The sequence below is a fragment of the Vicugna pacos genome, chromosome 3 (assembly GCF_048564905.1).
Source record: "Vicugna pacos chromosome 3, VicPac4, whole genome shotgun sequence".
NCBI classification, from domain to species: Eukaryota; Metazoa; Chordata; class Mammalia; order Artiodactyla; family Camelidae; genus Vicugna; species Vicugna pacos.
In genome coordinates, this window is record NC_132989.1 from 6243415 (window position 1) to 6382630 (window position 139216).

General features: G+C 46.6%; 8 protein-coding genes, 3 long non-coding RNA genes, 11 other non-coding genes and 1 pseudogene across 26 annotated transcripts; 15 read left to right on the forward strand and 8 right to left on the reverse strand.

Moving 5' to 3' along the window:
- Positions 1-2376: 2376 nt before the first annotated feature.
- LOC102531803 (1-phosphatidylinositol 4,5-bisphosphate phosphodiesterase delta-3 pseudogene) lies at positions 2377-5662 on the reverse strand (annotated as a pseudogene).
- A 2225-nt stretch (positions 5663-7887) lies between these two features.
- LOC102531552 (H-2 class I histocompatibility antigen, Q10 alpha chain-like) lies at positions 7888-24173 on the forward strand. The gene is made up of 8 exons (XM_072953486.1): positions 7888-8240; positions 13038-13145; positions 19002-19262; positions 20174-20449; positions 20812-21087; positions 21202-21294; positions 21614-21646; positions 21891-24173. The coding sequence occupies exons 1-8, from the start codon at positions 8102-8104 to the stop codon at positions 21914-21916; spliced, it is 1212 nt and encodes a 403-aa protein (XP_072809587.1). The 5' UTR covers positions 7888-8101; the 3' UTR covers positions 21917-24173.
- Positions 24174-24183: 10 nt separating this feature from the next.
- On the reverse strand, positions 24184-29815 carry LOC140691007 (uncharacterized). The gene is made up of 3 exons (XR_012066449.1): positions 28026-29815; positions 26338-26473; positions 24184-25851 (listed from the first exon to the last, which is right to left on the reverse strand). It is a non-coding gene; the product is annotated as an uncharacterized lncRNA (long non-coding RNA).
- A 761-nt stretch (positions 29816-30576) lies between these two features.
- On the forward strand, positions 30577-36162 carry TRIM52 (tripartite motif containing 52). The gene is given in 4 exon segments (XM_072953556.1): positions 30577-31139; positions 31141-31242; positions 31244-32733; positions 36026-36162. Coding segments are annotated over 3 exon segments (906 nt in total). The 5' UTR covers positions 30577-30756; the 3' UTR covers positions 31665-32733; positions 36026-36162.
- A 6047-nt stretch (positions 36163-42209) lies between these two features.
- Positions 42210-46937, forward strand: RACK1 (receptor for activated C kinase 1). The gene is made up of 8 exons (XM_006211912.4): positions 42210-42440; positions 43403-43574; positions 44096-44243; positions 44480-44575; positions 44961-45071; positions 45676-45816; positions 46329-46439; positions 46824-46937. Exons 1-8 carry the CDS (start codon positions 42332-42334, stop codon positions 46887-46889), a joined length of 954 nt encoding a protein of 317 aa, XP_006211974.1. The 5' UTR covers positions 42210-42331; the 3' UTR covers positions 46890-46937.
- LOC116278269 (small nucleolar RNA SNORD95) lies at positions 42658-42725 on the forward strand. The gene has a single exon (XR_004187657.1). It is a non-coding gene; the product is annotated as a small nucleolar RNA SNORD95 (small nucleolar RNA).
- Positions 43858-43936, forward strand: LOC116278267 (small nucleolar RNA SNORD96 family). The gene has a single exon (XR_004187650.1). It is a non-coding gene; the product is annotated as a small nucleolar RNA SNORD96 family (small nucleolar RNA).
- A 698-nt stretch (positions 46938-47635) lies between the features above and the next one.
- Positions 47636-57427, reverse strand: TRIM41 (tripartite motif containing 41). Of its 3 annotated transcripts, none has more exons than XM_031673227.2 (6): positions 56206-57427; positions 52546-52641; positions 50567-50830; positions 49985-50007; positions 49657-49721; positions 47636-49253 (listed from the first exon to the last, which is right to left on the reverse strand). In XM_031673227.2, exons 1-6 carry the CDS (start codon positions 57013-57015, stop codon positions 48649-48651), a joined length of 1863 nt encoding a protein of 620 aa, XP_031529087.1. In that variant the 5' UTR covers positions 57016-57427; the 3' UTR covers positions 47636-48648. The 3 variants fall into 3 exon arrangements, with proteins under 3 accessions (XP_031529087.1, XP_015101248.1, XP_006211975.1); XM_015245762.3 differs by having other exon boundaries at positions 49657-49784; positions 56206-57423; XM_006211913.4 differs by having other exon boundaries at positions 49657-49784; positions 50567-50797; positions 56206-57420.
- A 448-nt stretch (positions 57428-57875) lies between these two features.
- On the forward strand, positions 57876-63000 carry LOC140691012 (uncharacterized). The gene is made up of 3 exons (XR_012066462.1): positions 57876-57966; positions 62040-62326; positions 62716-63000. It is a non-coding gene; the product is annotated as an uncharacterized lncRNA (long non-coding RNA).
- On the forward strand, positions 59092-59164 carry TRNAV-CAC (transfer RNA valine (anticodon CAC)). Its single transcript has one exon. It is a non-coding gene; the product is annotated as a tRNA-Val (tRNA).
- Positions 59548-59620, forward strand: TRNAK-CUU (transfer RNA lysine (anticodon CUU)). The gene has a single exon. It is a non-coding gene; the product is annotated as a tRNA-Lys (tRNA).
- Positions 62401-62473, forward strand: TRNAV-AAC (transfer RNA valine (anticodon AAC)). The gene has a single exon. It is a non-coding gene; the product is annotated as a tRNA-Val (tRNA).
- A 4737-nt stretch (positions 63001-67737) lies between the features above and the next one.
- Positions 67738-67810, reverse strand: TRNAK-CUU (transfer RNA lysine (anticodon CUU)). Its single transcript has one exon. It is a non-coding gene; the product is annotated as a tRNA-Lys (tRNA).
- Positions 67811-68255: 445 nt separating this feature from the next.
- Positions 68256-68327, reverse strand: TRNAA-UGC (transfer RNA alanine (anticodon UGC)). The gene has a single exon. It is a non-coding gene; the product is annotated as a tRNA-Ala (tRNA).
- A 1707-nt stretch (positions 68328-70034) lies between these two features.
- On the forward strand, positions 70035-79953 carry TRIM7 (tripartite motif containing 7). The gene is made up of 7 exons (XM_006211914.4): positions 70035-70895; positions 71812-71907; positions 74740-74970; positions 75720-75742; positions 76031-76146; positions 76624-76659; positions 78190-79953. The coding sequence occupies exons 1-7, from the start codon at positions 70389-70391 to the stop codon at positions 78699-78701; spliced, it is 1521 nt and encodes a 506-aa protein (XP_006211976.2). The 5' UTR covers positions 70035-70388; the 3' UTR covers positions 78702-79953.
- LOC116278254 (uncharacterized) lies at positions 76296-82529 on the reverse strand. Of its 2 annotated transcripts, XR_004187631.2 has the most exons (3): positions 82454-82529; positions 81823-82048; positions 76296-76640 (listed from the first exon to the last, which is right to left on the reverse strand). It is a non-coding gene; the product is annotated as an uncharacterized lncRNA (long non-coding RNA). The 2 variants fall into 2 exon arrangements; XR_012066451.1 differs by lacking the exons at positions 81823-82048; positions 82454-82529 and adding an exon at positions 77226-78066.
- Positions 82074-82146, forward strand: TRNAT-UGU (transfer RNA threonine (anticodon UGU)). Its single transcript has one exon. It is a non-coding gene; the product is annotated as a tRNA-Thr (tRNA).
- A 2034-nt stretch (positions 82530-84563) lies between the features above and the next one.
- On the forward strand, positions 84564-84635 carry TRNAP-UGG (transfer RNA proline (anticodon UGG)). The gene has a single exon. It is a non-coding gene; the product is annotated as a tRNA-Pro (tRNA).
- Positions 84636-84951: 316 nt separating this feature from the next.
- TRNAV-AAC (transfer RNA valine (anticodon AAC)) lies at positions 84952-85024 on the forward strand. The gene has a single exon. It is a non-coding gene; the product is annotated as a tRNA-Val (tRNA).
- Positions 85025-85280: 256 nt separating this feature from the next.
- TRNAL-AAG (transfer RNA leucine (anticodon AAG)) lies at positions 85281-85362 on the reverse strand. The gene has a single exon. It is a non-coding gene; the product is annotated as a tRNA-Leu (tRNA).
- A 16172-nt stretch (positions 85363-101534) lies between these two features.
- LOC102526895 (olfactory receptor 2V2) lies at positions 101535-109666 on the reverse strand. Of its 2 annotated transcripts, XM_031673263.2 has the most exons (2): positions 109657-109666; positions 101558-102495 (listed from the first exon to the last, which is right to left on the reverse strand). In XM_031673263.2, exons 1-2 carry the CDS (start codon positions 109664-109666, stop codon positions 101558-101560), a joined length of 948 nt encoding a protein of 315 aa, XP_031529123.2. The 2 variants fall into 2 exon arrangements, with proteins under 2 accessions (XP_006211977.2, XP_031529123.2); XM_006211915.2 differs by lacking the exon at positions 109657-109666 and having other exon boundaries at positions 101535-102512.
- Positions 109667-118647: 8981 nt separating this feature from the next.
- OR2V1 (olfactory receptor family 2 subfamily V member 1) lies at positions 118648-119595 on the forward strand. The gene has a single exon (XM_006211916.2). It carries the CDS (start codon positions 118648-118650, stop codon positions 119593-119595), a length of 948 nt encoding a protein of 315 aa, XP_006211978.2.
- Positions 119596-135427: 15832 nt separating this feature from the next.
- On the forward strand, positions 135428-136920 carry LOC102531313 (olfactory receptor 2V1-like). Its single transcript, XM_006211928.3, has 2 exons — positions 135428-135679; positions 135808-136920. Exon 2 carries the CDS (start codon positions 135847-135849, stop codon positions 136795-136797), a length of 951 nt encoding a protein of 316 aa, XP_006211990.2. The 5' UTR covers positions 135428-135679; positions 135808-135846; the 3' UTR covers positions 136798-136920.
- The last annotated feature ends 2296 nt before the right edge of the window (positions 136921-139216 follow it).

A 139216-nucleotide genomic window follows, 5' to 3' on the forward strand; every position in this document is an offset into this window, starting at 1 on the left:
TCATTAGAAGAAAACTCTACAGTTAACATTAGACTTAATGATGAGACACTTAAAACTTTCCACTAAGATCGAGAATAAGGCAAGGAGGTCCCCTCTGAACATTGCTTTTAAACACTGTGCTGGAAGTCCTTGTTCTTCATTCAGTAAGTCAATAAGAAAAGTTAAAATATTTTTCCTACAGTATTTGTTAATTGTTTATCAAGAGAAATTATTCCTTAGCCCAGATATTCATAGTTCATAGTTTCATAGTTCAGGAATGCAGATAAGTGATAAACTTGAAAGAATCAACAAGAACCAAGAACCCTCTGAAATAATTTGAGTAAAAACAAGGTTTCAAAATATATGGTTAATACACACACACATACACACACAAAAATTGATTTCAATATTCTAACAAATGAACAAGTGGAATTTCAAATTAAAAACACAATACCATTTACATTAGCACACCAAAATTAAATACTTTAATATAAATCTAATAAAATATGTATAAGATCTATATGAGAAAAACTACAAAATCTTAATGAATAAAATCAAAGAACTAAACAAATGGAAAGATGTCTATGATGGGTACAAACTCTTAATATTTTCAGGATATCAGTTTCTCTCAAATTGATCTATAGATTTAATGCAACCTCAATCGAAATCCCAGCAAATTATTTTATGAACATTGACATAAAGATTCTAAAGTATATAGGGAGCAGGAAAAGACTTAGTGTAGTCCACACACAGTTGAGACCAGAGCCTTAATTTTTTAAATTGATGGGCAAGAACAATATTGGAAGACTGACGCTACCTCACTTCAAGATTTGCTATAAAGCTGCAGTAATCAAGATGGTGTGGTTTTGTCCAAAGAACAAACAGATTAATGAAAACAGAACAGAAAACCCGTAAAGAAACTCACATAAATATTATTAACTGATCTATAACAAAGGAGCAAAGGTGATACAAGGGAGCAAGGATAGTCTCTTAAATGGTGTTGGAAGAGCTGGACATCCACATGCCCCCTCCCAAAATGAAACTAGGCACTGACATTACACACACACACACACACACACACACACACACACACACACACACACACACACACAATCCTAAATGTATCAAAGACCTAAATGTAAAATGCAGAACTGTAAAACTCATTGAAGATAACAGGAGAAACCCTAGATTGACCATGGGTATAGTGCTGTTTTATTAAAGTACCAAAAACACAATCCATGAAATAAATAATTTATAATATGGACTTCATATCATCAAGGAGACAAGAGATACAAATCTTGCTGAAAGATGTGGAGAATAGAGGATTCTTGTGCACTGTTGTTGGTGGGATGGTAAACCAGTTCATCCACTATAGAGAACAGAATGGAAATTCCACAAAAACTAAAAATGATCTTCCAAATAATCCAGCAATCACACTTCTGGGTATATATCCAAAGGAAATGAAAACAGGTTATTGAAGAAATATATACACTCCCATGTTTATTGCAGCACTATTTACAATAGCCAAGATATGTAAATAATCAGAGAATTTGTCCATTAACAGATGAATGGATAAAGATGTTGCATATACATATAATGGAATATTCCTCAGGTATGAGAAAAAGGGAAATTTGGCCCTTGGCAACAACATGGATGAAACCTGAGGACATTATGCTAAGTGAAAAAGGGAAGACAAAGAGAAATAATGTATGGTATCTCATGTATATTAACTCTAAAAACACCAAACTCAAAAAAAAAAAAAACAGAGACTGGAATAGTGGTGACCAGAGGCTGGAGGAAGGGGAGAGAAGTTGTTTAAGGGTACATATTTGCAACTGGTAGATAAATAAGTTGGAGGCATAATACACAGTAAAGTTGATTATAGACACAGAGCTGTACTGTAAACATTAAACTCTAAGAGATAGATCTTAACTCTTCTCACCAAAAGAAGAAATGACAATTATATCAAGTGTGTTAATTAACGTTATAATGTCAATCATATTGTGAAATAAATGTATCAAATCAGTATGTTGTACCCCTAAAAATATGAGTAAGAAAGAGTAAATTTTTTTTAATAAACTTGATTCTTAATTTTTTAAATAGTCTTGTTCTGCTGTCCTCTCCAGGGCTCTTTTATAACACAAGTTAAAAATCAACTCCTAGGTTTGTCCAGGGCCCCCAGCCGCCCTCTCCCAGCTTGCTTTTAACAAGAGAAGGGAACACGGGTTCAAGAGCTGGAGGGAGAGCCCAGGAAAGCCTGCAGGGGGAAGGAAGGTCTTAGTGGGGGGCTAATGCCTGGGGATGGGGGCAAAGGGGTGGCTGGGCTCCTTGTGGGAAGGGGCTGGGATGGCCCCGCTGTGGAGCAGGGAGTGGCTGAGGACTTACACGTCTTGCTCCTCAAGTCTCCTGGAAGTCCTGGCTCTTCATAAGCCATGACGGCGGGTGGGCTGAGGCCCCAGGTAGGAGATAATCGCCTGTTCTTCGGGAGGGGCTGAGGCAGCCCTCAGCACCCAGTTGAGACCAGAGCCTGGCGAGCAGGCTGGGTGGGCAGGCTGGAGGGGCTGGCTCTCCCATCACCAGCCCACTCCAGAGGAGGAGAGGGCTTCTGCCACAGGATGAGGACTGGCACCTGCAGAACCCCAGGGGGGTCAGCCACGCCCTCAGCAGCACTGGATACAGATGTGGACAAAGCATGGCTGGTGACAGTGAGGCCCCGTCCTTGGCAAGCAGGCGGATGTGGAGGAACCCTGGCTTCAGGCTGTTGAGAGGCAGTGTAAACTGGCCCACAAAGCCACTGGGGGAGGTGGACTCATAATCTTCTACCATGAACAGCACCAGTACCAGCACCAGCTCTGGAGCTGGCAACTGGAAGTGCAGGGTCTGCCCTCAGCGGGGTGAAGCCATTGTTGAGTACATGGTTGGTCTCCCTGCGAGCACAGTCTGCCGGTACCCCATTGATCTCAGTGCGCACCAGCGGGATCCCGATGGAGTTTGGCTTCTTGGCGTTCAGCTTAGGCAGCTGGTGCACAGTCAGCATCTGGATGGTGAGAGTGGTTCTGCGGGGTCCAGGACACTCAGGGTCAAAGGTTGTGTCGGGCTGCTGCAAACAGGCGGGTTTCAGGACGTAGCCACACTGCACGTTGATGAGGAAGCGCCCAGCATGAGGTCCATCACATAACCTGGAAGTTCAGGGCCATAAGCTGACAGCCCAAGTCCTACATCTCCTGGGGGCTGTACTTGGCCGAGTTCATCCGCAGCTCCAGCGGGTAGACTCGGGTCAGTTGGGGGGCACTGTGCCTGATGAAGCTGTTCCTGCCTCTCGGATGAGCTTCTTGACCTTGCGGCTTCCCTGAGGAAGCTGACCTAGCAGGGATGGGGTGGCGTAGGGGCCAGGCGCAGGGTCCACAAGCGGGTGGCCAGAGCCGACAGCTCTGGGGAGATCTGCTTGGCCCTCCGCCTCTGCTCTGTGGCCCCCCACCTCCTCTTTTTCCTCCTCCTCCTCCAGGTCTGATGGAATTCGACTGTCCCCACTCCGAGCAGCTGGCAGCTTCTTCCCCTTCACCGGCACCCAGCCTTTCAGCTGTTCTGGGGATGGCAGCTCTTCAGGGTTCTGGGAGTCCACCACCTGTGTCACCAGCATGTCCCCCAGGATGGTGTGGAGGTGGCAGGCCATGGCAGCCTGCTGCTCCAGCCCACAGTGGTTCTCGAGGGACAGGATGACCAGGTATGGGGACAGCGTGAAGGCGTGGTCACGCACTGCCTGGATCGCATCTCGGAAGAGGATCTTGGGGTTGAGGGTGTGGCCATGGTAGATGACCGGCTTCTCTCCCGGCCACTCCCAGCAGTCCAGCTCCACACGGCGGCATCTGTGGGCAAAGGCCCTAACGTAGGCCTCGGTGCTGCTGGGCCCCCGATCTGAGAGTCAATCAGATAGGTATTGTGGGAGGAGGAGATGAAGGAGAGGCGAGCGGCTGGTCCATGTCCTTGGACACGCACGTGTGGGCCAGGTCCACGGCAGCCCCCTCAGGTGACAACAGATACATCATGAAGCCCCCCAGTGTCATCCACTCGTGCTACTTGGCTGTCTCGTTGAACTCACAGGCATGGATGAGCTGCTGGGCGCGGGCCAGCGTAGTGCTGTCCTTGCCCTGGTCCTCCAGGAACTCCAGCAGCTCAGGGGCGCTCAGCACACGGTCCCCGCTCAAGTACCGATGGAAGAGCTCCCTCAACTCCGGGCCTTTCGGCAGCCGCCGCAGAAATTCCTCAATCTCAGTCCCCTCGAGCTGCTCACTGCCGGAGCGGTCACACTCCTTGAAGAGGCAGTAGGCGTACATATCGTGCCCACGTTGAGCACTGGGAGCAGGCTCTTGACCTCGTTGGAATCACCTTACTGTCCTGGTTGGAGTCCGCCAGGTGCAGATAAGACCTCTCGCCGGTGGTCGAGGCGCCGGCGCTGGCTTATGGCGTCAAGACGCACGCGCAGCTTGGCCAGCCCGCGCACCCGGCGCTGAGCCTTCTCCGCCGTGGGCGCCGCCAGGTTCAAGTTCATGTGGCGCCCCTAGAAGGCAGGGGTGAGGCAGCGCGTCTGCTCGAAAGCGGCCCCGAAGGGCCGCAGGCCCTCGGGCTGGTGGCCCTCGCGGACGGCCTCGATGTGCTGCTCGAAGATGTGCTGCGACGGCGCGCGCGGGATGCGCCGCTGGAACCACACGCTCAGGCCGTCTTCCTGCAGCAGGTACAGCGGCTCCTTGTGCCACATCCACGAGCGGGTCTTGCAGAGCCGGGAGCCCAGCAGCATGGCCTGCACGCCCACGTCCTCCATCAGGCCCGTCTTCTTCAGCGCCTGTAGCCCGGGCCTCTCGGTGCTGCCGTCCTGGGGTGCGGGCGGCGACGGGAGCGCGACGAGCCTGCGCCGGGGGCTTCTCGGGCGGCCGCACAATATGGTCAAGGGGCCGGGGCTGGGCCCGGAGCTGCGCCCAGAGCCGAGCCAAGAAACTTAAGAGTAAGTTTAAATGAAAGCAAGAAGAGGAAGGAAGTAAGATTACAGCAGAAATCAAAGGAATTAAAAAACAGAGAAAAATGACGGAACAAAAAGTCAGTTGTTTAAAAAGATCAATAAAATTGATAAACTTCTAGTCAGACTGACCAAAAACAAATATAAAAGACAAAAATTACCAAAAATGAATGAAACAAGGGCCATCAATACTGATCCTATGGATATTGAAAGGACAATAAAAGAATACTAAGAACTGTACACTCATGAGTTCAACAGCATAGGTGAAATGGACTTATTCCTTGAAAGACACAAACTACCAAAGCTCACAGGAAAATTAAGAGTGTGTAAGAATCCTGCGTCTATTAAAAAAAATTAAATTTGTCATTGAAATTCATCAAAAAATAGAAAGAAAACGCCAAGTCCAAATAGTTCCACTGGCGAATCCTACCAAACTTGTAAGGAAGATATACTTCTAATTCTACAAAGCTCTTCCAGAAGAGGAAGACACACTTTCCAACTCATTTCCTGAGGCCACTACACTCTAATACCAAAACCTGACAAAGAAATGAAAATACAATGACAACAACAGAAAACCATAAAGAAGTAGCCCCCATGTACATAAGCATAAAAATACTCAACTAAAGGTTACCTATGCAATTACAGCAATATATGAAAAAGATAATACATCATGACCTCGTGAGACTCACTCCACGAAAGCAAAGCCCTTCGAACACTGGAAAAATCTATCATAATTCACTAGATTAGCAGACTAAATAAGAAAAGCCATATGATCATATTAATAGATGCAGGAAAAAAACTTTCAATGATATTTACCATTCATTCACAATACAAACTTACAGCAAACTAAGAAAACAACTTCCTTAGCCTAATAAAAACCAATTTGTATTAAAAAAAACACCCCCCCAGCTAACATCATTCTTATCAATGAAAGATTGAATGCTTTCCCATAAGATAAGGGACAAGACAAGGATATTCTCTCTCACCACTCTATATAATACATAGTATTGAAATTCTAGCTAGTGTAATAAGACAAGAAAAATAAAGATATACTTGTTGGAAAGGGGAAAAAAAAGAAAAGTCTCTGTTCAGAGGACTTAATATCTGCATTAAAAACTCTGAACAAATCCACAAAAAGCTCCTAGAACTAATAAGTAAGTGGAAATGTCACGAAATACAAGTCCAGTATACAAAAGTATTCATATAATCCAGCAAAGAAAAATTGAAATTAAAAAAATTGTTTATAATAGCACTAAGTAAATAACATACTTAGGTATAAACATATAAACAGCAAAATATGAAGCGAGGCTATACACTAAAAACTACACAGCACTGATAAAAGAAAAAGAAGATTCAAATATAGGTAGAGACATATCATGCTCATGAATTGAAGACCTCAATAAGGTGATGGTATCAATTTTCCCCAGTTTGTTCTATAGAGTCAAATCAATCCCAGTCAATCACAGCACTCAGAATGCCCTGCAGCCCCTTATGGGCTCAAAAGTGGAGGTTAAGAGCATGATATCAGGAGCCAGACTGCCTGGGCTCAAGTCCTAGCTCAGCTTCTTAACAGCTGCCTGAATAATCTCAATCTGCCTCACTTTCCCCATCTGTAAAATGGCCATAATGATGGTCCTGCTTCAGAGGCGTATTGATTAGATTTACTGGTAGCTGTAAGTAAAGGGTTTAGACCAAGGCCTGCCTGGCCCATCCTCGGTTATTTAAGTGTTGGTGTTGGCTGTTTACTAGGATAAGTAATGTAACTCTACTTCCTTGCAGACTGTAGGCTTTCTACTAGCAGTGACCCTACCTGGTTTCTGCCTGTGCCAAGTATCTGATGGGGTGCCTAGGGCAGAGTAGACATCCCCACCCAGTTAAATGGATGGGTGGACCTGACTGCTTACACCTTTCAGTGACCCTACAGTGCTTTGAGGTTAGTATCCAGATTCCTTAGCTCGACACTCAAGACCCTCTGTGGTTAGGACACAGTAAACTGCCCAGCTACGTGGATTTCCCTTCCCCCATCAGCTTCCTCTGTTTCCCCACATGCCTCTCTACCTGCCTTAAGGTATACCTGACTTTCCCTGCCCAGAACTGCTTTTCATCCTGTACCTTCACCTTTCTTGCCCTCTTTGTCAAGACTCAGGTCAACCTTTGTGAATATAACAATCATATCATAATGTAGACTTTGTAGGGTTTTTTCCCTTTACTTTTTATTTGACCAGACTTTCTGATGCTTACATCTTCCTCCGTTCTTTCCACCTGATGTGTTCTTTTGACAAAAGTAAAACTCAACAAACGTTGTCTTCTAGACTCAGATCATTACAATCAGGCTTCTCCCCTGTGTTGGCCTGGCAGGACACCATGTGCATGGTGGCCAGGAGACAGCGCAGGGCTGCACCTCTGGCCCTCCTGGCCCCGCCTTCTGATGTGTAAATTGCTCCTCCTACCCACCCCAATCAGGATCACTTCATTATGAATGTTTTTTTCTTTTTTTTTCTTATGAATTTTTGAATATCAGAAAATGCCCAACTGAGAACTGTTATCCTGAACATGGGGGGCCTCAGTCAGAATTCAGAGGTTTGTGAACTTAGGGAAAATAACTTTTATTTTCACTAACTTCTAGTTGAAATCTAGCCATTCTCCCTGCGATGAAGGGAAGTTGCAAAACTCAGTTAACAGGACCTGTGCCTCGGTCCCCAACGGGAACCACAGGTGTTTCCGAATCATATGACAGCTGTTGCAGACACAGTAACATTAGCTCCACCTGCTGGTTTCATAAGGTAGTTCTTTATTTTGTAGCGTAAACGGTGTATTTCACAGTCATCAACATGATTGGCTTTCCCCGCCCCCGACCCCCCCCATATTTTTCTTCCGAGGCCCAGCAGAGGGGGCCATTGAGGAGCGGCGTGAGAGCCCCGGGGGCGCTGCAGAGCCGCGGCCAAAGCCGGGCCAGAGCCTGAACCTCAAGCCAGCGCTGGGTCGCAGCTGCGGCGCCTCTGGGGGCGCTGAGCGCTCGCTCGCCACGGCCAGGCAAGGGACGCGTCCTGCGGTCGGCCGGCGGTCGGCGTTGGCATCAGGTCACTGGCCCCACAGCTGAAGAAGGACTGCATGGGGACGGACGCCCCGGGGCAGCGCGAGAGGCTGGGGACCCGGGGCCCGCGGAGCCCTGGGAGCGCATCACCACGGCTGCGGCTGCTGCTGCTGCTGCTGCTGCTGCTGCTGGGGCTGGTGCCGGAGGGCGCAGCAGGTAACAAGGCGGAGAGGCAGGGCGCCCAAAGTGGGCCCCCAATCGTCCCTCAGTCGTCCCCTAGGCGAGCCGAGCGCGGGTGGGGATGCGAGGGAGAGATCGGCCAAGAATGCGGAGGCCACTTCCGGATTTGGGGAGAGGATGGTGAATTGGGGGCGCTGGCCCAAGATTGAGGGATCGCTGAGCCCCGGTTTGTCCCCTCCCGTTGAACCCCCGTGATCAGAGTGAGCGGCCCTGCGGGTGGGAATCCCCGGGGACTCAAGAAGCTGTGACCACCCCCCCAACACACACACACCCTCCTCGCCCGGGCCCCAGCCGACGCCACAGTCCCCTGGGCCCCTCTGGAGGACGCCGCTCGCGCTCGGCTCCCAGGGCTGGGTGGGGTCCTCCAGGAAGGCCCTGGGGAAGCTCCGTGGGCGCAGGAATCTGCGCGCGGCCTGCACGGCCCCTGCCTGGGCACCTGCGCACCGCTACAGGTCTCCCTGGCCCCTTGGCGGGGTTCTCTCGGGTTGTCCGGGGGGTCCCTTGTTGGGGTAGAGGGTGAGGAGGGGCAATGGGGATTTCTTTGACCTGGTCCGGAATTTCCATTCTTTCTCAGTTTCTGTTCCGTGCACCTGATTTCCGGTCCGCTCCCTCAGGGCACCGCCCATCCTGACCGCAAAGATGCCTGAATATTTATTAGCACAAGCAGGGAGGTGCCCACCATCATGGCAGTAATAATAGCTGATGTCCTTTATTCCAGGCTCTGTTCTAAGGGCCTCACGTACCAGAACCATCTCGGCTCTCAGAACATCCACAATTTACAATTTACAGATTTAAAATAGGGCGCAGAGGGGACGCTAGGTGGCAGCACTGGGACCTAGAGTCGAAGTTCTTAACCTATTTGGACTTAGCCTTGGACTCGGTCTCAGTGTTTTTAATATATAAAATGATATACATAGGTTTCCAAAGGAACCCAATTATGTTTCTATAAATCTATTAAAAATTTAACTAGAAATATAAATTTGTGATATGTAGTATTGTGCTTCTAAGTTAACACATTAAATAACGCATCAAATAACAATTCCCAGAATTTGAAAGCAGTAAGGGTAAAGTATATTTCCAGGTGTCTGCAGCAACTGTCGTGTGATTCGAAAACACCTATGGCTTCCAGCAGGGACCAAAACACAGGTTCTGCTAATTCTGCTGAGTTTTGTTGCCTCCATTCATCATGGGAGAATGGCCAAACTTCAGCTAGACGTCATTGAAAATAAAAAGGTTATTTTTTCCCTCCAAGTTGAGGCTCCTGAACTCAACAGGATGCATCTATGGGAGGATTCAGCCCTCAGCTCCCCACGGGAAATACTTGAAGGAGAATCACCCTGGATGTCTGGGCAGGAGATTGGGGAGAGAGTGGAAACAGGAATGGGGAAGAGTTTGGCCAACGTCCCTGGAACAGGGACCCCAGGCGAGTGGGCCACTGTGTCTCTGGGCCAAGACTGTTCCCACAGTCCCTGGGGAGGCTTCTTACAGCTCCTCCCTCAGGTGATACAGGGGCACACAGATCATTCCAGTTCTGCATGGCAGGTGTGGTCGTGGGTATGTGTGCAAAGCCCCCATCTCCTTATAAGGGGAATGGTCAGGGCTGGCCCAGGGGGACAGGTCCCCAAACCGAGGAGGAGGGAAGGAGTGGAGAGATGGTCCTGGGTGTGTACCAAACTGGTGACTAGGTTCTTGTCTCGCTGCAGAAAGAATTCAGAGATCAGATAGGGAAGGTCAAGAAAGTAAAGTGAGGATTTATTAAGGGATGGATAGCACATGCTCAACGGGAGAGTGGGCAGGCTCAGGTGAGTAGCTGCCCTGAGATTTTTTGGCAAGTTGGTTACATAGATTGTAAAAATAAGTGGGCAGAATATTCATTGAAGAGGAAAGGGTTTGGAATCATATTCCCTGATTTTCATCCAAACTTCACTTTCCTAGAGGGAGGAGGGATTTTTGTCCTTATTTTGTCTGGATTGGAAGTGTCATAGTGTCAGTGCATGATGGGTTCTTCAAATCTGCAAGGCTAATTTTATTGTGATGAAGACATAATGAGCAAAAGGTTACATTCAGATGTTGGAGATTCCTGCCTTTTCCCACCTTTCTTTGTTGGCCTCCAGCCACTTAGCACCCCAAAATGTGTGACCACTTAGCCCAGAGGTTCCTGCTTTTCTTTTTCTGCCCAGGGACCCCTGGTGCTTACATGATGTATGTTTTCCTGCATTTGGTCCGTACCCCTCCTTTCTGCCCAGTTCCTGCCGTTTGGCCAGTGTCCCCCTTTCTCTGCTCATTTCTAGCTATCTGCCTGCTCTAACAAGAGGAGAAGGCAGAACTAATTAGTGGCCTTTGGGATCTGTTAGAGACAGAGTAAGTAGAGACAGATGATTACAAAGCCAGTTACTACAGCAAAACTGGAATTAGGGGCTGGGAGGTAGAGAGCGGGGTGAGGGTTCTGGCCTGGGCACCTGGCTGGATGTACCTCTGGCCCTGAGACAGGAGCTCCATCAAGGGCAGGCTAGGAGAGGGACTGCAGAGGCCAGTCCTATGGAATATCAAGGGCCGTGACCCCTGAGACTGATTCTGGTCTTCCTCGACCCCTTCCCACCCTCCTTCTCCGGTGACTCTGCAGGAGGTACTTACTCTGCCTCCCTCTTCCTGCTTTCCAGCACAGGCTCATCTAAGCCATGGATTCAGGGTCTCCTCCTCGCCGTCATAGCCACGACTTTTCTCTGGCCCAGACCTTGCCCCTGACCTCCAGCCCTTAGGACCTGCCCCAACTTAGCCTCTCCCCACTTTCAGAAGGGGAAACAGAGGCACCGGGAGGCAACCTAGCCCTTTGTTTCCTCCTCAGACTCATCTCTTATATTTGCAGTTGTCCCTCGACCTTGGTTTGCCTGATCACACCACACTCTTTTTCACTCCGGTCTTGTGTTTTCACTCCATTTGCTAGTGTTTTTGCCAAGAGCAATTCTAAAACTTTAAAATCACCTCATCTGTCGATGAACATTTAGGTTGTTTCCATGTCTCGGCTACTGTATATAGTGCTGCTATGAACATTGAGGTGCATGTATCTTTTCAAATTAGAGTTCCCTCTAGATATATGCCCAGGAGTGGGGTTACTGGATCATAGGGTAAGTCCATTTTTGGTTTTTTGAGGAATCTCCATACTGTTTGCTATCATGGCTGCACCAAACTACATTCCCACCAACAGTGTAGGAGGGTTCCCTTTTCTCCACAACCTCTCTGGCATTTATCGTTCATGGACTTTCGAATGATGGCCATTCTGACTGTTGTGAGGTGATACCTCATTGTAGTTTTGATTTGCATTTCTCTGATAATCAGGGGGAAAAATTTCTTCTGTATAGCACAGGGAACGATGTTCAATATCATGTAATAACATTTAATGAAAAAGAATAGGAGGGGAGGTTATAGCTCAAGTAGTAGAGCGCATGCTTAGCATACACAAGGTCATGGGTTCAATCCCCAGTACCTCCCCAAATAAATAAACCTAATTATCTCCCCCCACCCCCGCCAAAAAAAAAAAACATTTAAAAGAATATGAAAACGAACGTATGTGTATGCGTGGGACATTATGCTGTACACCAGAAATTGACATATTATGACTGACTGTACTTCAGTAAAAAATAAATAAAATTATGTCAGAATCACCCAGAGGGCTTGTTGAACTACAGTAAGCTAGGCCTCACCCCCGAAGCTTCTGATTCTGGAGGTCTGGGCTGGGACTCAAGATTTTTATTTCTGACAAGTTCTGTGAAGCTAATGCAGTGAGTCTTGGAACCACACTAGACTCACTAGCCTAGAATGTTCTTCCCTCTTCACCCACCCCACTCACCCACCCCACTGGTAGCTTACAGCTGGTGAGGTCTCCAGCTTTCAGCAAGACGGCTAACCTCAGCACCCTCCCCTGCTCCAGGGTGCTTCCCGTGCCTTGTACCTCCTGTACCCCAGCACTTGTCAGCCCCTACTTGCCTTACTGGATCTGCTTGTTTAACTGCTCAGTTGTCTCCTGCCCTGCCCAGGCCTGAGCTCCCTGGGGACTATGTCTGGTCTGTCTGTCTGTCTCTCTGCCCCTACCCACAGCCCCACCTGGCTCACTTGTAGTAGATGCTCAATAGATGTTTGTCAAATGAGTAATATTGCAAGGGGAGAGGTGAGGGCTGGCACAGCCGAGCAGGTGGGCAGGGCAGGGCTGGGCAGGAGCCAGGAGTGCATGGGCTCTCCTCCTGGCAGCTCATGAGCATCACATGGGAAGTGGTTTCACTGCCTGCCAGTGTCCAGTCCTCCCTTACCCCCAACTAAATCCATGTCAATGGCAGGATTGTCAAAACTGCCAGGTGGTGTTGGGGCAGCCCGTGGAGAACGTCTGACAGAGGTGGAGGCGGCCCAGCCCTGGCTTCCCTTCCCTCTGAGTAGGAACAGTCAAGACCTACCTCACCTGAAACTGATCTAAAAGAATAAAGTCTATTAAAAAAAAAAAAAGACCTGCCTCACGCAAATGCAGTGAAAACACCATGGATTTGTTCTTGGAAAGCTCAGAAACCACACCTGGCTCTGAGGCCCAGAACTAAGCCCTGCTGGCTTTGTGCCTACAGGCTGGAGAAGTTTCCAGTCACCCCTGAGGCAGGCCTCCACGTCCCTCTTCCCTTCCAACATGCCTCTCGCCATCATTCCATACTGTCTCTCCCAGTAGACACAAGAGTGTGTAAGATGTTTATGCCTTGGGATTCATACTTCTCTTTCCTCTCTCCCCCCTTACAGAGACTCCCTGGGGGCTGCCCTTGGTGGCTGATGGCCCGGCTTCCAGGGCAAAGGTGGTGATGGCAGAGCTGGCCCACGTGGAGTTGGAAAACAAGCCATGGCCTAAAGGTAAGACTCTGCCTGCCTTGCTGAAGGAAGGGTAGGATGAAGGGGGCCAGGAGCGCCTAGGCTCAGGAGGCTGCGTCCAGAGTCTGGGAATCTGGTGGACTGTTCTGGGGTAGGGGAACTCTGCCAGGGCGGGGGACACAGAGGCCAGAGCCTCTGGAGGGTGTCCTGGGGACTGGGACCTGGCCTCCAGAGAGCTGGCCTCTCACTCAGGCATCTTTCCCCACCCCGCCCCTGACTCCAGCTCTCCCCTTCCCATGGCCACCCCTCCCTTCAGAATAGGAAAGGACTAAGACTGAAAAGATGACGTCTCCATGCACTTCCTCCTTATGTTCATTATCTCATAAATGCTCCCGCTCCGTGGAGCATGTCAGTTAATTGCCTCCACTTACAGGTGAGGAAACCAAGGCCTGGAGCTGTGAAATAGCTTCCCGAAGGCCACACAGCTAGGGACTGGCAGTGCTACATGGATTGTGGGGGAGGTGCGGCAGGTGCAAAAAAAGTCTCTGGGGTAGGGGCGGTGAGGGGTGAGAAAGGGGCTGGCTCCTCCCTCCATGACCACAGGTCAGAGGAAGAGGGCGGCTGTGCTTACGAGGGGGCAAGACTGCTTCCTTGTTGGGAGCTGGCCACATGCCTAGGAAGTGGTGGGGTTGGGGGGTGTGATGACACAGGCTCTGAAGCAGCAATGGGCATGTGACAACTTCCTCAGGCCACGTCATAGCAGGAGCAGATCCCCTGCCACCCACCATGTGGTCCCCGCTTCCCCCTGCTGTGGTCCAACAGTGCCCGGCACTGACCCCATCCTGGCAGGGATGGCCTCCCTCAGCTTCTTTTGTTAACTCAGGGCTGGAGCCTGAGGCATAATTACCCCTCCTGGGTCCAGTGAGCAAGTATAAGTCTAGGCCCAGCTGAGGCCGTCCTCCTGAGGCAGCAGAAGGGCAGGGCAGTGTGTGAGCTGGGTCTCAGGACCGCCTGGTGGGCAGAGCAGAGAGCACTGGGATTTTCAGGGAGGGAGAGACGACAGGCCCCTCACTGCGTACATGGGAGGCAGTGTTGCCAGAGAGTAGGTTCTTGTCTCATCCCAGAAAGAATCCACAGATGAGTTATGGAGGTCAAGAAAGCAAAGCCAGGATTTGTTCAGCGATAGTACACTCTCAAGGGGAGAGCAGGCAGACTCAGGTGAGTAGCTGCCCTGGGTTTCTTTGGCAAGCTGGTTATATGGGGTGTAAAAATGAGTGAGCAGAAAATTCACTGGGTAGGGAGGAGTTTGGGGTTGTATTTCCTGATTTTGTCCTTATTTATTTTTGACCAGAAGTGTTATGGCATCGGTGCATGATGGGTACTTTTCTTTTTTCTTCTTTCTTTTCATTTCTTTTTCAAAATCATTTTTATTTATTTATGTATGTATTTTATAATATCATATTTTAAAATTGAAGTATAGTTTTTCTTCTTTCTTTTCATTTCTTTTTCAAAATCATTTTTATTTATTTATGTATGTATTTTATAATATCATATTTTAAAATTGAAGTATAGTTGATATATAATATTATGTTACAGGTATACAATATAGTGATTAACAAGTTTTTAAAGGTTATACTCCATTTATAGTTACTATAAAATATTGCCTATATATCCCATGTTGTACAATACAGCCTTGTAGCTTATTTTATGCCTGATAATTTGTACCTCTTAATCCTCCACCTCCATCCTGCCCCTTCCCCTTCCCTCTCCCCACTGGTAACCACCCATTCCTTCTCCACATCTTCTTTCCTGTTACAGTCACTAGTTTGTTTTAGATTCCACACGTAAGTTGTATCTTACAGTATTTGTCTTTCTCTGTCTGACTTACCTCACTTAGCATAATGCCCTCCCAGTCCATCCATGCTGTATACCAGAAACTAATATAACATTTTAAATCAACTGTACTTCACTTTAAAAGCAAACAACCAACCAACTCATTTAAAATATGGGCAGAAGAACTGAACAGACATTTTTCCAAAAGAGGAAATGCAGACGGTCCACAGGAGCATGAGAAGTTGCTCCCTCCCGCCATCCTTCTCTCTCCCTCCTTCTCTCTCTCTCTCTCTCCCCCTGTCTCTGTCTCAGGGCAGCAGCAGCCATGACCTTCAGGGCTCACAGGTTTGAACTGACCACCAAACTCACCAGACCTAGTGGGCTGTATTTGTTTCCTGTAACTGCTGTAACAGGTGACCACAACTTGGTGGCTTGAAACAGCACGCCTTTATTCTCTCACAGTCCTGGTGGTCAGAAGTCCAAAATGCGTTCTGTTGGTGGATACGGTAGACTGGTACTAGGGCAGTGAAAGAATTTACCAAATACAAAGGGAAGTTTAAGAACAAAGGAAAGTTTCAGATATCATGCTACAAACAGCAGCGGGCCACATAGATGAGCAGGGCCTGCGTGAGCCCTGAGGGTGAATGTGCGGGGTCTTTTATTGGGGGCTGGGGGCTGTGAACCAAGGCATAGGGGCTGTGTGATCAGTTCGCGCACAGGAGCCTGATTGGTTGTTAGTGAGGTAAGCGTTGTCAGGGGCTCCTCTGAATAATGGGATTTACGACTCTGATAAGGGCAGGATGCCTACGGCATAGTGAGACTAGCTACTTCCTGGGGCAGTTAGGTTTTTTAGGGTAGACACGCATCAGTGGAAGATGTTTTTTATCTCAAAGAAATGCAGGTATTCGAAGGGTCCTACAGTGAGGAGTGAGGATTAAGGGTGCCAGTTCTCCAGGCACATGGAGAGCCCAGAAGTGGGGGTTTTATTTTATCTTATTTTTTAATTTAAGTATAGTCAGTTTACAATGTTGTGTCAATTTCTGTTGTACAGCATAATGTTTCAGTCATACGTACACATACACGTATTCATTTTCATATTCTTTTTCATTATAGGTTACTACAAGATATTGAATATAGTTTCCTGTGCTGTACAGTAGAAACTTGTTTATCGATTTTGTATGTAGTAGTTAGTATCTGCACATGTTGAACTCCCAGTTTATCCCTTCCCGCCCTCTTCCCCCTCTGGTAATCGTAAGTTTGTTTTCTATGTCTGTGAGTCTGTTTCTGTTTTGTAAATAACTTCATTTGTCTTTTTTTTAGATTCCACATAAAAGTGATCTCATATGGTATTTTTCTTCCCTTTCTGGCTTACTTCACTTAGAATGGCGATCTCCAGGTCCATCCTTCTATGGATTTCAGAGTGGCTTCCGAGAGCACCATTCTGAGAGCAACAGCTGGCTCCACAGGTTTCACTGGGCTGAAACCAAGGTGCCAGCAGGGCTAGCTCCCTAAAGAGGCCCTAAGGGAGAATCTGTTTGCCTGCTTTTTCCAGCTTCTAGAGCTGCGTTTCTTGGCTGATGCTGCCTTCCTGCATCTTTCTCTGCTCCATCTCCACATCACCTTCTCTGACGGTCATAGACTCGCCCTCTGGCTCCCTTTTCTAAGGATACATTTAGCACCTGCCTAGACAATCAAGGATAATCTCACCAGCTCAAGAGCCTTAATTTAATCTGCAAAACCCTTGTGACCATATAAGGTAACTTTCAGAGGTTCCGGGGTGGGGGGCGGGGGGGCTTTTTATTCAGCCTATCACTCTGTGCTTCCTTAGCTGTGGTGAGGAAGACAGGACAGGTAGCCCAGCTTGCATGCCTTCCCCACCACCCAGGAGGCCCCGCAGCCACCCAAGGACACAGGCTCTCTGCCCTACCTCACATCCAGGGCAGGTGGAGCTGCAGCAGATCAGAGCCAAGGAGCGGGTGGGTCACCTTGACACAGAAACCAAACCATAACCTCGGTTCCCCCAACACCTGCATGCCCGTTCACAGCTGCCAGCACCCCACAATGACCTTGACCTCAATGGTTTGCAAGGAAACAGCACCGCGAGAGAGATCCCAGTCATTTCCTAGGAGACCCACGCCAGCCCAGGCCTGATGTCAGCCCTTCACTCTGACCCCTCTGGCCTCCCATGACGGGTCTCTCCAGCCATCAGAAGAGAGCACCTCTTCCCTCAGCTTAGAAAAAGACAGCAAGCCCTGAGAGAATCTGGGCTGCCCTCTTTCTAGTGATGCCTTTGAATGCTATACTTGGCCTTGCCTGTTGCGACCCCTCTGAGGGACATCAGGCCAAAGTCAAGAGGGCTTTCTGGAGGAAGGGACACATGACTGCAACCCGAGGTATTAGGAGACTGGCTGAGAGAAGACAGGGGAGTGCTTAGGGCAGAAGAAACAGCAGGTGCAGAGGCCTGGGCAGAGTTTGGTGTGGTCACAAGTAACAAGGAAGCAATAAACAGAGAGCTGTTGAGTGTAGAGATATGTTCGACTCCTTCTTGAACATTTGAATATTCAACCATTGAGCACCTACTATGTGCCAGAAGCTGTGCTGGGGAAAGAGAACAATCCTATAGGAGTCCCTGCCCTTAGGGAGCTGACCTTGCAGAGGAGAGACAGCCCGTTAATAAGACAAACAAGCAAAGTGCATACTCTCTAGGAAGTGTAGTCAGTGCCCTCGAGAAAAATAACACAGAGAATGGAGTGCTGGAGGGTAAAAACTTCTGAGCAAAAACTGTTTTAAAAACTGATAAGGGAGTAAGCCAGGGATATCACTGAGAAATGTGGGCTGAGCTTTCTAAGATATAGCATTTGTTTTTTGAGTTTTTTTAGTTTTATGTTTTATTGAAGTGTAGTTGATTTACAATGTTAGTTTCAGGTGTACAGCAAAGTGATTCAGTTATACATATACATATATATATATATACACACACACATATATTTTCAGATTCTTTTCTATTATAGCTTATTATACGAAATTGAACATAGTTCCCTGTGCTATGCAGTAGGTCCTTGTTGTTTATCTGTTTTATATATAGCAGTGTGTATCTGTTAATCCCAAACTCCTAATTTATCCCTCCCCTCCTTTCTCCTTTGGTAACCACAGTTTGTTTTCTATGTCTGTGAGTCTGTTTCTGGTTTGTAAATAAAGTCTGTATCTTTTTGACTTCCACATATAAGTGATATCAAATGATATCTGTCTTTTCTCTGTCTGACCTAATATGATGATCTCTAGGTCCATCCACATTGCTGCAAATGGCATTATTTCATTCTTTTTTATGGCTTAGTAGTATTCCATTGTATATCCATTCATTTATTGGTGGACATTTAGGTTGTTTCCATGTCTTGGCTATTTTAAATAGCAGCATTTGTTTTAGTAGCTTGAGTCAGGACTGGCTGCTAAATAGGTTCATCTCCAGCACCAAGTTGAATCGATGAGTTGGCGCTTTTGGAGACATGGTAGAGCGGCAGCATTTGGACTTAAAGAGAAAAGAGATCGACTAGCAATGTCTGCTGTGGGAGCAGGAGGGAGTAGGGAATGGAGTCAAGATGCCATTAGCTGGCAGCAATGGTTCAAGCTAAGAATGGTGGCCAACCTTTTTCAGGCATCTCTGGGAAATGAATAATCCCACATAAATTAAGCCTCCAAACAACCAACTTTTAAAAAATCACATCCTTTTTAATTGTGGAATGGGAAACCAGACAAATCACACTTATTAGAGAGGAGTATAAAGTGTGGGTAAGTAGGCCCTGAGAGAGGGGCTGAGAAACTTTCTAGGAGTAACGTTCATAAACCTTAGTGCCTAAACTTTGGCGTCAATGTGTGACTGATTCTGTCTATATTTAAACTCTTTGGATGCACTTATTTTTTTTTTAACTGAAATTCCCAGTTCTTGCTCTTGGTGATATTGAGTTCTTTGGATGAGTTTCCACTGCTGACCCCACCCAGCACGCGGACCGCCCCCAGGGCAGACCCTGGCCGGGCTTGTGAGCCTGAGATCGGTTTGTGTTTCCACAGGGACGCACTCCCTCATCTACCACTATCTGGCCCTATCAGAGCCAGGCCCCGGCCTCCCGCAGTTTCTGGCTGTAGGCTACGTGGACGACCAGCCCTTCATCCAGTATGACAGTCGTGTGGGCCGGGCCAAGCCCCAGGCCCCTTGGGCGGCATCCATGGATGCCCAGTACTGGGAGAGGGAGACCAAGAAGCAGAGGATCTGGGCGGAGGTGCAGCAGGTGGAGATGTGGACGGTGATGGGCTACCACAATCAGAGCAGCGGTGCGTTGCGCAGGCTCCTTCCTCCTGCCCCCCATTCTTCCTTCATACTCTGCACGCTCATCCTCCGGACAGCCATGCCTGTCTGCTTGGGGACAGAGGCGACTCTGCGGAGCCCTTCAGAGGGTGTGGCACGCTGCGGATACGTGGCTCTTCTCAGTCTCCTTCCCCTACTACCAGGCGGGGGCCACGGGGCCTTCAGTATCAGCTGTGGCTTTAGCGGCCAGTGCAGCAGGCGTCCACGGGAGCTGGGGGCCCATGATGCCTCCCGCTCCCCCCATGCTTCCCCGTTGGCTACGCAGAGTTCAGGACCTCAGACTGGGAGGTGCTTTTCCCTACCTCTCCCCCCCCCACTCTCCAGTCACACCGGCTTCCACCCCCAGGCCCTCAGATGCCATCTCAGGCTCCCCATTTCAGCAAGAGAGAGCTCACACCCACTGCCAGAGCTACTGCTAATTCTAAATGAAATGCTTGTGGAACACAGCACCCTCCCGCTCTGTGCCTGGACACCCAAATGACCAGACTACAAGCCTCAGGTCCCCAGAGGCTTCAGAAAGAGTAGGTATGGAGGACCAAGACTGGGAAGGGCTGTGCGTCAGCCCAGCGCTCCCAGCATAAGCATTGCATGACTTAGGCTGACCACTGAGGATATTTTACCCCCCTAAGTAGTGTGGCATATAAAATCAGGATGTGTGTAATCATGAACTACAGTGTTCACCTCCCATGAGAGCCCCAGCAGGTGTCTCAACCCAGACTGCTTACAAAAATTACCTGAGAGAATTTTTTAAAAATGCTGACACTCTGTTCCCCCCAGTCTTTGGAGGCCCCTGTGGGTGGTGGGCTTATCCCTGGCTCTCAGGGACTCAGCTCCCCCGGCCCCCCACTCACCTCAGCCTTCTTACCTGTACGCACAGGTATGCACAGCGCTCAGCGCATGTTCGGCTGTGAGGTCCAGGAAGACGGCCGCTTCAGCAGCTTCTGGCAGTTTGGCTATGATGGGCAGGACCATCTGTCGCTGGACCTGGAATCTCTGAGCTGGGTGTCTGCCGTGCCTGTGGCCGTGCGGACCAAGCGCTGGTGGGAGACAGAGCGCTGCTATGCCGAGTATGACAAGGCCTATCTGGAAGGCGTCTGCCTCCCCTACCTGCTCAGATACCTGGAACTGGGGGGCCAGAGATTCAGCAGGAGAGGTAAGGCCCAGCCTGTGGCCATGCAGGTTGGCCCCATGCTCCCATTCTCAAGAGCCATCCCATTTGACAGAGAAGCCTTTGGGGAGTGAGGAGGCAGGCTGTGTCCCCCCGGGTTCAGATAAGCCCACTGGGGCCCAGAAAGATGGCCAACTAGCCACGGCTCCTTCCTACAGAGCAGGAAGAAAACCCAGGCCTCAGGCCCTTACTCCGGGTGAGATGGAGTTGGGGGTTCTGGAGTCTCTCCTGTCCTAGTTTGTGTTGAGTTAAAAACTGGAAGATGCTGCAGGAGACCAAGACTGAGCATGAAGGATGGGCAGAGAGCAGCCACTGACCAGCCTTCGTCCCTCCCCTTCTTCCTGCAGAGCCACCGACAGTGCGGGTGACACGGCACTCGGCCCAGGACGGGGGCACCACACTGAGGTGCTGGGCCCTGGGCTTCTATCCACAAGACATCTCGCTGACCTGGTGGCTGGATGAGAAGCAGCTCATCTCAAAGACTGAATATGTGGACATACGCCCCAGTGGGGACGGCACCTATCAGACGTGGGTGGCCGTGCAGGTGCCAGCCGGAGAGGAGAGCCGGTACACCTGCCATGTACAGCATTCCAGCCTGAACCACACACTGACTGGGTCCTGGGGTGAGGAGCTAGGCTTGGCCGGGAGCGGGTGAGGAGAGGCAGGAGAGGGTCCCGGGGCACCCAGGGGCAGTCCCATGGTCTGAGGGGGTGCCCCCTTTTCTCTGTCTTTCTTAGAACGGCCCTCCCATCATACGCACTTTGCCATAATCATCTCCCTCATCCTGGTCGTGCTGGTGGCTGGCGTGATCTTGATCAACTGCCTTTACGGTAGGGGGGAAGAAAAAAAGAAGTGGGAGGGGCTCTGGCTGGTCCAGCCTTCTAGGGAAGAATGCTGTGCTCCCATCCCTGCTCCTCCTGGGGAGCAGCAACTACTGCTGAGGTCTTGCCCCCACCTTGGAAAAGCCCGAATATCCCCACCCTACAGCTGCACACCACCCTGAGGACCCTGCCGATGTCGCAGTCAGGGGACACCACTGGACCTGACCTTGGAAAGGGCCCAGAGGTGGAGAGGGAGAGGGAAGGGGGACCCCAGAACCCCACCTCTACCCACCACCCACCTCGTCTCTTGTGTTCTTTTTCTCCACAGCCAGGAACAGGGAACATTACGAACAAGCCACAGGTGATTGTGGGATGGGCTGGCTGGGGAGAGGGAGCCCCAGGTGTTCCCAAGCATGACTGAGATGCCTTAGAATTAAGGATGGCCATGAGGTCGGTGCTCTCCCTGGCCTCGGCTCCCTGCCCCATCCTTCCATCCTGGAGCAAGGCAGATGCTCTAGGTAGGGAGCATCCTGGGGTGCCACCACCTGGGTTTGGGGGAGGGCAAGGGAGCTGGCTGGGGTCACCTCTCTCCTTTCTCCCTGCAGGTGGAGAGGACCCCCATAATTCCTAAAGCCCAGCAAAAGAGGGGCCACTTACCTCATCTGCTGACAGAAGTTCACCGTCAGAGATCAAGGAGACGTTTTGTAGGGTGTTTGGGGGCCTGAAGGCCCCCTGCACCAGTGATCTGACTGTGAAGGGCCCACCCCGCCCCCAAAACTGAGCCCTCCTCACCCCCATCAGCCCTGTTACAAGCAACCTGTGCCACAAAGATGGTTTTGCCATCTTCCTGAAGTCCTTTTAAAATTCTAATTATTTCCTGTTGGAGGATGCGGGGAAGAGGGCAGTAATGATTCCTCAGATGGGTTTACACTTGACAATTTGCAAAATGATTTCTTGTTGCTTGTAAATCCCACTTGAGCCTCTCAGGCACCCTGTGAGTCTGGCAACGTTACCCTCATCCCCACTTCCCCAACGTGAAAACCAAGGGTCTGAGCCTTCAGGGAAGAACCACAACAATTGTCAGAGTTACGGGGGCCGGCAGCATCCATCTGCTTGCATCAGGAAGAACTGGCCAAATGCCCGCCTCTTTTATAAGTGTGTTCTTGTATGTATGTATGTATGTATGTGTGATCCCCTCTTGTAAAGACTATAGAGTGTTGGAGGTATGGGGGGTGGGTGAGGGTGAGAGTGGGTGGGTATATGTGTATGTGAGGGTGAGCGGGTGTGTTAGGGTGGAGATGTGTGTGTGTGTTTGAGGGTGAGGGGATATGTTGTGTGTGGGTATCCTTGTGTCTGAGGAGAAGCTCAGAGGGTCAGGTGCCCAGAAGCCAGTTAGTTAGTCCCAGGCAGCTGGAGGATGGGAAGCAACACAAGCCTTATTTTCCATTATTTCCTGTCCTTTCGAATGGTCTGAATTTTTACAATAAGCATACATTACGTTTACAGTGAGGGAAAGACCCATTTTCGCTGTGTCCTGGGGGAATGCTTGTGGAGGGTGGGTCTGGAGAAGGCCCTGCCTCCCCTTCACATTTTCAGGGCAGCAGAAACCTCTTGTCTCTTCTGTGAACAAGGATCTCCCTGGGACCACACACGTTTGTTGATTCCACCAGCAGTTTGAGTCTCATAGCCACGTGATGTGCTCCGGACTGGGACGCCAGAGCCCTGGCAGGGAGAGGGAACACTCCACGGTCATAAAGGACCCAAGGCCAGTCCCCTCCCAGGCCACCCTCTGCCTCCTCTTCAGCTGACCCAAAGATGTGACATGTCGCCTCCTATGGGGACTTTGGAAACCTCATGTCTGCAGCCCTGGGAGGCCCTGAGCTCGAGGATGTGGACGGCTGTGATACTAGAAAAAGATTTAGCCTGTCCTAACGGCCTGCAGGACCTCAGCAGTGAGCTCAGAATTATCCGAGTGTACTGAAGATGTGTCTTAAATGTCTGAATTTCTCAGTGATGTCAACATGTTCCATATATGCTGTCCTAACCCCTAGCAGGATTCTAAGCACTTTTCTATATACTAAGCAGTTCAACCCTCACAGTACACCTGTGCGGGGGAATGAATAATCCTGTTCTACAGGTGAGGAAACTGAGGCCCAGGGTCCCACAGCTGGTTCACACCGGAGCTGGGGCGTGAGGCCAGGCAGTCTGGCTGCCATCTGGGCACCTCACCACTGTATCAAAAGCCTCAGTGACAACCATGCTGCTGTGTAAATGGCCAAGTAAGTACAGGTCTGCAATCCCTTATCTGCAATTCTGAAATCAAAAAAAAAAAAAAAGCCTCCAAAAGCCAGAAGCTTCTTCCTTTTTTTAAGCAAAATCTGACCTGGGGGAGGGGACAGAAAAAAAAACCCGAAGTGAAGTGAGATTATTCATACTCTTTTTTTTTAACTTTTTTTTATTGATTTATAATCATTTTACAATGTGTCAAATTCCAGTGTAGAGCACAATTTTTCAGTTATACATGAACACATATATATTCATTGTCACATGTTTTTCTCTGTGAGCTACCACAAGATCTTGTGTATATTTCCCTGTGCTGTGCAGTATAATCCTGTTTATCTGTTCTACAATTTTGAAATACCTGTCCATCCCTTCCTCTAGTATGCCTTTTTACAATTTTCCATAGAAATACTGGTTTGGGGGATTACGGGGTGCCACCCCAGACCCCTCTGGTAGTGTTATGTAATACTCAGCATCCACACCTTGGTACCTTTCTAAAGTCCAAAGAATTTGAAATTCTGAAATACACCTGTCCCTAAGGGTTTCGGGTAAGGGACTGTGGACCTGTATTAATAAGGTTTTGGGGTAATAAATGTGTTTTGTTTTTACAGTTGTGTGTCTGTATGGTGAGACAAGTTAGGACACAGGGTGGGTCTGGCCCCCAATGTTGGGAGGCGCAGGAGCCCAGGTGGACCCTCAGCCCGGGATGCACTTAGGGCCTCCTGAGCAGAAGTGAAACGCTCTTCCTGGAAGTGGCAGAGGGGTGGAGGCACAGTGTGTTTGGGGAGAAGCAGATTGGAGGAGGCGCCTGGCCTGCCATCAGTTTGAGTTGGTATAGCTGTATCACCTTTCTGTACCCTACACACACCCTCAAGATTTCAGGCTCCTCCACAGGCCCCTCCAGACTCAACCTCCCCCCTCCACCCACCGCCAGCTTTGGTCCCAACCAGGCAAGTATAGACCTTAGACTGGCAACCTGCATGGCTTCTTTGATGCAGGGGGTGTTGTATGTTCAGGGAGCCTTAGCTAGAGGGTCTGGCTTCTATAAATGTGAGCCCTGGGCAGAATAGGCTGGAAGTTCCTGTCCAGTTCCATGCTCCTCCCTGTCAGGGACCCTGAATGCCTCTGGGGCTGTGGGATTGGTGGACCATCTCTCCAGATGAGGAAAAGGGGCAGAGAGGCCAGGGACTGGTATAGTGTGACGGCCCCTACAGGACAGCAGCCAGGCCCCCGCCACCTGCCACCCAAAGGCTACGGTCATTTCCCTCTTCTGTTTTCCTCATTGGCTACTTGGTTTAGAAACTGCCTGAGGGCAAGAGCCAAGCTGTCTACCCCTGTCCTGGATATCTGTCAGCAAACCCTTGTTTCTGCAGCACACTGCCTTTTCCTGCTGGCAATTCTCACCCCCTGTTCACCCAGTCTCCTGCCTGCTTACCAGAATATGACATCTGCAGGAAAACCTGGGGCTCTGGGACCAGGAGGCTGGTAGACAGAAGTGACCAAGGAGAGGAGACAGCCGCTACACTGCCTACCCTGGCCTGGAGGTAGCGGGGGCTTCCTCCTCTTTCCTGAGTCCTACTAACCCCTGCTGGAACAGCCCCCACCCCGGCTTCACACACCAGGCAGAATCTACCAGCCTTGACACTGCCAACGGCACCACCGTCCTGACCTTCAGGAAGTGTCTGCTCCATAACTGGACTGAGATCCTTGGCAATGGAGGGCAACTTCAACTTTATTTTGTGTTTATCATAGTTCCCTTAGAGGCGAAGTTCAGTGTTTTGCCCATAGAACCATGAAATGCATTTTAGACCAAAAGGGCTCCTCAAGCATCTCTACCAGCCCCTGAAAATTTGACCCTCTAACTAACCACCCCCACCCCCATCGTGCTGCTTCCCTCTGCTGAGGTCTTTCGGCCTCTCATGTTACAGTCCTTCCTGTCCAGACCATGAGCTTTCTCTCTCTTACCTCCCACTCACACCTCAACACATATTGGTCTAAGTCTGGTGCACCTGCAAAAACTGAAGCAAAGAACATGATTCAGCTAGCACCCCATAGCCAGGTAGGAGGTGAGCCCAGGGGGAGAGCCTGAGTCTAATTCCACAGACGGGATGAACAGACCCAGAGAGTGTGGCAGGCCCCCCTCACCCAGGCCTTGCTCCCACTCCTGTGTTTGTTTCCTTGCTTAGCAGCAGCTGGTCAGTAGTCTCAGCCAAAGTCTGGGGCTCTGGGACAGGCAGGACTAGCCTAGAAGCCTGCCCCTCTCCTGGGTTCCTTCCTCAGCCACGCCTGCCAAAAGAGAAACTTGTGAAGGGACAGAGAGCAATGCAGAGGGAAGTTTATCTTACCCCTGAGCATTCCCCTTGGCTCCCCCAATGGCAACCAGAGTCTCAGGAGTGGACAGAGGCAGGAAGGCAAGCAAGAAGGGTCGGAGTGCCTTTGGAAGCAGAGAAGGGGCGTGCGCATCTGGCAGGGAAAGGACAGCAGCTTCTCTCAAATCACCGACCCGAGGGCACAGCCTTCCTACCCAGCAGGGCTCTGACTCTGTGTCCTGAGAGCAGTGGCCACAGGCCTCTTCTGGGAACTGCTTCCCTCTGTCAGCCAGACCGGGCTGGCTGTGGCTCAGAACTGTGGGATCTCCACCCGCAGACCCACCCACCTACCCTTCTCTTGCTCTGTGGGTGGAGTGCTAAATCAGACAGATTTCTAGGCCTCAGGTCATCCAGATACCACTCCCACCCTCATCTGCACAAATCTCACCTGCTAACCGCTCACCTGGGAGTCTTGTCCCAAACCACAACTTTTCTTCGGGCTTGCTTCAGCAGCAGTTATACCAAACCACAACTTTTGAGGGGGCTGCCACATTCAGAGCAGAATTCTCTTCTCAGTGTGTCCTGGCTCGAGTTGGACGCTTTGCGATTATGTGTCAAATGAATGAAAGAATTCATTAATGTATAATAATGAATCGTGGGTATCCAACCAGTAATATTAGAATCCATATTCTCCAAACAGCAAGGCTTTCTTACAAGCCATCTTCAACACAGCCTCACTCCCCGAGTCACCCTCACTGTTAACAGCCACACCTGCCCTCCCTGAAGCCTCCTAGAATTCTCTGAGACCTGGACATTCCAGCCCTGGATACCATGATGAGGAATGCAGGACATACCTGGAAGCCAGATGGGCACACATTACAAAGGCCAACACGAAGACCTTGTCCTTGGCTGGTCTTTTTTTTAACTTCTAACTTTCTGGAGAAGTTCACAGACCAGGGTGGAAGCAGAATAGCCAAGGGCACAGGCATGTTCTGAAATCAGACTGGTGTCTTTTTAACCTCTCCTTGCTGCTACATAGCTGAATAGTAAGAGCCAAGATGGAGGGACCACAGAGCCTCACCTCAAGGCAGACAGCCAGGGAAGAGGGAATCAGCCTGCCGGCTGTCTATGCCAAAGGTCTGACCCTCAGCCTGGCCCCTCCATGCTGCCAGAGCCACATGCCGAAGCTGAGTCCAAGACAGGGAAGAGACCTGGAAAGCCAGAGCCATCTGCGCCGCAGAGGGGGCGGAGGAGAAGCTGGGCCTGACCCACTGGTCACACTCACTCTGTCCAGCCAGGATCTCTGGAATCTGACTGCGGGGAACAAGCCTGAGTCTTGTACCCAGAGCGGAGACACAAGTCAGAATTGTAACATCAGAAGACCTTCTGGAGGTCCTCCATTCCAGCCTCCTAGCCCAGAAATCGGTAAACTTTTCCTGTAAAATGTCAGGTAGTAAATATATTTTAGACTTTGCTGGCCACAGTCTCTGTCTGAATATTCACCTTTGTTTTTCTTTTTTTTTTACAACCCTTTTGAAACTTTAAAATTGTTCTTAGTTTTTGGGCCTTACAAAAAGAAATCGAGGGCCAGATTTGCCAACCCCTGTGGGACCTAGCCCATGCTAGACTGCTTCTCTGGTACCTCTGATAAGTGGTCCCTCGTGTGACAAATTCTTGCCTCCTCACCATAAACTGGAATTTAATCATCTGCTGTTGAACTCTTGTAAGGGATTTTCTAGCCTAAAAAGGCTGATATGAGTTTCCATGGATAAATGTTCTGAAATCAGACAGCCCTGAGAAAAATGCACTGCCAACTACCACCAGTGCCCCTGGGACAGTGGCACCTGAGGCCCTGTGTGTGCCAAATGGCCTTCTCCAATAACCCACAGTTCCCAGCTGAGTTCAGGAGAAGGCTAGCAGTCCTCCTGGAATAGGAGAGTGTGCCTGGTCCTGGGGCTGTGGCGGCTGCAAGAGGGCTTAAAACCAAGCCTTCCACGTACCCTGGAAAATATCAGCTAAGCTTCACAACAGTGTGAGGGAATCTTAACAAAGTCCCTCTCCTAGCTGCCACTTGGATTTGAGGAGAGATAATTTAGAAGAAAAGGGAAGATAAAAGAAAATAGGCATTGAACGTTAGAGGTCTTCATTCACCTAGGTATTCTTGAGGATGGGTGTCCACTCTATGTTCCTTTTAAGTCTCACCGGTTCCTTCAGGAGGCTCTCTCCAGTCTTTTCTCACCATCTTCTTCCACTCACTCTCCCCTTGCTCTTTCTCCAGCTGTCCTTCCCAATTCAGCTCAGCTCCCGGGGGCAAGTAGGAACTTGCTTTTATAAGCAGCCCCCTCTTCTCTTGGTCTGGTTCCCAGCTTGTATGCCCACCCTCTTCCATGTACAGGGCAGAACCTGCATTCAGAGATGGGGGAGTATTCCAGTGTTGAAGCTCAGCTCCTGTTCTTGTTGCTCAGATTGACCACTGTGTCTTCTCCAGGTCAGGCATGACCTTCAGGAAGGCTCCCAGATAGTATATGGGAGTTTACTGGTTAGTTTTCTAACAAATGAACATCACCAATAGGTGATCCACCTTAGGCAGGTTGCAACTCTCTCCCTCTCCAGACATAAGACTCTCAGAACCACTAGGGTGACACACGGTGGAATATTTCTCGTCACAGGGTTCCAATCACTTGACCCTCAAAGTGGGAGAGAATAGGAGATGAGGGAGCTTCTTCTAAGGCTCATCTACTACAGGAGAGGAATATAGTGGCAGAGATTACCCCAGGGGACACTGTTCCAACCACTTTACAGATGTCAATCTGACTTCACAACAATCCATGTGTGTGCTACTATCATCTTTATGTCGCCGGTGAGAAAACAGCAGCACAGGGATGGTTAAGAAACTAATCCAAGTTCACACAGAGAGTGAGTGGCAGAGCTGGGGGCTGAACACAGCCTGGGTGCCATCTTGAGAGTCTCCTTCAGGAGATGGTGCCTGGGCAGAGATCTGAAGGATCATTAGGAATTACATCCAGGTGAAGCAGTGAGGAGAGAGCCTTCTAGGTGGGAGAACAAAGACAGTGAGGCAACAGCTTGTGTCAGACTTTCATTTCAGGTGGATGGTACTGGTGGCTGAAAGATGGACTGAAATGAGAGCAAGTGACCCTTCAGGAAACTTTTTGTTCATTTGGAAGGTGACAGGTCAGATAAAGGCTGGCAGGGACAGAGCTAGAGAAGGAGTAGATTTGAGGAGGTAAAAAAATCAGCAGGACTTGATGGTAGCAATTTGTTGGGTTTCATTTATTTACTCAGTAGATATGTAAGGAGTACTCACTGTATGCTCAGCAGTATGATAGAGAAACTGTGTGTACAATGTTGAACAGCATATTTACCATTCTGGCTCTGTGGGACTTACCAGAGGAAGGGCTCCAGGGTTTGCTGAAGTTTCCATTAGGGGAGGTGGATTTCCTCAAACCAGAGTGACCAATTAGTTGGGGGTGCAATCACTCCAGTGGGGCTTGAACAGCATCTTATGGAAGTAAAATAGAATCTATCCGGGTGACTTGAATGGGAAAAGTGTGACTTGAAGGGAAAGAACAATTTTCCCAAGTTTTGTCTCTGTCACATATGCGCAAGATGTTTTGAATCAATATGTGCAATGTGCTTCTCACTGAGGGTCAAGTATAAAAAGAAAAAAAGAAGAAGAAACCTTGTAAAACTTCGGGTGAAGGATGACCACACATCTGTAACTCTGTACTCCTTGAAGGAACTCATCATGCCTTACTTTTTGTTGTTGTTGTTCCTGTAACGTGGATAGATAAAAGTGGATGGATAAATGAATGGATGGGTTATGCATGCATATGATAGTTGGACGGATAGGTAGATGGGTGAAAAATGAATAGATATTTGGGTGGGTGGAGGGATGCATGCACGCATACATAAATAGGTGAGTAAATGGAAAGATTATGGATGGAGGCGAAAGGATGTGCAGAAGTCGGTGCAGGTCATGCTGAGTCTGAGGCATCTGGGGCGTCTGAATGTAGGTAACAGGGAAAAAGAGAATTGGTTTGAAGTGGCAAGCTGGAAGCACCCAAGTCCCCACGCGATAGTCTTCAACCTCACCACCGCCCTGCAGCACGGGGAGCTCGACCCCGCCGGGTTCCTACAGACCACGGCCCCGAGCGCTGCCGCGGGAAAGGAGTCCTCCCTACCACACAGGCCTCTGGGTAGAAGGGCCGGAAGTACACGAACGCACAAGAGAGTGTCCGCACGGCTCCCCACTCTTTTGCCTCCCTTCGGGATACCGGCTCTCCTGAGTAGCTGCTGGGCCCTCTGGGTGTGGCTGATTAGAGCGCTCAGTGGCTTAAATTGATTCTGTCCCCGCCTGCGCCCATTCTCATCAGGCTTTTTCCTCTCTGGGGTGGCTAAATGGGCAGCAGGGGCTCCAGCGGGCCCTGCGCCTGGGGCACCATAGAGACTTAGTCCTCCGTCAGCCCAGTCCGCCCCCTCCCGAGTGTGGGTTAGCGCGCCTACGTCATTTTCCGTCGCCTCGGGCTGTGCGAGGAGCGCCGGCTTTTGAGGAGGACGCCGCCAGGTCAGGCAAACCTGGAGGGAGGCGAGGAAGTAGTGGGACCTGAGTTTGCAAGCTGAGTAGCTAAGGGAAGTGGGGGCTGCAGCTTGGTTCTGCCCCTCACTGCCCTCGGAGTCCAGGCCTGGGGCCTTCGCTCCTAAAGCTGGGAAGAGGCTGAGAGGAGCACGGCTTCTCTGAGGGCCCGAGGAGGAAGAGCAGGCTTGGGGACAGCTTTGGGTCACCAGCGTATTTTGGAGGCAGGCCTGCAGGCGCGTCCCCCGCTCCTCAGTTCTGGTCCACACTGGTCGGCAGCTCGTTAAAATGACTGGCTATGCCTCTACTCCCAACCCCACGCAGACACTTCAGCAGGAAGCGGTGTGCGCCATCTGCCTGGATTACTTGAAGGATCCCTTGTCCATTGGCTGCGGGCACAACTTGTGCAGAGGGTGTGTGACCCAGCTGTGGAGCGAGGAAGATGACGAGGAAGACAGGGACGTAGAGGAAGATGAATGGGAGAACGAGGAGGACCACGAGGCGGTGGGGGCTATCGGTGGATGGGACGATTCCATTAGAGAGGTTTTATACCAAGCTGACAAGTTGTTGTTCGAGGACCAAGAGGATGATGAACTCTGGGTCGGTGACGGTGGCATAAGGAATTGGGACATGGATTATGTGTGGGACCAGGAGGAAGAAGAGGAGGAATATAGACTGTTACCTGGGAGGCTTGAGACATGACCTGAGAATTGACGTCTACCCCAAAGAAGATGGGACATTGGAAGAATACGATGAGGACGATGAAGAGCTGTATCGACACCCACCTGCCTCCTCCCCTGGCCCCTCCATGGCTATTCACCTGCCCCCGGTGCCGCCAGAGCTTTACCCGTCGCAGCTTTCGTCCCAACTTGTAGCTGGCCAACATGGTCCAGATAATTCGCCAGATGTGCCCCACTCCTGATAAAGGGAGCCAGGGAAATGATCAGGGCATCTGCTCCAAACACCAAGAAGCCTTCAGGCTCTTCTGTGAGGTGGACAAAGAGGCTATCTGTGTGGTGTGTTGAGAATCCAGGAGCCACAAACAGCACAGTGTGGTGCCACTGGAGGAAGTGGTGCAGGAGTATAAGGTGAGCACCATGAGGGAATATGGGGATTTGAAGGGAGTGGAGAAGCAACAAGGGGAGCTGGGAGAGATGGGCACTGGGTACTTGAACCTCTTATTTTTAAGGGATTAGGGGCATGGTGGAGAGAGATGGGCATATATGGACAAAGGAGACACTGGCTGAGGCAACTGGCTTCCCCAGAGGAAGCTGAGCAAAGATATTAAGACAGCAACCTGGAGCTGCCCACTGTTGTTACTCCCTTTCAGTCTGCCCAAGTATAAGGGGGTGTAAGTGACAGACCCCCTAGTACTTAAATTTCCTTCTGGTGTGTGTCCTGAATCCATACCTGACGAGGATACTAGGAACTGTAATACACAGGAATGGAAAACCACAGTACTTGTAGATGATAGACATTTAGGAGTTCAGCACAAGCAATGGCAAAACAGAGAACTAGTATTAGACCAAAATGCCAGGTGTGAGTCTTGGACTGATAAGAGCAACTGGACACACCTCCCTCCTAAAGTCCGGGGTTGCTTCCTCACTTTCAGTAGGGTCCATTTCCCCTGTAGAGTAAGGCAGAAGACATAAACATCCTTGATGGATCAGAATAAACCTCCTGTCCTGATCACTTTCCTTTCCTGGTATTTTAACGTAGTGGAAGGAGTAAAGGATTTAGGATCAGATGACCTGGCTCTGCCATTTACTGTCTAATCCTGGGCAAGTCTTACCCTCTTAGCTCTACTTTTTCCCTAGGCTTGTTAAGACTGAAAGAGATCATATACATGAAAGTATTTTATAAACCATACGGCACTAAAGAGATGTTTGTTTCTTTGACTTTCTCCTAATTTCCTTTAATTTCTTTGGGTTCTGATTTGGTTAATGCCTTGCTTTCTAGCCTTGATCTGACTATTAGAGAAATATCTCAATGTGAAAAAGCCTAGGTGGATGTGACTCCTCAGGACCCAAGGAAGGAGAGGTTGTCTTCAGGCCTGTAAAATTCTTAATTGTATATTTAGTAGCAGCTGCTCATGACTCAGTAGTGCTTTACAGTTTATAAAATGTATTTTCTCATATTCTCCTACAGCAGTTTTCAAACTGTGGGTTTTGACCAATTAGTTGGCCATAAAATAAATGGGTCATGCCCCCAGCATTGTTTCTAAATGAAACAGAAAATAGCAGAATGCATGGGATCATAGTAAGGGTAAGTATTGTTTTATGAAACTTTTAAATTATATGTACCCAGGTGTATACTTGGTCTCAAAGTAAAATGTACTGCTTACTCTGAGTTGCAGTCAAAACACAAACAGAGCACAGCTCTGCAGGCATTATATATTAGATATGATCATCACCCCCATTTCGCAGTCACTATTGGTAAGTGCACAGTTAAGACACATATCTTAACTACAAACCACTGCGAAGTCCATCATATTAATATGACTATAAGGATAAACTTTAGTACCCCAGGGTCATAATTAAGTTGGCCTTATGTTAGAAAATATGCCCTATTCTTCTGGGTTTTAGGACTTTGAAGCTGAGGGGAGGAGGTGTCCTTCCATTCCTCCGCTAGGATTTTCTAGAAAGGATTTTGAAACCAAGATTTTAATTGAATGTCAATTTAGACAAGAGAAAAGAGGTAGTTTCTTCATGAGGAGAGTCCAGAAACACCCACTTGGAACTGGAGAAGTTACACATTAGTAAGGTATAAACAGCAAACCAAGTTAAATAGAGGATAATCCTTTCCAAAATACATAATATTTAAAAGAAAATAAAACTTTTATTTTCAGACATATACCAGAACTTAGGTATATGGTGCTGCCCAATACAGGAATTACACTGAAGATGTAAATATTGTTATTTTGTCAAAGTTATCTATAAACCGATAGTAACTGACATCTTCTTTCATTCTTTATACATAGTTCATGGTTTTGTCACTTCCTTTCATTGGTAAACAGACATGCACGTTATAGTATCATGATTCAGAATCTTACTAAACAAAACTCTCACCAGAATAGTTAACACTATATGGAACTATTTTTGTATAAAGGTTTATTTAATATGCTATACATTATCCACTGCACAGTTCTGGTTACATTAAGTTCTCTCTTGTCAGCTACTAATTCAACAAAATTTTAATCTGCTTTGGAGGTGACCAAGGTTTTTTGGTTTTAGGGACTATGCTGTTTCAGGGAGTTGTTACTCATGGGCTCAAGGAATAGGTCAGTGATTTTCAGGAACAGGAAAGAACGGCATTCTCGCCCCCCTACACACACACACATTATATCAGCATTGCAGGGTATGGGGAGAGTTACAGTTTATAAAATCAGATTTAGTATTACAATATTAAAAAGAAAAAATAGTTAATTTTTCTTAATATAGAAAATCAATTGGAAAGAATTCCTTGGCTGGTAGGAACACAGAGAAAGTAGAATAAGAAGCATTCAGAGTAAAGCCTATAATCAATGAGGTGTATGACAGGTGGGGTACCCAGAGATGGTGGTGGTGGATATGGTGCCATTTATACTGCTATTTCTGTTGCATATCCAGGACAGTTATATTGTTTTGAGGTCAATGTTTTTAAAGTTTAGTTTTGTATAAGAAGAGGCTTTTTAGCTCCAAAAACTTTTACTTATTTACATCTTCCATTTTATCCATCCCATGAGTTAGAGTTCTCCTTGGCTCTTCAAGCTAGAATCAGAGGATTATGAAAGTAAGATCATTTAGACTGAGTGAGGGCACCATTAAATGGTGTCAGGTTTTAGGCGGCAGACAGGTGTATAAAAAGAAAATGAAAAAACATTTCACTTATTGAGGCTCAGACATAACTGGATGCCTGTATTGCCTGGCCACCCACTGCTGCCACTATAGCGCAATAAAATCTTCGTCGCTCTGCAAAAGGGACCAGATGCTTCCAGCATCATTACTCCTTGTTTTTCTCTTTTCTCCTTTGAGGTAGCTAAAGATGGCAGCCAAAAAAATGTTTGAGGCTTATATTAAGTATATAGTCATGTATGACACAGAAGATAGGGTCAGCTTTTTCACTTATCTGAAAGTGATGGGCAGTGACACATGCCAAACATTGTTAAATGTGTGCCACTAACAACAGTGGAGTGTTCTGCAAAGCACAATTCTCTGCAGTTTTAAGATTGGACAGTATGGGAGTATTAACAGGAATCTTCAAAGGCCATGAAAGCTTATTATTAAATAGCCCTTTTAATTGCAAAGGAGAAAAAAATGGAGAAACTTATGAAATCTTGCATTCCGGGTACTGCCACAACTTTGAGAGGAAACTGAACTCCAGAATTTCTTCATCTACTTCTGTGTCTGAACTGATTGACTGAGCACATCAAATGTCAGGTTTTAAAAAACATCAGCTCATCCTTCTTTGCTATTAGTTGAGATGAATCTGCTAATGAAGAAAATTGTGCTTTGCTTATGTTCAGATAAAGGCTTTAAAAACTGTGGATGTGCTATTTTCACTGAGCCGAGTACTTGACCACTAAAGAAAGTATTTTTTGAAGTTGTATCAAGTGAACTGAGTTGTAGGAAAAATTATAGGAGTCTATGTTGGTGGTGCTACAGTAATGGCATGTTTTAGATCTGGGTTTTTGTCAAAAATCGAAGAAAACTGGCATTCAAGATGTGCTGCAGTAGCATGCGTTGGTGGTATAGTGGTGAGCATAGCTGCCTTCCAAGATGTGCTGCAGCAGTCACCCCCAAGCATTGACTTCCATCAGTCTGCCCGTAATGTACTGGAAATCTTCAGCCTTGCTGTCAGCATAACTGTTGTGAAAAACAGTACGTTTGATCCCAGTTTGCCTTGGTTTTTGAAGATCTCAATGCTGTTCAGTGTTTTCTGTCACATACTGAAGTTCCTTGGTTGTCAGCTTAATTCAGCTGAATTTATGGACAGAACAGCTGATCTTGGAGCACCAATGAAAAAGAATCTCTACTTTAAAACTTCAAAAACTAAAACTTTCAGTAGAATTTAACACTTTGAAGCTTAAAATACCCTGACCCTGAAATGTCAAGAAGCAAATACCAACATCATTGCTCGTTATGAAATATGCTAAGCACTTGCCAGAAAGACAGCTACAGATAGCAAACTCATACTAAAAATGTCTTAATATTCCTGGCCGACCTTTCGAGAACCAGATTGATGAATATTATTTCCAGGAGAAAAAAAAAATCCAAAACTATTTTGGGTGATATGTTCTTGACCTTGTTCTTAAAGCCTACCTTTGGCAGCTTTTGGGAAGAATGTGTTTCACAATGATGTTAAATCCTCACTGGGAGAACTTCACGTGGAGCTGGTGGAATTCAAAGTCTGATTGTTTTGACCAGAGACTTCAAGATAAATATTCTAGAGAAATTGGGATGTACAATGTCTATAAACAGATAAGAAGACTTTAATCTATTGCGTTATTCTACTTTCTCCTTACAGCTTAAAGCTTTTCTCTCTCTCTTTTTTGTTTTTTTGGTATAACTATCTACAGAGAAAAAACTGCAAGAGGATTGTCAAAGCAGCTTGTATTTTGCTGCATCTTCTGCACCACCCAAGAAAGAAAAGTTAAGGCTTAACAATGACATGGTTATTACATCATCTGAATAAATTTCTTGCCTTCTAAAACTCCCATTGCTTTGATTAATTTTAGTCATGAAACTTAATTTTGAAATGTTAAATAACACTGAAGGAGAGAGAATGTGAGATATTAAGGTATATGGAAAGTAAAGGTGTGGGTTACAAAAACATGGAGGAAAACATATATATATATATGTATATATCCATATCCACCAGATGCTCATCTGTTTACTGAATGTCTTCCCCACTGGGTTTAGCTGTTGACCACTGTATCCCAAGTCAGATAAACTGCTTAAACTTGCTCCTCTCCTCTTCTGTGGCTGTACCCTGGACCTCATCTTCACACAGACTTGCTACACATCTGAAATACTCAGCTCCAATTGCACCATAACCTTAGCTCTTAGCATTCTAGTGCAGTTAAACACACTCTAGTTATACCTGCCCTTCATCTCCTTATGGAGGCCACTGTTCCACTGACTCCTAGTTTTTTTCTTTCCCAATTTATCAGACACTTGCTAGCCTTACTTACTACCCTACTGAGCCTGGACCTCATGATTAGTCTTGGCATAAAAACTGATCCATGTTGTGGTCTAGACCAGGGTTTCTCAACCTCAGTACTATTGACATTTTGAGTGAGGTAATTCTTTGCTTGAGGTGTGTTTTGGGGTGGAGGGGCAGGGGGATGTCCTACGCTTTCAGAGATGCTTAGCAGCATCCCTTGACTCTCTTCGCTAGACGTCTGTAGCATTCCTCCACCAGCTGTGACAATCACAAATGTCTCTAGACATTGCCAGATGTCTTGGGGAGTGGGGTGCAAAAACATCCCTGGTTGAGAACCACTGGTCTAGACTCAGTGAAAGTGGTCGTATCCAGAGATGTGCCATTACTAGCTTCACTTGGGCCCTACAGACAGTGCCTGACACGGGTGTACAGTGCCTGACATGGGTGTTTAGAAAAGCTCAGTGGAAGAATAGCTTCACCTAGCTGGAATTTTATTGAACGTAGTCTTAGCAGCAGTGAATTAACTGATACGATCCCACTTCTCCCAGCCCTTGGCACACAGATGGCAGGATCAGCAAACCTTACATTGGAGCTGCTTGTATCACTGCCATCAAGGACTATGACAGACAAAGCAGTACATGAAATTAAGACCTAGAAACTGAGTAATAAAAGGCAATCGCTTTAGCTATTTCTTTCAACAGGGCCATAAGGCAGTTGTTTGTTTCAGTTTTTTAAGTATTATTTGGATCCCTGGAGGTCACACCCCCTTTCTGCCTGCCATTTCCTGGCATATAAAATCCCTTCTCTCCCCTATAGCGAAGGATGGAATTTCTCCGCAGGCTCTGGTTATTTAACCCAAGTGTGAACAGTGAGGATTACCTCCTCCTCAGCCCTGGATATCCTGGAGTGAGCTCGATAGCCTCAAAGTTCCATTTCAACATAATCTCCCAGCCCTGGTTCATATGAAATCCTCTTCCTGGTAAAAAGCTGAGAACAGGCACCTTGAGTCACCTTTTGTTTCTCCCTACCACCCAATGCTGCTTTACATCCTTCAACAAGAAGCCAGAAGCTTGCCTTCTGCTGGCATTTCTTAAAGTCCTGCCTGGGGTACCTGCCCAGATCATGCCCACTTCCACAGCCTCTGATTCTGCACATTTGCTAAAGCACCCAGGGTGTGGGGAACCCCACTGTCTCATCTCCCAGGGAAGACCCAACAGAATGCCTTAGTGGTTTTCTGGAGGACATACCTCAGATTTCTGCTTAAGATAGACAAGGAATCGTTTTCAAGAGACATTAAGAAAAATGGCATGTGATTTCTTTGTAAGATCTGATGATTTAATGCCACATCCCCACCTCTCACTAGGAATAGACAGAACCTGTAATTACACTTTCATGTTTACTTGTCTCCAACCTTTTGAACTTAATTCTTTAGGCCTCGGTCATTAAATAGCTTCTATATACAGGGCCTGATTCCAGACCCTGGAGTGAAGGAGGCAGGGTAGAGATGTATTGGAAGAGGTGTTCAAGCCCTCACTCCTAAGGCCTTTGTAAGCCAGTCCTCTGTCCCTTCCTTCATAAGACTCCCATGATCCTCTTACAGACCCTACTGTCCAGCTTCTGACCTAGGCTTTCTTCTAGTCTTACTCCTCCAACCTAGTCTTCACTCTGACAACAAATGCCTTTCAGTAAAATCGAGTCTGGGCAACAGAGGGATGAGATCATCCTAAAGAGACCACCCTAGGCTTCAGAACAAAATCCAGATTCCCAACTAGGGCTTCCTGCCCACCCTCTTAAAACCATCCCCCCTAAACTTGCGCATGCAAACCCTTTGCACACCTCCTCCTCAAGCTGATCCCCTGTCGGGAACACCCTCCCTTTAACTACTTGCCCTTAACTGCTCAGCCTGTGGGGCTGGCCACCAAGATTAGAATCTTCCACATGCCAAACCCTCTACGAGGTGCTGGGAATGCAACATGTGAGCAGAAACAGCCCACTCTCTGTCCTTAGTGCACTCACAGGAAAGCTCTGAAGGATGCAAATGAGACCCAGACACACTGCACCACCAATATGACAGCATGAAGTAAAGGAGCCTTACCTACATCTGAGGGCCACAGAAGGCTTCCCAGACCAGCCACCTGAGCTGAGCCTGAGGGAAACTTAGATTTAACTAAGAAAAGGGGCTAGCAGGTGAGATATGATGGGCCTTCCAGGCAGAACAATGTGTGTTCTATGGGGGAGAGAACTGATGAGCTGGAGGAACAAAGGAGGGCCAATGTAGCCACAAAACAGAGTATGCGGCATGCCAGCGCCAACCACACTGAATCTGCAGAGGGACAATAAAGCAGGGGAAGCCACCTGCCCAGGGCTGACAGCAGGCCCTCTGGTCCTGGGCCCACAGCTTTCCCTCAGCCCCTCACCCACTACATACAGAAGCTCTCACCTCAGCATTCAAGGGAAGAACAGTCTTACCTCTTAAATGATGGCAGGAGGGGAAGGGGGCCTTTGCTCCTAGAGGTCTTGGGCCTCTGGCAGGAAGTCTAAAGGGCTCTTTCTAGTGTAGGTCCTGGGGGCTCCCAGAAAACAAATGGTGAGATACACTTCTTAGAAGAGCCTCTCCGATTTCTTCCTTGGGATTCTTACCTTGTGTGGAAAGGAGGTGGTGTGGGGACAGGGGGAAGATGGGGCAGCCCAGGGGCTCAGATGATGAGTGGATGAGACCTCATTAAATTCTGGGCCAGGAGCGGTGGGCCCAGCCAGGACCGGTTCTGCCTACAGGGCATGGATGGCAGGGAGAAGTGGGAAGACAGCTTCCAGGAGAGCTTGAGTCTTCCCCAAAGGCCAGATGGGCGCCTTCACCAGGTTGGCAAAAAGATGCCCTAGGTGAGAAGGAAGGGGCCTGAGTTATGAAAGGCACACAGCTGATTCTCAAACTATCCTGCATTGGAGGGACATCGCCCTGCTGGAAGGGGCTGAGCTTCCTTTACTAACAGGGAATGAATCCACAGATTCCTCCAGGAGAGGAGTAAGGAATCCAGGTGGACCCCAAACCTGTACGCCTAGCAGGGAGCTGAAGGGGATGCCTGAGGAAAGCAGGCATGGATAGGGCTCAACTGCAGCAGGAGCAGGGCCAGAAAAGGCCGCTCCACTTCCCTCACCCTGTACCCATCCCCAGGGTTGAAGCAACACCTCCTTTAGCTCAAGATTTTCCTTCAGTGGCATTGTGGCCTATCTGAGTCCCCTCCAAGAGTGGAGAGGCCAGGTAGTGGTTGGAGGAAAACTTTGAAGTGGAAAGCCTGAATCCTGCAGGAATCTGGTCAATCAGAAAGTCCACTACATTCCATTTTTCCCTGTCCTCACAGGACTCGCTGGCTTACTCCTGATGGGCTCCAGGGCAAAACCTGAATTCCTCCTTGGCCCCATAGGAGGGGGCACCGCCAGAATGGTCTCAAGAGTAGATACCAGTGTGAGGAGAGGCCCATGGGACATGAAAGTCACTTTCCCAAATCTGGGTCCATAGGCAGGGCAGGGAGGTCTCTGGCAGAGGTGGGCTGAGGGACCCAGGAGGGTGGAGCACAGATAGGTCCCATCTTTGAGCTGGGGTGAGGGACCTAGCAGGTTTGTGTAAAACCTGGTCTCCTGGCACCCTACCTCAGGGATGCTGATTCCACAGGGGTTCCTTGGACAAAGTTCAAGAAACAGAGCCGAATGACATTTCTTGAGGGGGAAAAATGTAATAATGTGATTGAGTGATGATATCTTTGGGGAGTGGAGGTAGAAAGTGGAGGAGTGAGTGTTCTTGAGGGCAGGGAGGAGATTTTGCGCAGCACATCTCACATTCCACACTGAGATGCTTGTAAAATTACTCATCTCCCCAATGGGCCCGGCACCCAGGGAGGCACAGGTATGGTCAGAGTAGTGGTTAGCAAGCTGGATGCTGGGGTAGGTAAAGGCAAGGGTCTCTCAAGACCACAGGTGAAACAAAACATGTGGGTAGGAGTAAGGTTCAGTGTTGGGAAAGTGACAGGACAGCCAGCTGGGAGTGCCAAGAAGGCGGGTTATATCCAAGCCCTTGGAGGATGGTCATCAGGCTGTGGAGGAGCATAGCCAACACAGCACCCTGAGGAGCCCAAACATGGCTGCGGAGGCAGGCATGGGTCTGCAAGGTGACCAGGAGAGCAGGTGCTCTTGAGGGAGGGATTCTGGCCCCCTTCGCACACCTGAGCCGCTATAACCCACGGCAGCTTTACTATTACCCCGTGCCTTCCTTCCCAAAAACAGGCATTCTAGCCCGCCTTGCTGCCTGTAAGGCCCTCTGTCAACTGCCCCCCAGCCCCATCTCACTGTTTGATCCTCAGCGCCTCCAAGGCTCCAGCTCAGGGCTTTTGTACTGACTCTTCCCTCCAACTGAAACATTTTTCCCCAAGTACGTTCCCTCCAACTGAACATTAACCACCTCCCAGTCTCCCCCTATATATCCACAGGGCTCTCTCCCACATCTCGTTCCTGTCTTTGTCAAAATCTCCCCTTCTATCTCTGTTCTCCCCACCCCATCGAATGTAAACTAAAAAAAACAAAAAGTCTCTTCTCTCCTATTCACAGCTATGTATCTCCACCAAGACATAAAATAGGGTCTGGTATCCACGACTTGCTCACTAAATTGCGTGCATTTACTCTGCCAGGCATTTTTCTGAGCGTTTTACCTGTCTTAACTCGTTTACTCTGCACAACACCACGTGAGGTAGGTACCGTTGTTCCCAATCTCATTTGACAGATCAGAAACTTAATACCTGTTACAAGCAGAACAGAAATGCTGGGGCACAAGGGGATCCCCAGACCCACGGGCCTTTCTATGAGGTGGTGAGGCCGGGAGCCGGCTTTCGACTGGGCCCCCAGAAGTCATAGCCCGGAGGTCCTTCCTTTCCGAGCCTCTCCGTTTCTGCGAGAGCTCTCCGCGCTCCTGCCTAGGCGCGAGCGGGGTGGCTGTTCAGCACTCCACAGACCTATTTTTCCTTCACCGCCGGTTTTCCGCTCCGAAACCCATTCCTGCCTTAGTCCTGGATGGACTAAGTCCGGACATGGAGCGCCTCGGCCAAAACCATCAGAGCGTAAACCTCCCGAGGGAAGACTCGCCCCCGCGCATGGATATCTGTTAGCGTTTAATAGTTCACCTGAGCATAGTTTATTTTTAAAATTTAATATCTTATTTTTCACATTGCCCACCGTTACTCACAGTTGCCTTGAAATTAAGCTCCCTCTGCGTTGTCCTCTGAGATACCAAGAGGAAACGGCAGAGTTCGCGCTGTGCCACGTAGGGGTAGGGAAGACGCCAGGCGATCCTCGTGGGACTGTGGCGTGCACTTCCCCTCTTCCACTTCTTAAACATCAAGCCCAAGTCAACGTTTGAGAAGCCCTTTTTAAACACTCTTGTTGGTTTCGGAATGTATTCGTACAGCGTTGCCAAATTATGTTGTGCGGCGAAGGGAACTATGCGGTCATATTTCACTTTGCCCTGTACTCTACATGACACCGCCATCTTGGGCAGCAGGGAATGATGGGAGTGCGCCATTTTGCTCGAGAGGGCGGGTATTTCCGGTTCCGGCGCCGGGTTTCTCTCTCTTTTTCTCGGCAGGGCCGTGGCGGGAGCGGCTGTGGTGCTCGTCTCTCTGAGCTATCCAGCACCATCCTCGTCGCTGCGGCGACACCCGCACCCGCCGCCGCCATGACCGAACAGATGACCCTTCGTGGCACCCTCAAGGGCCACAACGGCTGGGTGACCCAGATCGCCACCACTCCCCAGTTCCCGGACATGATACTGTCCGCCTCTCGAGGTATGGGCTGAGGTGCAGGGTAGTGGGGGTTGCGTTGCGCGCGCAGCATGGCCGGGCCATGGGCCGCGATTTGGCGGCCGGGAAAATTCGGTTAGGGTGTGAATTGACCCATGCTTCACCCAGTGGCTGCCGGGAGGGTTGCAAGGTTGGGGGCCTTTTAATCTCTGGCCCAGCTCCCGCATTAGCGGCTGTGTGCCCAGGAGCCTACGAGTCGGGCGGAGCGGTGATGATCCCAACATGCCATCTGAGTGTCCGTGCTGAAATCCAGAGGCTGTTTCTGAGCTGCCGCCCGACCGTCTGCTGGGTTGGAACTAGGGGGCTCTGAGGGAGCCTTGTGACTCCAGTATCACGGCCAACATGGGCCTGCTCGTTCTGCCCTCGGTTTTCTCGTTTTCTTTGCACCTGACTGCGTTAGGAGGCTTCTTGTGCCTTGCATTTGCGCCCACGGTATTAAAAATCATCAGAATTTAGGATCTTGTCTGGCATTTAATTGGAAAGCTTGTTGAGTGAAACATTGCAGTGAAAGCATCCTGTAGCACCTAAAGTGGCTTTTCTAATTCCAGCACTTGCAGCCCTCAGCAGTAGTCTCTGGAGGCCCACAGCTAGTCCTCCCCGACCCAGGCTGCTGTGTTCGTGCATTAGACCTCAGAAAAGATTTGAAATGGATGCTTGAATTGGTCTGAATCTCTGAAAGGGCTGTCCATAATCTGGTAAAATTCTGTGCACCTGAGTTAAATTCTCATGGTACCACTTAGCTCTACTTCACTTTTGAATAGTGAGGCTCTTGGCCTTGGGCTATTAACTGCTTTCATAGCCTACAGTCTCCCTACCCCTCTAAATGGCCTTAATTTGTCTTGTGAGCCCACCAATCACCTTGAGGCATCCTGGATTATCCAGTAGATCAGCAAATGGGCCACGGGGTTTCTCACTGGACTTTTCTTTTTCTGTTTTACCTCCCTTAGACAAGACCATCATTATGTGGAAACTGACCAGAGATGAGACCAACTATGGCATCCCACAGCGTGCTCTTCGGGGTCACTCCCATTTTGTGAGTGACGTGGTCATCTCCTCAGATGGCCAGTTTGCCCTCTCAGGCTCCTGGGACGGAACCCTTCGCCTCTGGGATCTCACAACGCAAGTAGCTACTCTGGGGCATTGGGGGAGAGCTGGGTAGAAATGAGGTAGATAATATTGGGAGGTGGTTTCCCGGGGCAGTCGAGTCCATTGTGGGAACTGTAAGGCAGGCAATAACCTGGAGGAGATAATTGCCTCCCCCTTGTTGCTTTGAATTTGTTATGCAGAATTGCTGAGGAGTGGTGTGGTTGAGCAGTTTTATCAGATACTGCACTTGGGAGTAGGCAACAGTTTGAACACGTATATGGAGAGCTCAGTCCTTAGATGGTCAGGCATAGCAGAGGATCCTGGTGATGACAGAAGACATTGTCAGCCAATCCCCACGTGGGAGTGAGGACATGTCCTGCAATTCTGAAGGGATTCTCTGGCATATTTTCAGCCAAGGGCCTACTGTTACAGCCATGTCCAGGGTTGTGTGAGTAGAGCAGGTCCAGTGGGACAGGAAGCAGACCAGGGAGACAGTTTGGCTGGAAGAATGTTTGCGAAGTCTGTCTAGAAAGTAACCAAGTCCTCCCTCTCAGGGGCACCACCACGCGCCGATTTGTAGGCCATACCAAGGATGTGCTGAGTGTGGCCTTCTCTTCTGACAACCGGCAGATTGTCTCTGGCTCCCGAGATAAAACCATCAAGCTATGGAATACTCTGGGTGTGTGCAAATACACTGTCCAGGTAAAGTGAAGGCACGTGCAGGGAACACATGTTGAACATTTTCTCACACCCAGCAGTGCCCTTATGGTGATTTCAAGCCTCATCTGGAATCTAAGGGGATTCTATCAGTTTAAAAGATTTGGGTTCTGGGGGTGTGAATACAGGCTTTGAACATACGTCCCATGTAACTGGAGAGGGGTGGGGTCCAGCATTTCATAGGCCAAGATGATTTCTTATTTCCTTTCCATCCTCTGCAGGATGAGAGCCACTCAGAGTGGGTGTCTTGCGTCCGCTTCTCACCCAACAGCAGCAATCCTATTATTGTTTCCTGTGGCTGGGACAAGCTGGTCAAGGTGAGCCTGGAGCTAGGGTGTGTGGCCCTTACCAACCAGAATGTGTGCCCAGTGCCTCCCAGTTGGTCATAGGTCCAGCTTTGAAAGCTCTGCCTCTCATTTGATCTTTCCCCTTGCTGTTTTCTCAGTACAGGCCGTTAATTTTTGATACTTAGTCTAAAGTAGCCCAGAGTCCCTTGTAAGGTGACAACATGGAAAGCATTTATCTCTGGTTTTAATTCTCATTGCCCTTAAATGTCCAAGACACTCTTTGACCTGTTTTTGTTACTGGTGGAATAGGAATTGGCTGCCCTCTACATGGTGCCATGCCTTTTTTATTTGGCCTGAGCCCTCTTGACCCTGGTGGGTGGACCCATAGCTCTTCACCCATGACCTGCAATCTTAGGTATGGAACTTGGCAAACTGCAAGCTGAAGACCAATCACATCGGCCACACGGGCTACCTGAACACCGTGACTGTCTCTCCAGATGGATCCCTGTGTGCTTCTGGAGGCAAGGTAATCAGAGGTCCATGGTCTCCTACTCAATGGGGGACAGTATCTTAGAGTACTAAAGGTAACAGAATAGCAACCCAAGAATAAATGTTCTGGAGATGGCATAGATGAGGCATGCTCTTTAAAAGAGAAAGGTTTGGGAGGAGGGTGTAGCTCAGTGGTAGAGCGTGTGCTTAGCATGCACAAGGTCCTGGGTTCAATCCCCAGTACCGCCATTAAAAAAAAAATAAACCTAATCCCCCCTCAATAAAAAACCATTAAGAAACAATAGCAATTAAAAACAAATGTAATAAATAAAAATTTTTAAAAACTGGGTTGTCTTCTGTGAAGCTGATTACTGGAAGCTGTTGTTGAGGTTAGGGTCCTGTGTTTTCGGAGCTTAACGTAGTGATGCATTTTCAAGTTGTTAGAGATGCTTGATAGGGTTGGTGTGGTGTCATGTATTAAAGGGAAGGCACACAGAGATAAATATTGATGCTTGAGAAATTGGCTTTGGGGAAGTCAGGATACTGTGGTGGGGAGTTAAGGGTTAAGAAAGAATCCTGAAATGGAATTAACGCGTGGAAGAAGTCATATCGCCCTGACTCCTCATTTCCTGTCTGCCCAGGATGGCCAGGCCATGTTGTGGGACCTCAATGAAGGCAAGCACCTTTACACGCTAGACGGTGGGGACATCATCAACGCGCTGTGCTTCAGTCCCAACCGCTACTGGCTCTGTGCTGCCACGGGCCCTAGCATCAAGATCTGGGTGAGTGCGGGCTGCGGCCGGGGCCAGGTGCCTGGCTGTCCTCTGCAAGCCTGGGCACTGTGGTGATTTCCTGATACGTCATTTGACTCACAGCCGGGATCTGAACTTCTGAACAACTCTTGAACCATGAGGCTGTCTGCAGATACCCAAGAAGAATGAGTTAAAACTTCTTGGGATTGGGATTTGCACTTGTGGGAGAGCTCTGTCTACTGACCAGTTGTAGCACAACTGACATTTGGTCTGGGTAATGTTGGATGCGGCCAACTTGTGGAATTTAGGATGTTTAACAGCATCCCTGGCCTCTACTCCCTGCAAGGTACCTGTACCAAACTCTTAGTGACCAAAAATGGCTCTAGGCATTGCCATGTGTCCCCAGGGGGCGAAAAATCATCCTTTCTTGAGAATCACTGTTAGAGATTAAAGGGGCTTTTTTGAGTTTTTTTTGTTTGTTTTTAATGTCAGTGGCATTAAAGAGCTGAGTGTACTTAATCCTAGTTTTCCGTTTTCATCAGGACTTGGAGGGCAAGATCATTGTAGATGAACTAAAGCAAGAAGTTATCAGTACCAGCAGCAAGGCAGAGCCACCCCAGTGCACCTCTCTGGCCTGGTCTGCTGATGGCCAGGTAAGTGGGTCTGTCCTTGGGTGATTTAGCTTCTATGCTTTCTGCTCTCATCAGCCAGTTAGAAAACCAGTGTCCTGGACATAAAAGTGATTGCCAGGACATGGTTTGCTGTGTCAGTGAACACAGATCACATGTTTATGCATCAGTAGGAAGATTGTGATCTGAGGGTCAGTGGTTAACCTGTCTTAATCGAAGACTTTGATTAACTTGACCTGTTTCCAAATGCATGAATCCTTACTACCAGCTGTTTTCTCTAGCAATACATAACCACCACCCATGACTGGTAGTGGTAAGAGTGGAGCTCTTAAAAGGGCCGTCTTTGTTGCTCTAGTGGGACTGCAAAATTCATGGCTCTGACCTATGGCTGTTACTTCTCCCCTGCAGACGCTGTTTGCTGGCTACACGGACAACCTGGTGCGAGTGTGGCAGGTGACCATCGGCACCCGCTAGAAACATGGCAGAGCTTTAAAAATAAACTGGTTTCCTGACTTTTATAAAGTGTCTTTTCTCTGATAAGCAAAAAAAGCCTATTCAGAAAACTTCCTGGAACTCATCAGGTTAGTGCAGTGTACTTCAAACTGGGGCTCTGGCTAAAATGGAGTTCGTGATTTTATTGGCTTTAGTTCTTTAAGGTAGGGCAACTCTCACCAGAATAGCTGTTGCTTAATAACTCCTTTTCACTCCTGTAATTGAAGATTTTAAATTCTTGCACTAGTGTAGTCTGGAGGTGTTCATAAATACAATCAATCAGATGGCTTTTCTTTAAGTAGCAGATAAATGACACGTGCAGCATAGAGGGCCGCCTATACATACCCTCTAACTCATAACGAGTGGCATGAGACCTCTGACTTCAGCTTCTGTGGCTTCAACTACATTCAATGACACAAAGACTGGAAATACAGGGTGCCTAAAACTCCTGGGCTTAAGGGCCATGGCTGTGGAGGTAGAAAAGTGACAATTGATCTTCAAGTAGATACTCAGAAGGACCTGCCCATAAGAAACTGGGTAGGGTATTCAAATTGGGGGGGTAGCAATTTATACCCCAATCTGCGGAAACAGAATCGTGCCTGGTAGGGAAGGCAATCAGCCCCCATTCTGTGGCATCTCACTTAAACAGGAGGGACTGACTTGCTATGGAAAAAGTTACATGGCTTCTAAATTAATCTTTACTCATCTAAAGGAATGGACTCCACAAAAGCAGCAAATAGACTTTTTATTTCCACAACACAACCCTTCCCTTTCCCCCAGGAGCATAAATTGACCTCAGCCATCAAAGCAGAGGACAAAAGCTGATAAGTGACAAGGCAAAGGGTTACTAGAAAAATAGATTCTGCCCAAGGCTCTCCTCCCAGGGTTTCAAATCCCTGTCCCCAGGCTCCCCTCCAAGGCTCACCAAATGGAGGGAACTAAAGAGATGAAGAGAGGCTGGAAACTTCACGAAAGGAACTCCATTCAACTAAAGGGAAAGGAGCCTGGCAGTGAAAAGACCTGAGGGGTAGGGGTGGGCTGAGCTTCAGCTCCTAGATTAAGTGCTGAAAAAAGAGGGAGAAAATAATTTATCAGGTGATGTGTAGTTTCAATTGTGTTGACCATCTGAGATCTCTCACTGAAGCTAAATTCTGGCCAGTCTATGGAGGTAGAAATTGGGAATGGAAGGAAAATGTAGAACCCTTCCTACTTCCCCTGGAGAGTAGACTGTTTACTACCCAGCTCTACCCTTTTCCCAGCCTGCCTCCCTATAAAAGCTTCCAAATCCCTTAGCTAAGATGTGCATCAGAAAATGGAACTGGAAAGAGGACTGTTCTGAGTCTTGCCCAAATCGTCCATCCTCAGAATTGACATAATAGTTGAACAGGGGTGGGTGGGGAAAGGGAAATTCAGTAAATGAGATTACAATCTCCCCTCATCCCCTACTCAAAAACTCAGACCCCTGGGCGGACAGAGGGAGGGACGACCAGGCAGCTGTTCTCATCAGGGAGCCATGCAGACCTGCTGGACAGAGTAGGTGAGAGAAGGCTGAGCTGGAGGCCAGGAGAGTTCTCTATGCTCCTGGAGGGAGAAGCAGGGGCCTGGGGTCAAGGAGGAGCAGGAAGCAATGCGGTGACAAATAGTGGGAGGGGCCTTTGAGCCCCCAAACTTACGGGCCACCCTCCACCACCACCCGCCCCTCTAGTGTTGACCAGAGGGGCCCCTGCGGGTGGCAGGCTGATCAAGGGCAGAGCTTGATGCGGGTGCCCTTGGAGAGCACCCGGAAGAAGGGGAAGACACGCTCGCCCAGGAAGGCAGCCGAAAAGGTATGCACGTGAGCCAGAGTCTCTGCGTTGTAGAAGCCCAGGCGCCCGGCCTCATAGTCCAGGTACACGCCGAATCGCCGCGGTTTCTCACTCGGGCTCAGCAGTGTCTGCTCCGTTGAGCTCTGTGCCTGGTAGCGTTTGCCGTTGGTGCCCACACACCACACTTCCCGCTGGAGCAGGGGCTGCTGAGGCAGGTGGAGTCGGCGGCGGCGATGGTGATGGCGCGAGGAGGAGCTGGCATCCCCACTGCCCACAGAAGACCCCCCAGAGCCCACCTTCTCCTTATGATGGGTCGATTCACGGGCAGCGCCCACCGCCCAGCCCCGCCGCCCACCCACCTCTACCTCCCAGTAGTGCCGGCCAGAGCGGAAGCCCTGGGCCCCCAGTACACAGCAGTCGGCCGAGAAGCGCTTGGAATGGTCAGCAACCTCCTGCCGCCGCTCTGCCAGGCGGACCCCGCGGCGGTCGGGTGACAGCATCAGGGCGGGGTGAGCCGTGTCGGGGTCCAGCGTCAGGTCCACTTGGGAGGAGGGAGGACAAATATACCAGGGATGGAACGACTGCTCCCCATCAGCAGCTAACTCCAAGGTCTGGCCTTTCTCCCCCTCCACCGTCCATCTGTCCTCAGCTCCCCACCTCAACCTAGAGTCGGGCTCAAATTCCCGAAAGCTCCACCTCCTTCCCCACTCTTGTTCCTAGGACACCAGACAGGTCTTCCCTCTGGCCCTGGCCCTTCTTGCCACCCCCCAACCCCTACACCTACCTGGGCTAGGACAAGAGCTACTCTTGAAGCCCCAGGTGGCCTGCCTGTATCGTGCTCCACTTCGGCACCCACTCTCCCCCAGGGCCCAGCTTCCCTCAGAACCCAATCTCAGGCCTGTGAAGGGAAAGGCAAAGGAAGGCCGAACAGGTGACCTCCCTACCTCGGGCAGCCTGACAGAACATCCGGCTCATTTTCCTCACGATGGCGTCTGTCAGGAAGTCATGGCTATGGGGTTGACATGGGTCAGGGGACCAGACCTCTGGGGGCTGCAGCTGTACTTCTTCACACCTGGAGGAAGGGGACCGGGCAGGGGGTGGGACCATGATATTCCCAGAGGAAAGAGCAGAAACTGAGGGGAAGGGGAGGAGGGTCCAGGAGGCAGAAACTCGGGTCCTGGGGAAGGAAGGAGAGGAGCGGGATATCCAAGAGAGGCAGGGATGGGGAACCAGATGCCACTGGGTCACAAAGGATAAAGGGTGGGAACACACCTATTGAAAGTCTCCTTGATGTCCTGGGAATAACAGAAACAAAAAGAGGGAGAGGGAGAAAGAGACAAAGAGAGAGTCAGCTGCACAGGGACGGCTCCCTTCTCCCCATCTGATTCCAGCCAGAGAAAGGACTGTAACTTGAACAGGGAGTGAGAAAAAGCACACTCAAGGCCCTCCATAAACATGCATCCGTCTCAATCACCCCTATGCCTCAGCATGCCTAATTCAACTCATCCTGCTGTGAGTCCAATGAATTTTCAACCCCAGTAGAAGAATTTTCACAGTATGACTTGGTCGCCTTTTTCAGGATGTCACTGTTGAAAATTCTTCCTTCAACTCACTTAAAACCCTCCTTCTGCAACCGCATCTCCTTTCTCTTCAATGGGCATCATCATCACACACACCACACTCTGCATTAAACTCTGTCTCCAGCCTCAGAAAACCTTTTGGTCTTCAGGTTACATCATTGTGGGTTCCTCCCAATGAGAAGAGAGGCGGCTCTGGACAGGTGTCTGGGAAGCACCGCACGACAGAGCGGACACAGGGCTCTGACGGGTGGATAGGGAAGGGGCCATTGCTCACCTGGAGCAGCCGCAGGCCCCCTTGCTGGCTCCGCTCCTGGGCCTCAGCCAGCAGGCGGCTCAGCTGGGCGGCCTGCTCCGAGAGGCGGCCGGCCACGGCTCCCGCGCGGCCCAGCTGGGCTTCGTGCATCTCCCGGAGGCGCCGCTCTAGCCCTGCCTGCTCTTCGGCCAGAAACCGTGTCAGCCGCCCAAATTCTGAGGCCACAGCTGCCAGCTCTGACTTCATCTGGCTCTGGGATGATGCAAAGGGGATGGTGGATACCACCTCAACACACAGAAACATAAACCTCCAAGTTTACAACTGCGGCCCCTCAGTCCAAGGCGAAGGAGCCCTACATTCTGTACGGAAAAGGTCCCAACCCCTTCCCTATCTCCTGGCTGTAGCAGGCACCACTCCCACGCTCCCAGCACACTGGTCCCAAACTCACCCACCTCTGCCTACAACATTTATCTCCACCTTGGCTACCTAACTTGACTCAATCTTCAGGTCTAAGCTTAAATGTTCCCTTGAGAAAAGCCTTCTCTCTCCTCCAGATCGAAATTAGGACCACCCCCCATAAATATCACTGTATCTCCTCATGGCACTTTTCTTAACTTGAAATGTTATGTTTACATTGGAGTATCTTTTAACACCTGTGTCCCCACTGCTCTGTAAGCTCTGCTACCGCAGGGTCTTCAGACCCTGGCACAGTGCCGACCACAGAATAGGTACTTGGTAAGAATTTTTTGAAATGGATAAAAAAAATTCAGGAATCAAGATCTTAAGTTAGGGCCTGGCTATACCACTAATGACCTTGGGAAAAGTCACTCAATCCTTCTAGATCAGGAGACAGCAAAGTTCTGCTATAAACGGCCAGATAATCTTTTATACTTTAAGGACCAAGAAGCAAAATCAAGGTAATAAGTAAGTAACATCGATGTATGAGAGAAAACTTCTGCCCATTCCCACCCCATTTGCCTGAGCTGGGCAATCTCGGATGGTGGGTGCGCTGGAGACATTCTTAGGAAAAAGAGTGACAGGCCAGAGTTGGAAGGAAGTCCTGGCTGGCCAAGTGGGTAAAAGAAACAGTCAATGTCACTCTCTGTACCAAAGATACTCAGATCCTGATGCCTTCTCTGCACCCCAGGAGCCCAAAAATCTCAACTTAGGCAGCTGGCTAGAAGCAAGGTAACTCCCTGACTCCCAGACTCAAATTCCACAATTCAGTGCCTAGCAGTTGCCAGCCACAGGGTCCCTAATGCGTAGGTGGCGATGAATGAGTATGGGCCCTGGGAAGCGGCAAGGTTCAGCCACCCTGCCAGGGGTTGGGGGGATGGGGGAAAAGGTCAGACAGGAGGGATGTCCTGGCTTGGTCCCTGAAGTTCAGTGCCAGGCCATTCCAGTGCCTGCTGGCCTTAAAAAAGAGACAGGGGGAAGGGGTGGGAAGGGGAAAATACCTAAAAATACTCCATGGGGAGGGGTGAACAATAATGAAAAAGGCTGAGAAACACTGGACTAGAAGACATCAGGTCTCTGCAATGCTAACATTCACTAATTCTTCCCCTCTATTAAACACCCTGGCCCCCTCTCATGCTCAGGGCTGCTCTGCCCACCACCCACCATCTATCCTGGGGCCTCGGGCTTCTCTGATGGCTGCTATGTGCATTTTGCCTTGCCCCCTGTGCTATCTGGCATGGTGGGCACAGCAGTATGGGGCAGTGGCTCTGGGGTTAGGTGTCTGGGGTGGTAAGCCTGGTCTGCAGCCCTGGGGGCCAGGCACCCAACCTCTGTAAACTAGGCCTATTTTCACTCCATTTTGGAACCTAGGAATACACGTTTCTTGGTCCTCAAAGGCCCCTCTCTCCTCACAACCCTGGGAAGGTATCTACCTTTCTCCACTGCCCCTCGTCAGAGGGTCCAGTCACCATTTGTGAGAGTGGGCAGCCCACCTTCTGCTCTGACCACAGAGCCAGTCAGCCCTGTCAAGGACATTTACTCACCTTCAGCTCTGTCACCCGCCTCTCCTCCTTGGCCTTCATCTTCTGCACAGCCTCCAGGTGCTTCCTCAGCGGTTCCACATGCCCCTGCAGTTTGGCCTGGGGGATGGAGAAAGGAAGATCAGAGACCTGGGATGGGGGAGGAGCCTGCGCACATCCGCCATTTCTCCCTGCAGTGGGTTGGGGCTCAAAGCCTGAGCCCCACCAGAGAAATCAAATGAGCATCACACTCTCTTCCTCCCCTTTCTTCTCTTCAGATGACAAAAGCCTCCAACTCTCCGCCTGCACGCATATAGATCCACGCTCTAAAGGTAGGATCCTGACAACGACATAACCACACACTCAGAGCTAGAATGAACCTGGCTTGAGCCACTCACCACACAAAGTCTTCCCATATGGTGTCCCCCCTCCCAATGAGCAATCTTCCTCATAATTTTGATCTCTAAATAGTTTTCCAATGACTTTATGCCTGTGCTAAAAATCCTTCAATGGTTCTCCACCACCTGCAAAATATGAGGCTCTCACTGCTCTCTCATTTCTAGGCTCCTCTCCTGCACCTACCCCTTCAACACAGACTCTTAGTTTTAGTCATATAAAACTCCGTGTCTTTTCCTGAGCATAATTCCGTAACTTTATCCGTGCTGTTCCCTCTGCCTGGGACTGCCCTTCTCCACTTGGCCCGAGGCATTCTTCCTTTAAAACCCATCTACCTGACCATGGCCCCAGTGGTCCCCATCTCCAACCTCCTCTGTGGTTCCAAGGAACAAGAATATACCTCTGCAATCCTTCCCGGGTGCTATTTACAAGTGTCCCCAGCACAGGGCCTCATGGGAGCAGGGACCTCCCTTTACTTATATTAATTTCAATGCTTTTCTCTGCCCATCGGCTTTCCTTCCCATGCAATTAGTTGCTAAATGGAAAACAAATACCCTCTCCTCCTAAGGTATTCACTCGCACAGCAAATATGCACTTGAGCTCTGTATTCCAATCATTCGTAGGAGAGTCTTTTTCTTTGAAGGGTTGTGAGGCCAGATAAGCCTGACTTTGGGGCTCTTTCCTCTTTTTATGTCTTCTACGTTTGCTGCCTCTCTCCCTCCTTTTCCTTGAGGGGTAAGAAAGGGTAGAAGAGCTGAAGCCTAGATGCCAATCTGAACCTGAGTGCAGCCAGGTGACCCGCTGCAAGCTGTGCTTCCAGTTTCCTCATCTGAAAAAGGGAACTGGGAATAACACAACCTACTTCATGGACGCTATGCTTGGCACAGTGTCTGGCATGTAGCAAAAGATCAGTATTAAATGTTATCTAGAACTCCTCACCTGGGTCTAAGCTGCCAGCGACGGCCTGATAATGACCTTTCATCTAAAGAGGTTACTGACCTGGAGTACAAAAGGCAGCTGTTTGCACAAGGTAATGGGTGAAGAAAAAATTGCAATATTACAATCAACCCATGACATAAAAATAGCACAGACCACACAAAACTTTGCCTTTCGCTATTACTTTCTCCTTTTCTCCAGGAGTGTCAATAATTTCAACTCTATTAACTCAGAATTTATGATGCTTAAATTTCCCATTTAGTATTTTTCCAAAATTGTTGACAAAAAATTCATACACACAAATCCAAATAGGCTATTTAAGTGAAATTTTCAAGGATCTTCAACTTTTTTGGAGCTTTCTTCGTATACCATTTGTGCATTATTACTTATTCAATAAAGACATATTTCTACAGAACAACACTATGCCACGCTAGTGCTGGTTAGTGTACGTACGAAAGGAAACTACTTGCCTGTAAAATACCCTAAGTAAGTTAGAAAGGGAATCATTCAAATTAGTTCCATATAATAAAACTTATGTATTTACATTTGCTAATCAGTTAATGTCAGATTATTGGTGTCTATGTGGCCTCTCCAAATTGCAAAGCTCTGCAGGGTTAGCATTCAACAGACATGGCTATCACAAATTAAATCCAGTTTCAGAAAGCTCTTCAGAAGAGTCCTGCAAGGGGAGAGTGGAGAAGGGGGATGCCCATGGATATTCCACCCTGCGATACAGTTAACAAAGTGACTACACATTGTGTGATGAGCACAGTTAACTAGAAACTGAGGGGATAAAAAGGGAAGGACAAAAGGAGCTCACAACCTCGCCTGATAATGTAGGGCCTGAAAGGAAGACAGTATTACAGTGCAGTGATTCCTACAGTAGGCTGGGCTTTCTAAAGATATTCTCCCTGTCACTGGTTCAGAATCTCCAATGGTAGGGCCCACTGTACCTCTGAGACTCTCCACTAATAATTCAATCAGCCAGGTTTGACAATCTGCGGAAGGAATAGTTACTTGTCATAAGAAGTGCAGGTTTGTCTTAGCTATATGTACCATTCGTAGCTAACAAACCCTAGACACCTTACTCTAAAATTGGGTTAATGACAACAGTACCAAAATGAGGTTACTGGAGGAATCAGGAGAAGATGTGAAAACACAAGTCATAAAACAAAAAAGCTCTGTACAGACTACATAGAAGCAGCTACCCTCTCTTCCTCGTCCCACTGCTTCAAACCCAACTGGGCCTTCACTAAATAATGTTCTCTCTGCTGGCTGTCTCACACACAAATCTCCTTCACCCAAGTCCAGAAAGAGTCAGGATCAGAAGTAGGAGGCAAGATATTAACTAAACTAGAATCAGTCTCCAAGGAGAAAAGTCACACGTCCGAAAAGTCAAACAAACAGGAGGCACCTAAATGGTGGTGACGCTGTTAACAGTATAGGCCAGGGGAAGCAGCCCTGGGCCGGGGGAGGGGGCATAGCCAAGTCTATCACTTACTAGTAGCCGTCTGGCCCTGTATGTATTACTTAAATCTCTCTTATTCTATTTCCCAATCTGTACAATGGCAACAGAAACCACATCAAACTCACAGGGCTGTTCTGAGTTTTACACGAGATAGTCCACGAAAGGTGCTTAGTATGGTGCCTGAGGTACATGCTAAGCGTTCAGTAAATATTAACTTTTAATCCTGGGTAAATTGAAGTTCAAAGACATTCACAGACCAAGAGGCAGGTCTTCTGACTTAAAAGCCTCTCTCTTTTTTCTAAATTCTCAGGAAAGGTAAGAAGTCCTGGCCACTTCACCAGAATGATGCAGATCCAACAAAATTCCTCAAGAGGAGAACCAAGCTATATCATGGAGTGGGTGGGGAACCTATTAGAAAATAAGTGTAGAGCATTTGGGTCTGATACCATTTGGGTCAATACTACACTCCTGTTCTTCCTTTCTTATTTGAGGCCCAAGTTCTTTTCCATTTCTAGGGACAGATTTAAGACTCATTCAGAGCTAAATGAGACTGGTGGTAAAGCCCTAGGGGCTTGTCACTTGCACTCCTATACTTAAGACAGTGGAAGTGTAAAACAGCGGTAGCTTTTCCCCAGGAGACAAAGCCCAGTGATATGGCATCACCAGTTCTGCCGATTTCCTATGAGGAAGCCACTCTTCCCTATTCTTCATTGTGTCTACTTTGTCTCACTCTAACCCATCTTGGTGCCAGTAAGTGCTTAGGTCAGGAGAATCAGCTCAGCAGTGTATGAGATACTTTAAGGGGGTAAGACATGTTTCCTTTTCCCAGATTCTCTTACTTCCTCTCCACCCCCACTAAACTCCCATCTTTCTACTTCTCTCACCTTGTACTCCTGTACCACCTCCTCCAATGGCACGACGCTGTGCTGTTTGTGGCTCCTGGATTCTCGGCACACCACACAGATGGCCTCTTCATCCACCTCGCAGAAGAGCTTCAGGGCTTCTTGGTGTTTGGGACAAATGCCCTGCTCGTTTCCACGGCTGCTTCGACCAGGAGTTGGGTGCATCTGCCGAATCACCTGGACCATGTTGGCCAGCTGCAGGTTGGGGCGAAAGCTCCGCCTGGGAAAGCTCTTGCGGCACTGGGGGCAGGTGAAGCACCTCCGAGGGGCTGGAGGCGGCGGCAGTGGGGTGACGGGATCTAGCTCCTCTTCCTCGTCCTCCTCCAGCACTTCCTCCTCGTCCTCCTCATCCTCCCCTCTCAGATCCTCCTCCATGTCCTCCAAGTAGTAGTCCAGGTCTTCCTCCTCGTCCTCCTCCTCCCATACGTAGTCCATGTTGTCCCAGTTGGACCCGCCCATGCCACTGGTCCAGAACACACCCTCCTCTTCCTCCTCGACCTCCTCCTCCATGTCGCCCTCATAGTCTTCATCCCGTATGGGGGTGTCCCACCCCCCACCAGCCCCCACAGCCTCCACTTCCTCCTCCTCTCCGTCCTCCTCCTCTTCCTCCCGATCTAACTCGTCCCTGTCCTCTTCATCCTCCCCTCCCCACAACTGGGTTACACACACTCGGCAGAAGTTGTGCCCGCAGCCGATGGACACGGGGTCCGTGAAGTAATCGAGGCAGATGGCGCACACCGCCTCCTCCTGAAGGGTCTGCACAGGGTTGGGTGCCATGGCAACGGCAGCCATCTTAGTGTCCAGCCAGCCAGTGTAGATGGGCGGTGGGGGGCGGGGGCGGGGGTCTTCCCTCTTAGACGCCCTGACGACCCAGCCCCACCCCCAGCCCTGCCTCTCCACACCTTGCCTCAAGCGCAGCCAGAGAAATGTCCTCCCGACAACCCACCCCTCCACAGAGTTCCCTACTCCCGCACGATAACCGTGTCCCTGCGAGGGGTGGGGACAGAGGTAAGCGCTACCGCCAAGTCCCTCAGGTGGCCCTGAGTGCAAATCTGCCCCAGCGCTCCCTCGGCCTCCTCATAAACCCCCGCCCCTCCTCACTTCCTGGCTCCTCCCCTTAATTTCCGGCCTTCCTCCCAACACTTCCGGCGCCTACGAGCTACCCAAGCTCGCGAGTTCCCTCCGCGGTCGCGCTACGCCCTTTTCTGCCCCCCACCCCGCCCTGGCCCCCTTGACGACAGGAAACAGAGAGGGGACGCTCTAGCAGGCACTCGGGAGAAGGGCGAGAGGCTAGAAGGATAGAGGCCCACGTCTCTGTGATATGAGGGATCTGGGAATGCAGACGAAACAGAAGGCCAGGCCTCCCCCATCGCCTGCCACTGGGGGTAAATTTCGGGGGACAGTGGTAGGGCTTGGCGCCCGTCCGCCTTCGGTACTATGACCGCATCGGCCCAGAGCCATCCTACCGAACGGATTCGGAGAATTGCAGCAGGAACTCCCCACCGCCGATTCCGGAAGCGGAGGGGCGGGTGTCGACGAGCGCCCTGAAGTACTTCCGGCCCTTCTAGGCGGAGGACTTTGTTGTTTGAGGACTCCGAGCGTCGCTCCCGGACAGCCTAGGGGGCGGTGCCTGTAGAAGTGCGGTGATGGTGGGACTGAAGACACCCCCTGCTCCTTCCCATAGTAGAAGGCATTTCCACATCCGTATTAGAAACTGCTGTCAGTGACTATAGCATCCTTTAGGTGAGCTTCACTAACTGTCCATCAGTAAAGGAATGGTGGCAAATCATTACGTGCGTAGCGGAACACTTTAGATGTAAAAAGGGAATCCTCTTCAAAATGTATTCTAAAGTGAAAATTCGAAATGTATTCTGAAGTGAAAAAAGCAAAGTGCTGAACACCGTAGAGAATATCTGTAAAAAAGAGGGTGGGGATAGGATGTTAAAAGTATTTGATAGCTTTATAGTTCCGTGTTTAAAATGAAGGCAATAGTTCCTGTATCAGAGGGTTTAGAGACATTAGGGTTAATGTCATGCAAAACGATTAGAATGTTACTTAACACATAGTGAGATACAAGGTTTAGCTACCCATTGTTATCGTCGTGTTATCTCTGGAAGTGTACTAATAGCAGAGTCTCTGGGAAGTAAGGGATACGAAGGACACTTTTCCGTATATGTCATTATGTGTCTTGAATTTGAACCAAGTCAATATATTGCCTTAAAGAAAAAGAAAAAAGGAAAAAAACGGATGTTATCAATTCATTCAACACTTTGTTCGCTGTGCACCCGAGTGCTCCACGTCCAAAATACCTCGAAGTCTGTCTTCATGGAGTCGCAATCTAAGAGTAAGGACTCAATTAGTTTGAAGAATTGATTTTATTTGAGAGAATCCTATCCGGGATATAGATTGATATTAGTATTAGTAAAGATGCTGCTGTAGTACCCAGAGCGTCCCTGCCAAATGGATTATTTGTGCAATAGAAATAATGCTTGATGCTTTAAAAAATTTTTCGCTTAATTAAAAAAAACTGCGGGGGAAGTTACAGGACCGTTACTCATGTACAGACTCCCCAGTGAGTGTTAGACTCTGTACGCAGAATTTACCTTGCTCTCGAAGCGCCTCCCGTCCCCTGGGGAAACTTCAGATGTACGCGTGCTTCCTAAGGGGTGGTCTGAACGGTCCAAAACTACGGATCCTCGTGGGTGAATTATACTAGGCCGTGCCAGGAGCTTCGAGCGCTGCTGTGGCAGAGAAGTACAATCATAAGACCTAAACGCAGCTCAGCCGGCCGCAGTAAATTCTTTGCCCGCTGCAATTCTCGGCAGTGTCTAGATTCAGGGAGTTATCAGCGTCCGCGATAGACAGGTTGTTTCCGTAGTGTAGTGGTTATCACGTTCGCCTCACACGCGAAAGGTCCCCGGTTCGAAACCGGGCGGAAACAAGTTTTGTTCTAGTTTTTAATTCTATAGTCACGGCTTGTCCCGCTTTCGGGGTAGTGGAGGCTGTCAGAAGCAGTGAAAAAAATGGTAAATGTCCATCTCTGTGTCAGGTAACGAGGGGGCACCGCAGCAGACCACACTCTCCATTAAGTCTTGTGATGTAAATTGAAGTCTCGCACCTCAGCTGGTCTTTTTGCTCTTCCCCTCGAAAGCCCGCACGGCCACCTCTCTCCTATGTCAGATCCCTCGAGTCTAATCACTGGGACAGAGCCAGGCGCACAGTAGGCCCTCCAAAATGCTTGTGCAGTTGCTTCTCAAAGTGTGTCTATATATCCTTGCTTGTGGGTCTTGGTCCCCTGAGACGGAGACGAGCTTCTTGCCAACCGCCCGGCTAGCTCAGTCGGTAGAGCATGAGACTCTTAATCTCAGGGTCGTGGGTTCGAGCCCCACGTTGGGCGTTGCCTCCCTTTTGGAAATGAAGGTCAAGAACTCGTAAAGGCACCTCAGGCCACGATTTCGCTTGCTGAAATTTGCCTACCAATGTCCAATGTCTATTAGTCACCCTCTATTTGCGAGACGACCCGCCCAGGTGTCTCTAGTAAGCTACCCTGGGAGGGCGGGCATGGAGTGGCCTCTGGAAGCTGTGGTGGGACTCCAGGGCCACCCGATTGGCGACCACCTTATGAGGTAATTTTGAGGTTACTGTTCTGCGCTCTCACCGCTGCCTCTCGGTTTCGATATCTGGTAAAGAAAGAAGTACTCTGTAATTGGAGACCCTCATGTTAAGTATATTCTCTTTAAGCTCGATATTAAGAGTCGATCTTTTGTGGAATGTTACCCCACACATCCCAGCCTCCACATCCCGCCCACACACAAATGAATTTTAGTAAAAATGTCCTTTTGGGGGGAAACACCCTCACATGAATATCCTCCGTTTACCGGTCTTGTCGCGAAATTCTCCCTTAACTTCATTTGAATTCATTTCTTTGTATTTACTGTTTCTCAGTCCTGCAAATTCAGCCCATTTTCCATTTTCCGTCCTTAGAAGTCTCCCCACATGACATACCAGATCACAAGAGAAGTCTGTTGATCACACAAAGCCGGTTTATTAAACTTGCTTAGCGAAGGATAGCATCGCCTTCAGTTTCGGAAGTGTATGGAAGGGCGAAGTTAGGGAGGGTTTAGCACTACACCCTCTGAGGGCAGTCTGGACAGGAATTGGGCAGAGTTTGTAAAACGCGTCCCTGGGGAGTGACTGTTACTATGGTCTTTGCTTGGAACGTAGGAGTCTAAACAGGCTGGTGTTCGAAGAGTTTGAACTTTGGCGTTTTGTCTTACACAAAAGCTTGTGGATTCGTTTGCAAAATGGTTTCAAGGTCGTTTTTACCACCTTCACTGGGACTGGAAAACATTCCTGAAAGAGCCAGGCTTTTTCACTGAGACAGCCGAAGTGGACAGGTTTCTCTTTCCTGTCTCCCAACAAACCAAGGGCACGCCCGCCTGACCTTTTGCTGCAATTCCCGCTTGTGTCGCCTCTCCACCCTTTCCACCGCCGCCCCTCTGGCCAGGTCTGATTTGGAATCCCCTCCTAGTAAGCAGCGTGACCTACGTTGCTCTTGGCTTTCACCAGTTCAAACCTTAAGCAAACGCGTAGTAAGATCTTTGGTCTTTTTCTCGGGCGGTGATAAAGGCCGCAGAGGCAGAAGGACTCGCTCTGATTTATGTTCTAGAGGGATTCTTTCAGGAATGATGAGCAGGAGTTGTGAGGGGAGTGAGGCTGCATCAGGGAGAGGGGCTGGAAGGACACAGCCAAGGTCCAAACAGGAAGCGGCCGGCGCCGGGGGCTGGAGAAGGCTGGATGCGTGGCTTGTGTCCTGGACCGGAGAGGGCTCTCCGGATTTTTGCTTTACGTGGTTTAATAGCCAAGATCAGAGACTGAAGTTTGGGAGTGGAGGGGGAGAGAGGAGAGAGGAGTAGTGATTTCAGTCTTGAATAGGTTGTGGGACATCTAAAAGGACATACCCAGGATACGCGGATTTGAAACTTGTGGAGAACAGTCATAGCTGGAGTCAGATGCGAGGGTAGAGGGTGGCTCAAGCTGAGATCTGGAATCTGACCGTCGGAGAGATAGACCTGGGTACATGGAGGAGGAGTCGGTATAGGAGGAAAGGCAGCAGTGAGGCTTCCATTGAAGCCAAGGGAGTCAAGATGTGCAACAAAGAGGGGACAGATGGGTAAAATCAAATTGTAGTAGAAGTAGGGAAAATGGTAAAGCGTGCATGGACTGGGCCACCTACAGGCCCCCGGTGACCTTGAACTAGACTCGGACAGCAGGGCCTCCGGCCCTGTGCTCCGGTGGAGCGGGGTTTTTAGAGTCACAGGCGTATTAAGGATCCCTATTCAGTAGCACTCAGCCTCCGTTCCAATTCCTGGCTGCCTAAGTCTTTGGGAACCAACGTCGGCGATGGAAAAGCGCTTTGCAATATTAAATCATGGATACTATTGATTTGCATACATGTTGGTCTACATACAACGTTAAACCTCAACCCAATTCTGGACATTGAATGCTAGGATTAATGAGTTTTATTTTTATAAAATACTTAAAAGATTCCATTACGTTTTCAAAATTTAACAAAAAATTTCAGCTTTATTTAAATAACATCGACCTAAAATTTGATATTCAAATCAATTAATGTCAATCTCTCATTTATTGTTAATAATTTTGTATAATTTATAAGAAATACATAATTATTTTGAAAGCATATGTAAAATTAATTTTATTTTTGCTTGTTCATATTTGCTTTAATTTATATTTTGACGCAAATATATTCGAATCTCCTGTAGTTTGAATGCACTTTGAGTTTTTGAATCCTTTAGGTCAATCCTGTCAATGGAGCACAAATTATGTGAAAATTTAAACCCTTAAGCTGTCTCCCTAGAAGAGAGTTAATGAAGGTCATCCAATGTCAAGCCACATCTTACCTTCTCTTCTGCAAGGCCTGCGGCTTTTATTCACTCCTTTTTTAAAATTTTTATTTTTGTTGCTCGACTTGTTTTCGCAACCCACTAACAGGTTGCTTTCCGCAGTTTGACATACATTGTTATCCGGAGCCGACCGACCGATATTGTGGGGCGAAATGGTTCCAAGGGCGCTGATGTAACAGGTAAGGCCAGGGTAGCTGGGCCATGACCAGGACTACAAGGCCTATAAGACTTAAGGAAAGATGCGCTGTCAGCTGTTTCCGTAGTGTAGTGGTTATCACGTTCGCCTAACACGCGAAAGGTCCCCGGTTCGAAACCGGGCGGAAACAGGGGGGGTTCCCTTGGTTTTTCATTCCTCCCAGAACAGTTCTAATTAGTTTATGTACCTGTTTACTTACTGTCTTTGGTTGCCAGAAGGTTTGCGCATAAAAACACGCAGGTTTTACTACAGTTTTATCTGTGCTCCTGTCTTTTCTGATCTATTACCAGTTCCCTTCAACTAGTATATTCCAGATCTCTAGGCCTACAGTGCGAAAAAGGTGGCCTATGTCATTAGACCCTACCTCCACAGAAGTTACAATCCCAGCCGATTAAAAGGCGACAAACGGCGAGAATGAGACAGAACAAGCACTGCTTGGAGTCTTCAAACCAGAGTTCCTGGCCGAAGAGGTGTCAGCAGAGACGCACACGGTGTGGACCTCTGCCGTGCAGCACGCTTCTACACCTGGAGGACAGGGTTCATGCTTTCATACACCTGACAGGCGGCCAACTTACACACTTGAGAAGCAGCTTCTTTCCCAGCACCTCTGTCAAGCTGGAAAGGCAAGTAAATAAAACATTAACGTGGTAAGTGAAATTCTCTTGACAGTTTCACACGTCTTAAATGCAGACAAAGCGTAACCAAAAATAGTCCAGTGATGGCAAAAGTTGTTAGGCCACGTGCATTGGCATAACTTACACACAAAATAATCAATATCATGCTCATCTCTTTACCATCGGTCTTTTATACTTGTTTGTATACCTTATCAGAATTTACAGATATAAACCCAACCAAGAAGGCCAGGGCCCAGCCATGGAACTTAAAGCCCTAGAGGACTGAGCCGTGAAGGATTTTGGACCCCGCTTGAAAGAATTCACCCGGAGTTTCCCCTGCTGACCCAATTTCTTTTTTGTCCTCATGTTTTACTGACTGATGTGAGATGATCAGTACATTCCCCCCATCCTGGGCTCTGGACTGCCCTCTCCGAGCTGACCTCCTTGGTTGGCCCCAAGACTCTAGGAGGCCAGGACCATCACTCAGTCCTGTCACTCTTCTCCAGGTGGATTTTTGGTCTGTGCCTCGGCTAACATGAGAGTTATCTGTCCTCCTTGGAGAGACAGTAAACAAATCCAATACAACACAATCAAGCCCAAAGAACTAGCTGGGCTGGGCAAGAAGCTCTACAGGAAACTGTCTCATGTGAGTCATATTTCTTTTGAGTTACATTTAATGCTAACTCGTCAATAGGGCATTACAGCTTTCCTAGATTCATCTTGTTTCAATTAATGCTAAAACTATTCCTTTTTTAATGCTTAAATTGTACCTTCTTGTCAGTGGGAGCCCCTTTAAATTGGTCTCTCTGTCCTTTCAGCATTGCCTTGACAATCTGAAAGCACCAGGGAGCTTGTTCTTTTGTTTGTTTATTTGTTTGTTTGTTTAGTGAAGAGTAAAACAAAAGCGCCAAACTTCGGTGCTAGGGCAATGCATGGGGCCAAAGGTCCCTGGGCTCCCCCAGTTCTGAGTTATCCTAGGGAAAAAGTTTACAGGGTATGAGCTTACACTGGGGGGTTCTGTTTAATTGTAGCTTTGCCAGATCTTTACTTTTTAAAAAAAAAAAAACCTCAACATCATTACTATTCCAAATGATTTACCTATATCTCTCACTCAGAAGTAATTGTATTACTTTTTGCTTTATTTTTAAAACTTTTATTAGAAAATTTAAAGTAGATAGAACGGAATTACAAAATCCCAAATACTCATCACCCAGCTTCAACACTTGTCTCTCCACCATTCCTGTTCTATCTCTGCCCCTGCTACTTCCCACTCCACTCACTCTTTTCTTAATAGTCCTCATAGATCTCATGGCCTGTCCTTCTGTGGTCACTCAGTTGGTCATTTCCCCTTTCCTCTGGTTGTTCTGTTACTCCGTAAACCTTCAGAGTTAGGAAATAAAACAAAGAGCTACAAATCCCATGAACTGGGTCCTTACCATGGACTAGAAACTGTTCCAGGTGCTGGACATACATTGACCCTTTTGTATCTTTGCAACAAACCTATGGTGAATCACTATTCAAAGGAAACTTCATTCATTCATCCAATTACATTGCAGTGAAAAAGACAGGTCAGGTCCCCGGAGTCTTCAGTGTTTACCTTCTGATAGGTAATTAAATAACAAACAAATAAACAGAAAAATAATCTCAGAGAGTGACAAGCACTATGAGGAAGTTAATGAAGGTGATCTGATAGAGTGGCAGGCAGAGGAAAGGTGCATCAGAAGATGTGGCAAAGAGCTGAGTCAGGAAGATGAGAAAGAGCCAGCATTCCAAAGATCTTGGGGGAAGAGGCCTTGGGGAGAGGAAGCAGAGTCCAAAGGCTCTGAAGTCAGAGTAAACTTGGTGGATTCAAGGACAGAGGGCAGACGAGGGGCTTGGAGGCTAAGGAGCTATACCTCCTTAGCTCTGTACCCTGATGACTGCATCCACACCACTTCATGGTTTTGTTTGCAAGTGGATAGAAAAATTAATGGAGGACACTGGATCTTATGTCTTAGAGGACTCCCAAAGAGGAACACAGTAGGAGTTTTTTGTTTTTTTTTTAACACAAGGTGGATATTTTAAGGACAAATAAATGAACACATAGGTTCACTCAGAAAATTGCAAATAAACAATAAACCTGGAGTTTCTAAGTGCTATGGGTCAGTGATTAAAGCAGGGAGCCTACAGCAGCAATAGAGAACATTCAGGCACCAGCTCAAGATTCCAGATATGAGAGCCAGTCTGTGCCTCATCCTTTACCTAACCATGAAATGAGAGGTTCAGATAAAGTCTGTAATTGTCATTGGAAAAGCCTAAGAGTCTGTCACCAGTGCCTTAGAGATTCAGGATGATGCCTTTTCGTAACCTTAATTCACAAAGGAACCAGTGAAAGGAGTTGCTCCTGTTGTTTCAAAAATTTCTAGCTTTGTATGGAAAACAACAATATTTGTAAGTTGAATTAAAACTCTTGAGAAGACCTTGACTTTAACATTTGCGACTATAAATACATTGAATATTAGTCACAAAAGAAGTATGTATTCTTTTCCATATTTAAAAGGCTGCTCCTTGCCCTTATACACTAAACATCTCAAATGACAGCAGAGAGGGTTTCCCAAAATATCCGGTGATTTTAATCCAGTTGGTCCTAACACAGAATGGTGGAGCAGGTCATTCTGGGTCATCTCTTTTGGCCACTCTTCCTCTGGCAGGCAGTCCTCCAGAATTAGCTTGCTCTGGTTGACATTTTGTCTTCCTCCTTACCCAAAATTCGCATTCCCCATGAAACCAGCATGTGACTGAGACCTGCCTTTTTTTCTGAGGGGAGTTGCTTCTTTAAACTAATGTGACATTAAATGAACAGCAATGAAATAATGGGGTGAGCATTTGATGATAGTTGAGCCATCTGTCCTCATGCTACATGGACAGTGGGAGAATGATTTTGTAAAGTCTGGGTAAGGGAAACAAGTGACTGCTAAAGAAAGAGATGCTCCTGGAGTATTTCTAGACTAGTTAGAATATAGCCATGAATATATTAAACCTGGAGATAATTTTGTGTTTCAGTGAGGTCTTTAAATTAAAATATTCAAGTGGCTGGTTGATTAATAGTTTTCATATAAATTATATATTATCATTACTATAGAACACTTCACAAACTACATGCATGATCTAATAATTTACATATGTCCTACATGACACCAAGGCCAAGTGGAAAATCAGATATAAATTTAATTTCTTATTTCTGATTGGAGTCTTTCTGTACAAGGGAGGAAATTTGCAGAGTGAAAAATAAATAAACAGGCATTTCCAATTACATCATGGCTTTGCAAGTGAAGAAAACATGATGAGCAGTGCAGAAACGGGTCTGAAAACAGAGAAAATAATGTTATCCTATAGAATTGCATGAGAAATCATAAATTAGAGTTGATAATGTGATCTTTAAAACCTTTTGTTCAAGTACGCTCCTGTGAGGGGCAAAATGAAAATCCTTCTCCTGGCTAGGTTGGTACGCTGTGCACCCTGCAATGGTTATTATCTTATAGGACAGTGAGGGACCCTGGCAATTTTAAAGGGGTAGGGACAGTCACATGTTAGGTTTGTTGCTAAAGTAGCCCATTGCCACCAAAGCAATGGAAAAACAGTCAGTTTCATTCACTGGTGGGAGGTAATATCAGCCTGTAGGACCCACAGCCTGGTGATTTGTCTTTTTCAATAAAACTATAACTGCATATAAACTTTGATCCAGCAAATTCATGTCTGGGAATTTTGCTGCACAGATATAAGACAAAAGTGTAAAATGACAGTGCTACATGCTTATTAACTGCAGTATTGATTATAATAAAAGAGAGTGTAAACTATAAATATCCATCAGTATGTGATCTGTTAAACAAACTAGGATTCATCTACAGTGGAATATTATGCAGCTGCAAAAATAGGGAAATTTCTATGTCTTGAGATGGCAAGACCTTCAAAATGCAACAGAGCTGTAATTATCTTTTTGTGTAAAATAGGGGCAAATAAAATATATTTGCATCAAAAGAAACTCGAAGAATATGTACACAGATACAAAAGTTGTTATCTAAGGAGGAAGGAGGGAAGTTAGATTCTTTTCGCTGAATATTTTTATAGATGATTCCATTTTTGAGCAGTACTGTATATTACCTACTCAAAAGATGTTTAAAATGCTCATGTTGTGGTGCAAACTCTGGAAGTAGTATGGTGATTCCACAAAAAATTAAGCATAAAAAATACCACATGATCAGCAATTCTACTTCTAGATATAGACCGAAAAGAAGTGAAAGCAGGAATTCGAACAAGTGTGCTATTAGTACACCCATGTTCATTATGCTAAGTGAAATAAGCCAATCAACAAAGGACAAATACTGTATGATTCTTCTTACATGAGCTCCCGAGAGTAGTCAAAGTCATAGGGACAGAAAGTGGAACGGCGGTTGCCAGCGGTTGGGAGAAAGATAGAACGGGGAGTTCATGTTTACTGGGTAGAGTTTCGGTTGGGGAATAGGAAAAAGTTTGGCGATGGATGGTGGTGATGGTTGCCCAACAATGTGACTGTGTTTAAAGCCACAGAACTGTGCACTTAAAAATGATTAAAATGGTACATTTTATTACGTACGTTTTAAACAGTTTCAAAAGCTCATTTGTTAATAGATGAAGGACATAACCAACCGCGAAAGATCCAAGTCACTATTGCATATTATAAATTTACATTATCGGAGTTTTTGGTATTTTCTGAAAGAGCAAAGAATTGTTTCAATCCAGGTAGATGATTAAAAGAACATTGCACCCAACGTGGGGCTCGAACCCACGACCCTGAGATTAAGAGTCTCATGCTCTACCGACTGAGCTAGCCGGGCGGGATGAAAGGTGTTGTTTCCAATTTTTGTGTTAATCTTACTCCACTTTTGAAGTTGGCGTTTACCTGGGGCAGGATCGGACCACTAAAGGGTGCTTGGCAACCTGGGAGACAGATCTGCCTATCGTGCTCGACTAACCGTCCATTTGACTTACGTCCGTTTTCTGCTTGCCCTATTCTGCCAGCGACCTAGCCCTTTTCGTCCCTGGGAAGACTCACGGGGCAAAGAGGAATGAAAACATGCCATCCACACGCTCACTCTGATTTTTCAGTCCTAAGTTTAAAGGTAGCGTCAGGAGCGTGGCTTGGAGTGAGTGGAAGCTGCCGCCGACCCCTCCCAACCCGTAAAAACTCCAGGCTTTGCGGATTTTCCCTAGGGCTCTGGAAACACCGTGCATTTCTAAACTTGTGACAAAAAAAAAAAAAGAGGGACACGTAATCCGCGCTGGAGATGCCGGGGATCGAACCCGGGGCCTCATACATGCAAAGCATGCGCTCTACCACTGAGCTACATCCCCGCTTCTTTTTTCGCTCTTCCTCACGTTGCCTTAGTCGGTTATTGGCCTAGGGCGCGGGGTGGACGGTCGGCATCTGCTCGCCGTAACACCCCAGAGACTGCAACGTCTGGCGGATAGCTCTGCAAGCTGTTCCAGGGTCCTCTACTGACACCAGGCGAGCGGACCTCCACCGACGGACGCCCTGGTGGAGCACAGGGCCGGGATAAATACTTGGAGGCAGCGGTGGAAAAAAGAAGGGAAAGTCATCCAGCACGACGCCCAAATATGAACTGTGAACCGAAAAAAGAAAGACTGGGTGTAGGATCCTACGTTTAATAAACAACAACAAAAAAAGGGAGAATGTGGTAAAATATTTAATATTTGTATAAAATAATTCAGAATTGCAAAGTTCATTGCTTGGATTGGAAGGGGACTGGGGCGTAGGCGAAGGGCAGACTTTTCACTGTGAATTGCCCTATATATCTGAATTTTGAGCCACGTTTAAGTCAATTCAATCGAAGAAAAGTTCACCCCGCGCTATTGTATGTACTAAGAACTGCTCTTAGAAAACTTGAGGTCTAACCGTGAACATAACTGACATAGTCCATCCCCTCTAACAGCTTACATTCCAGTGGAAGAATAGTGCTCGAGAAAAATAGAGCCAGCGTTCAGGGGGAGAATGTAGTAATCTGGAGGATTTGAGAAGAGGGCCCTGATCTGACTTAACATTTTAGCAAGATTGTTCTCAAAGCTGGATGGAGAAGATAGGGCAGGGAATCGGCATAGAAGGGGAGAGAACTGTTGCGACCACCAGATTGTAGGAGATGATGCAGTGGAGGGGGTAAGAGAATGAGGAGATGTTCAGGACTAGGGGTGGGGCCTGCAAATTTTTTCCCTTTTTTTTTTTCACTCTTACGTTTTTAATGCTGAGGTTAGTAACATGAAGACAATGAAAGAAACGGCTTTAAGGAATATTAATATCCCACGAAGTTATTTAATGTTTTTATTCCATCAGGCAAGTCGGTTTTGACTAATTAAATCTGTCATTTTTGGTCAGCTAAGTAACTTTTTCTGGCCTGGGTTTGCTTGTCCTGAAAGGCGCTGAGAAAGGGTGTCAGGAAGGAGGAAGCATCAGAGGAGAGGGAAGGTGAAGCCTGAGAAGGGGCCTTCACCTTTGGGTTACGATCGCTATGGTCACTGGTGACCTTGACAAGAACGGTTTCTGAGGAGGCTGGGGAAGAAAATCTGCCCGAGTGTCCTTCAGAGGGAATGAGGAGAGAGGGCATGGAAGCAAATAATACTGGCAGTTCTGGACGGCGGCTGGTAGAGATGAGCTGGAGAGACAATAGAGGACTGGGTTTGGGGCGGGGGGTGGGTAACACCGAATAAAGTGGGGAAATTGATTGTAAATGCTTGCTTGCTTGCTAAAAAAACAAAAATAAAGAATAAACAAGGGGGAGTGAGGAGAAGACAGGTGGATACAAGGCCACGATTTGGGGTGGCGCTTGGGAGGCAAGAGCCAGTTTCCAGACTCCAAATTTAGCTCAGCAGCCGGCAAACCTGCGCTCTGGGAATCTGACACTGTGGTCCGGATGCCAGGCCCTCGGGCCGGCTGTGCCTGGTCCGCGGCGGGCGGCAACTGGGAGTGGCCCCCAGGTGGGCGTGTGCATCCACCTGTCCCGGCCCGTTTCCCACGGCTGACCGGGTCAGACTGGGGCGGCCTAGGCAAGGCTTGCGTCAAGGCCGAGCGAAGGGAGAGACGGAGAGAAGGCGCCGCGGGACCGAGGAGGCCGCGGGCCGAGGAGGGGGACTGAGGGGTTCAGAGCGGGAACGCAGGGCACTGGCCAGCACTTAGATTTCCTCGTCCTGTGCCGCCCGGCCTACCATCAACACGCAGCCTCCCCTCCCGTTTTCCAGCCCGGCCCACCCTCAGCTCCAGTCTCAGCCAGCCGGCGTCGGCCCCGCCCTTCCTCTCCGAGTGGGCGCTCGGAGAACCGCCCCGGCCGCTGCGTTCCGTGCCGTGTGCTGTGGGATCAGGTGGCCTCCCTGGCGCCGCCAGACCTGGGTGCCGCGAGGGCGCGCATGGCGGCGGTGGGTCCGCGGACTGGCCCAGGCGCTGGGGCCGAGGCGCTGGCGCTGGCGGCAGAGCTGCAGGGCGAGGCGACCTGCTCCATCTGCCTGGAGCTCTTCCGCGAGCCGGTGTCCGTCGAGTGCGGTCACAGCTTCTGCCGCGCCTGCATCGCGCGATGCTGGGAGCGCCCCGGCGTGGGGGCCGCCTCCGCGTCCCGCACGCTGCCCTTCTCGCTGCCCTGCCCGCAGTGTCGCGAGCCCGCGCGCCCGGGCCAGCTGCGGCCCAACCGGCAGCTGGCCGCGGTGGCCACACTGCTGCGGCGCTTCAGCCTGCCAGCGGCCGCGCCCGGGGAGCGCGGGGCTCCGGAGGCGGTGGCGGCCGGGTGCGCGCAGCACGGCGAACCGCTCAAGCTCTACTGCCAGGACGACGGCCGTGCCATTTGCGTGGTGTGCGACCGCGCCCGCGAGCACCGCGCGCACGCCGTGTTGCCGCTCGACGAGGCCGTGCAGGAGGCCAAGGTAAGGGCCGAGCCCACCCCTGCAGGTCCCCGGGACCCCCCAGTTCTGCATTCCCGTGCACACACTGTAGACGACCGGCGGGCGAGCAGGAAGGCCCAGGCGAACCCCTGCTTCTTTTCTCCGATCCCGTGCTGCTCGGCATTGGCTCCGGGACTGAGCCTCAGCTCTCCCTGTCGCCCCCAAACCACCAATACCACACTCCCACCCTTCTTGCGTTTGGGCCCCTTCTGCACGGTCTGCGCGATGCCCCCACGGATTTGGAGATTTTTTGTTGTTGTTGGTCTCTGGCTTCTAGCGGGGTCTCCGTCACACCCACGCATTCGCCACCCCCACTCTTAGCCCCTTCCCTGGGCGTGGCTGTGTTCGACATTCTCACCCCCTGGGACCGAGTGGGACGACCTTCCCAAGAGGTCGGGGTAACGGGGTGGGTGGCTCCTGGGTGAGCAGAGCGCCGAGAGCCATCTGGGTTTTATCAACGCTGTCGATTCTGGGCGCTTCCCTTTCCTGCCAACTTGCTGGGTGTGCGAGGAGGCCTGGGGTACACAGCTTCTAGTCTTTCTTTGCTCTTACGTTGCTCCAGCCCTCCCACCCAAAGGGCTTTCTGATGGTAGTGAGGAGAGCAAAGAGAGGACCAGGCAGGTGAGGCTGCTAGGGGGCTTGCATTTCAGCCTGGATTGTGCACAGATGGTCTTGAGGACGTGAGACCCTGGGGCCTTTCGAGTCACCCTGCAGTTGCCCTGTTCCCCTATATGCAGCAATGGCTATATCCATTGCCACATCCAGAGAGAGCTTCAGCCCTGCCTCCTCCCCCACAGTGAACAGGGCCTTCCCTTTCTCCTGGGTGTCTCCAGGAAGACACATGTCAGGGTTTCCAGAATCCTCTTCCCAAAACGCTTCCCTTCTCACCCTCCCGCAGGAACTCCTGGAGTCCAGGCTGAAGGTCTTGAAGAAGGATCTGGATGACTATGAGGTGTTTCGTTCCACCGAAGAGAAGGAGAGCAAGGAGCTCCTGGTGAGCAGGGCAATCCCCAGGTTGGCCCCTCCTGGGCGACAGCAAAGGGTCACTCATCACCCTGGCTCTGTGTGTGTGCTTTTGGAGTGTGTGCCTGTGGAACAGCAGAAGTGGATTTTAGAAATATAATGGAATGCATATTATATAGGATGACTATGTAATATTATACAATCAGGACTTTGGGGAGTGCTGAAATAATTGTTTAAGAACAGCTGGCTTAAACTGGAACTGTCCCAGTCAATCAGGATGTATAGTCCTCCCAGTAATACATAACACCCCAGTTAGGGTCTGTGGAGCATCTTGCAGCTGAACACAATAATGTTTCAGAGGAGAAATATAAATATATCCGTATTAAGTGGGAACAAAAAATAAATAGCCTCGTGTCAGTCTAGGGCATATTTAACCATCAAAGGAGTTACGAAAAACTTTTTTCATTTTTAGAATTTTTGAAGTTTTGCACCTGAGGCTAGGGAAGAGGGGGAATGGAGGTGAAGAAGGGGATGGCAGAGCTGCTCCCCATTCAACAAAGGGCAGGTTTGGAGACCGGTTTTCAGGAGCCGATTGTGCCCAGCGCCCCCTGGTGGCTTGGGGCGATATTTTGTCTTCCTTGAAGTGGAAGGGGAAAGTGAAATTGGGTTTATTTTGGTTAAGGTGGGCAAACGTGGGTCACTATCATTTCCTACCTCAAAAATTCAGTTCCCAGCTCAATAAATAGATGTTAAGAGAATGAAAGAATCCACTAGGGCCTGTTAGGGCAGGGCTATTCAGTTCTGGAATTAGAAAATGGAGGGAGAGAAACTTGAGGACCACCCCCCACCACCACCACTGTTAAGGGGAGGAGTGGGGAGAAGGGGAGGACTCTGAGTTCAGATGTCCCAGAGTCCTTTCCTGACCCTGAGCTGCACCTGATACACCTGCATCCCATGCACATCTCAGGCCTTCCTGTCTGGTCATTCACTTCCCTCCACAAGCTCACCTCTCGCCCCTCCAGACCTCCATCTGCTGGAAAAAGGAGTAAGTGTGTGACTCTTTGGCCATTGTTGTACACCCATGACCCAGAGGGCCTTCCACAGCTTAAGTAGCTTCATGGTCTCTGACCCCACGCCCCATGACATTGCTAGCACTTTCTACTCTTTCCTCTGCCAGCACAGCACCCACCCAGCCACCTCCCCACACATTCTCCCCCAACCCCATTCTTTATAATTATAAAATACCTGCTTAATGAAACAACTATTGCTGCCATGATAACAAGGAGAATGAAATTTTTTTTAAGCTTCTATTTGGCAGGGGTGGAGAGAGGTCATTAGGCTCTACTAACTTATTTATTATTAGTTTAGGTTTTTTTTTTTTTCTTCAGTGGAGGTATTGGGAATTGAACCCAGGATCTTGTGCATGCTAAGCATGTGCACTACCATTTGAGCTACACCCTCTCACTTGAGAACGTGCTTACCATTTAGAGCGGGTCGTTCTCAACTGGTGGCATTTTTTGGCCCCCAGGGGACATTTGGCAATGTCCAGAGATATTTCTCGCTGTCAACACTGGGGCAGGGGTGCTACTGGTGTTTACTGGCAGAGGTGAGGGTGCTGCTTAAACATCCTGCAATGCACAGGATGGTCGCATACAACAAAGAATTATCTGGCCCCAAATATCAATAGCGCCGAGGTTGGAAACCCTGATTTAGAGTATTTTGGCAAATACTGTTCCACTTGTGTTACTTCCTTGAGAGACCATATGCTGTAGTTGTTAGAAGTTCAGACTCTGGGGTCAGACTCCTTGGATTAGAATCCTGGCTTCCCAGGGGCTTAAGGGGGTGAGAAGGGATAAATTGGGAATTTGAAAATTTGCACGTCTTGGGGAGTGATGTACAAGTTAGCTATTTGATTGTGGTGGCGGTTTCATGGGTGTACACATCTATCAAAATTCATCAAATTGTACATCTGAAATATGTGTAGTTTACCATACAGGAATCATACCACAATAAAGGTATAGAAAAAAAAAGTTCTGGCTTCCCGCTTCCTGGTGGTACACCTCTCTGTCTTTGTCTCCTCATCTGTAAAATAGGATGAGAGCGGTACCCACATCATTGGGTTGTTGTCAGCATTGAGGGAGTTAACACCTGTAAAGTGCCCTGTGCCGCTGCTGCCTGCTTGCCCAGCTTCCTGAAGAATGGAGAACAGTGGCCTGAACCCAGGTCTCTTGACTTGTAATAGGCAAAAAAGTGATTGGTTATTGCAAGTTTGCTGCAGGAAATGACAGGGGCTTGTCAGGCAGATTACTGAACAAACACTAATCGGAGGTGATTCATTTTTGGCTGGTTTAAGATGACACTTATAGGAGAACTGAAACTCTAATTAAGTCTTAGTTTGGTGACATGAGGCTTGGCATAAGCGACTCCACTTTGGGCCTGTTGCCTTGTTTTGTTTTTAACACAACGTAAATGTGTTTGGGGAAGAAAAAGTGACCGCAGTTTAATTCTTACAGTGACTGCAGGAGGTACTAATGTATCCCTCCCACTTTTCAAATGAGGAAACTGCAGCCTTGGGTGGGTCCAGGGTGAGTTTGAAGTTGCCCTAAGTTGGTGGGAGAGCCCAGATCTGAAGAGACACATGGGTGCATCTGTGACAGGGGAAGGGAAAAAAAGCACACGTTGAGGCTGCTGTGTGCTCAGAATTGGGATCTTGAAACTTAGAGTGTGGGCATGGTGGACATGTGTGGGTGAGTCTCTGAGCCCTGAGCAGTGAGGGGGCTGGAACCTTGCCCTGGGTCCTGTCCACATATGGTGTCTCAATGGCCCCATCCTCTCCCCCCTTTCCCTTCTCCTCCTGGGACAGAAGCAGATGGCAGCCGAGCGAGAGAAGGTGGGGGCGGAGTTCCAGGCTCTACGGGCCTTCCTGGTGGAGCAGGAGGGCCGGCTCCTGGGCCGCCTGGAGGAGCTGTCCAGGGAGGTGACACAGAAGCAGAATGAGAACCTGGCCCAGCTCGGGAGTGAGATCGCCCAGCTCTCCAAGCTCAGCAGCCAGATCCAGGAGACAACTTGCAAGCCCGACCTTGACTTTCTCCAGGTGAGTCTGGCTCAGCCAGAGATATGAGTCATTTATCCTAAGACATCAAGAATGGAACGAGAACAGAGTCATACTCCTATGAGTTTAGTGGAATCCCACAATCTGGAGCCCAAGGGGACTGGAAAGAGGAGCCCAGATTTTCCTGGGGTTCGAGGCCTAAGGGGACGTGATAAAACTTCCCTAACCGTGATCCACATAATGTACCTTAATCAATGTATTCTATTTTTGTCACACACCTGTGACAAGTCTCAAAATGACACTTATCTTTACTACATGGGATGCACTTTGCTGTTTTCTATTCTATCTTATTTCCTCCTGAAATAGTCACAATCCACTAAATAAACTTCACAAGTCACAAATGGGTTAAGAATGGTCATTTAAAAGACACTGGTCTGAGTGACCAGTTGTTGCCTTAAGGGCTGTCACTTGTCTTGGGTGATGCTGAAAGCAGAGGCAATGCTGGGTCCTAGCACTTGGCTCCCGTGACAATTCTGTGATGACAGGAGCATTTGCAGAGGTGTGGGCGGGGCTGAGGGGGTCTACCTTGTTGATGAGACACTGAGTGGCCAGCCACATCGGGAAGCCATTGCCACCTGGGGCCCCTGCAGGCAGTGGTGGGAGGTGGGGTAGTGACACCCCTGCTTCTTGCTTGTTTCTCTGGAAGCAGGGCAAGGGGCCAATTTTATTTTCTCAAAGGTGAATAGAGGTTACCCAGGGCTGATTTAGTTTTCTCTCATCTTTCTTTCCAGGAATTCAAAACCACACTAAGCAGGTGAGTGGACCTAACAATTCCTTGGGCCTCTGGCTCTTCTTTTCCACTGAGCTCTCTCTCTTCATTCCCCACCTCTGACCTCTCACCTCCTGGTCCCCACCCCCTACTGCTTTACCTGGGTACCTTCTGAGGCAAATGTTTGCTGCCTGGCCATGGGTATTTCAGCACAAGGTCAAGCTCTCCTTTTCCACATCTCCCAACCCAGACAACCTCACTATCCTAACTGTCACAACCCAGTGTGAACGGGACCTTGCTTGTGAGCCTTCCCTCAGGGTCCTTGTCCTGCAGATGCAGCAATGTGCCTGCCCCCAAGCCAACCACAGTCTCTTCTGAGATGAAGAATAAAGTCTGGAATGTTTCCCTCAAGACTTTTGTCTTAAAGGGGCTGCTCAAGAAGTTCAAAGGTAGGGGCCTGTGTGGGGGGCTGGGCCATGCAGTGCTGGTGGTGGCGGTGTGTTTCTGGTGGGTTGGGGTCCGGAGGATGTGCCTTTCCAGAAGCTGTGTGATAAAACAGTAACAAGGGTGTGTCAAAGGCCAGATGGACCCGGGCAGGTCATGCGACTAATTTATTTAGAAACCCCACCTCTACCCCAGGGCATGAAGCTTCTCCTGGGGACAGATGGATAGAGGGGCGTTGGGGGCAGAAAGGGGGATGAGGAAGGAGAACTTAGCTCAGAATGGCTCCAGGCAGAAGAGGGGGAGGTGGGAGAGGAAGAGCAAGAATACCGGCCCCTCCCCACCGCCATGCTTGGCCCAGTGCCTGCCCGTCAACTCAAGGGTATCTGGGGAGTGAGTGAGCCAGCGCGGAGCTGGTGCCACTGTCATTGCCAGAGAGAAGTCTCCCATGTCATTCATGCACATGCTGCTTTGTTTCTCCTTAGAAGATCTCCGGGGAGAGCTGGAGAAAGAGGAAAAAGGTAGGATGGTTATTGTAGTGAGTATCTGTCACTTGGCCGCGTAGAGATCCGCTCCCCTCCAGTGACTGTCTCCCTGGGTTCTGGGCGTGGTTGGTTCCTTCTGCCCATCCACCTCAGCAGCGCTGCCATCTGCTGCCCTTTCTCCCTCATCCTCCCAATTCGGATCCCCTGAGGCCACAGTGAGGCCTCTAGGCTTAGAAGCTCTGGGTCGGTCCGGAGCAGGAGTGCCCTGCTCTTTGGGGTATTTAGATGAGGGGGGAGGGCTTGTCGGTCACCTGGACCAGCCTCTCTTCCCTGTCCCCACTCCCAGACAGATGGAGACCTCTCCTGGGGACAGGGGTTGTGTGCAGGGGTCAGGGGAAGCAGGAGGGGACTGAAGACAGGAAGGGAGGTGGTTCTTAGCATGCGTGAGGTCCAAGTGGAGGAGGAGTCAGGAGGGGAGAGCACATATTCCTGACGCTGATGGCTGAGCTAAATCAGACTTCACCTGGGAAGAATCTAAACCAATTGAGTCGACTACGTCCCTCCTCTGCCCAGAACTGTGTGACAGCCCCCCTCCCCCTTACTCAGTAAAGGCTGGAGTCCTCACTGTGGTCTTCAAGGCCCCACAGGATCCGGCCTCACTGCACACTTTCCCCCTGGTTCACTCTGTGCAGCCACACACCCTCCTGCTGTTCCCGGAATGCACCAAGCACATACCTACCTCAGGGCCTTTGCACTGCACTGGCTATGCCTGGGGCTGGAGCATCCTTCCCCCAGACAGCTACATGTCTGGCTCCCTCTTCTCCTTTATGTCTTTTCTCAAAGGTACCTTTTCAGTGAGGCCTTCCCTGGCCCCTCTAGTTGAAACTGCAGTTGGCTGTCCTGATTCCTCTATCATTTTTTGTCTCTCTTCCCTCTCCCCCGAGGAAGGAAGCTACAGGAGGGCAGGGATACTCCACTGTGGGATTCTCAGGGCTTTGAACAGACCCAGAACATAGTAGTACGTACAACAAGTGTGCATATTTTAACTATTTATTATGGAAAAGTTCAAACATACACTAAAGTATGGAGGAGAGCGTATCAAATATTAGGTATCCATCACCTTTAGCAGTTACTGACTCTCACTAGTATTTTTCATAAACACCCCTCCCCACTTCTGCTCACTGGATTATTTTGGAGCAAATCACAGATAACTGTCATTTCCATAAATATCTCAGTATGTTGTCTCCAAAGAGAGAGACTTTTTTCTTTTAAAAAAGCATAAACACAAAACCATCATAAGTAAAAACTTAATGATTCCTTCCAGTATCTAGTGTCCAAAATTCCCCAATTGTCTTTTCAGTTGCATTTGTCGATCTGTTTGAATCACGATCCAACTCAGGGCCATTAAATGTATTTGTTTGGTTTCAACACGTACTTGTTGAACGGGGGTGGGGAAGGTGGGGGGTTGGGGGGATCAATAACAGGGGGGCGGGAGCTGTGCAAGGAGCTTGCTTGGGACGTCTCTCTGTGTCTCTCCACCCTCCCCCCCACCCTGTCCCCCTACAGTGGAGCTGACCTTGGACCCGGACACGGCCAACCCCCGGCTCATCCTCTCTCTGGATCTTAAGAGCGTGCGCCTTGGACAGCGGGCCCAGGACCTGCCCAGCCACCCGCGCCGCTTCGACACCAACACTCGGGTCCTGGCGTCATGCGGCTTCTCGTCAGGGCGGCACCACTGGGAGGTGGAAGTGGGCTCCAAGGACGGCTGGGCCTTCGGGGTGGCCCGGGAGAGCGTGCGCCGCAAGGGCCTCACGCCCTTCACCCCCGAGGAGGGCGTCTGGGCGCTGCAGCTCAACAGCGGGCAGTACTGGGCGGTGACCAGCCCCGAGCGGACGCCCCTCAGCTGTGGGCACCTGTCCCGCGTGCGGGTGGCCCTGGACCTGGAGGTGGGGGCCGTGTCCTTCTACGCCGCGGAGGACATGCGTCACATCTACACCTTCCGCGTCAACTTCCAAGAGCGCGTGTTTCCCCTTTTCTCTGTCTGCTCCACAGGCACCTACTTGCGAATCTGGCCTTGAGGGGGGCGTTGCCCGGCCTGCCAGTGGGTGACCTCCTCCTAGTCCTGGCTGCCTGTGGGTAGGGATGTGGTCCTCCGATGGAGCCTCCTGGTCACTTTGGGTCTGCCCTCTGGACTCTTGCCCCAGGCTGCTTTTAGAAGGGCTTCTGCAGACCACAACATCAAAGACCTGAGAGTGGGCGGCTGGGGAAAGGGCTCTGAGGTCAATAGAGCAGGGGAAGAGATGCCTTGGACCCTCCAGGCCTGTCCTCTACCTGTCCTAGGCCTGTAGATTTGGCCTGAGCAGAGAGGAGGCGGAGGTGGATAAGGACAGGAGCCCAGCTCCTGACACAGGTGCTTCCTATCACTGCCCCAGCTCAGCAAGGCCTCTGGCTCCGTGACCTACCTACACTCACTTTCGGAAATCTCGACTTGGGCAGCTGGGAAGGTCCCCTGGAAACGTGGTGGGTGCCTGGCTTCCATTCTCTGCATGCATGACTCAGCGAGGAAAGCTGACTTCTGCTACAGAATCACTGAGCCAAGAGGATCATTTCAGAAGTTTGTTGAACAACAGCAAGCCCTGGTTCTGTGCTGTCCTCAGTTACAAGGATGCAGGTTCCTGCCAGGCCAGCCAGGTTCATGATCACGTCTGCTTTGCCTTCTTGTCACCTGCCAGCTCTGGCTTCAGAGACCTGGATCTGGCTGGCCTGTTGAAGTATACTCAGGGAGAAGCGCTGTACTCCCAGCTTAGAGGAGAGTCTGGGCCAGAACTGGAAGGAGATCCTTGATCTGTACATGAGGGAAGAGCCCAGGACAACAGCATATATGCATTGCTACCGTCCAACACCCCTTAGCTTGGTGACGTGTACATCCTTGGCCACAGTGACAGCCTCATGTTCTCACGTTTGCCTAAACCCTTTTCAAGTGCCAAAGTACAGTCTCCCTTGGGTAAGGAGACCAAAGATTCTGGAGTTTTGAAACACAAGACAGCAATTATAATTTTACAGAAGCAACTAACACCAGCATGGAAATGTAGGGGGCACAGGCATGCCCCTGACCCACTGTTCCTGGAGCTTCGAAAATGTATGCCAACAACAGAGGACCTTGGTGCCAAGGACTGCTCAGCCCTGTGCCTTGGTGGGTGTTATTCCCTTGGCTAATTGTTCCCCAGCTTCCATACGGCTGGGCTTCTGGGAGGGTAGAGATGGGCTGTTCCCTTCTTAGTGGTCCCAGGAGAGGGGGATGGGGAGACGCAAATACAGACTGTGAGCTCATTTCTAAGGTGCCTTGGCTCATTCTTAACTCCCTCAGTCTGAATGGAGGAACACAATTATGAGCAAGGGTTTCTGCCAGATGGTGAGTATGTGTGTTTATGCATGTGAGGAATGTGTGCAAGTGTGTTTACATCTAGGACCTCAGGGATGGGGGCGGGGGGGAACGTGGATTTTGGAGAGGGCAATTAGGAGCACACACATAGGTTTAGGTGCAAACAGACCTACATCAGTATGGTCATACCCTATTATTGATTTGTTGTAAAATACTAGCCACCCCATATTTAGGTGAGGGACAAATGTTTCCTTCTCCGACTACCTGGCTACCCAGCTATATGAAAGCCAATCTCAGACTTAATTCTGTCCCGCACAGATTGTTTAGATGGACATGTTGACATGCAGGGACAGTGACCATCTAACAGTCTGGTCTGCAAACATCATGGAGTTTCCGTGGTCTGTCCCTGAGATGCTTCAAGCACACTTTGCATATGAGAGTCTTAGAGGCTCGGGACAGGAACATTTAATCATCCAGCCTACAGCAGCATTCCAGAAGGTGAATCCTTTGTTTTGCTCATATATGGAGAGTGGCTCTCGAACATTGTAGCCAATCCACGTATCTGAATATGACTGATTTCCACAAGGAAAATCTATTTCTAACATTCATTTACTAATTAAATTGCCGGATATTATCATCAAGCCCCAGTGTTATCTGGGCTTATATGGCTTTTGGATTGAGTATCACAATTCCCATTATATCTTCTAACAACCGCGCTGAAATACTGCAACACGTCACAGGTCACAGAAGGTAGGGTGACTGGTGAGGTGCCTCGTGGGTCAGGTCTGGGCACTGCAGGGGTGGCTGTCTGTGTGTATATTTTCAGCTTTTGTGTTGTGAATGTGACTGTGTGTCTATCAGAGTTTGCAGAATGACTACGTAGACATCCATATATCTGAAGAGATGTAACAACAGTTACATAACAACTCCATGTGGACTGTGAGAGAGATTACTCTTCGTCACCAGGGTGGGGCAGTGACTTAGGATGACACAAGGATGACTTAGGTGTGAGAGTATGCCTGCATGTGTGATTTTTCCTCTCATCCTTTGACCATCATAAGATCTCTGAGATCTCTGGGCCTCTGAGAGCAACGACTGGCCTAACTCTAGTCCACCTGACTCCACTCTTAACTGGTCTTAGATCCTCCTGAGCTGCTGAGACAGGAGAACCCACATCCCTGACACCAGACGGTCACACCGCTCCTCAGCATCCAGACTGGAGGTCACCAGGGACCCTTCTATGGCCTGGTGACCCAGTGACCTAAGTCATCTGGCTTTTCAAGGACCAAAGGGCAGGTTGGGCCACCGGACCAAGGTCCACCAACTGCTGCTGCCACTTTCTCACCTTTGCCGGGCTAGAGCTCCCATTCCCTCACCTAGATTCTCCATCTCTCTCCCTGCCCTTTACCTTGTGGGTCCTTTTGGGGGCCCTGACGGAGCTAGCTCCCCCGAAGTCCAAGACAGGTCCTAAAGGCTGCCTTTTCCTAATTTGCTTCAAGTTGCGGTAGGGGCCAGGGGCCTCCAGTCCTTCTGATTTCCTCCCCATCCTCCACCAACCTTTCCCTCCTGATCTCCACCTGCCCATCTTACCAGCTCAGATCTGGATCCCTCTCAGGACAGGCCTATTGACACCCGTTCTCTAACCTCTCCTTCAGGGCCCTGACCTCGGACCCCTACTCTCGTACGCAGTAAGTGGCGGACCCCTCGCTCCAAGTCTTCGTCCCGACCCCGCTCCATCCCCGGGGCCCTCCACTGACTCCGCCCATCGGAGGCCCGGCCCCCGCCCGCGGAGCCCCCGCCGTCACCCGATAGCTCACAGCCTCTGCCCGTCCGCGCGCGCAGCTCCCGCCTTCTCTTCGCCGGGCTCTTTCCCAGGATTTGTAGCTCAGCTTGCGGGGCTGACACTTACTGACGCCGCAGGTGAGGCGGCGGCGGCCGGACAGAGCCCACAGTGGCCCGGGGCGTTGGCCCCACCTTTCTCCGCTTAGCTCCTCCTTATGGTGGTCTGCGGCTGCGCGGCAACCTTAGCAGCATCAATTGCTCCTGCGCAGAAAAAGCTTTCGCAGCTGGCTCCATAGCTCAGGGGTTAGAGCACTGGTCTTGTAAACCAGGGGTCGCGAGTTCAAATCTCGCTGGGGCCTGGCTACCTTTTTCTGCCCACTTTTTCCACCCCTTTCCGAAGGGTGGAGGAACAGAAGATGCCCGCGCGAAGACGAATTTCTGTCATTCTGAAAGGCCAGACACTGGCGGAGCTCCGTGCTTTTGCCCCTCAAGTGCCTGCCACCTATCGGCCACTCCCTCCCGTGGCCTAATCTGTAGAAGGCCAGACCCGCTACGACTTGGTCTTGCGATCACTGGCTCTGCGCGCCTTCTTCCCCGCGGTCCCTTTCTCGCTTCCTTTTCCGCGCCCTCTCTGCGAGTTCGTGGCAGAACCTTCCGTTCCCTTACCTGTTGCTCCACTTGGACTAGGGCTGATCTCTAATTCTTGCTCTTTGTTGCGTGGGGACCACCTGTGAACGGCCTTCCTCCCCTCGGACCCTGGGAATCTACTATTTTAGTCCGGGGTGGGGCTATGTTTAAGCCCCCGCGTAGCTCGCCATTGGCTCCCTCAGTGGCTTCTGTAGTGGGGTGACCTTCCAATAGGGTAGGCACATAAGGGTTGAAGAATCCCGGGAGTCTGGGTCGCGCAAGGGCCGCAAATCCGTTCGGGTCTTGACGCAAAGTTTGGGTTTTTGGATGGGAGCGGGGTTGGGTGAGGGAGGGAAGCGCATCCCTTCCCTGCCGCGAACCCCACCCACCTCATTCACCTCTCCCCGACGTCTACCCAGTTTTCCGCGAGTGTTTTTCTCTCCTCTGGTGTACCTGGCCCGGGCTCTATTTCGAACCCTGATCCAAGCTAAACTGCTGCTCGGGGTCAGTCCTTAAGTGGGATGGCCACTCGCTCAGGGCTTTTCTGAAGGTCCTCTGCCTCTGCCTAGGCCGCCTGGATGGGTCGTGCCCGCGAAGGCCACGGAGGGAGGGCGACCTCCTGCAGGCCAGGTTCTGCTTATGCGGCAGCACCCCCATTGTTCGTTAAGGATTTAGGCTCATTTTGTACACTCGATTTCTGTTAACAACATAAATGAATCAATCGGAAGGGTAGCATATGTTAGTTGGTTTGTTTAAAAGGAAAACTAAATAGTTGTTTAAAAAAACACAGTGGAAGCGAATGTGACAAAGGTATAGTCTTTAGGTTCAGGTGTCATGGATGTGGACACTTGTTTGCCCTTTTCTTTATATAATTCCATGGAGAAGAGACGCGAATGCTTACAACACGGAGGCCGTAGTGACCCAAGGGAAGCCAAGGACGCACAGCTGCCGTGAGCAGAGGGGAGCCCACCTAACGCTGAGGGTGCCCTGGAGGAGGTGCAGACAACACTAGGTGGGGATGGGATTCATTAGCATCGTGGTCTCCAAGGAAGAGGCCGAGAGGAGGAGCAGCGAGTGGAGAGGTCTGCGCAGCGGGCTGAGCAAGACTGCGGAGAGTGGCAATGGAAAAAATAGCACTTCTTTTCCTTGGAGGAGGTTAACCACCGTTCGTCTCCCACGATGTTTTCTAACAGCCACCTGGGTAGGGAATTTCTCTTCCGGTGGCACAAAAATAAACCTTTGGGTCAGCTCTGAGTGGATTTTCGTGAATTCCTAAAGCAGGGAATCAGAATCACTTTTTTTTCTTTAAATTACTAAATAACCCAGTGGAATTGCAGGAGGAAAGCGCCCGCACGGCCCAGGCCTCTGGTTCTCTGGGCGGGGGACTGTTCTGGGGCGATTCCAGGAGAAGGCAGCGAGGGCGGGGAGCCAGGACGCGCGGCGTGGGCGCCGCGTGTGCGCGCGCGTGCACTGCGATCGTCGCGGGCGGCGCACCAACTACCGCGGTCGGTCACCCCTTGGGGGAGCCGGCTTCCTGGTTATCTCATTTCTGCTTCTCATTTCTCACTTCCCTACATTTTATGAACATTTTGCAAATAAGTATATGTTGTTCTTTTATTTTCGTAAAACGATAAAGAGAAGCCCCCGTCCCGTTACCAGGTGCCCCACAAGAAAGGACTACGAGGGTTTCATTTCGTTTGTTGCGTCTCGGAACCTAGTCCATACCGCGTCCCCTCCAAGCCTAGGGCCCAGTTCTCTCAAGGAGCCCTCCGGCTCTCCCGGCTTCTGCTCCCTGCCCCTGGGCCTCCAGACTTGCGCCTTATTTGGGCTCCCTCGAGAAAGGGGGAGTCCTAAAACGAAGGGATGTCCTGGCCTGCTGCCCGAGTAGCCTTAGCAATGAGGCCCTCGTTCGGATTCCAGATCTCAGAGGGGCCAAGTGATACCGAGCATTAACGCTGAGCGAGCTACTTACGGCTGAGTTCACAGCGGACGCCAATATGGGTCGAACAGGGATAGGTTGGGCGTGGGGAGCTCGGAAATCCGGGAGGTGCTTTGAATATGCCAGAGATAAAGATTAACTTTTTCAGCAATTAAGCAACTCTGTATAGATCCATATCTGGGGCTAAAACTACGCATTCCTCCACGGAGTGGCTCGTTGGTCTAGGGGTATGATTCTCGCTTTGGGTGCGAGAGGTCCCGGGTTCAAATCCCGGACGAGCCCACTTTTTTTTTTTTTCTTGTCTACTTCCTAATTAAATTTATTGTTCCGTGGACCGTTTTTGTCCTGGACGGGAAGTTGACCTTACCAAGGGTTCTGGGAGGACTGCGGATCTGAAAGAAGAACAGGTAGCAGGGTGAGTAAGCCGCCTCAGAACCGAAAATCTCCGGTGGGAGATTGGGAGCAGAGCCTCCTGCGAGTGTTTCCACTTGTCTGGGTCATGGGATCATCCTTTAACGTTCTTAAAACTGTTATCTATTGTACCTACAAGAGGTTTTCCCAACAATCAATAGTAGTATGGAGGGCCTACTTCTCGCGGGTTTCCGTAGTGTAGTGGTTATCACGTTCGCCTAACACGCGAAAGGTCCCCGGTTCGAAACCGGGCGGAAACAACCTTTCCTTTATAGTTCCTTTCTTACTATCTAATATTACAATTTTGAAGTTGGTCCACCTGTGTAGACTGTAACCCACCCCGCTTGCTGTCAACAATATGGGCGCGCGCTCAGTTGGGGTATTTCGTAGCCGTATGCTGGAAAAGGGAGTCGCACATCCGGAGAAACGTAGTCCGCAGGTGGGCCTCCAATTCACATACTACTTTTGTACAAGTCGCATGCTGTGTGAAAAAAAGTGCAACGTATCACCACAACCTGGCAGCGGTGGGATTCGAACCCACGCCCCCGAAGAGACTGGAGCCTTAATCCAGCGCCTTGGACCGCTCGGCCACGCTACCTCGCGTGGAAAACACAGCACTGCCTTTGGCTGTCATTTTTCAATTCAGGCAACATCCACTGGGTCCTGAGGAAAACCAAATGTTGGGATGGGCCTACAGGTCAGCACAGAAACCAAACTTCATCCAACAGAATTAGCTTGGCCACAGCCACAGGCGTGGAATCTGTGCTGTACCAATGCTTTGACAAAAGAGAATTCACACAACGGTTTTTGGAAGGATGCTCAAGAAGTCACCCGGACCATTCACCTTTGGGGAGTGGGCGTGGATGCAGAGTAAGCCTTCTACACGATTGCTTGTTTGTTTGTTTAACTATGAGCGTGTGTTGTTTTTCCAAATTAAAGGAAGGGGAAACTCTGCACTGCCTTTCCCACTTCCTTTTCTTTAAACCCGTTACATTTTTTGGCAGAAACACTGACACATTCAGAAGTGGCTCTTTAGTGACCATGTTGGTCACAATCTCAGAGGCCTCCATCCATGCAGCTCTGTTGCCTGAAGTTTCCACCCTTGAAACAAATGTTTCAGCTGGAAGTTTCAGGTCTTGACAAAACACGCTTGATTGCACACTCTACAGACATCCTCTTACCCCCACCCGCCTAATTACAAAAATCCATTTCTTAACAAAATAGCAAAATCCCAGAGAAAAATATATAGAAAAAATTCCCCCGCAAGCCCCAAACTGAGATAACCATCACTATTTGGTGAACTAATCTCCAGTTGGTTTTCTGTTGATTTTTACCTGCACCAGTGAGTCTATATATTTATTTGTGATCTTGCTATAGAAATAGATTTGAATCTCGCTTAAAAAAATTATCCCGAATGTCGTGTATAACCAATAACAAGCTTAATTAGAGGAGGAGACGGAAACTTCAGATACTAAGGTGGATTTTGGAACACGTTTAAAACCGTTAAGAGTTGACATGAGTGTTCATAAAGTCTTTTTTAGATGTAGGGCTTTCCTTTTACTTGACAATTTTCACTCACCGATTCTTATTAAGGTCAAAGTCTTTTGCCTGTGAAGTTAAATGAAAAACAGAGAGAGAGAGAGTAAAACAAAATTTCTTTAGTGTATAAGGATGTTAGATGTTTGACTTTTAAAAATTGTCAAGACAATTAATTTTCTTTGAATTATAGATCACAGTAGCTTTCTAAGTGATCAAGATAGAAGTACAAGCGAATTCTCAGATGCTCCTGGAAACACATTTTAAGATACAGCTCACAAGATATGTATTTCTTTTGGGGAATGATTATCCTTTGGGGAGACTGAAGAATACTCGATTTATCTTACACTAAAATTTAGCCTTTGATCACTGTGGCTGGGATAGATCATAAAGTGGAATCGCCAAGGTTTTCTGGATGCACTGTTATTCGAAATAACTCAAAGACATCTTGTGTCCTCAATCAGACGATTTATTTCCTTTTTCTCATATAATTAATATAGTGGGCTCTTGTAATGGTGTTTCAGGACATTCTTGAAAACAGGTTTCAACAATACTAAGATCCTTTTTCTTTAACAATTTTCTTCCTTTTTCATGAAGAAGTCACTGCCTTACTCTGTTTTGCAAGATCAAGTGTTTCACTGACACAGAACTGTTTGGAATGAACTCAAGAGACTGGAATCTGGGGTCTCTCCTCAAGTACCTTCCTCCTCTTTTAGCATCATTTAACTACTCTCTATCAAAAGTCTAATTGCAGCTGAGTTCTTCGGTCAGACAATTGACAACCATAAGTGGAAAAAAAAAGCTCTTTGATAAAAGCCAACTGATCAGACGAGGTCTTCTCATGATGCATCTGAAACCCGCCATCCAGAGCTGCTTCTCTAGCTCTGGAGGTTCTCAGAAACACCTTGTTGGATTCTTCAAGGGCTGCTGATGCTCCGTACCTGTACCACTCAGCTGCTCCTCTTCTAGATAGTCATGGTCATCCTCCCAGTCATTAAATTCCTGGCCATCTTCCCCCACTCCCGAAGTCATGGCCGGCCTCCTCCTCTTCCACTGGCTCTTCCTGGTGGGGCTGTGGCGGGGCTCAGGTGTGGGGGTTCAGGGATGGCTGCCTGGCTCCAAGAGAGGAGGGCAGCCAGTACCAGAGAAGAATACACTGCATCCCAGTAGATCTATTCTTGGTGCTTATGTTACCGAGTCCAGTCTCATTTTGCTCATCACAGGACAGGCCAACAAATCCAGAGACGAGGTGCTGGGGCAAGGAATAGCGACTTTATTCCAAAAGCCGGCAGACCGAGAAGATGGCAGACTAATGTCTTGGAGAACCATCTTCTCCAAGTCAGAATTAAGAAGAGCAGGTATGCTTGGTTGTTGCAAACTTCTTGGTGAAGGCATTCTTTGTTGACGGAATCCTTTGTTCTTGCAGCTATCCACGTGGGCCAGATCATGATGCCCCTGTAAACCTCCAATATAACAAATGCTATTTTCTATTCTGCAACTTGTTATCTTTATAGGAGTGCAAAAGTGTTCATATCCTTAAAGGTCAGAACCTTGAGAATAGGCTGTGTATTTCAGGCTAAAGGCAACACTCTTTTACAAAAGGTGCAGAGCCGGCAAGACTAAGCCTAGAAAACAGGGCACAGGGTTAAAGCCAAAGGAACAACAGATCTAATGTGGAGTCAGATTTGTTCTTTTCTATTACATATAGACAGCGTATAGCCTGTCTCAGAAGGCCAGAGAGGCCACGAGGCATGGGGGAGTGGGTGCGTAAGGTTAAAGTAGATACACATTACATAGACAGAGCGTGGGCCATCTCAAAAGGCAAGGGACAGGCAGAGAGAGAGAGACACAGAGACAGAGACAGAGACAGAGAGCCCTGAGATGCCAGCTTTTTAGTCTCTATGGGCTTGGTAACTTCATATGCTAACAAGTGGGAAGATTATTCCTCCTGCTTTGGGAAAGGGGCTGGGATTCCCAGGAACTGCGCCATCACCCACTTTTTGACCTTTCAGCCTTGAAACTGTCCTGACACCAGTGGGAGTGCCATTTAGCATGCTGTTGTATTTCAATGAGCATATATTGGAGCTCAAGGTCTACTGGGAGTTGAATCTCCCACCATCTTGGTGATAATTGCTGTGTCATTCTTTTAATGGCTATACCCTGCCCTCTTTCCTCTTGTCTCAACTTTATCACTTCATCTAGATAGCTGTGGGCCAGCATCGGTCTCTTTCTTTCCTTCCGCCTCTACCTTCTGTCCATCCATTAACAAACTTGTGGAAGTTCCCTACAAAGAATGCCAAGAGTGCCCACAACCACCCTCTTGTATTGTCTGGGGCTGCTCAGGCCTGCCTCCAATCCTATTTGCTCACCGATTTTAATTTGGGAAAGTTTTGACATGAAAATATAGTGAGTATTACAATGAACCTGACATACCCATCCGCCAGCTTCAGCAGTTTTAAATTTTTGGTCACTTCTGTGTTCTCTCCACCTTTCTTCTCCTGATTATTTCAAGCAAATCCCAGTTATCATATCATTTCATCTATGCCTATTTCAGTCCAAACCTCTAAAAGATAATTTTTAAAAGACATCACAATAACATTATTACACCAAAAACAGCTAGCAATAATTCCTTAATATGATCAACTGTCACATATGAACATTTCCCTGTCTTATAATTTTTTAAAACAAGTTTGTATGAATCAGCAAGGAAAAGAAGTCTTTACATTGCACTAGGTTAATCTGTCTCTTGTGTCTTCATCTGGTGTTTTTTTCCCTCCTTCTCTCTGTCTCTCTTTTCTTGCAATTTATCATAGGAACCTGGTCATTTGTCTCATACATGTTTCCTACAATCCGGATTTTACGTCTCTGTGAAGTGATCTTTTTAGAACACATATGGGTCCTGGTGCCTCCTGTTGTAAATCCTTTAATGAGTCCATATTTGACTTGGAAAGGAGGCTGAACTGTGGTCTTCGAGGCCCTGCCTGCGCTCTAATACCACCTTTTATGCTTTGCCCCAGCTTTCAACCTGGAGGCCTGTACCTCCTAGAACAAGGCAAAGATCTTTTTGTTTGCTGTTTTCTGTACCTGGAAAACCCTTCCTTTTTGCCTTTTGGATTCCTCTGCCCCAGAGGGTACCTGCACTAGGTACAGTTCTCCAGAGAAACAACCAATCTGCAGGGTTGGCCAGCAGGCTGGAGGCTCAGGGAGCTCTGTGGATAGGCCTTCAGTCAGGAAGAGGCAATGTTGCAGATGAAATCTGGACAGTTTGATAAGAGTATTCTCTCTTACTGGGGGAAAGCGCAGTCTTTTTGTTCTATCCAGGCTCAACTGATTGGCCCACCCACACTGCGGAGGGCAATCTGCTTTACTCCACCAATCAAAATGCTAATCTCAACCAAATAGAACTTTATGGAAACACAGACTAATATTTGACCAGGTATCTGGGCGCCCCATGGACTGGTCCGGTTGACACATAAAATTAACCATTCCACTACCCCAAACAGGAACTCTTCATTCCCACTCCTGCCTGTATTAGCTATCAGAGAATGCTGCACATTTAAATCACAGCCATCTACATTCCTGGCTCTATGATTCTTTTAAAATTTTTTTATTAGTTTATTTGGTTTGTCATTTGTCTTCTCCCTAAGAATGTAAGGTTGTAACAACAGGGACCCAGCCTACCTTGTTCACTGTTGGACCCCTGAGCTGCCCCCAGTGATAGCTACCACAAAAGCCAGAGGCTGTGACTGAGTTTCAGACGGGCCACTTGGTGTAGCTGAGAAAGGTGGTTAGGCAGGCTTATATGACCCTACCTGATTAACAACAGGGGACAGGATGCATCCAGCTGATGAAAATGCAGGACCTTTCTCTTAACCCACAGCTGGCTCCTTAAAAATCCAAGGGCATACCCCAGTATCTTTTCCTTTGTCCCTGTGGAAGTTTCTTTCTTTCTTTCTTTTTTTAACTGAAGTACTGTCAATTGCAGTGTGTCAATTGCTGGTGTACAGCACAATGTCCCAGTCATGCACATACATACATATATTCATTTTCCATATTCTTATATTAAAGATTTTACCAGATATTGAACAGAGTCCCCTGTGCTATACAGAATAAACTTTTTTAAAAATCTATTTTTATATGTAGTGGCTAACATTTGTAAATCCCAAAGTCCCAAATTTATCTCCTCCCACCCCCTGTCACCAGTAACCATAAGATTATTTACTACTTCTGCGAGTCTGTTTCTGTTTTGTAGATGGGTTCATAGTGTCTTTTATCTTTCTTCCTTCCTTCCTTCCTTCCTTCCTTCCTTCCTTCCTTCCTTTCTCTCTCTCTCTCTCTTTCTCTCTCTCTTTCTCTCTCTCTCTCTTTCTCTCTCTCTTTCTCTCTTTCTTTCTTTCTTTTTCTTTCTTTCTTTCTTTCTTTCTTTCTTTCTTTCTTTCTTTCTTTCTTTCTTTCTTTCTTTCTTTCTTTCTTTCTTTCTTCCTTCCTTCCTTCCTTCCTTCCTTCCTTCCTTCCTCTCTCTCTTTCTCTCTCTCTCTTTCTCTCTCTCTCTTTCTCTCTCCCTTTCTTTCTTTCTTTCTTTCTTTCTTTTCTTTCTTTCTTTCTTTCTTTCTTTCTTTCTTTCTTTCTTTCTTTCTTTCTTTCTTTCTTTCTTTCTTTCTTTCTTTCTTTCTTTCTTTCTTTCTCTTTCTCTCTTTCTCTCTTTCTTTCTTCTGCTGGACCCCTCCTCTGCCAGGCCAAATGTCTGGCAGCCCCTCCTCAGCCCAGACCCCATTGCCCACACTTCTTTCCTGGACCGGCTATTTAATAGGGGCACCACCTGAGTCATCCCCTCTCAGGGCTGCTTTGAGGATGGGAGGGAGCTTGGTTTTCAAAACTTAACTGAACGTAAGTACTGTGTCCCTGATAGGATAGGATGAAGCAGATGCCGAAAGAGGGACTAGGGAGGAGGGGGTGACATCTTCTACCTGGGGACTCAGGGCAGCTTTCTGGAGAATGTTTCAGACCAGTCACCCCATCCCCATGTACCTGCTTCATCTGACATGGAGGCCAGCATTGGGCTCAGGGTCCCCTGATGTTTTGTCCCCTGGAAAGGGACCTGAGGGTGCTGAGGTCTCCTGTGAAAATGACTTCCAGTCCCAGCTCAGCAAAGAGGCACAGCCCAGACTTGGACTTGGAGGGGAGCTTTGGCAGTTTCACAAGGGGGCCCGTCCTGAGTCAGGCATCCTGGGGAAAACCAGGTCGGCTGGTCTCTGTCCATGGAACTCCGTGTGGGTTCAGTTCCAGGCTGCATGGACCTGGGAGACCTGAACACGGAGTGTGGGGACCTGCTCTGTGATATGAGCCAGCCAAACCCCTCTCTGAGCTCTGTTCCCACCTCAGAAAAATGAGAGGGTAGAACAAGGCGATCTCAAAAGGTCCCCACTGGCTCTGAAACGTCCCTGCTTGTGCGGCATTTAGATTTGTCCTATTTCTAATGTCTCTGCTGAATATCCTGCCCATCATCAGGGCGAGTTAAGGCCAAGATCAAGAGCCCATTTTCTGGACTGTCCTAAGTATTGTTGGAGAAGGTGGCCCCTGAGACCTGCCATGAGATGCCCACCCCCAAACATCTCCCAAGCATCCTCGCGCACCATTGTTCTTCCTACCCAACCTGAGTCTGGGACACTGCAGTTCAGAAAAGAAGCAGTCTGGCACCAGAGCTGTTACAATCACTGGCTCCCCTGCTCTGCTCCAGGTTGAGAGGAAGCTGGCCATTGTCTCAGAAGGACCCACATGGCGAGAGTGTCCCTGTTGACAGGGAGGGTCTGGGGAGACCCCCCCCCCCCACCATTCCCATTACGACAGAATTAAGGTGGTTACTGGAGAGTAAGTTCTTGTCTTGTCACAGAAAGAATTCAGAGACAGACGAGACAGGGAGGTCAAGAAAGTAAAGTGAGGATTTATTAAGGGATGGATACTACACTCTTGAATAGAGAGCGGGCAGGGCCAGGTGAGCAGCTGCCCTGAGTTTCTTTGGCAAGCTGTTTGCTTAGACTGTAAAAATGAATGGGTGGAATATTCACTGGAGAGGGAAGGGTTTGGGGTCATATACCTTGATGTTCATCCCAGCCCCACCTTTCTGAGGGGAGGAGGGATTTCTGTCTATATTTCGTCTGGATTGAAAGTGTCATGACGTAGGTGCATGATGGGTACTTCTAATCTGCAAGGCTAATTTTATTGTAATGAAGGCATAGTGAGCAAGAAGTTACATTTGGATGCCGGAGATTCCTGCCTTTTTTTACCTTTCTTGGTCTGCCTCCAGGACACTTGTCACCCCAAAATGTGTGATTTCTTATCAGTCGGGAGGTTCCTGCTTTCCTCTGTCCAAGCACCTCCATTGTTCACAAGATGTATGGTTTCCTGCCATTTGGCCTGTGCGCCCATCCTCCTTCTCTGCTCATATCTAGCCATCTGCCTGCTCTAACAGGGTGAGCGTGTCAGAAAAGTCCTTCTCAAAGGCAAGAACTCAAGGAGTAAAAGTGCAAATGACCGGTGTAAAGTGCTGTGATGAACAGGAGAGGGCCTTAGAGGTTATATTGCAAACGTCCACAGCATCCCCTGCCTCCAATTTTCACAAGTGGAGAAACCGGGAGCAGAAGGCTGGGCTGACACAGGCTGCCTCCCGCCTCCAGCATCTGGGAGGGCAAGAGGGTGGGGATGTTCCTTATCTGGGTCTTATCTGAAGCCTCTTTGCTTCCTGATCTCTTACTTCCAGGTCCTGATTAAGAAGAAACACCCTAAGTTTGGGACTTAAGGTCCAGAGTTGATCAGACTCTCCAGTTCATTTTTGTTCAGGAATGGCCTGTGCACGGCCCTTCTCCAGTCTTTAAAGATATTCATTTAATTCACTTCATTTACTAAGCCTGTTTTTCTTGTAGCCCACTCACTTCCCTCCCCTGACATTTCTGACATGTTAGCAGATCTGTATCCTGGTCTGGGATGTCTGGATTTGTAATATGTGTGAGTGGCATTGTGTTCAATTTCATCTAATTTCTCCCTTTTCCCTTGTTGGTGTCTTTCAGCTCATCCATGTTGGCTGTTCACCTCCAGTCATGCTGAAAATCCTGGTCCCTACCCTACCCTGGAGGATTTCTTGGGAACCTGTACCCAGGAGGAAACTTGGTGGGTCTGCCCTCTTCTTACTGCCTACTACGAAGCCCCAACCTATGCTCATTTTTCCAGACCACATTTTTTAATCATCTGGTTCCAGCCCACCATCCCAGCTGGCTGTATGTCCCACACATTAGTGTTAGAGCAGGCAGATAGCTAGATATGAGTGGAGAAAGGGGAACACAGGCCAAATGGCAGGAATTGGGCAAAAAGGAGGGGAACGGGGCCAAATACAGGAAATCTTCCATCATGTAAACAACAGGGGTCCCTGGGCGGGGAAAGAAAAGCAGGAAGCTCTGGGCGGATAAGTGATCACACATTTTGGGGTGACAAGGGGCTTGGAGGCCAACAAAGAAAGATGAGAAAAGGCAGGAATCTCTAAATGTAATGTTTTGCACATTATGCCTTCATTTCAATAAAATTAGCCTTTCAGATTAGAAGAACCCATCATGCACCGACGCTATGACACTTCCAATCCAGGCTAAATAAGGACAAAAATCCCTCCTGCCTTCAGAAAGGTGGAGTTGTGATGAAAATCAGGGCATATGACCGCAAACCCCTCCCTCCCCAATGAACATTCTGCTCATTCATTTTTACACTCTGTGTAATCAACTTGTCAAAAAAACTCAGGGCAAGCTGCTCACCTGAGCCTGCCCGCTGTGCCCTTGAGAGTGTGTTATCCATCCCTTAATAAATCCCCACTTGACTTCCTTAACCTCTGTGTCTTTTCTCTGAATTCCTTCTGTGATGGGACAGGAACCTGGCCACCGGCAACATTAGGATCCTCAGCCAACTGGCCACTCACCTTGTAACCGAGCAGGACCTTATGGGGTCTTCTTGGGACAGACCCGCCCCCATATCCTCTGCTGTAGTTCCGCTCTGAAGTACCAGATAACAGTAACCAAAGAATGGCTTCCCTCCTGCTAAAGTACATTCTAGCCCGACTCTACATGGCACATGGTTCTCTCTTCCTTAGAGCACCGCCCTCCCACTTACGCACACTTTGTTCCAGGCACAGAAGTATCTGGAGATATGACTCGTTAATTCCTGGTGCAGACGACTAATACCAGACCAAGGCCCACTGGAGGAGGAGGACATGGTCTAATAACCACAGAAACAGAAGCCGTGTCACTAGGTTTTCTGGACATCAGTGCAGCCGTGTCAGGGAGGAAAGAATGCAGTCCCTGCACGTTCACGGATGTTTATCAGAAGCTCTGTTCCTTGCACTCTCACTATAAAACTCCCTGCCTCCCCTCCCCAAATCGGGCTCGCAGTCTTGAGGCATTCGCCTCCTGTGACCCAATTTGCCTGGCAAAGAAATAAAGCTGTTCTTTTTTGCTTCCCCCGAAACTCTGTCTCCAGATTTCAATTCAGTGTCGGAACACAGAGGCTGAGATTTGGCAACAACTTCTTACCTCACCATTCCCCTGACTACTTCCCTTTCCTTCTGGAATGGTCTCCCTGCCCACCCTGTCCTCTTTCAGGTTTGGCTAAAGTTTCTACCCCCTTGTGAGCTCAGGGACTCTCACAGGCCAAAGCTTTTGTGGAGCCCCACACCATCTCCTCCCTGCAGTTCTGTTTTCCTAGGGGTGGTGAATGTGAGCTCTTGATGGCAAGAGCATATTGTATTGTAACTTTTAAGCATGCGAAGGTTTTTTAACCCTCAGGTGTTAGCTCAGGACCACACTCAGAAAGAACCAAATAAATGGGATTTTGATGGATGGCCTTGGAGGCAGGCAATGCTAGAAGCGAATTTGTCTACTCTACGGAGAGGCCCAGAATTGTCTTAACTGGGTGGCCCTTGATGTAAGTCCCCAAGAAGTCCTCTTTGGACCTCTGCCAGCTACCATAGTGGGGCCTCAGGAGGCACATAGCCATACTATTGTCCCAGGAAACTCAGGAATGATGGAGGCTGTTGGGTAGAGAGAGAAGGGCCTCAGCCCATTAGAACATCCTCAGTGGCCTTTGGCAGCTCCCCCCAACCAGACCCTTCCTTGCCAGCTTATCCTTGCCAGGCTCCCAGGTCTGGCTTTCGAGGTCCCCATAATTGTGACCCATCCTCTGCCTGCATGTGTTTCCCACTGCTCTTCAAAGCACGCATTCCACTAAGTCCCACCACAGCCATCCTCTCCAGGGTGACTTGGCTAAGATTCGTAACAGTAAGCAAGAACTAGCACCAGGTCGTGCTATGTGTCGGGTCTGCGCTTACACTCATAGACTTTGCTGGTTTTACTGTGACAACAACATTCTGACGGAGGTGCTACTCTCACCATCTCACACATGAGGACCCGAGGCACAGGGAGGCTAGGAAACGCGTCAAGGGCAGCAGCTAGGAATGATGGAATAGTCCAGACTCTCCTCTTCTCCCTGCTCCGCTAAACATGAGCTCTATTTTCCTAGGTCCAACTCAAATCGTTGTGCAAACTTCCCTGGCTAGTTCAGACCAGTGTGAGGGCACAAGGCTGTATTTTAATAATCAGCTTAAAAAAATCTTCAACGGCTCTGTTTCTTGTGTCTAATTGTACCTTCACCTTTTGGAGAAAATGATCCTTCTTGCATTTCTTTAAGAAGAAGCTCCCAAAGCAACACCAACTCACATCTACCCCTTATTTTCTTGTCTCTTGGCTCTCTGCTGCCCACCTGTGGCTGTTGGTTTTCCTGGGCAGGGCAGGGTAATCTCTGATCCCAACTCATACAGGCTTTCAGAGGGTCACAACATACAGGATCGATCCCTGCTCTTTAATAAATTTAAACTACTCAAACACTTAAACATAGTCTTTGCAACTTTTTTGTTTTTATTTTCATTTTTTGGCGGGGGGAGGTAATTAAGTTTACTTATCTATTTTTGGAGAGGAGGCGCCAAGAATTGAACCCAGGACCTTGTGCATGATAAGCATGCGCTCTACCGCTTGAGCTACCGCCTTCCCCCCAATTTTTCACATTCTTAAAAATAATTGACCTACCTATTTGAAATGGAGATTTGCCACGTGTATGCACAGAAATCCCCGAGTTGCTGAACTGGAAACTTGGCGGGAAAGGATTTAGTAAAGTAATTGTGGCCTCTGAACAATTTTTAACTGTTTATTATAGAAAATGTCAAGCATATACAAAGGCTAGGGAGGTATCAGAAACCCTCACGTCTGTCCCTTTAAACCAGATTCTAGTTCCTCTGTCCCCCTACTGTCTCACGCATATTCTCTCTCTCATTTCCTTATTTTAGAAAAATTTTAAGATCAGAGCTGTATTCATTGAGACTAGTTATGAGATTATTATAAATCTTGTTTCATTAAGAGCATCAGTTAGCTCATTGTATGATGTGCCTGGACATAAGGGTAAACCCGTGGGAGTCTTCTGTGACCCAGAACTTAACCATTTTCTGGGTGTTAGTCGGTGGCCAGTATATATTTGTCAATTGAAAACTTGGTCTTTGTCCAGGAAACGGAATCGAAGACAAAGACTATATAAAACACGCACATAAAATGAAATCGGAATTCACCGGGCTGGTGAAAGCAAAGACTGGTAATCATCTTACGTTTGGGTAATTGTAGTACAAATTCCCGCCTCCCTGGATTTGGCTGAATTAAGTTTCCTCTGGATTTTCTTCCAGTCCAGTCAGTGGTCATAGATAAACAGTTCTGGTTGAAACACTCAAGACGCTTACAATAGATTGAGGGGTGCAAAATCTGGAAAAATCTGAGTGGGCAAGGATTTAATTAGAGAATGTTTCCTGGGAGTGGAGACTTTAGACCAAATTGAAATTAAGACAAGGCAAAAAGAGGGAGTAAGTTTGAGGAGGATAACCAGAGATTCAATGTTGTAGAGCTTAAGATTAATATGGTGAATAGGGCATTTACTGATCCGCCACTGGCCATCAGTTGGGGATCAGTAAAGTAAATTATGGTCCATCCAAACCATGGAAAACATGGCCTTTCTTGAAAAGAGTGAAATAAACTTGTGGCAGTGATTGCTTTGGGAGGTGAACGAGGTGGCAAGAGGTGAAAAGGAGACACTTTTCACTATGTATCTTTTTCTATGTTTTCAATTTATTATCATTAAAAAAGGCACACAATAACTTACATGAACAATTTTGAGAATTGTAGGCAAAGAATGGAGGGTTTCATAGAAAAAAGCAAAGACTCTTGCTTTTTTTTTTTTTTTTTTACCACGCCTAAGTGATCGTCAAAGACAAAATGCACTGGACAATTAAAGAGATGATTTTATTCAGGCTGTTGTCACATGGAGAATATTTGGTAATGAGGAAAGTTCTCAAAGAAGAGGAGGATAACTTGGGGTTTTATAGCACAAGGGAGTCACTTGAGGAAGAGTGGTGGCAGCTCATAGCTTAGACTGTGTGGGAGCAGGGTGGTCTTTTGTGGTTGGTTCCTTAGCCATTTGTGGAAGCACAAAAGGGTGGAGGGATTGCGTAATCATTCTGTTTTCAGACAACTCAGGGTTCATGAGCCAGCTCATCCAGTTTCGCAGCCGTAAATATCATCTGTATTCTGAGTTAAGAAAAGTCATCCAAAATTTGGAAATATGGCTGGAGGATGAATGCATGTCCTTTCAAAGTCATTGTTTCACAGGCTCACCTAAGGATTATTTAATGCTCTAGGAGAATATACATATGTTTGCCTTTGCTATTTACTGTTTAATTAGACCCCAGACATTCTACCATTAACTTGTAAATTCTGCTTGATGGAAAAAATAATCCCAAAGTTTCAATGTATTATTCTGCAGGACATTGACCAGTTTTGTACCTAACCTAGTATTATACTCTGTCAATTCTTTATTAGATTGATTATAAACTGCCAACTCCTCAAATGCTCTTTTTTAATTGAAGTATAGTCAGTTTACAATGTTGTGTCAATTTTTGGTGCACAACATAATGTTTTAGCCACACAAATACATATATTCATTTTCATAATAGGTTATTACAAGATATTGAATATAGTTCCCTGTGTGATACAGTGGGACCTTGTTGGTTATCTATTTTATATATAGTACTTTGTTTCTGATAATTCCAAACTCCTAATTTATCCCTCTCCATCCCCATTCCACCCCTGATAACCGCAAGTTTGTTTTCTATGTCTGTGAATCTGTTTCTGTTTTGTAAATAAGTTCATTTGTATCTTTTTAAAAGACTCCACATATGAGCGATCTCATATGGTATTTTTCTTTCTCTTTCTGGCTTACTTCACTTAGAATGACAATCTCCAGGTCCATTCATGTTGCTGCAAATGGCATTATTTTATTCTTTTTTATGGCTCAGTAGTATTCCACCAAATGCTCTTTGAACCAGCTTTACCATCCTGTTGGTTGCTTCATCAATTAATGTAAGTGGAATAAAATACTTGACACATATTTACTTTATATTTATATGAGAGTCAGATGTTTACCTTTCAAAAAATTATATGTGGACAGCTTTGGAGGTGCTTCTTGGTTGTTTGGGTGAACTTGCCTGAGGGGGCAAGTAAACTTTGCTGAAGAAGTATACCTCATGGGCCACTTGAACCCAAGTGTGGCTCCCAGAATGATTCTTAGGGGCTAAGAACTTTATCTTTGCTGAGTCTCTGTTTTTTGCTTTTGGTGGTCTGTGTTTGTGTCTTTGCTTTTGTTTTTAGTTCTTGGGCAAGATTGGCTCCTGTTCTGTGCTGCACATGACTGACAAATTATTCCCATTGATGGCAGCAATAACTGAAAATCTGGTTTCATGGTCTGACCATTTGGTGATGTATGTTGGATGGATGGTGGGGGGAAAATAATCCTTATTGTATGAGTTTGCATTTGCTGTGAAACTTTGACAAGCTCATACAGAAAAAGAATATAGAATTCAATTATTCCCTTTTCTTAACAGTTTTTAAGATAACGAATCAAAAATGAACATTAAAAGACAATGGCGACAGAGATGGAAAGAAACGTATCAAAGAGGAAGAATGTTAGCAGAAACATCCTAATCAATGACACGAAGAAGGGCTGGAGGGTCAGGAGGGCAGCATTCCAACCTGGAGTCCTGAGTCCTTGGCGAACTGACTCCACCACCTGGCGAGGGCCGCCCCGATCAGTCAGTTGGGTCTGCGATGGGGTGTCTCTCAGTGCAGGGAAACCTGCACGCCTCCATCTCCTGGGAGGAAATGGGCCTGAGATGGAAGCAGGAGGGGCCGAGGAAAGCTAGAAAAGGGAAGTTTCCAGGAGAAAGAAAGGCTCGTGTGCTCAGAACTCCTCTAGAATCTCCTCCTATCCTTTGAAAATAGGAGTTGACTGACGTTCTTGCGGGTATTTCCCAACCACAGGCAGGAAGTATGCCTGATGCCTTCCACCAGGGCTCTGGAAAGGTTCTGAAGAAATGCATTATGATTGGTCAAAATGGGAAGACAGTAGGTCTGAAAGAAGTCACCCAGAAAAACCTGGAAGAGAGAACTTCATGCTAAAACCCTGGCAGAATCTTTAGGGGTTAAGAAAATCTTTCCAGAAACAAAAATTGTGGCACAGAGAGATCATACAGCCCTCACCCACAAGGGGAGCACGGTGGGATGGGCTGGACCAGGACGGGAGGTGCTGCTCATTCAGAGCCAGCAGGGAGGTCGCACCCGTTTAAGAGACCCCTGGCTGGGCCCGGGCCAGCTCTTGGCAGAGAGGTTTTATTCCCTGCCACCCCTCACTGCCACCCATTGGTCCCCTCTGTGCTGTGACTGAGGAAAGTTGCTTCTGTTTTCACAAATCCTTGGAGACCCCTCTTCTGCCACATCTCTGTCCCCAGTCTGCAAATTAAACTCCAAGGGCAGGGGGCCTCCTGGGAAGTCCTCTGTTCATCTCAGCTGCTCCAACAAAGAAACTCTCCCAGGGGGAGAAAGGAAAACTGGGCAGTGAGGGCAAGGGACTTGACCAGTCTGAGCCCCAGTTTCCTCATCTGCAAAAGGGGTACAATGATGTTTGCCACAAAATGTTTGTACTGACATTAAACTGAGCAGACTATCAAGTCGTCCCCTCTGGTCGGTTCTAAGAATTGTAGTTAACTATTATCGCTGCTGCCTTCTGTGCTCTCTAAGCTTGGAAACAGAAAACAGAGCAGACACTTGTGGTCCTGCGGTTTAGTCTAACTTCCAGCACCCAGTCCCATCCTCTGTCTTCTCTTTCATGCAACCAAGAGTATTTTCTTCCAGGAAAAGATGGTTTTATTGAAACATGTGCAAGAACTGTTACAGAGCTTACAACAATACCGACAGTTCCAATAAAAATGTTTGAAAATAAGTTTTCAAGTAACAGATCAAATTCTCCCATTTATGTTTCAGCCTTCATCCCCCCAAAGGAAAAACAGTAGAGTCAATTTCCTGTTCTAGAAACTGAAATGGTGGCAAGTGGCTACCTTTGCTGGAGGACTGTATATATACAGCATTTTCATGTGAATTTTCTACGTGCCAGGTGTTGTGGAGACCCAATAAATAAGTCATTACCACTTTCCTCAGGAACCTCACTTTGTTCTTTGAAGACTATAACTGCTTTAAGAAATCTTTATAAAGTTCTCGGCGACACAGTGTGAAGGGTGAACACTCTCCAAGAGGATTTTACTAGCTCTGTTTTTGTCGTCAGGAAGCCCTTCATCTAACTCACTAAGGTGAGACTGTATATTAATTGGAAAAAAGTGACATCTCTGTGTACTCACAAGGAGCATAGCGGGACACCTGGCCCACAGTGGGTTCTGAGTCACTGGTAGAGATGAGCAGTAAGAGTTAAGGAGTCGAACTCTGGCAGTTTCTGATATCAGAAGTAAATCCAGTTCTAAATAATAAATGACAGAAATCTCAGATCATTACTTCTACACAGTGTTTGATTTTTACCAAGTTCTACATTCCATTTCAATATATTTTACAAAAGAAAAGTGTTTTTTGGGTGGGGGGAAGCTGGTGTTTCATCAGAGGCAGAGGGTACTGCTTTAAGAGTTTGAAAAGATCTCTTCTACCTTTCAGGTGTCATAAGCCTCATTATCATTATTTTTGCATAAGCCTCATTATTAATGAGAAAAACTGAGGCTCACATAGAATAGATTGTTTACTTGATATCTCGAAGTCAAGAGGTTGGCAGAACCAGGCACAGGATACTCTGGCCCTTCAGTGGTGGTTGACAATTCTGCGACGGTCAAGCCCCTTCCTCAGGGCCCCCATCACCTCCTGGTTCCTCAAGCTATAAATGAGGGGGTTGAGCATAGGAGTAAGGACTGTGTAGAAGACAGAGACCACCTTGTCATGGCTCGGTGCCCGGTAGCGCCTGGGCCTCAGATAGATGAACATGGCTGCCCCATAGAAGAGGGACACAGCTGTCAGGTGGGAGGAACAGGTGGCCAGAGCCTTTTTACGGGCCTGAGCAGAGCGCATATGGAGCACAGCCCCCAGGATGCGAGCATAGGAGGCCACAATGATGGAAAAGGGCAGGAGCAGCATGAAGATGCAGCAAGCAAATATCACGTTCTCAAAAATGGACGTGTCCTTACAGGCCAGCTTCAGCAGGGATAGCATCTCACAAAAGAAGTGGTCCACCTCCCTCAAGCCACAGTAGGGGAAGGTCATTACTACCACCATCTGGATCAAGCCATCTATTATCCCAAAGGCCCAGGAGCTCCCAACGATCTGGAGACAGACCCTCTGACTCATGAGGATGGGGTAGTGAAGAGGGTGGCTAATGGCCACATAGCGATCATAAGCCATGAGCCCCAGCAAGAGCCCTTCAGATCCCACAAGGCAGACGAAAAGGCCAATCTGTATGCCACAGCCCACAAAGGAGATGGACTTTCTGCCAGACAGGAAGCTGGCCGCCATCTTGGGCACATTGGTACAGACCAACACGAGGTCCATGAGGGAGAGCTGACTGAGGAAGAAGTACATGGGTGTATGAAGTCGAGGATCAACGTAGATGAGGAAGATGAGGAGGACATTCCCACAGAGGGCCACGGTGAAGACTACCATGACTGCTGAGAAGAGGACGAGATCAGTCTGGCTATGAGAAAAGATGCCCAAGAGGATGAAACCATCTGTGGATGATTGGTTCAACCCTATCTCCATGGCTCAGCTAATACTCCTGGTCACCTGAGAACATGGACAAAAAGATACTGGGTTGACTAACATATCTTTATTGACAGGACAATCACAAGGCCAATGGGGAAAAGAAATGATTGGTGCCCAGATCTCTTAAGAACAATGAGGTCTTCAGTTGTGATGATGAGATTTTGAACACAACCTCAGCAGAAGTTGGCTGATAAACACGTAAGGTAGTGCCTGCTTACTAGGTCTTCCTGAGTAGAAATCAAAGTGCCTTCTTATAAAATCTTTCTGACTAACATATTCCACATGGCTTTCTGAACCATTTACTCACCGCCTTGTAAAACATCCAATTAAATTACTTGGGGCATATGAGTGGAACGGGATTTCTCTTGATTCTGGTCAAGAATGTTTTTTCTAAATATGTTATGTGGAAGAGAACCAGAGACATGGCCCGATTTTACATGGACAAAATTCAAACCAAGAAATAAAAGTCATGCATGTTAAAAAAGACAAAACTCCCTCAATAATAGTGACAATATCTGAACTCAAGGAAAATGAAAGAATAAATAATTATAAGGAACTAGGTAAAAAGTGCTACCATATTCTGACCACAACCCTTGCGCTCATGCCCTCACCAGGTGACCCTTGTCTTCATCCTCAAAGACACTTCCAGCTTTTCGGTTTTTTCCTTCTTCTCTCTCTCATCAGCTTCCTTCAGATTTCATCTATCCCTTTATCCAAGCAGGGCTGTACAATCCAGGGCAGACATTTTCAAGCTGCTACCAGTAGCAAGGCAGTGCAGAATTTCCCCCTTCAATTTATATTAGCTGTCCATTGTTTTGTAGCACATAGCTCCAAATTTACAGCGCGAAGTAAAATAGGAAACATTTATTATTTCCCAGTTTCTGTGCATCAGGAATGGTGGGGCAGCTTAGTTGCCTCTGGCTTCGTAGGTCTCACCTGAGGTTTCCATGAAGCTGTTGGCCAGGTTGCCAAGATCACGCATGTGGCTGTCAGGCTTTGCTCCTGCTCCACAGCGCAGCAGTTGACCTCCTCCAGGGCAGGTGACCCAAGAGACAGTGAGAGCACAAGCACCGTAGTAGAAGCTGGAGACTCACAATCTAATATTGGAAGTCACTTCCCATGAGTTGTGCTGAATTCTGTTTGTTGTACATGAGTCACTAAATCCAGCCCACATTTAATGGGAGAGGAAGACACAAAGGTAAAAATATCATGAATCAGAGGCCAGTGAGACCATCTTTGAGGCTGTCTAGCATTGCCTTTCCCGTTTCATCTCGAGTCTTGATCACTGATATAGATAGACTGGACTCAGATTAATTTTAACAAATGATCTTGTCATATGAGAAAGATGGTGATTTGCGATTTGCCTAGAAAATAAAAGAATCAAAGAAGTTGTCAGTCTGTCTGTCATCTGTTGAGAAGAGGCAGGGCTCTCTGCCTGGTTCTAGTGACAGGCAATACCAAATTAATAAAAATAAAGTTGTCTTTTGCATCCCACAGCACATCACATTCCTTTTTCTTTTGACCTCATAGTGATCCTGCGATGAAGGTACAGTGATTTTATTAAAACGGGCCATCTTGTACAGATGAGAAAGTGAGACTCTGAAGGGTTGGCTGGGTTGCCCAAGGTTACATAGTTAGTACCTGTGGAACCAAGACTTGCTAAGGGGACTTTACAATCTAAGTTCCAGGTACCTCACATTAAATCAGGCTGTTCCTGTGCAAAAATATTCTTAGAAGGGCAAGTTACCTTATTCTCGAGAAATTCTCAGAGGCTTCGAATTCCTTTTTCTCTAATTCTTGGCTCATTCTGCAGCCTTCTGATCCCTCCTATGGACTCAGATATTGAAGATCTTTTTGCTCGAGAGCAGTTTTGGTTTACTGCTGGATATAGCTCTCAACATTATTCAGTTAATTAGACAAGGAAGCCATTAGATTGAGTGGCCTTTGTAGCCCATGAGGCAACCCCAAATCTAAGACTGTAAATATCTCAAGGTTAAGACATAAAAATTCTAAGGACACCCAACCACCACAGCGACTAGACTTTTCCAATGAGTCAAATACTTCAGCATAACCTATCAAATAATTTCTTTGTGTTTCTTCTGCTTATTCTGTGTAAAAGTTTTTCTGCTGGTTCCTGTCAGTAGAGCACTCATGACCACTTATGGCTCGGCACTGCCAGATCGGAATTGATTTTTGCTCAGATAAACTCTTAAAAGTCTTCATAGTTTATCTTTTGACAAAATAGGTGAATACATGAATGTAGTTAAGTTCCCGTCTTGTGAGTTGGGTAGACTGCATAGGATTCTCTGTGCCTAGATGATGTATTTCTGATCCTGTGGAACTCAGGGAGAAACCTCAGAGTGGTGACCCTGAGGCTGAGGTGGAGAAACCAGAGAATCCATTCGCCCACCTGTCTTTCCAAATGACACCAAGATCTTCACTGGATTCCAGACACCCCTCCTAAGACCCAGCCCCAAACTTCCAATTCCCTGCAGAACGTACGGAATTACATTCCTTGCTGACATCTCAAGTGGAAAACAACTAGGCATTAATTCTTACGTACACACCCCAGAAAAGCAATGTCTCCTCTTCTTTCCATATTTCTTTGAAATGATACTTAGGGTCCCAATTATTCAAGCTCAGAATCACCCATGCTGGGTATCAATGCGCTCCAAATTAGATCTCTCTCCAGGTCCTGGAGATGTGCCCTTAATGGGGACTCGTGCTTTTTTACAACTGACCCTCTATTTCATCCTTCATATTACCACTGTATTCAGAGCATTCACTGCCAGCATTCATGCAACGAATGACCTGCATGTACTAGGAGTTCACTTCTAGATCCCTTTCTATGAGGGGCAGTGCATGATAACATAATAAATATTTTCAAGTATTTTCAAATGGCAAGTATTTCTCTGCAAATACATGACAGTCATTTCTAGGAGACATTTACGAGGCATCTATCAGTCTACCTTACCTCACTGTAAAGTCAAAACAAGGAGACTCCATGGAACATGCTCTTTGTGCAAAGACCCAGGGTGATTGCCTAAACTAGGATGGGTCTGCTCAGATCCATGACCCCGGAAGTGGGCCACTAAGTTCTGTCCATAGACACACCCAAGAAGATATGCCCAGGTGTCCTTGCCAGCAACAATACCCAGGTGTGATCTGGTGGGAGTGGTGTTCTACAAAACAGATTCCTATTCCTACAGCCTTAAATCCATCTTGGCTATGTCAAAACTTAACCAACCAACTGAAAAAAATCAAGTGCCCTCAGACCTCATAGCAGGCATTTCCTTCTCCTGTGTTGAGGACGCTCAGTCTTACCTACCACGTGCAGAGGCGCTCAGTTGCATGTACCTTCAAGGAGATGCACTACACACCCTTTATCCCTTCCCCCAACCGCATACCATGCGGTTGGTTAATGACATTGCTCTCCCTCTCCTGGATGGCTCCCTTGAACTCTGATTCTTGTATCCACTGTGTGCCGTACACAACATCTTTCTTGGGTGTCCAATGGGTTTTTCCTTCCCAAAGTGGTCAAACTGAACCCTTGGTCTCTCCTGGAAACACACACCTACTCTCCCCTCTTCTCAGCTCAGTTAATGAAAGGTCTGTTCAGTTGCCCAAGGAACAACACGCAGTGTATTCTTGACTCCTTCTCTCGCACACATCCCAATGTTAGAAACTCCTCCTGGCTCTTCCTCCAACATATATTCTCCCCCCGACCACTTCTCACTCCTGCTTGCCCCACCTGGCCACATCATCGCTGCTCCCCTAAATGAAGGCAATGACCCCTGACCAGACTTGCCTTCCTCCCCATTCTTTGCTTGCCTATTTGTTTGTCACACAGCACTGGAGTGAACCCACATCCAGAAGAATAAAAGACAAAACTCTTGAAGAATAAAGCAAGATTTTTAACATCTGGTTGGCCCCCCACCACTACCTAGATCTTTCATTCTGCTCTCCCTGGGAACTGTCTCCACTCAAGTCTCACTGGCTTCCCTTCTGTGCCTCCCACAGAGCAGACAGACATAAGGCTTGCTCTTCCCTCCACATGGAATGGCTCTACCCAGATATGTCCCACCCTCTTCCCTCACCTCCTGCCCACCTTCTCAGCCAGGCCTTCATCAACATCTATTTAGAGCTGACGTTCTTCTTTCCTCCTCATTCCTTCCCTTATGTGTCTTACTGTGTTCAGCATCATCGGGCATGCTACACTTAATTCATACAGATTTGCTACACTTCTAATCTTCCAAGTAGAACCTACATTCCTGGATGTTAGTTTTGCTCACGGTGGGATCCTAGGCTCTTAGGACAGTGCTGGGCACATATTTCGTTCTCAGCAAATATTTGTTGAATTATTAATTGTGTTACACAAAACAACTCAAGAAATTATTCTGGCATCTCGCGTCCTCATTTCTTGCTTTGTAACAGCATTCTTTTCTCTGGGTGTTTAGTTAATAGCTTCATTTTTCTTCCTAGAAATGACACCATAAAGGAAGCCATCTTTTGGGGACAAAGTGACTCTATGCTCCATGTCTGCCCTTTCTTCCCTGCACCTTTATCGGCACCTCTCCCCACTCACCCTTTGTCTTCCTGCTTTAGAAAACTCTTCAACCTAGGAACCCATCGCTGTGCCCCCTAATCTAGACAGAGGGAAGGAAGAAAGACAAAGGTCAATGGGACAGTAAAATAAGAAAAAGGGAAAAGTGGGTCAAAGGAAGAGGACTAGAAGAATGAGAAGAGACACAACACTGGAAGGTGTATACCCACCCCCTCATGCCCCCAAAAGAAAAAAAAAAGCTAATAGAGGCAGAAAATAGAAGAAAGACAAAATGCTGATAAATAGAAATGAGAGATGACTAGCAATCAGTATTAGAAACTTCCAAGAGGAGAGAACGGGGTGACAGGAAAAAGACCTCACTCACTTTTAAGTGGGTTCCCTGGAGAAAAACAAATTCAGCAGATTCCCCATGGAGGAGATTCCAGCACCAAAATCGTTTTATTGTCCTTCCCTGTGTTTGTACTTACTGGGTCAGAGAGGATGAGGAGGAGCCTCCCAGCTCTTACCTCCTTCCTCAGCCCCCACCAACCTCTCAGCCAGGCTGTGATGTCCAAGTCGTCCTCAGCCTCCCTGTGACGCTCTAGCTCAGACAGCGGGGCTCAGACAGACAAAAGCCTTCTCTCAGCAAAAAAAAAAAGAAAAAGAAAGGAAAGAAAAAAAAGGGGGGGGGAGAAAGTGGACTTAGTCAAGGACATGGTGGTGGGTAGATGAGGACAGAACCAGGATCCGTGTGTCTGAGCCCACCTCTCATGCCCATCCATCTGCAGTGGGCTGCCTCTCAGCCTGGGCTGCAGAACCATCTCCCACTGCCCATGCAGGAACTTCACACTGAACCTGAGTGAGGAAGATAAAGCTGTGAAATCCCAGGGGAGCCCACAAACTCCAGCCCTGGAGCAGGAGCTCCCAAGCTTACAATTAAAGAAACCCAAAGAGGGAGCCTGGGACCAGGAGCAGGGCCAGTGGGACAGCGTGAGGAAACGTGGTCATAAGAGGGGCACAGGGCAGCCAGGGCACAGGAATGGGGGGTAAGTTTCTTGCTGATTTACCTCCCACCTCAGACACATTCCAATGGTTCCCCAGCTACCTCCAGGGTCTACATGGGGTCTGTACCCGTGATTGCCCCAGTGGGCCCTCCCTGCACTATTCCGTTCACACCTGTGAAGTCAGCCTACATCTACTGGGGCCCTATGACACGCAGAGCACCGGGTGAGATGCTGTACTTGACTCGAAGGTGGGAACTGAGCACAATCCTGGCTCTCCTAGTGGGAGGGAAGGAAGAGCACTTACCTTTGAGAGAGTCAGACTGTGGCATGGGAGCTGCGTGTCATCCCAAACACTGTCAGATGTTTATCTAAGCTCAGTGCACTTCACAGTTTGCTGTGGACAGTTACTTATCATACCTTGGGTGTATAATCATGGGTAACACCCCCTTTCACTTTCAAGCGTGTCCCAGGTTAGATGATAAATCTTATGGTTACTCTACTTACTGGCTTTATGTTCTACAGAATCTAGTCAATTTTCTCACTGGTCAAGATGGTGGCAATTCTTTAGCCAAATGACTAAGTGGCCAGACTTACTTGTTTCTTCTAGATCTTTATATTTTTAGGTGTCTGTAGTATAAGCTCTGACAATGGTTTTTTTGTTTGTTTGTTTTCTGTTGTTGACTTTTTTTTTTTTGTAATGCAAGTATCTGACTTCAATTTGACTGCCAAGTCATCCACTTCAACAGGGCTGTCTGGGAGGAACACTCTGCCAGCCGCACAGCTAATAAAGAGCCAGGCTGCCTCTCCCTCCTGAGGCTCCTTTGTTTCAGCGATCTTGGTTGATTTCAATAATTGTCCATACTCTCATCACCACAAGGTCAGGTGCCAAACAACTAGGAGCAGCCTCAGTGCCCTAGAGCCCATTAAAATTATTCAAACTCGCCAACCTGAAGGCTGCTTACTCCTCCTTGCCCACTCTTTCCTGCGGAAACCACTGTTCAAGCTCTAGTCCATGTTTTTCCCTTGCTCCCTCTGCCTCCTGAATGACTCCTCCTGCCTCCTTCCCTTTCCCTAAATTTACAAATACATCTGTACTGTTTCTCAGAGAATCCTTATGATATTTTCAATGTCCTTAGTACCCATAGTGATGTCTCATTTTCCATTCCAGATAGTAATAAATTTTGGCCTCGTCTTTGTTTCTTGATCGGTCTTGCCAAGTGTTTTGTCAATTTTGATAATATTCCCAAAGAATCTTGCTTTGGTTTGTTAATTTTCTTTCTTATATGTTTGTTTTTCATTTCACAAATTTCTGCTCTCCCTTCCCCTAGTTTTACTGGGATGTAATTGACATATAACATTGTTTAAGTCTAAGGTGTACAACGTGGTGATTTGGTACGTGTGTACCTTGCTAAAAGATTGCCATGATAGGGTTAGTTAACAAATCTATCACCTCACAAAATAACCTTTGCACTTTAGATTTACTCCCTAAGCGACTTTCAAGTATATAACACAGCTTTGTCAACTATAAGTCACTATGCTGTACGTTAGATCCCCAGAACTTTGTCATTTTTTTAACTGGAAGTTTGTACACTTTGGCCAACACTTTCCCATTTCCCCATCCACCACCTCTTGATAATCACCATTCTACTCTCTCTATTAGCTTTTCTAGATTCCACATACAAGTGATATCACATAGCATTTGTTTTTTTCTGTCTGACTAATTACATTTAACATGTTGCCTTCAAGGTCTGGCTGTGTTGTTGCAAATGGCAGGATTTCCTTACATGTAAGTACATATGTATACAGATATATGTATTTGGAGTCACAAATTAACTTTACTTAGTTTAACTTAGTGTATAATGGAGGTTGTACACTTAGAGAAAGTTTTTAAAAATTTGGAAATTGATCTGAAAGAAAGAATGTAATAATTGGAACAGAAGCAAGTCCCAAAGGAAACCGTAACACTAATGAAATCTAGAAATGTAATTTTCCTTAATATAACTGTGCTGATGGATCATGAACACATTTACCACATCTTCTTTATACATCCATGCATTGACAGACTTTTAGGTTGTTTCCATATCTTAACTATTGTGAGTAACGCTACAATAAATACGGAGTGCAGATAACCTCTTTGATATCCTGTTTTCATAACCTTTGGATATATACCCAGAAATGGCATTGCTAGATCCTGTGTTTAGTTCTATTTTTAATTTTTTGAGGAACTTCCATTCTGTTTCCATAGGGACTGTACCAATTTACATTCCCATCACAGCACACAGGGGTTCCCTTTTCTCCCACATGCTCCCCAACACTTGTTAACTACTAGCCATTCTAACAGATGGGAGGAGATACCTCATTGTGCTTCTTGTTTGCATTTTCCTGGTGATTAGTGAAGCTGAGCATCGTTTCATAATGTCTTGTATGTTTATTGGCCATTTGTATGTCTTTTTTAAAAGAAAATTTTCTGTTCAGTTTTTGTACTCATTGTAAAATTGGATTATTTACTACTGAATTGTGCAAAGCTACTTATATAGTTTGGATATGAACCCCTCATAAGGTGATCAGGTGTGTGATTTGCAGATATTTTGTCCCATTCTGTAGGTTGCATTTTCATTTTGTTGATTTTTCTTTTGCAATTTGGAAATTTTTTAGTTGATGTAGTTCTAGTTGTTTATGTATGCTTTTGTTGTTTGTTGCCAAAAACTCATTGGCAACAAGCTAACCTCCCTGTGTTTTCTTCTAGGAGTTTATGGTTTCAGGTCTGACATCTTAATTTTGAGGTCCACAAGTGATAAATGCTGGAGAAGGTGTGGAGAAAAGGGAAACCTCCTACACTGCTGGTGGGCATGTAGTTTGGTGCAGCCACTATGGAAAACAGTATGGAGAGTCCTCAAAAAACTAAAAACAGACTTACCTTATGATCCAAGAATCCCACTCCTGGGTATATATCTTGAGGGAACTCTAATGTGAAAAGATACCTGCACCCCAATGTTTACAGCAGCACTATTTACAACAACCAAGACGTGGAAACAACCTAAATGTCCATCAACAGATGACTGGATAAAGAAGCTGTGGTACATTTGCAGAGTGGACTACTACTCTGCCATAAAAAAGGTACCATAATGTCATTTGCAGCAACATGGATGGACCTGGAGATTGTCATTCTAAGTGAAGTAAGCCAGAAAGAGAAACAAAAAGACCACATGATATCACTCATATGTGGAGTTTAAAAAAAAAGACAAAAAAACTTATTTACGAAACAGAAACAGACTCACAGACATAGAAAACAAACTTCTGGTTACCAGAAGGTGGAAGGGGGTGGGAAGGGATAAATTGGGAGGTCGAGATTTATAGATACTAACTATGATATATAAAATAGATGGACAAAAATTCATGCTGTATAGCCCAGGGAACTATATTCAATATCTTGTAGTAACTTATAGTTAAAAAGAATATGAAAACAAATATATGTATGTTCCTATTTGTCTGAAGTATTGTGCTGTATGCCAGAAATTGGCACAACATTGTAAACTGACTATACTTCAATAAAAATACATAAAAAAGCAAAAATAAAAAAAGTTTCTTTAACCCTTGTTCTAAAGCTGTTCTGCTGGTGCTGATTCTTTTAGCTTTTGTTTATTTGTGAAGCTTTTGATTTCTCCATCAAATCTGAATAAGAGCCTTGCTGGATCGAGTATTCTTGGTTTTTCCCTTTCATCCCTTTAAATATATCATGCCACTCCATTCTGACCTGTAGAGTTTGTGCTGAAAAATCAGCTGATAACTTTACGGGAGTTCCCTTGTATTTTATTTGTTGCTTTTCTCTTGCTGATTTTAATATTTTCTCTATAGCCTTATTTGTTGTCAATTTGATGACTATGTGCCTTGGTGTGTTCCTCTTTGGGTTGATTCTGTGTGGAACTCTCTGTGCTCCCTGGACTTGGGTGACTGCTTCCTTTCCCAAGTTAGGGACATTTTTGGCTATTACCTCTTTGAATATTTTCTGAGGTCCTTCCTTTCCCCCCTCTCTTTCTGGGACCCCTATAATGCAAATATTAGTGTGCTTCATGTTGTCCCAGGGTTCTCTTAAACTGTCTTCATTTCTTTTCCTTCTTTTTTCTTTTCTGTGGTAGTGATTTCCACTAATGTGTCTTCTAGCTCATTGATCCATTCTTCTGCCTCATTTAGTCTATTCTTAGTTCCTTCTAGTCTGTTATTCATTTCAGTAATTGCATTCTTTAACTCTATTTGGGTATTCTTTATATTTCCTAACTTTTTGCTAAAATCTTCCCTCTGTGCATCTATACTCTTTTTGAGTTCTCTAAATATCTTCGCCATCATTACTCTAAACTCTTTCTCAGATAGATTGCTTATGTCCTCACCACTTATTTTTTCTTCTGGGATTTTTATCTTGTGCGTTGGCCTGGGAAATATTCCTCTGTCACCTCCTACTGTCTACCTTTCTATTTGTATTTTTAGGTAGGTTAGTTATGTTTCTTGACCTTGGAGGGGTGGCCCTCTGTGAGAGAGGTCCTATGCATCCTGGCAGTGCTCTCCTCTCTTGTCACCCAAGGGCCAGGGTCCAGCCGGCCCCAGTGTAGAGCCTGACCTGTGTTTGTGGATTCCTTCCACAAGCTTTGGGAGTATTGTTTTCTTATTTTTGGTATCTGCCCCTGGTGGATGAGGCTGGACTAGAGGCTTATGCAGGTTTTCTGGCAGGAGGAGTCAGTGCCTGCCCACTGCTGGGTGGAGCTGGATCCTGGCCCTCTGGTGGGTAGGGCCATGCCTAGAGGTGGCTATGGGCTCAGGAAGTCTGCTGATGGGTGGGGCTGTGTTACATTGTTTTGCCTGAGGCTTCCTAGCACTTAAGCCTACATGCTGTTGAGTGGGGCCAGGTCTTGGTGCTAATGATCCAAGGAGGATATCAGCCTCCAGGAAAGCTCATGTAGACAAATATTAACCTGAATTTCGGCTGCCCAATATGCCCCCAGGAGACCTTCCAAAACCAGTAGGCAGATCTGGCCCTGGATATTAGCCTACCTGAAAGCTGGTCTTGATTAGCTCAGTGGGATGAGACTTACACCTGAAACTGACCAGAAAGCTCTGGGATCAGCCTGATCTCTGTCAAAGGTGGGGAAGGATTTTCCAGGAGTGAAGATGGTCCTAGCCAAACATACAGATGTTTCTTGGTTGTATGCAATCGAGTTTCACCCAATCACTATGTAGGTTAAATAAACAGTAAAGTAACAGACATCACATGGCAGAACAGAATAACTTGACAGTTGTACAGACAATAGTCTATAGGAGCTCATGGAGGCTGAAGGGATGTGATCGGACCTTTGGAAGGTTAGAATTGTAGCTATGAGCTTTCGATGGCTGTTTATAGAATTAAGATTCAGTAATAAAAGACAAAGCAGGCAGTGTAAGTTCTAATGGGAGGTTATCTTAAGCAAAAATGGGGAAGTGGAAAAACTTCAGGTACCTACAGGGAATGAGAGTAGGTCGGTATGCTGGGGAGAATGACAGAGAAGGATGCTGAAACAGAAGAGCGTGAGGTAGTTGTAGAGATTTATCTTCAAAAGCCAGTTTGGTGTGTCTGGAACCAGCCTGATAAAAGACCTATTTTTCCCTAGGTCCCTGTATCTCACATCCTTGTGTTTTCCTGCCTCCCCTTTTGATCCCCCTTCTCTCGGCCCTCTGATCTAATCTCTCCTCTCCGTGCATCAGCCTCCAGCTGAACGCTGCAAGAGCATTGTATGGCAGGTGAAACATATTTTATTGCTATTGTGAAAATAAAATAAAGATCACTCATACAAATCAAAGAGTTAAAAGGAAAAGATAAAAATTGGTGATTTTGCCATTTGGTTGCCAATGAATTGGCCATTTTGAAAATGGACCTGTTTCCATGGGACATGAGGCCAAAATTAAAGTGACTGTTAAATTACCAGCGAACTTGGGTCACACTTGAGAGTGAAAGGGACTGTATTCACGATTGCCCTGGGAAGACAGGCACAGTGACTCGATCTCAGGACTGTCCACAGCAAACTGTGAAGGGCATTGAGCTTACAGAAATGTCAGACAGGGTTTAGGATGACACCCAACTGCCATGCCACCATCTGACTTTTGAAAAGGTGCGTGCTTCCCGTCAGGTTATAGACTCCTTAGGTCCAGGATTACGAGTCTCTACCTTTGATTCCAGCATGACAGCTCACCCAGTGCTCTGTATATCATAGGGCCTCAATAAATGTAGATCAGCTTTACAGGACGTGCAAAAACAGGTATGGACTGCAGGGCATAGGGATAACCTATTGGGGTGGGGGAAGGTGTAGCTCAGTGATAGATTGCATGTTTAGCACGCACAAGGTCCTGGGTTCAATCCCCAGTACCTCCTCCAAATATAAATAAATAATAAACCTAATTACCTCCCCCTCCAAAAAAAAAAAAAAGCAAAAAACAAAACGGGAAAGTCTATTGGGGCAGCCAAGGGTGGAGACCTCATGGAGTCACTGGGAAGTGTGGAATGTGTCTGTGGTGGGAGGAAACTTGTCCCCCTTCCTGTGCCCTGGCTGCCCTATAGCCCTCCCATGACCAGGTTTCCTCATGCTGTCCCACTGGCCCTGCTCCTGGTCCTGTCCCCAAGCTCCCTGTTTGGGTTTCTTTAATTGTAAAATTGGGAGCTCCTGCTCCAGGGCTGGAGTTTGTGGGCTCCCCTGGGACTTCACTCGGGTTCAGTGTTAAGTACTTCGTGGCCAGTGGGAGATGGTTCTGCAGCCTGGGCAGAGAGGCAGCCCATGGAAGACGATGGGCATGAGAGGTGGGCTCAGACACACGGATCCTGGTTCTGTCCCCACCTGGCCACCACCATCTCCTTGACTAATTTCATTTTCTCCTACTGTTCTGCTAAGAAGAAGCTATTGTCTGCCTGAGATCCGCTGTTTGAGCTAGAGGGTCCAGGGAGGCTGAGGACCTGGACATTCACAGCCTGGCTGAGAGGTTGGTGGGGGCAGAGGAAGGAGATAAGAGCTGGGGGGCTCCTCCTTGCCCGCTCTGACCCAGTAAGTACAAACAAGAGAAGGACAATAACAAGCCTTTGGTGCTGGAATCTCCTCCGCAGGGCATCTGCTGAGTTTGTCTTCCTCCATGGAACCCACTTAAAGGTGAGTGAGGTCTTCCCCCCGTCACCTTCTTCTCTTCTCTTTGCAGTTTCTACTCGTGATTGCTGGTCAGTTCTAGTCTATTTTCATCAGCATTTCTTCCTGCTGTTGCCTGCTTCCTTCACTTTTCTTTTTCCTTTTTTTTGAGGGTGGATGGTGGGCATATAGCTTTTAGTGTTATGTGTCTTTCCTTTCTTCTGGTCTTTCTCACTTGATCCACTTGTCTATTTTTCCTTCCTTTAATATCTCATTGACCTTTTTCTTTCTTTTCCCCCTCGGTTTGGATTGGGGGCCTTAGCACCGAGTTCCTGGGTTGAAGAGTGATCTACAGCAGGAAGACAAAGGATGAGTGGGTGAGTGGGCGGAGGTGCAGGTGAAGAGGCAGGAAAGAGAGGGCAGATATGTGTCATCCTGTCCTCAAAAGTATATATATATATATAATTTTTTTTAAATTAAAGTATAGTCAGTTTACAGTGCTGTGTCAGTTTCTGGTGTACAGCACAATGCTTCAGTCATACATGAACATACATATATTCATTTTCATATTCTTTTTCACCGTGAGCTACTACAAGATATTGAATATAGTTCTCTGTGCTATACAGGATAAACTTGTTTATCTATTTTATATATACCAGTAAGTATCTGCAAATCTCCAACCCCCAATTTATCCCTTCCCACCCCCTATCCCTCTGGTAACCGTAAGTCTGTTCTCTACGTCTGTGAGTCTGTTTCTGAGGGAGGAATGTAGCAGTGACCTGGTACATTAAGGTCAAGAAGAAGGGCTCCAGCAGCTAAAGGGGGAGGCTATCCACTTTCAGAAAATGGAAGTAGCAGCCGTTTATGACTTCACCATGATTATTTTGTTCAATCAGCACATATGTATTGCGGTTATACTATGAGCCAGGCAACCATTCTTGGGACTGCCAATGTCATGGTGGCTAATACATGGTGCTCTCCCATTCCAGCGGGATGAGACAGACGATAAAAATTTTGTAAATGTAAGCATATGTGTGTTAGATGGTAAGTGCTGTGGAGAAAGCAAGAGCAGGGAAGGACTTGAGAATGCAAGCCATTTATAATTGTAATGACTTTCACAGAAGGCATTTCTTTTTATAAATTGAAGTAGAGTCAATTTACAGTGTGTCAATTTCTGGTGTACAGCATAATATTTCAGTCATACATATACATACATATATTTGTTTTCATATTCTTTTTCATTATAGGTTACTACAAGATATTAAGTATAGTTCCCTGTGCTATACAGAAGAAACTTATTGCTTATTTATTTTATAGTCAGCAGTTAATATTTGCAAATATTGAACTCCCAATTTATTCCTTCCCACCCTCTTTCTCTCCAGTAACCATAAACTTGTTTACTATATCTGTGAGTCTGTTTCTGTTTTATAGGTAAGTTAATTAGTGCCTTTTTTCTTTTTTAAGATTCCACACATGAGTGATATCATATAGTATTTTGTGTACAGCACAATGTCACAGTCATGCACATATATACATATATTCATTTTCAAATTGTTCTTCATTATGGGTTATTACAAGTTATTAAATATAGTTCCCTGTGCTATACAGAAGAAACATTTTTTAAAAATCTGTTTTTATAAATAGTGGCTAACGTTTGCAAATCTAAAACTCCCAAATTTAGCCCTTCCCATCCCCTTTCTCTGATAACCATAAGATTGTTTACTCTGTCTGTGAGTCTGTTTCTGTTTTGTAGATGGGTTCATAGTGTCCTTTCCCCCCTCTTTTTTTTAGATTCCACATATAAGTGATATCATATGGTATTTTTACTTCTCTTTCTGGCTTACTTCACTTAGAATTACAATGTCTAGGTCCATCCATGTTGCTGCAAATGGCATTATTTTATTCTTTTTTATGGCTGAGTAGTATTCCATTGTATAAATATACCACAGCTTCTTTATCCAGTCATCTGTCAATGGACACTTGTTTCCATGTCTTGGCTATTGTAAATAGTGCCACTATGAACATTGGGGTGCATGTATCTTTTTCAATTAGGATTCCCTCTGGATATATGCCCAGGAGTGGGGGTGCTGGATCATATGATAAGAATGTTTTTAGTCTTTTGAGAAATCTTCATACTGTTTTTCACAATGGCTAGACCAAAGTACATTTCAACCAACAGTGTAGGAGGGTTCCCTTTTCTCCACAGCCTCTCCAGCATTTATTGTTTGTGGACTTTTGAATGATGACCATTCTGGTGTGAGATGATACCTCATTGCAGTTTTGATTTGCATTTCTCCGGTAATTAGAGATGTTGTGCATTTTTTTCATGTTCCTATCGGCCATTTGTATGTCTTCACTGGAGAATTGCTTGTTTAAGTCTTCTCACAGAAGGCATTTCTAAAGAGGTTGGCATTTGTGTAAAAATATGAAGCAAGTGAGAAATGGAAATCTGAGGAAAGATCTTCCCAAAGAGAAGACAATGCAAAGATCCAAAGACGGGAGTGTGTCCAGTTCATCCAAGGAAATTCAAGGAAGCACAGCGAGCTAAGGGGGCATGGTAGGAGATGAGGTCAGAGGTATCAGGATGTGTGTGTGTGTGTGTTTGCACGTGCGTGTGTGTTGTGTAGGACTTTGTGTGCCACTGCAAAGATTTGGGCTTTATTTGGAGTAATTTGGGAAGTCACTGATGTACTTTCAGCAAGAGAATCACATCATATGTCTCACATTTTAGCATACTCATTTGAACTGCTATGAGACTAGAGTCAAGAGATTCGAGGATAGAAGCCAGGAGACTGGGTAAGACCCGGTAATAGTCCATCTGAGAGAGGACGATGGGCTTGGACTAGAGCAGTTGCAGTGGGGATGAGCATTAATTGGATTCTGAGATATTCTGAATGTAGAGTCAAAAGGCTTTACTGATTGTTGGGATCTAGGGAATAAAAGATATAGCATAATTAAAAATGATTCTAAGATATTTGGTCTGAGCAAAATAAAGAACATCTCAAGTCTCCATTACCTCCCCTATTGTAACACATATAAATAGTATCTCAGGGATAAAATGGTCCAAGTCCTGTTAGAGATAACTTATTGAGTCCATTTAATCCCAGCTGAAAAGAGTCAGTGCCATAAGGGAATGCCAATATTTTGCCTGTCGAAGAAAGCTTGTCCAGTAGTCCCGTGACACATAATATAACTCAGTTTCTATTCTTCTTGGTGTGGATGCATGCAAATGTAGATATATGGTTCAGTTCTATGAGCTAGCAAAGACCCTATGATCTGTGTCATGGGAAAATGAAAGCGTATCTTCTTGTATGTTCCTAAGCATATATCGTTAAGCTCTCGTGAATTACAAGTGATACAGCTGAATGAAGAAGAAGAATCCAAAGATAAATAAAGACATGTTACTCAGTCTCATAATTTCTCTGTCCATGTTCCTAGGTGACCGTGAATAAGTGAACCATGAGGTTAAGGTTGAACCAATCGTCTGTAGATGGCTTTATCCTCTTGGGCTTCTTTTCTCATAGCCAGACCGATCTCATCCTCTTCTCAGCGGTCATGACAGTCTTCACGGTGGCCCTCTGTGGGAATGTCCTCCTCATCTTCCTCATCTACGCTGATCCTCGACTTCATACACCCATGTACTTCTTCCTCAGTCAGCTCTCCCTCATGGACCTCATGTTGGTCTGTGACATTGTTCCAAAGATGGCAGTCAACTTCCTGTCTGGCAGAAAGTCCATCTCCTTTGTGGGCTGTGGTATACAAATTGGCTTTTTTGTCTCTCTTGTGGGATCTGAAGGGCTCTTGCTCGGGCTCATGGCTTATGATCGCTACGTGGCCATTAGCCACCCTCTTCACTATCCCATCCTCATGAGCCAGAGGGCCTGTCTCCAGATTGCTGGGAGCTCGTGGACTTTTGGGATAATAGATGGAATGATACAGATGGTGGGAGCCATGAGCTTACCCTACTGTGGCTCAAGGAATGTGGATCACTTCTTCTGTGAGGTGCTGGCTTTGCTGAAACTGGCCTGTGCAGACACATCCATTTTTGATACCCTGCTTTTTGCTTGCTGCATCTTCATGCTGCTCCTGCCCTTTTCCATCATTGTGGCCTCCTATGCTCGCATCCTGGGGGCTGTGCTCCATATGCGCTCTGCTCAGGCCTGTAAAAAGTCTCTGGCCACCTGTTCCTCCCACCTGACAGCTGTGTCCCTCTTCTATGGGGCAGCCATGTTCATCTATCTGAGGCCCAGGCGCTACCGGGCCCCAAGCCATGACAAGGTGGTCTCTGTCTTCTACACAGTCCTTACTCCTATGCTCAACCCCCTCATTTATAGCTTGAGGAACCAGGAGGTGATGGGGTCCCTGAGGAAGAGGCTGGATCATTGCAGGATTGGTGACCAGCACTGAATGCCAGGGCATCTGGTACCCGGTACGGCCACCTCCTGGTTGCATAATGTTGATAAGTCACTCACCCTTTGTGAATGTCACTGCCTCATCAATAAATGGGAATCATGTGGTTTCACTGTTGTGTACATCTATCAAAATTTATCAAAGTGTACATCTGAAATATGTGTAGTTTGCTGTACAGGAACCATACCACAGTAACGGTGTTTAAAAAAATAAATGGGAAACATGACACCTGCCCTACCTCACAAGAATTTTTTTAGGAATCAACACATTTTAATCTAAAGCCCTGTGAAGAAGCAATGCATTGTTATTATTGTAATTATCCATCATTTATAAAGTCCCTGAGGTAAATTCACTCTATTTCTTAATTCTCGGACATAGCTGCGTTTTATTGAGTGCTTACTATGTCCTGGGCTCTGCCCTTTTCCCTCTACATATCTTTTATATTATTTAATTATTGATTCAGCCTGATAAATATGGGTATTTTAAGTGGAAACTTTCCAGATGCCAGAAATGGAGTCTCTGCAATTCTTCTTGCATGGTCCCTAGCCTTTTCCCATGTTCCATTAGAGGTGTTATAAGCTTCTTTTAAGAAATATAAATATATACTTCAGTGTTTAGAAATTATTTGTGTATTTCCAGTACCTGGCTCTGTGCCTTATAGAAAGCAATTGCTTAATAAAACCTTCCTGAATGAATGTAAGAAGCCATCAAATGGGATAATATATATGAACACATTTTAAGAAGCACCCTTCACATGTCAAATTTGCTATGGCAGCTATGATTATTTCTGTACTTCAAGTTCTGCAAAATTTAAACTGCATTTGTTTTGGAAGATGAAGATTAGAACAGGACTAAAGACAGAATGGAGCCATTACTTTACAACCTAGATATCAGTCCGGATCTAGCCAGGAGTAAACCATATCAGTTATTTTAACAGAAAGAAAAAGTAGTATAAAGAGTTGCTAACCGGATATTTGAGATCTGAAATGGCAAAAGAAGAACACGAAGGATTGCAAAGAAGGAAAACCTATAGAAAGAAACTACTATCCTTAGGCCTGGGGATGGACAGGAAGAGGTTAAGGCCATTAAAGCCTGGATTCTTGGAGCTCAGATGTCTGAGGTGTGAGCACTGACCAGCTGGTATTCACATCTCAGAAGGTGCCTATGGCGGTGTCTTCCATAGGAGACATGGGGAAGACCGCCCTCTCCTGACTTATTATGGTGGTTCCTCCAGAGCCGAGAGGAAGAACAGGGGTTTGCAGAGCTGGGCCCCAGACTTCTGGCAAGTGGGTGCTGTGTAGTTGGTTATGACACCCCAGGAGCTCGCAGGAGAGTCTCTATTTCCAAACTGCTGAGGATTAGGTGTTGGTCAACCAGTACTTGTTCCTTTGAAGGACACGATGAAACTGGTTCTGTGAGTGTGAAAGTAAACTGCAGAGCTGCCAGGATGAAGAAACATGGCTGAGATGATTTGGAGAGGAAAACCAGGAAATCATGGAGGAATTAGTTTTTTGTCTCCTCTCCTGGCTTACAGTAGCCTTCCAGTGACCCTACTGGCGGATCCTAAGGTGAACCTTGATGACGAAGCAGCCCCAGCATACACTCGGAAACTGGAGTGTAGAAATGTGGGTTTGGAGTAGAGGCAACAGCTTAAGAACTGGCACAGGCCACCCCTTTGGCTGCTCAGCATCCAGACCATTTAACTTGTATTTGAGCTTCCATTAAACAGTAACAACAGCATAACAATGTGGAACTATTCTCCGTACACATGGTATCCATCATTAGCCATGGTAGCCACTTATGGGCAACATTAGTACAGCTCATATTCAGTCATAATCTCTGTATATTGACTACCACCAACAATCAGTATATAAATAATAAGAGGAAGGAGAGAGAGAACAAAATAGCTCACACACGTGTACACACACATACACACAAACACACCAACAGGCTAACTGCTCATAAAGCCATAATTGATATTTGTAAGTTTCTTCGTCCACTTTCTGTTCCTTACTTCCTTTGCCCTCAGCTAGAACCTCATTTGTCTGGGATAATTGACCTGGTGGTGTACCCTACATCTTTATTCCAAAGAGGTCTGAATCCTCAGCGGTACTGCTTGTACTTCTGGTAGCGGTATCTTTCCATTATCTTTTACTTCTGAACATGGAAGGACTGATAGAGACCCAGAAAGTCCCCAGTCTCAGGAAATTGTCCTGAGACAATAAATATCCATCAAGCCACCTCACTCTAATAGAGCTGTTGTCTTATTTACCTGTTAGTTCACTGGCATGAGATGTTCAAGACAACCAGGTGAAGTTTCAACTTCTAATTGAACGGGACCACTTTTGGTCAGTTATGGGAGAAACAGCACCATTTACTGATTACTGACTCAAAGCACATATTGCATTCTGTGAGATCGAACCCCATATTTTCAGGGTCTTGTTTCTAAAATGACACTGTAAATGACTTGGTATCAAAACTGAGGCCAACGGCTTCTGGGTGATGGTATATATAAAAGACCAGTCAGTTCCATGGACACAAGTCCATTGCCACCCTTCCTTTGCTTAGAGACAAGTTTCTTGATCAGAAGCAACTTTGTGTAGAGTCCTTTGACAATATCTGAGGCATTTGGTAAGTATATAGGTAGCGGTGCTGTCAGAAGCATATGGGCAAGGCAGGCACATTTATTTCTGGAATAGAATTCTATTCCAGCGAAGTCAAATTGCTACCCTGTTCCTGATGAAGGGGCTCCAATGTAATAAACCTGCCACTAGGTGGCCTGTTGATTTCCCAAAGGAAAGTTATGATATTGGGGCTCAAAATTCATTTCTCCTGCTGGAAGGTTAGGCCCTCAGTGGTAGTAGTGACCAAATCAGCTTGCTGAGGATTAATCCGTGTTTGTAAGCCTGTGAATGATCTCTGTCCCTACCTTCATAGCCACTTTGTACCTAGCCTATTGAACGAGCACAAGAGTTGTTGTTCACAGAACATAAAGTTAAAATGATCAAGATCTCTGTAGAATATATTATTGAGCAGGATTATTGATGTAGTCCTGAGACAATATTGTTAAAACGTACTGTTGGCTCTGGAAGGTAAGCAAGCCACTTTTAGTGGTTCTTGCAAGTTGTTATAGAGAAAAAAAGAATTTCCCAGGTCAATAAATTACATACTAGGTGTCAAGGGCTATGTTGACCTATTCCAGTAAAGATGACCACACAATGTAACAGCCACTGCAGTTAGAGTTACCATCTGATTAATGTTACAATAATCCATAATAATTTTCTAAGATCCATTCACCTTCTGTAAAGGCCAAAGAAGATGTGTATATTTCAAGTTTATGGTAGCGTTAACACATGCAGTTCGCCCAGAGATGCAGTATTAATTTTTGCTTACTATCTGGCAGGAAATTGAAGTTCCTGATCTTTCACTTGCTCTTTCTACCATAATGAAACTCCCTCTACAGTTCAGAAAACCAGTATGGTTTGTCTGCCTAATACACAATACCAGATGCCCACTGTACCTCAGATAATTGGCATCTGGGTCTTTTATCTACACAAACAAACTTGTCCTTGAAAAGGTCCTTGGCTTTGAAGTCAGCAATGGCGGAAATTTCATTTGACACGCTAAGCTCCAGTCTGATTTGAGATTGGGTCGACTTCAGGCAGGGTTTGTGGAATTTTCCCAGACTGCTGGCCTGTATCCCACTTTGCATGCCTAGATTTTGGATTTTGGAGCAGTCTAACACTTCCCTAGGTATTTGCTTGCACAAGGGTTTACTGAAACGTTCACCACTGTGCAAGCTCTGTCCTTCTGTAAACCCAAGGAGATGCGTCAACACGTTACATGGACTCAGTGACCCTCTGCAGGCCTGAGGACTCCCCAGCTGCCACTCTTGGCCTCCCCGGCCTGGTCAACAATACAGTATTATTAACTAGAGTCACCAAGCTGTACATTAGGTCTCCAGAACTTACTCATTTTGTGTAACTGAAATTTTGTACCCTTTGGCCAACATCTCCCTCTCTTTATATGTCAGTTGACATTTTCTATTTCTTCTTGAGTCAGTTTTGGTAACTTGTATGTTTCTAAGGATTTGTGCATTTCAGTTTAGTTGCCTACTTTTTTGGTGTAAAATTGTTCATGGTATTCTCTTACATTCCTTTTTATTTCTGTAAGGTCCCTACTTTCATTTCTGATTTTAGTTATTTTGTGTCTTCTCTTTTTGTGTGTCATTCTAGCTTAAGTTTTGTCCATTTTGTTTATCTTTAAGGAATAAACTTTTGGTTTTGTTGGTTTTCTTGACTGTTTTTGCACCTCTGTTTAATTTATCTCCACTCTAATCTTAATTTTCTTCAGTCTTCTAGCTTTGGGTTTAGTTTTCTCTTTTCCTAGTTCCTCAAAGTATAAAGATAGGTAGTCATTTTGAGCTCTTTTTTCCTTTTTAATATACGCTGCAATTTTACAGCTGTAAATCTCTCTCTGAGCATTGCTTTCCTTGCATCCTATATTTTAGTATCTTGTGTTTTCATTTTCACTTGTCCCAAGATCTTTTTTTTCTAATTTACCTTTGATTTCTTCCTCGATCCACTGGTTGTTTAAGAGTGTGGTGTTTAATTTCCACACATTTAAATTTTTCCATTTTTCTTCACATTATTGATTTCTAGTTTCAGAGAAGACACTGCATTATTTAAATATTTGAAATTTGTTGAGACCTGATTTGTAATATATGGTCTATCCTGGGGGGTGCTCCATGTGCACTTGAGAAGAATATGTATTCTTCCGTTGTTAGGTAGAGTGTTCTGTATATGTCTACTAGATCCATTTGGGTTATAACATAATTGATATCCACTATTTTCTCATTGATCTTCTGTCTAGATGCTCTATCCATTAATGAAGGTGAAGTATTAAGTCTCCAACTATTATCATAGCACTGTCTCTCTTCCCTTCACTTCTGACAAAGTTTGCTTCATATATTTTGGGGCTCTGTTAAATACAGATATGTTTATAATTGTTACAGCTTCTTGATGAATTGACCATTTTATCAACATATAATGTACTTAGTCCCTTGTAACAGTCTTTTCTTCCTAAACAATATTTTTTCTAATATTAGTATTGCCACCTCAGCTCTTTTTTGGCTATATTTGCATGGAGTATCTTTTCTCCATCTTTTCATTTTCCATCTATTTGTGTTTTTGGATCTAAGTGAATCTCCTATAGACAACATATAGTTGAATCATGTTTTAAGACATCTATTTTGCCAATTTTTGCTTTTTAATTGGAGAGTTTAATTCATTGAAATTTAAAGTAATTACTGATATGGACAGACTTAATTCTGCTGTTTTGATATTTCTTTTCTATATGTCTTATACTTTTTAAGTTTCTCATTTCTTTCATTACTGCCTTCTTTTGTGTAACTGATTTTTTTTTTGGTAGTGTACTGTTTTGATTCCCTTCTCATTTCCTTTTGTGTGTACTTTAAATATATTTTCTTAGCATTTGCCATAGGGATTAGAATTCTTATCTTAAATTTTTTTTAATTTAAAAAATTTTTGATAATCTAGTTTGACTTTTACAAACTTAGCTTTTGTAACATACAAAAGTCCTGCTCCTACTTAGCTCTGTACTCCTTTATTTTGTTACTGCCACAACAGTTACATCTTAATACACTGTATGCCAATTAACATAGGTTTATAATTTTTGTTTAATATATTAATCTTTCTTTTTTTAAAGTGGAGGTACTGGGGATTGAACCTAGGACCTCACGCATGCTAAGCATGCAGGCTACCATTGAGCTAGCCTCCCCCACTAATATTAATCTTTTAAATAGTGCAGGAAATAAAAAAATTACTAACCAAAAATACAATCCTTTATTTTTATATTTATTTTTGCTACTTTTACTAGAGTTTGGTATTTCTCATATGGCTTCAGGTTACTGTCTAGTGTCCTTTTATTTCAGCCTGACTGACACCCTTTGTCATTTCTTGTAGAGGAAGTTTACTAATAGTGTACTTTCTTGGCTTTTGTTTGGCTGGGAATGTCTTATTTCTCCTTCGCTTTGAAGGATAGTTTTGCCAGATAGAGAATTCTTCGCTGACAGTTTTTTCCGCAGTGGTTTAAACGGTCAGTTCACTCCTTTCTTTTCTCTACGGTTTCTGACGAACAATATATTGTAAATCTTACTGCTCCCATGTAGGTGATAACTTGTTTCTCTTATGCTGCTTTCAAAATTCTCTCTTTGTCTTTAACTTTTAATAATTTCATTATAATGTGTCTCTGTAAGGATCTCTTTTGTGTTTGTGCTTCTTAGATTTATTGAACTTCTTAAATGTGTTGATTCATGTCTCATCAAACCTGAACAGATTTCAACAATTATTTCCTTAAATATTCTTCCTGTATCTTTCTTTCTTCTCTTTCTTGAATTTCCAAATGCCTATGCTCCTGCGCTTGAGGGTATCCCACAGGTCTCTTAAGGTCTTTTCATTATTCTTCATTCTTTTTTCTTTCTTTTCTTTAGACCTGATAATCTGAATTGACCAATCATCAGGTTCTCTGATTTTTTTCTTCTGCATTTTTAATCTCTGTTGATTTCCCCAGTGAGTTTCTCATTTTATTTATTATACTTTTCAGCCCCAGAACTTCAGCTTGTTTCATTTTATAATTTGTATCTTTTTATTGATATTCTCTATTCATACATTGCTTGCTTAGTTTCTGTAGCTCTTTTTCTAGTTTCCTTTAGCTATCTGAGAATATTTAAGTTGGTTGATTTAAAGTATTTTGTGGTAAGTCTAATGTCTGTGCTTTCTCAGCTTTCTTTAGTTCCTGATCATTTCTTCTGTGAATGGATTATGCTTTCTTACTATCTTCATGTTTTGCAAATTTCATTGAAAACTGGATATTTTGAGTATTATAATGTGGTAACCTGGCAATTAAATTCTCCCTCCTCAGAATTTGTTTATCTTGCTTACTGTAGGCTTTGGTTACTTGTTTAGAGAGCTTCATAAATTATTTTTGTAAGGTCTGTGTTTTTGTCTCTGTTATGGGGAGAGAACAGAGAGAGGTTACACTGATAACTTCTATAGCAGAGAGATGACTTTAGGTTGTCTATTCCATTTAATTTTCACAACAAATGTTTTCCAGTGAAAATCATTATTCCCATTTTACAGATGAAGAAACTGATATTCAGAAGAGCAAGGGTCCAAGGCAAAGTCTAAAAAATGTTGCCTCCCAGCTCTGTCCGACTTCAAGGTCAAGTGTCTGTGCTATGCTACCTTTATTTTTGTAAATTTCTTAGTATGACAGAAACTCAGCTAAGTTGGAGCTGACGGAAGATTGGGGAAGAGGGTTCAGTCCAGGGACACACGACCTCTTTGTCATACCAGACTGTCTGTTGAATATTGACCTCTTGAGGATTTCACCGAATTCCAGGCGAATTGAGCTCTGAAGTTAGAAGGGTCAGTGTGATCTTGGATGGGAGCCTTCTCATTTAGCGCAGGTTATGGGAGGAGGAAGAAGGAACCAGAGGGGAAACAGTCTGGAAAACTCTAGAAGATCCCTGTTGGCTTCACCTACATATATTACTTAGTGAGTATTCACAATGTGGGCCACAACCCAAGACAAAAGCCACCATTTCCTATTCCATTTTGGAATGGAGGGACAGACAACTCTTCTCAGATTGACCTATAGAAAATCTCTCCTCACTTTTCCTCTCCACCTACCCCTGGGAGAGTGTTTGTTTACTGGTGAGCTGAGTTGAGCAGAGAACTCTGCAGGAGTCTTCCTTCCCTAAGAGCTTTAATTACAGGAGACTGGGGACAGAGATGTGGCAGCGGAGGGTTCTCTAAGGACTTGTAAGAACAGAAGTAACTTTCTGAGTTACAGCAGAAGGGAGAACAATGGATGGCAGTGAAAAACGGCAAGTTATAAAACCTCTCAGCTGCGTGCTGGACCTGGCACATCAAGGGGCTTCTTTCCTAGGGGAGAGGCTCTGCGTTGGCTCCCAGCAAGGAGACCCACCCATCCTCATCCAGCCCTCTCCCACCCTGCTTCCCTTCTGAAAGAGGGATGTATGATCTCTCTGTGCTTTAACTCTTATTTCTGAAAGGCTTTTTCCTTTTTTCTTTTTTCCCCCCACTATTATACTTTTGTATTTTCAAAAATTTTCTGAGTATAAAATTCAAAACTAAAACACAGCTGAAAGTTAACTAGAGTACGAGCATTTTGTAGACTCATTTTATGAATGGGTAGTTTAGAAAAACGAGATTTTCCAACAAGACATGGAGCCATATTTCTTCTCCTTGTTCCAAATTTTGTATTTACCAGGGAATCATAGCCACAGACAACATGATGGAAGACACTTGTGTGGACGTTCGCCTCATGAATGTAACTAAACCAGCACTTTATTCCTACTTTTAAAAATACATTCCAAACACAAACAAATATCAGTGAGGCATACATATTATTGTATATTTGACTCACCCTTGTATGAACTAAGCTATTTGAGAGCCTAGGGACATTTGACATTTATCAATTTCTGAAAATTGCTTAAGTGCTAAAGATTTTATTCTCACTAAAATTGAAACTAGCAGGGCAATGTTGAAAGGCTTTTTCTTAATCCCTAAAGATTTTGCCAGGGGTTTAGCACAGTGTCTTCAGTGATGTTTCTTCTTTAGTGATCGTTTCTTCTTTCAGACCCATTTTCTTCCCATTTTAACCAGTCTTAATGCATTTCTTCAAACCCTTTCCACCAGTGGAAAGCACTGGGTATTTTCTGCATATGGCTGGCGACTACCCCAAGCATCTCACTCAACTATTACTTCCATAGCATGGGAGGAAGTTCTAGAGGCGTTCTGACCAAACAAGACTTTCTTTCTCCTGGAAATGTCTCTTCTCTACCTTTATAGTTCCCACGTGTTTCCATTTCAGGCCCATTTCCTTCAGGAAGATGGAGGCGTGCAGGTTTCGCCACACTGAGAGAGACCCAATTGCAGACCCAACTGATTGATCAGAGCAGCCCTTCCTGGCTTGTGCAGTCTCTTCACCAAGGACACGAGGCTCCCAGTGGGACCTGCTTCTTGACTCTCCAGGCCTTCCCGATGCCATTAATTACACGGTTTCAGGTAAGGCTGTTCCTCTCCGTGTCTTGTGTTTCACGTCTCTGCTCTCAGATGCTTAAAATGATTGTTGATCCTACAACAATCCCTGCCATTCTCCTGCTCGCCATTTCTCTTAAGGTAGAGAACTCTTGTGTAGTTAGATTTTGTTTCTGAATTTTTTTTCCCTCTTAACCTTTTATTCCACGGGTAGAAAACTAAAGAAGACCTGAGGGTGGTTTGATCCAAACTTTCATTTGAAAGCTCGAGAGACCGAGACCCAGAAAAAGGAGGAAATTATTTCCTCAGGGTCTCGTCACAGGTTGTAGGAAAGATGAGAATTATTTTGTCTTTTCTTGTCTAGAGAGGATGTGACAATGGCTAGACCACCTAAAACTGGACTTTTCAAGGCATTGGGAGAGTTATCTGTCTCTGATGGTATCTGGTTGTTCGATTTTGAAAGACAGTGGTACAATTTCTACACATATTTCTATGTTTCTACACATATGCCTACGTTTCCAACACTTGAAAACAAGTTTCTTCTTGCTGCCTCCCAACTCTATCTATCTGTCTGTCTATCTATCTATCTATCTATCGATCTATCGATCTATCTATCGATCTATCTGTATTTTCTGTTTGATGTTCTCTGCTATATCCCATCTAGTTTAAGGTCAGTCAGAGCTCTGCTCTTATTTTGAGAAACATGTTTCGATGTGTTTGCTCCCTTCTATTCCTACCCTGTAGTTTCCTTCTCTTTGACAAAGTTGTCATGTGGGTTTGACTTCTCCCCTCTCTGCTTCAGGGCTCTCTGACGAAACTCCCAGGCGCTTGTCTGCAGGAGTCTCTTATGCACAACCCTGGGCTCTGGCAAGTCTGACCCGAGGGCTACAGGAAGGCCTTTTAGCCCTGGGGTGGCTCCTGCTTTGCGCACGTGAAACTATTTCTGTTTCAGCCGCCTGGTTAAGGTTTGTCAGGAGAACTCGCATCTCAGTTGGTATCAAGGGGTTAGATTACATTATCGTGGGGCTTTCTTTATTAAAAAAGATTGGTTTTTCTATTCAGTTAGTGTTTCTGTTCAGTTATTGACCACAACTAATGTATCTGATGAGTCAGGGTAAACAGTATCCGAGCTCCCTTTGAAATGATAAATTCTGATTTTCAATGCAACTCATTTTTTGAAACCTTTTTTTCTTTACTTTCTTCCTGCTGCCACGTTTTGTCCAGGGCATAATAGTGATGAAGGTTGTAGACATCATAAAGGCTGCCACTATGTTTAGGGCACTTACTATGTGCCAGGCACTAGAGGAGGGGCTTTTACATACAATATCCTGTTTTATCCTCGCTGCCAGTGATGAAACTAGGGCTCGTAGGGTTAACGCAGCCCATGGCCCCCTCCTGCCTGGACCTTCATGCTGCTTACCAGTAGCGTCTCCGTTTCTCTTGTCTCCCTGTCTCTCTGCCATCCAGTGAGCAGGCTTCGACCTGCTCCTTTGCTCAACAGTCAACAATGCTCACTATTTGTTGAGCCCTTTTCTGTGTGAGCCAGGCGAGTGTCTGATGCTTTTGAACACATGGACTCACTAAATCTCCATAACCACCCTGGAAGGTGACTATTCTTGTCCTCACTTTGCAGATGAGATGACAGCTTCAGTGAGCACTTGCTCAAAGATAATAATTGGCCAATTCATCTATTAACCATGACCCAGTGACATCTAAGGTCCCAGCCCCTTCAGTCTGCCATTCAGGGGCATGGGCTCTCTCCACTGCTTCCTTGTGTGGACTCCCTGCTCAGTCAATGCACCCAGTTTACCTCCCCCATCAATATTTTGCTTTCTCCTCTGTGCCTCAAGTTCTGCTTTTTCCTTATCCTCAAAATATGTGATTGGCTTCTGCTCAGCTTAGATGTTCCCATGATCCTTCAGTATCCAGCTTCACCTCCTGGGATCCAGGAAGCCTCTTCGGCATCCAAACAGATGAGAATTTCCTCCTCGGCACCTTTAAGGGCAAGGAGATTATACTCCTGGCACTTGTCGGGCTGCCATCTCCCCCAAGTGCTACATGCTCTCAGGTGTGAATAGGTGATATATGGAGGACACGCAGAGACCACAATCATGGCCTTTGTGCTTAGTAAACTCAACAAAATTTGGAGAAATCTGTTCTTGAAAATGTAAACAGCACCACCAGATAAATAACATTAATTCAGAAATAAAAGGCAAGGCCTTTTCACTTTTTAAAGGAACGTAATAAAACTGAACTTTCTGTCCATGACTATGCACTCAGCACAAGATTTCGCATATAATTTCAGAATTCAGGTATCCCATGCGTTAGCAACCTTTGATGTTCTGTTGGTCAAGGCATTACTTGTTTGATCAGCAACTTCTTGATTATGACATCAGAGATAAAGAAAGAGGAGAGATCATTGAGGAGGAGGCACTTGATGGAAAAGTCAAGGTTTGGGGGGTGGGAGGAGAGAGCAACTGTGGTGTCAGCTCCCAGGAGGAGACCACATCTGCTTGTTCACTCTGTTCTCAGCACCTAGAACAGTGCCTGGCACATAGTAGATTCTCAATGACCTGTTGAATGAATGAAGGATGAGGGAGGACATTCCAGGCAGATGGGAAGGTGTGAATACCAGCACAGGCTCTGCTGGGGAGGCATGCAGGTGGACTTGGGCATATTGAGACGGAGATGAAGTCTGGGACTCAGCAGACAGGCCAGGGATGTCTGAGTTTGGCGTTACAGCCTTTTGGACCACTGCTCATGTATAAGAGGCCAGGCTCTTAAACATGAGTAAAGAATGTTCCAGTGGTGTGGGAGGCAGCTGCGAAGGGTCAGACCATTACGACTGTTTTGTCCAGATTGAAAGCAGCTGCCTCTGGTGCCTGAGTGGCCGGGGGCAACGATTCGAAGACCCTGAAGGGGGCAGGGATGCCCAAGGGAGCCAGAAGGGTTTGAAAGCAATGCACTCTGCTCCACAGCCCCTCCTAACAGGTTGGGGGAGTCAGAGACACTGGGCCTTCACTGAGTCCTAGATCTACCAATGCTCATTACTGCATTGATAACGGGACGGCTTTCTGTCTGCCTGGCTGCCCTCTGCAGTCAGGTGCCCTCGCTATTCCTTGCCATTGTCTCCCATCTGTGCCATTGTCTCTCCCCTCATCCTTCTCTCTCAGCATCCTTGTTCCCTTTGTTCATCATGTCTGTGTCCTCTGCCTTCTCTATCTTTCCTGGGGAAGCATCATTTCTGACCATCTAAAACCTTCCCTCTTCATTTTCCCACATTTTATCATGTCTCTTTATCTTATCTCCTTTTCCTCGACATCTTCCCATTTCTCCTTTTATCTCTCCCTTCCTCTCCTGGTCTATTGTTAACGCTTCTCCTCATCCCTCATCCTTTGAATCCCTCACTCTCTTTCTCTCACTCTTTACTTGCGTCTGGGCTGTTGCTGTATGAGGCTTACGGTCACTGCCCGGGACGGGACTGGCAGTTTGGTCCTGTGTGCTGTGACTAGGGTGTGTATGGCCAGGCAGCTTTGGCAACTAAGAGATCCCCTACAACACCCCCAAGGTGACTCTGAGAGTAGTATCTAATTGCTGTTACTTTTTCTGTAAAAATATATTAATCTATGAATCTATGACTTTAAAAGATTTCCAAACTGTTAACTTCTTATATGTGTTTTTAAAATGTTATGTTACAGAGCAAGCTTAGAGAAAAGATTTATCAGATACATCAGTTACCTGCTCCTGACGATCTTTATTTAAATTCAAATAATACACGAAGATGTTCTTACTGCTAAAAGCTCAAACATTACAGGTCAAGCTGGAGTCCCCCTTAACCACCACCCTCACCCACTTCTAACCCTCTTTCCAGAGGTAACCACTGCTGTACTCTGAGTCCTTCCGCACTTTATGTGTCCTTGTTTCTCATATTCTTGCCTCCTCACACTCAATATTACCAAACTTTGTACCAACTCCATGTGTAAGAAGTCGTATCTCTGTTTTAATTTGATTTTCTCTAGTTACTAGTGAGATAAAACAGTCTTTCTTAATGTTTACTTGGATTTTTTCCTGACGATCACTACCCATTTTGTTCATCCTTTTTAAAAAAATTGTTTTGTGGTGTTTTTACGCCACACATTTTGATTAGGAAAATAATATGAATCTCTTTCTAATATGTATTTTATAATATATTATATTGTTTTATTTATTATTATATATAATAGGTAATTTACATATACACACACACATAGAATTCGTTCATTTTTTATGCTATATTTAAAGCACCCATTTTCTCTCTCAGGTCATAAACACATTCTCCCATATTTCTTCTAATAATATTATAAATTTCTTAATGCAGTTCTTTAAGCTTCCAGGAATTTATTTTTGTGTGTGGTATGATTAGGGACATAATTTTTTCAAAGCAGGTGACCAATTGTCCCAAGCCATTTATGGAACAGCCCTTCTTTTCTCACAGAATTTAAATTGTATTATTTATGTCAGAATGAAAATTTTCACACATAAGGCTGATTCTGGAGTTACTTTGTTCTGTGGGTCAATTTTCTATTCCTTCCAGTAACAGACGGTTCATATTTTGATAACAGATGAGGCAGCTTTACGGTTTATTCTGGTCTGTTTGGACACTGTTTAACCCTTTCAAAATTGTTTGGCTCTTTGTTCAGAAAATATTTATTAAGTACCTATATGTTGGTTTCACTTTATCAATTCCCATGACTACTGTTATTGTTTATCATTTCAGCATTATATTTATGTGTTTATTTAAAGTGCATATTGTCTCACAAAGAGTAAAATTCAAGAGGCACAAAACCATATACCACAAAGATTCTTTTTTTTCCACCCTAGATTTCAGCCATTTGATTCTGTCTTCTGAGGCAGTGTTACAAATTTCTAATGTCTTATTCTAGAGATTTTATTTATCTCTATATGTATATGTTATCCATACATATATTTTTGTATGTGTGTGTATATATATGCACATTTATATATATATAATGTAATCGTATATAGTTACTTGATAAATGATATATCATATGAAATGAAATATAATTATATGCTATAACCTGTAACATGTAACTTATGAAGTAGTTTGTAATCTATAATTATGGCATGTAATTAAATAGTATACAAGATAACATTTCTATGTACAATCACACTGTATACACTGTATGCAGTGTATTTGTAATACACTGTAATGTGCTCTTTTCACTGAACAATATTATTTGGGAGAATTCTATACCAGCACATAGAAAGCAACCTCATTCTGTTTCTTTTTTGCATATTACCCTATTGTTTATTCCATTTTTCCTATACTGGTAGATACTTAGATTGCTTGCAAGCTTTTTCTTCTTTTTTATTGAAGTATAGTTGATTCACAGTGTTTAGTTTGTGGCGTACAGCACACTGATTTGGTTATACATGTATATTCTTTTCCATTATGGGTTATCACAACGTATTGAACATAGCTCCCTGGGCTATACATTAAGACCTCTTTATCTATCGTATATATAGTAGTTTTTATCTGCTAATCCCAAACTCCTGATTTATCCCTCCCTCCCCACTTCCCCTTTGGTAACCGTAAGTTTGTTCTCTATCTCTATGAATCTCTTTCTGTTTTGTAAATAGGTTTATTTGTATCATTTTTTAGAGATTCCTATGCTCACAGATGTCCTTTCCTCAGTTTTTTCTTCATCCTGATCAGTTTCTACTGTTTTTGGTGTCCCTTCCAATTTTATTTTGTAGATTCCACTTTCAGCAATCTCAACTTCATCTAACCTGTGCTATGTTTCTGCTCTTATCTCCTTGCTGTTTTTGGGTGACTTGTGAGAGAATTCTAACTGTACACTGTCATTCTCAAACTGCACACTGTCATTTTCAAACTGCAGTTGAGATCACATGGATTTTTATAGGTTACTATTGTGGAGAATTTACATGTTTACAGTGTTAAGCTTACGTCTTTAAGAACATGCATAGCTTTCTTCAGACATTCTTTTATCTCTTTCAGTTACGTTTTATAATTTGTGGCATTAGTATTCTTTTCTCGGTACTTTAGTTTTGTTGCAATTGCGAGTAAGATACATTTATATTTTTCTACTATTTTTACTAATTAGTGGTATTGTATGGGAAAGACACAGATTTTTGGAGGTTCATCTTATATATAGAATAATGCTACTTTAAAATTAAATTGTATGTCCACCGAGATAACCCTGAACCTCACTACCCGTTTGGAACCTCATGGTTAATATCTTGGCAAGTTTTCTTCCAGTCTTTAGAAATACTTAAAAATACTCAGTTGATATAATTTTTTTTTGCTCAGTATCTATTAAAAATGCCATAAATATCTCCTTGACAACATATTCTTTTATCGTTTGAGCATACCATAATTTAGTTAGTTTTTCATTTGTGCTTTGCTTTTGGGTTGCCTCCAGTTTCTCAGTTACTGTCTTCTTACAAAATATTTTAGCCTTTCGTGCTCGAAAAAAATTAATAAGCCTCCTGGTGTAAACGGGGAAAGTAAACGGGGAAAGTGATCATTCTTTCCAGGCAGTTATGAGGACTGACTGCTAGAATGTGACAGTGCCCCTCACGCTGCCTGGCACTTGGCAGATGCTCCAGCAAAGTCAGCTGTCACCGTTTCTGTCCTACGAGGCATTGCTCACGCTGTCTCTTTCATCTTTACTTGTTATCTCAATTTAAGATGAGAAAACAGGTCCAGAAAGGTTCTGTAAGTGCCCATTCACACAGCTGGTAAGTGTCTTTGCTCCTTCAGTACTTTTTTTCCCTGAAAAACATATGCTTGAGTGAGGCCGGCCTAGGGCTTCGTAGAAGCAGCAACTAGGTGGGCTGGACTGCAGACCGATCCCAGCAGAGGCAGAAGCAGAAGCCGTGTCCGCTTTAGCAAAAGAGCTTAACATCTGCTTCTCAACAAGGTGCAGAAAGTGTTAGAAGTTAAAACAGCAGCGATTAACGACAGCCTGCAGGTTTGTTTGGATTCTTTCTCTTAAGGGGCCCTGCCTTTATTCTGAACCAGGTATTTGAAGAGGGCAAAGCTTTTGGAAGAGTAATGGCCTCTGCATTATGGCACTAAACACAAACCTCCTGCTTCCAGAGCCCAGCCCTCTGCCTGGCGCAGCCCTCTGCAGGAGCGATGGCCCTGGAGGGAAACCAGACTGTCATCTCCCACTTCATCCTCCTGGGCCTCTTCTCCCGCTCACCCCTGCACGTCCTCCTCTTCTCCATCATCGTGCTCATGTTCCTGGCGGCCCTCTCTGGCAACGGGCTCCTGGTCCTCCTCATCAGCATCGACCCCTGCCTGCACAGCCCCATGTACTTCTTCCTCCGCTGGCTGGCGCTCATGGACCTCATGCTCATCTCCACCATCGTGCCGCGGATGGCTGCTGACTTCCTCCTGGGCGGTGGCTCCATCTCCTTCACAGGCTGTGGCCTCCAGATCCTCTTCTTCCTCACCCTGCTGGGGGATGAGTGCTTCCTGCTGGCCTTCATGGCCTACGATCGCTACGTGGCCATCAGCCACCCGCTGAGGTACTCAGTGGTCATGAGCCGCCGTGTCTGCTGGCTCATGGTGGCAGGGTCCTGGGTCTTTGGCCTGGTGGATGGATTGATCCAGGCTGTCTTTACACTGAAATTCCCTTACTGTGGCTCCCAAGAGATTGACCACTTCTTCTGTGAGGTCCCAGCAGTGCTCAAGCTGGCCTGTGCCGACACCTCCCTGTATGAGACTATGATCTACGTGTGCTGCGTCCTCATGCTGCTCCTGCCCTTCTCCGTCATCTCTGCCTCCTACCTGCGCATCCTGGCGACCGTGCTCCACATGCGTTCTGCTGCCGGCCAGCAGAAGGCCTTTGCTACCTGCTCCGCCCACATGGCAGTGGTGACTCTCTTCTACGGGGCTGCCATGATCACCTACATGCAGCCCCAGGCCTACCATTCCTCCAGCCAGGAAATGGTGGTCTCTGCCTTCTACACTGTGATCACACCTGTGCTCAACCCGATCATCTACAGCCTGAGGAACAAGGAAGTCACTGCTGCTCTCAGGAAACTCCTGGGGAGGTGCCAGTGTGGTAGGGGGTGGGGCTAATTTGGAACTGACACTGTATGTATGGGTTGAATTCCATGGACTCTGGCTTAATCAACTGTGGTGTGATTGGAGAATATTGAATGTGCCCTACAAAAAATAAAAGCCGTTCTCTGACAGGGTTAATCAGGTTTGTACATCAGTTCAATCTATCACATTCATGATGAGTGTGGGCAATCTGGATGAAAGGTGGGACCAACACATTTATAAAAATAGAAGGCACAGATTCTCCATCCCACAGCTGCTGGGAGAGTTGGCAAGTGGCTTCCCATGGCTGAAGAGAGACACCTTGCCCTAGGCCTTTATCCTTAGGTGGGTGGGGGCTACCTGAATCCCATGAGGTGGTCAATGGAGGGTACAAAGGCCTGATCACCTTGCCTCTGTTTGACCCTGAAGGGTCATCCCAGCTCCAGAGTTCCCCATCTCCAGAGCATTCCATGGGATCATCTGAGGCACCAGAGGCAAATTCTCTCTGCATCCAATTTTACTTTCTTATCCACCTTCTCTTTTCACAGGTCTTGATACTGAGCAGAATCTCCATTAACCTTGTGCATGCAAAGCCTGTCTCACCTTGCTTCTGGGAAACCTGACCTGTGAGGGAGGGAAATAAATAATAGATTAATATCTGTAACAGTAAACAAAGTAAATTTTGCTATGTTTATTTTTAATTAATTCCATTTAAGCTCAAGTCATTCAAGAAAGAAACCTATTTGGGAACTGTCTTCACCTCTCAAGCATTCCTGAGCTCACCCACTTCTCCTCACCCCCCTCCCACACATTTCAGCCACTATCAAGGGTGACTCTGACCACAAAATAAATTCCCACAAGCAGAATTCCTGGGACTAATTCCTCCCTTTTACTTAAATATTTATAAATACTTGTTGGTGAAAAATAAAACGTTCTTTCTAATGCACAATCTCAATATTTTCTCTTAATAGTCATATTAACAGTTCATCTATTTTTCTCTTTCAACTATTTGAAAGTTCATAATAGTAATTTGTTGTATGTAAATGAACAGATTCTATATTCATCTTTGCAGCAATTAAGATCTGCAATAATAAATTTATACTTAGGTTAACTGTGACATATGAAGAAGGCTTACTGTGTATTTTCTTCAGCTCATGACTACTGCCTTAGACACTTTGAGATAGAGGGGTAGCTAAAGAATAAAACAATAGATTCAAAGGAATGGATTATTGAATATAAAACATTTTTGTTACCAAACTGAACTTGAGTCTGCTTGCCTGCTGCACAGCAGAGCCAATTTATTGATATGAGGTTATGGTGAAGGAGAGTATAGTGTTTATTACAGGGCTAAGCAAGGAGAATGAATAGCTCATGCTCAAAAGACTCAACCTCTCCAATAGCTTTCAGGGAAGGGCTTTTAAAGACTGTGTGAGGCCATAGAAATTCAAGGGATCATAAGAGGCTACTATGAGCAACTATACACCAACAAAAAGGACAATATAGAAAAAATGGACAATTTTTTAGAAAGATACAATTTGCCAAGACTAAACCATGAAGAAATACAAAATACAAATAGACAAATTACATATTAACAAATTTAACAAATGTGAATTACAAATTAACAAATTGAAGAATAAAAATCATATGATCATCTCAGTAGATGCAGAAAAAGCTTTTGATAAAATTCAACATCCATTTATGATTAAAAAAAACTCTCCAGAAATGGGCATAGATGGAACATACCTCAACATAATAAAGGCCATATATGACAAACCCGCAGGTGGCATTATACTCAATTGTGAAAAGCTGAAAGCATTTCTTCTAAGATCAGGAACAAGACAAGCATGTCCACTTTTGCCACTTTTATTAAACATAGTTTTGAAAGTTCTAGCCACAGCAATCAGAGAGGAAAAAGAAATAAAAGGAACCAAAATTGGAAAAGAAGAAGTTAAACTGTCACTGTTTGCAAATGACATAATACTATATATAGAAAATCCTAAAGATGCCACCAGAAAACTACTAGAGTTCATCAACAAATTCAGTAAAGGTTCACAATACAAAATTAATACACAAATCAGTTGCATTTCTAAACACTAACAATGAAATCACAGAAAAAGAAATTAAGGAAAGAACCCCATTTATCATTGCATCAAAAAGAATAAAATACTAGGAATAAACCTAACTAAGGAGGTAAAGGACCTATACTCTGAAAACAAGACACTGATGAAAGAAATTGAAGATGACACAAATAGAAAGATATATCATGTCTTGGGTTGGATAACCAGCATTGTTAAAAATGGTCATATTACCCAAGACAATGTAATACAGATTCAATGCAATCCGTATCAACTTGCCAATGACATTTTTCACAGAGTTGGAACAAAAAAATGTTAAAATTTGTATGGAAACACAAAAGACCCTAAATAGCCAAAATAATCTTGGAAAAGAAGAACGG

Excerpts from the sequence above, each read along its gene's own strand:
- LOC102531552 (XM_072953486.1), top strand. The coding sequence starts at position 8,102 with ATGGGGACGGACGCCCCGGGGCAGCGCGAGAGGCTGGGGACCCGGGGC. Across the intron at positions 13,146-19,001 it reads AAACAAGCCATGGCCTAAAG|GGACGCACTCCCTCATCTAC; the intron begins GTAAGACTCTGC and ends GTGTTTCCACAG. Across the intron at positions 21,647-21,890 it reads ACATTACGAACAAGCCACAG|GTGGAGAGGACCCCCATAAT; the intron begins GTGATTGTGGGA and ends TTCTCCCTGCAG.
- RACK1 (XM_006211912.4), top strand. The coding sequence starts at position 42,332 with ATGACCGAACAGATGACCCTTCGTGGCACCCTCAAGGGCCACAACGGC. Across the intron at positions 44,576-44,960 it reads GCTGGGACAAGCTGGTCAAG|GTATGGAACTTGGCAAACTG; the intron begins GTGAGCCTGGAG and ends CTGCAATCTTAG. Across the intron at positions 45,817-46,328 it reads GCCCTAGCATCAAGATCTGG|GACTTGGAGGGCAAGATCAT; the intron begins GTGAGTGCGGGC and ends CGTTTTCATCAG.
- TRIM41 (XM_015245762.3), bottom strand. The coding sequence starts at position 57,015 with ATGGCTGCCGTTGCCATGGCACCCAACCCTGTGCAGACCCTTCAGGAG. Across the intron at positions 49,785-49,984 it reads ATCAAGGAGACTTTCAATAG|GTGTGAAGAAGTACAGCTGC; the intron begins GTGTGTTCCCAC and ends CCCTTCCTCCAG. Across the intron at positions 49,254-49,656 it reads GTTCTGTCAGGCTGCCCGAG|TGGACCTGACGCTGGACCCC; the intron begins GTAGGGAGGTCA and ends CCTCCTCCCAAG.
- TRIM7 (XM_006211914.4), top strand. The coding sequence starts at position 70,389 with ATGGCGGCGGTGGGTCCGCGGACTGGCCCAGGCGCTGGGGCCGAGGCG. Across the intron at positions 74,971-75,719 it reads CCGACCTTGACTTTCTCCAG|GAATTCAAAACCACACTAAG; the intron begins GTGAGTCTGGCT and ends CTTTCTTTCCAG. Across the intron at positions 75,743-76,030 it reads TTCAAAACCACACTAAGCAG|ATGCAGCAATGTGCCTGCCC; the intron begins GTGAGTGGACCT and ends CTTGTCCTGCAG.
- LOC102526895 (XM_006211915.2), bottom strand. The coding sequence starts at position 102,505 with ATGGAGATAGGGTTGAACCAATCATCCACAGATGGTTTCATCCTCTTG.
- OR2V1 (XM_006211916.2), top strand. The coding sequence starts at position 118,648 with ATGAGGTTAAGGTTGAACCAATCGTCTGTAGATGGCTTTATCCTCTTG.
- LOC102531313 (XM_006211928.3), top strand. The coding sequence starts at position 135,847 with ATGGCCCTGGAGGGAAACCAGACTGTCATCTCCCACTTCATCCTCCTG.